The 138,686-nt window shown below is 39.2% G+C and overlaps 2 protein-coding genes across 2 annotated transcripts in view; one reads left to right on the top strand and one right to left on the bottom strand.

Moving 5' to 3' along the window:
• The window catches only part of KCND2 (potassium voltage-gated channel subfamily D member 2), a 499,676-nt gene extending 471,350 nt beyond the window's left edge, over nt 1–28,326 (top strand). The window contains exons 2-6 of the mRNA XM_021699359.1: nt 12,174–12,336; nt 21,806–21,901; nt 22,756–22,848; nt 25,679–25,923; nt 27,906–28,326. Coding sequence (XP_021555034.1) covers nt 12,174–12,336; nt 21,806–21,901; nt 22,756–22,848; nt 25,679–25,923; nt 27,906–28,083 — 775 coding nt within the window. The 3' untranslated portion in view covers nt 28,084–28,326. The remainder of the gene's footprint in view (nt 1–12,173; nt 12,337–21,805; nt 21,902–22,755; nt 22,849–25,678; nt 25,924–27,905) is intronic.
• Nucleotides 28,327–58,573: 30,247 nt separating this feature from the next.
• On the bottom strand, nt 58,574–121,694 carry TSPAN12 (tetraspanin 12). Its single transcript, XM_044920065.1, has 8 exons — nt 121,349–121,694; nt 121,013–121,148; nt 107,679–107,761; nt 106,495–106,630; nt 85,392–85,466; nt 81,007–81,114; nt 76,935–77,078; nt 58,574–60,135 (listed from the first exon to the last, which is right to left on the bottom strand). Exons 2-8 carry the CDS (start codon nt 121,076–121,078, stop codon nt 59,830–59,832), a joined length of 918 nt encoding a protein of 305 aa, XP_044776000.1. The 5' UTR covers nt 121,079–121,148; nt 121,349–121,694; the 3' UTR covers nt 58,574–59,829.
• Between the last annotated feature and the right edge of the window lie 16,992 nt (nt 121,695–138,686).

The raw sequence follows: 138,686 nt of genomic DNA on the forward strand, positions 1-138,686 counted from the left end.
CAATCAATGCTTTAACTGCCTAAGAAGAGGCAAAAGAATCTAAACATAAAATGCATATAATATCTTCATTTAATTTTAGGAAATAACTTTGTCTCACATTGAACATCATAGAATTGTTCTCCAAAAGCCTCTCTAATGTAAATACAGGCCATTGGATTCTCATCAAAAACAAAGTTTGTTTAAGGATATAGAAACTTTCTAGGTTAAATTGAAGACTTGAATTTTAGTAGAAATACCTGACTGTCTTTGGGAGGTTAAATCACAGCTTCTCTGCTCTGCTTTCCTTTTGTATTTAAACAGCTGTGACTCCTTACATGAAGCATAATCATATTAAATTATTTATGCCTAAAGAATTTTGGAATTTTTATCAGGAAAGAAGTCCCTCATCAGTGACTAGGCAGAGCCATGCATAAATGAAGAAGGACCAAGGCAGGTCTACCACCTGGCAGTATGACTTGTGAGAAACTACCTTTGATGGTGAGCTAAAGACCGGACCCTCAACTCCACCACAAGATAACAGGAGCCCAGGTTCTGCCCAGGGTGTTCAATTGAGTGAGGGGCGCCAGGACGGTCCTGGGATTGCCATTAGATCATGCTGTTGACTGAATATTTGTGTCCCCCCAAATTCATATGTTAAATCCTAACACTCAGTGTGGTGGGATTAGGAGATGGGGCCTTTGGGGGTGATCAGGTCATGAGGTGGAGCCCTCAAGAGTGGGATTAAGGCCCAGAGAGCTCCCTTCCCCTGCCACCAAGTGAGAACACAGTGAAAAGACAGCTCTCTATGAACTGGAAGTGGGTTCTCATCAGACATTAACTCTGTAGTGCCTTGACCTTGGACTTCCCGGCCCCCAGATCTACAGGAAGGACACAGCCTGCATTTGGGTCTCAGAGCCTAATTCCCTGCCCTAATAGAGGGGGAAGGGGGGAAGTCTTACCTCCAGCACAGTTAGAATTTTGTGCCTTCTTTTCTATAAAGCTCAAGTAGACAATGGGCGGCAAAATCAGCAGGCCTTCCTGGGCAGAATTAGAAACAAGAGATGTGTTAGGTCATTACTAGATAATCTATAAGTAATTTAAAAAGTACAGTCCAAAATGAAATAGGTAAATACTTAAAAAGATATCTTAAAGGTGTCATGAAGCCTATAATGGCTAATAGGTTTAAGACTGTGTAAACTCGGGTGGAAAGAGATGAAAACTTCCAGGATAAACATCTCCACTTCATGCTTTGATGCTGCCTAACTGATTTCTTCCCTAAGACTGGCGCTGCAGACATGACTCCGGGGAACATCTCCTCCTTCCTCCCATGGCAAAAGGACTTAGTAGTCTTTGAGTGGATTGTGGGCAGTAAATAATGTTGATGGTATCAGCAAGTGAGATAGGTGGCTGGTTATAAGAAAACAACCTTAGGAACAGAACTGTTGAAATGGCCCTGGGCTTGGGCTCCTTGAGTGACCGCCTGCAGGCAACCACGGTGACTTGGCCTCAGGCGGGCCAGGGAGCTTCCTCCAACAGTTCTGGCTCAAAGGACAGGAAGAGAGGAAGCCACGCTGCAGGTAACTGAAGAAAGCCCCCAGGGTGAGAGCAGCTCTGATAGTGTTGAAGATGAAACCCCCTGGGATGCCAAACTGAGAGAGGCATGCTCTGGAAGCTGGTGCCATCAGCCCAAAGCCAAAATGACCAGGCTTTCACCGGGACCTTGATATGCTTGATGGATTAACGTTCATCTGAGGGAAGACAGGCAGACCTCCTCCAATATACTCCCAGGGCATAACCAGAAAGGACCAAGTTAAGAAAAATGTATACCAAACAATGGAATTCTCAGAAATTGCTAGTGCTCACTATCTAAGATTAGCAGCATCTTCAAGAAGATTAGAGAGATATGGACAGAGCCAGCTATTTCCCAGCATGATATGTGAGATTCAGAGAACCAGCGGTCCTATTCATTCATGCTGCTGGGCATTTGAGGATTACAAAATCTGTCAAATTTGGGAGGATTTGTATTTTGAAATTCTAGCAGGGTACGTGTTGGTTAAGCATGTGATAATGGAAAACAAGTAGGAATTAGAAAATTGTCAGTTCTCTCAGCTTCTCCGTTCATTTAAAAATCATGTAGGTTAAAAATGATTTCTCTGGGTATAAAAAGTGAGATTAATTGACAGTGTAGAACTAGGTTATTCTGGGTATAACATCTAAGTATTCAAAGAGGAATTCAGACATATTGAGGAAAGGAGATGGTGCCAGGCTTGGAGAAAGAAAGGAAATCTGGTGAGAAGAGAAAGAGCAGTGGATGTGTCTTCCGCCTTACTCGTTTCCATATTTATTGGTTACCATTAGACCTCTCCCTGGAGGATTTATTTAAGCAGTAAACATTTATTGGGTTTCAACTGTTTGCTCAGCTCTGGGCAAGGTCTCTGCTAGACTTGGGCTTATAATGATGACAGGATCCTTGACCTCCTGAACCTCTTGGTTTAGAGAGAGAACAGACCTTTAAAAAACTAATTGTACTTCGTTAGTTGAGAGCAGCATTGGAGGCAGTGGGGAGGGAAAACATCACTCTGACTGGACAGAGATAACGTGGTCAAGAAGTTCTTCAAAGAAGAACTGATACTTGAGCTTTATCAGTGTAGATGAGGAGATCACCCAAAGGATTTATGCAAAGGGGGTATTCTAGAAAGAACAAAAGCATGGAAGAATGGAAGGACATAATACATGCCAGTAACTGGAAGTGATTTGTTCCAACTGGAGCATAGAGATGTGTGGGTGAGCCGAGGAGGATGGGATGGCCAAGTCAGGAAGAGCTGTGTCTGTCCTGCTAAGGAGCTGGAGCTTTTTCCTGCAGGTGATAGAGCAACAATGAAGGCTTTTATGCCGGAGAATGACAAGATCGACTCTAAGCTATGTGAGAGTGAAAGGATAGCTCCAGGCAACAAAGACTAAAAACCCAAAGCAGGAGAAAACAGTTCCGGTGGTCCTACAGCTGGGAAAGTCAGCTCCCAGCGTTTTTAGAATGTTGTGCCTCACAATAACTGATTGTACATGTATTTTTATAACTTTGTTAAAAATGAAGAATAAAGTAAACGTTATACATGTAGGCTCTGATTAGCATACTTTGAAAATAAGAAAACACTCTTTAAAGGAGACTATAAAGAGTTCTATTGACGATATTCATTTAGGTAAAAAACACTTTATTAGGATATTCAGTCATAATCATATGTTGCATTTATAACCTTTAAAGCCTCATTTGATCATATAATAGGCAAAAAAAAAAAAAGAGAGAGAGAGAAAGAACAGGATCAGAAAAGAATTTGTTTTAGAAAAAGGCACAAGCTAGAGGCACGCAGTTAATAAGCCCGACTGAAATCTAATGTTGAGAGGTTAGAGCATAAATGTGAGTAGATGTGGTAAAAGCATTTTGGCCGTTCCTCAATTTTCCCCTTCTCTATATGCAACCCCAGTCCTTTCATTTTCCCTAACTTTCACACTAAGGGTCTTGGTTAAAGGGCTTCTTGTTTAAAATTACGCTTTAGTGATACCTCACATTACAGAAATGTACCTATCTTTCTGAAAGAAATAGAAAATGCTGTCAGAATTATTTTACATCTTTTTTGAAACACCGTGAAAATAGATAATCTCTGAAATTGGTGAGGTTTTGTCCTGTTCAACTATTTCCAGAAAAATAAGATGCCCAAAATATATCCTAAATATTAGATGTGTGTAGGCAAAGATAAGGAATTGGTAGAGGCAACTTACTGGAAATACTTTTTCTCTCAGCTTACAAAAACCAAAAAAAGATGCTGCTTGGTTTCCAAACTTTCGTTTAGGTTTTTATGCCCCCTAGTGGGTATTTGGCATTTCTGCAGTTGTAAAATAATGGTGATATTTTTACGGCATTTCCTTTGTGCAATATGTGCTCAAGCATTAATACCAACAATATATGACATTGATTGACATGCCCTTACATATTCGAACTGAAGTGTTTAACATTAGTTGAACCAAAAACTTTTGATAATTTAATAAAAGCTCTGAAAACTTTTAGGAAAATGTCTATGAAGACACACTATCATGGAGTTCTCTGACCCACTTGAATTTTATCCATGAATTCCTTAAGAATCCATCCATTCCTGGTTAAGATCCTCTAATCAAGGTGGGGCATCCTCCAGCTGCCCCCTTTCTTTTAGTAGATGTGAAAATTATTAATGTTGAGAACAGTAGGAAAAGCGAAAAGGAAACATACACTTTTAAAAGAATGGCAGCTAAAAATTTGGCTTAGACTTAAAGAAACAGGAGAGAACACAGAATAACTTTAAATAACTATGCATGTGAGATAATCCAAAAAAATTCTCAAGCTTTCAACGCAGCTAGGACAGTATAGGATTGATCCTACAGGAAGAGAGGTGGAGACAAAATCAAAGCTTTTTAGGCAAACATTGATTTTAAAATGTCAAAAAAAAAAAATCTCCCTCTGGCAAACAAGTTGCATACCACAAGCAGGTGTTATATAGCAACACTTAAAAAAAAAGTCATTTAGGGGCGCCTGGGTGGCTCAGTCGTTAAGCGTCTGCCTTCGGCTCAGGTCATGGTCCCAGGGTCCTGGGATCGAGCCCCGCATCGGGCTCCCTGCTCAGCGGGAATCCTGCTTCTCCCTCTCCCACTCCCCCTGCTTGTGTTCCCTCTCTCGCTGTGTCTCTCTCTGTCAAATAAATAAAATCTTTAAAAAAAAAAAAGTCATTTGCTATTTGTATACATTGCAGCTACTATAAAAATTAGCCATCAAACTAGGATCCTTCTAGAATGCCAAACTGATAGCAGAAAATCCATGAATAACTAGCTACTGAGGCCCTAAGGAGTAGAATTATTATTTGAGAAGTGATCCAGCTTTCAGATCAGAAGAAACGATTTCACAGACCTCTCTGACCAATAGTTATGTCTAGGAGAAAATTCAAGCACAAAATCAGTAATTAAAATACACACACACACACACACACATCAATTAATAGCTTTTACCGGGTTATTATTATACATATCACCTTCATTTAATTTTTTTAAGGATACTGTCTTAGTCCACTCAGGCTGCTATAACAAAATACCACAGACTTAGTAGTTTATAAAAAAACAAAAACGTATTTCTCACAGTTCTGGAGGCTGAGAAGTTCAAGATATCATGTCACCAACAGGTTCAGTGAGGGCTCATTTCCCGGTTCATAGACTGCCCTTCTTTGCTCTGAACTCACATGGTGGAATGGGCTAAGGAGCTCTGTAGGGTCTCTTTTTATAAGCCCACCGATCCCATTTGTGAGGGCTCTGCTCTTGTGACCTAATCACCTCCCAAAGCCTCCACCTCTGAATATCATCTTATTAAGCATTAGGATTTCAAGTTATGAATTTGGGGGAGACACATTCAGACGTATCATAGCCGATTACCTGTTTTTCAAATACTTCGATTTCCAAATACAGATTCATGTCCCATACTAAGTTGCCGCGTTTTGTTATTGTTTTTACCTAAAGTGGTAGCTTTTACTGAGCCAGCCCCTGCCCTAGACAATGTACAGGATGCTCCTGGAGTTCTGTGCAGGTGCACAGGATCCATTTCACTGATTCCTTCCACCTAGCAATTCAAGACGGTTTCATTGTGAGTAAGAGAAAGGGAGAGCACAAGATTGAATTACAATAAGCATTGAGGTTTACATTTAAATCAGCATTTCCTTCCTGTTGTATGTAGATCTTTTCTACCTTCCTGAGTGTTGATAAAATACATGGCTTTTGTTTTCTTAGTATCCATGGGAAGTAGTTTCACAGATGAAAAGTCATTCCTTAGCTGGGGAGGTTTGCTTATATAACATCTCTCCTTTATAAAATGAGGCTACATTTATACTCTTCGAATAAAAAGAGAAGAAAAAAATAGAAACTATATGAATAGGACGAGGAAGCTAACAGTATTGTGTTTGAACACTGCTTAAGAAAATTCCAGGAAATATTTCTCCATTTGAGATCTAAAGACAACTGTACTTTAGGCATATGATTTCTGGACAAATGCCAAAAGGGGGAAAATTGAGTGGATATTAATAAAATTTGGTTTACAATGTATTATGTTTAAAAATTACACACACTGGGGCGCCTGGTGGCTCAGTCAGTTAAGCATCTGCCTTCAGCTCAGATCATGATCTCAGGGTCCTGGGATCGAGCCCCATGTCAGGCTCTCTGCTCAGTGGGGAGCCTGCTTCTCCCTTTCCCTCTGCCCCCAGCTTGTGCTCTCTCTCTCTCTCACTCTCTCTCTCTATCTCAAATAAATAAATAAAATCTTTAAAAAAATTACACACACTTTCTAAACTATTTTCATATTACTTGATAAACTGGGAAGATGGATGGATGGATAGATGGAAGGAAGACATAGGCATTCTACTTGTTTGTCTGAATTAACCAGATTTAGCCACTTTTTTGTCATTGAGTGCATGCCACAATTTAAGTACTTTGCAGAAACTTTTGGTTGACATCTGAGATCAAAATCTTCAAGAACCAATAGTGGAATTTTTTCTGGGGAATTGGTCTTCTGTTCAGTAGTGTCTTTAACATGTGGCAAAATATATCATTTTAATTAAGTATTTTGGGCACTATGTGCAAATTTAGAATTAATATTTTTATGTGAATGATACCTCCATGTTGTACCTTTTTAACTGATATGAGGAGGGAAAGAGGCAATAAACATAAGGTTTGGCAGATGTCCAGGATGAAAACAAAAAGCAGAAAGAAACTGGATTGGCTCTACATGGTGAATGGAGGAGAAAAATGGGAAAAGTGAGAAGCGGATCAAAGTAAAAAGATGGGTTAACTTCCTTTCAATTAACAAAGTTCAAGTCTGCGTATTTCTAGTATGTAAAACTTTTGGAGAGTGATTCTTTTATACAATGCCATCCTTTCTCCTGTTTTCTTCTATCTTCTAGGAATTCAGTATTTATCTTAGTAGACCTTAAAAGCCCCTTATAACCTTTTAACAAATTTTCTTTAAATATAGAAAAAAAAAGTCTCTGTGAAAAACAAAACCATGTCTACATAATTTTTCGATGTCAATCTTTTTGGAAAAGGGATGTTTGAAGACTGGGGACATCAGATTAAATTCTGTAGAAAAACAGAAAGACTAGAATATATAATATCACTGGGCTTAGCATTAATTTAAAGATCAGGGGGTCAGGAAAAATGAGGCATGTTTTTACATGGAATAAAAGAATAAAATGCCAACCAGTAAACAAAATGCCTCGGATAGAAATCATCATTAAAAAATGGCAGTATTGGGCGCCTGGGTGGCTCAGTCGGTTGAGTGAGTGCCTTCGGCTCAGGTCATGATCCCAGGGTCCTGGGATGGAGTCCCACATCGGACTCCCTGCTCTGCGGGGAGCCTGCTTCTCCCTCTCCCACTCCCCCTGCTTGTGTTCCCTCTCTCGCTGTGTCTCTCGCTGTCAAATAAATAAATAAAATCTTTAAAAAAAAATGGCAGTATTGTAGGCAATACTTAAACTACATGATCATTTAGCCGAGCTGAGTGTCACCTCTCATTATGAAGCTTTCCCTTCTAAGACTTTCCTCCATCGAGTGTGAGATAGGATTCCTGAGCTGTATAATGCTATTTTGCTGCTTACCAGGAGTTTGAATACTACTTAAAAGAGCCTTTGTTAAACAAAGGGAAGCAGCTGATTTTGCCAGAGAGCTATTTCCTATCCCCAGTAGATTCTGGGCCCAATTTTAAGTTTGCAGATAAAAATTACTGTTTCTATTCTCAAGGTGATTCCTAAGTGAGAAGAGAGACAAAATGGACAACGGTAAGAACAGATACAAACCACGCTGGGTATTTGTCGTGATGCTCCGACATAGTTGAACTAGTGAAATATGCTTAATTTTGCAAAGAGAAACAGCAGTCCAATCTTAAGAGCAGGAAGCAGAGCAGAAAGAGCCGTAGATACAGTACGGAGGGGAGTGTGGAAGGAGGCCTCAGGTGCTCCTCCGGGATCAGCCTGAGGGGGTCCCACAGAGCAGTCAGGGGCAGCTAGCTGGCCGCACCCAGGGGCACGCCCACCGCGGCCCCCTGCCCGTACCCACGGGCACGCCCACCGCGGCCCCCTGCCCGCACCCACGAGCACGCCCACCACTGCCCCTTGCCCGCACCCAGGCATGCCCACCGCAGCCCCCTGCCTGCCCTGCTCCCGGTGCCCTCCCCACATCTCCCTCTGCCCCAGCCTCCCAACAGCGGAGCCCTGCGGCCCATCCTCATTTTCTGTATCATGAAAAGCATCTGTCCTTTTACTCAAGAGTAAAACGATGGGAGGAGATGTCCCCACCAATGAGCACTTTGTTGTCCCACCCACGGTCCCTTTGCACCACGATCACGGAAGGTGTGGCCAGTTCCCCTCAAGCGCTCACCTTTGCTTTCCTGATTGTGAAGGAAATTTGGATTGTAAAACAAATATGGTGGAGGTAAATAATAAAGACTGAATTTGATGCAGATTAGCACAGCTTTATGACATTAAAGTACTCCTATCTGTTATCTCTCTTCCCTTACGGGTCCTTCTAGGCTGAATTTTCTGCCTTTCCGCAAGCTGGCTCACATCCTTACTTTCTACCCCCTTGTTACAAAATGAACAAATTTCACTTTACCCATTTTTTCCCCTCGGAGTAACAAGTTCACTTTCTGCTTTATTTATTTATATTAGAATCTCTGTTTACATTCAAAAAGGATTTGCAATGATTATTTCTCTAGTTGAATCCTGGGCACCTTGTCAAAAATTGCTTTCCCAGGAAAACCCGCTTTTATCAATTGGCTCAGAATCCCTTTGACTGAATCCCTCAGAGTTTATTTTCTCCCTTCTTCTTTTGGGGGAAGACTTTCTGAATGTATGATTATCTTCCATCCCTACCACTACCACCACCTGTTTCCTGAACTTACCAGCCTTCTTGTCTTCTTAAAATCTTACTGAGTTTTGGGTCCATACCACACAGTCTAGCCCTTAATTTTCTCTAATAATTACAAGAGTGCTAGCCTTGCCTACTCGATGATACAGTGAGCCTAGGATACAAAAAGTAGCTTATAAATACTAATTTTAAAAAATCTCTTAGAGAAAGACAGGAAAAACTTTATTTTGGATTCATTTCACTATCTTATTTGTTTTATTTTATTTTATGTATTTATATCTTGCAAAGTTTATTTGAATCTCATGGGCTCAATGCTTGTTTATTCTGGCCACAACAAATCTGGCTGAATTTTATTTATTTTCCCTTTTGAGAAACACTTTCTAGACCCTGATTGGAAGACCTTGAAATCAAATCCCTTTTTTGAAAAGCAGCTTGTATGTGTATGTGTTTTAGACTTTTCCAGGACCTACTGTATAATCAGTGCAAAGAGAAAAAAGAGGTCAATAAAATATGACTGGGCACTCAATGTGAACTGTGGCAAACATAGAAATTGGCTCACGTGCACACAGCATTGTATAAAAAGTTGATCTTCCAATTCCATTGACAGATCCCTATAGTAAGAAAGTCCTCATGACTTTTTTGCTCACCTTATAAATTCTTTTATGTGTGACTGTTTCCTTACTAACAAACCTCAGATTATGATTTACCTTCCTGGATGGACTACAGAAAGAGACCCTGTTGGGGCACCCAAGTGGCTCAGTTGGATAAGCGGTGGCCTTCGACTTGGGTCATAATCCCAGAGTCCTGGGATAGAGCCCCACATCGCCTGCTTCTCCCTCCGCCCTTCCCCCTGCTCATGTGCTCTCTGGCGTGCTCTCTCTCAAATGAATAAAATCTTAAAAAAAAAAAAAAAGAAAAGAAAGAAAGACCCTGTTTCATATGGACACAGCATTCCAATTTCTGGTTTTTTTTCTATTTTTTTGTTTGTTTGTTTGTTTTACTAGAAATTAATTCTATCGTTCTGATGCCAAAACCTTGTGGGAATTTTAGTTACAGTGAATTAGCTCGACTGCCGATCACCGCAAAACACTGACAAGAATGAGTAACTGAGCCTTCAAAACAAGGACCAGAGCCTGGAATGGGGTCACCAAACGTGCCAGCCAGGAGAGCCCGCTGTCACTCTCACCTCCCTTTCCAGGACCAATCCTTCTGCAACTTTCCTTTCCATATTGACACACAAATGTTTTCCCACAAAACAATGTTAATTACAGTGATCATTTCCTAGGCCACCCTTCAGGATACAGTGCAACCTCAAGTCCTCCTAAACCTCCTTGAGTCTGGATTCCAATACCTGAGCTCCTCTCAAGAGTGTTGAGCACCCCAGAGCCTCACAGTGAACATGGAGTAGTTGGAGCTTTACAGGCATTAGCTAGGTAACTTCTGCAGTCTTAGGATCAAAAGATCTTCTTGCTCCCTCCCCAGGGATGAATCCTTAGAAGAACTCTGTATCAGTAAGGTAGAGAAAAATGGATTCTTCAACCGATATTTATTAAGAGGCTGCTTTGTGCTGGTGAGACACTCAATAGAGCAGATCCTGCTTTGTGGAGGTTATATTCTAATGACAGCAGGGCAGGTGGGTAGTCAAAAAATAAATATGTTAATAAATTATAAAACATCATGTGTTAACAGTACTGTGAAGGGCATTCAATGGGGAAATGTTATCGAGAATGACTAGGGGAGAGAATAAGACCACTGTGGATAAGGTAGCCAGCAAAATAACTTATGGAATGGACACATGTAAGTCTCAACCTGAATAATAATGATCTGGTGTCCGCACATGTGAACAGAAAGCCAGATGGCCAGTGTGGCTGGAAGACAGTGGACCTGGTGTGAAATACAGGCAGTAATTAAACAATATGGGCTCTTGGAGATGAATCCGAGGAGTTTGGATTTATTTTAGTTCCAAGTCTATTAGAAGGTTTAAGCAAAGTAGTAACAGTCCAATCTCCACTCTAAAACCATAACTCTGGCTACTATGTTGGCATGAATTGTAAAGTGGGAAATATGGAAGAGAGAGTCCAGGTAAGAAGCTGTAACTACCCATGGCTCTGGCAAGGGATGGGGATAGCTTGGATTGTTGTGGTAAAATGGAGGTTAAGGAAAGAGACCCGAATGGGATATAATTTGGTTGGGTCAGCGATAACAAGACTAGCTCAGAAATGAGATGCAGGGACTGAAGATTGGGGTGACTCTTTCAATTTTGGTGTGAGCAACTGGGTGGTTTGCAGTTCCATGTAACTGGAGGACTGTGGGAGGAACAGGTTTGAGGGTGGCAGAAATAAGAGTTCCTTTTTGGCTAATTTGTCTTAACTGGCTCTTAGTAGGTTCTTAAAAAATCCAGGGGTAGGACAAAGCAGACCAGACCACTGAAGATATGAGTCTCATTTTCAAGATAGGCATCAGGGCTGTCAATATAAATTAGGGCATCGGCAGCATATAGGCAACTGCCAACTATGAGATTGGATGAAATCACATAGGAAAGGGTTTATGTGGAGACAGTAAGAGTCTGAGACCCATGTTACCCCAGGATTTAGAAATCAAATAAGGGGGGGAAAGCCAGAAAAGAAGATGGAGAAGCAGCCAATGAGGTAGGAGGACCACAAAGGGAATTTTCCAATGCTGAAGCCAAAAGAAAGTGTTGCAAGGAGAGAGAAAACTAATTAAATACAAATGAGAGATTGAATAAGATCATCATGGAGAAATGACCACTGGATTTAACAAGTGAAGGTTAATGAGACCTTGGAAAGTTTGTCTTTTAAGTGATTATATTCGACAAAAGGAATGTGCTATACCACTTTTTCTACTTGAATTTCATAACCAATCTAATGCTGAAAAAATGAAGTGGAAAAGGATGTTACCTAGATTATAAAATTCAGCATGGAAATACTGAATATAAATAAATATAAAGAACTTTGCCATATTATATAAAGGACAAATTGAAGAGCTATCATTACATCATCTGGCTTAAAATATTTTCCAATCAAAGAGATATCTAAATGTTATAATCAATTCCTGCAAGATTGAAAGATAATTTTTTATATTCAGATATTCATAATTTCTGGTTTATTAAAGTCTTAACCCATGTATATTGTCATCATGAAATAGAGATAGATTGGTCCAAAAAAATCATTTGAATTAAGGTAAAAAGCTATTTGTGGCAGGCAGAAATAACTTTCTGTGACTTAAAACCTTACTTTTTTTCTCTAACCCAGGTATGGTGACATGGTACCAAAAACCATAGCAGGGAAGATTTTTGGTTCCATCTGTTCGCTGAGTGGGGTCTTGGTCATTGCTCTTCCTGTTCCAGTGATTGTATCTAACTTCAGTCGGATCTACCACCAAAATCAACGAGCAGACAAACGGAGAGCACAGAAGGTGTGTATTCAGCTCTGGGCTGCCATGATTTAGCATCTCCCACTTTTTATAGTGAGCTTTACAATCCCCTACTGGCTATTCAATGTTCCAGATTCCATCAATAGTTGCATCAGGCAGCACAAGCTAGGTTATACCACGGTAAAAAAAAAAAAAGAACCTTAATATCTCAGTGGCTTAAAACAACAAGGAATATTTCTCAGTCATGCTGCAGGTCCATTACTGGTCCAGCGATAGAAATTCCCATCTTGACAAAATACTTCTGCAATCATTCAAGCAGGGGTAACAGGACATGATGAATCACAATGACTCCTAAAACCTCCTCCTGGAAGTGGGCCAGCTCACTTCTATTTCTACTGCACTAGCCAAAGTAAGTCACATAGCCGTGTGTAACTTCAAAGTGGGCAGGGAAATATAATCCTACTATGCAATGAGAGGCAGAGAGAAAGAATTATCTAGTAAACAGCACTAATGATGGCAGTAAAATCAAAGATAGATTCTTGGCAAATTTTATCAGAATCAGATTTCTAGACCTGATTCATTTAGTCTCTATCCATCAGGGGTCAAGCTGGTTCCAGTAGACCAGGACTATTAAAAGGAACTAAGATATGTCTCAGATATTTTAAATAGTTGACCCAGGAAGTAGGAGAAATCTGATCATTAGTAGCTGAGTTTTATTCCTGGCCCAGCAATTTACTGTTTCTCTGAACTTCTTGCCAGCTATTAATCCCTCTACAAGTAAGCAAGATGCATACTCAACTGTAAAAGGGGGAAAACATACCTACCTCACAAAAAGATTAAGAACATATGCAAATGTATATAAATCTATGTAAGCATATCATAATACTAACCATATCTAACATTTATTGCTGGGTTACTCTGTGCCAGGTACTGGTTTGATGTTTTTAAAATATAATTCGTATTGTCTTCATGAGTCTAGGAGTGAGTTGTCATTATTATTCCTATTTTTTAGATGGGGATCCTAAGGTATCCAGAAGTTGAGAAATTCTGAGGGCACATACTTAATAAATTATAAAACCATCATTCAGTCCAAGCCCACCAGGCTCCCAGGTTCATACGCTTAAACATTATGGGAGATTGCTTCTCAGAAAAACTAAATGTTAGCAAACTTCCCTTCCCCGATTTTTGTCAAAATAAGTCACTTTACCGTCAGGGTCCTTGCTACCTAGAAATAATTTTGGAAATCTCTTTTATAGTTTCTCAGGTGGTGCTAGATTTCCAGTATTCCTCACAGATACTATATCATTGTCCTTTATGGATAGATTTTTTTTTCAATTTCCAAAAACTATTCCAAACCATGACTGTGGATACACAATCCTGGTAATGTAGTATAACTATAAAATATCATGAGAGATTTGGGTACAGTTCATAACTGGCTTTGTAGGTAATTCCAGAACAGGATTTTAAGTATGCTTTTGAACAATGTTAGTCTTTTAGTAGACTATAAAATCTCATAAAGTAACTCTTGGGAAAGTTTAAGCTAATTAGTATCATAACAGAGCATATTGTCCAAAGAACATGTTCATGTCCACCATTGCAGATCCTCTTCCATTTGCAAAGAATCACTTTTTCAGCCTTGTCCTTTCTTGCTTCCCAGAATTCCCCTTTTTTGGACAGGTACCCAGCCTTTAACTAATTATTGTAGAAAAAAGAATAGTCCAATTAATATGGGAATATATGGAACTGATAATTCAACAAACAGCAGTTAGCAAAAGGCACCCTCTGAGCAGTTGGAGTCTCATGTAAGGCACACCTTTGGCAGGCAGAAATGGAGAAATTTTAGCCACAGTTGGCCCCTCCACCAGGGACTTTCATGCACACAACTGTGGTTCTGTCCACACATTACAGCCTTTCTCCTGGGCACACATGTACATTATTTAAAATAACAACAATCCTACAAAAAACTTAGTTTCCCAGGACCCATTCATCTCCATTCTAGAAACATTTTCTTTGATATAAGAGCCACCTATAATTCATTTCCTCAATGTAAAAAAAAAAGAAAGAAAAAATCTACCTATATGGAAACTGTAGGAAGTATAAATCTGATTTTCAAATAAATTGAACTCCAAAATATCTGCATTTTCTTCAGACTTTGTCATCTGCAACAAGCACATCAGTAAAGAAAATCTTACAATAATTTAGAAACCTTTTTGCACAAATAAATTCAGAATGCAACAATAAATGAATAGGATTTTTTAAATACTGAATAATATATTTTTAAATCATGATATTTGTATATCATAATTACTAGAGAAATTAATAAAACCAAATATAATAACCTAATGTGATATGTCCGGTAAATACTCTGTGATCAATAGACTGATCAGAGTTATCTATGAAAGAGCTGTGCGTATGGAACTAAGTTTCCTATTTTCCTTCCCAAGAGATTTAAAAAAAACAAAGAAACAGAATAAACATTCCTTAAGAGAGTTTAGTTAAGAGAGTTTAGGTTTATCTGGAACTGGGTCATTTGACAAATACCAAATTTATGAAAAAAATGGCCAGCTAATTCAATCAAGCAAACAGTCCACTCGGTAAAAACATCAGTCAAGCTAAATAATAAGGAATATTACAAATGTTTTTTAGACCATATTTTTTGGTGTTTGGTCCCATTTTCAACTCCAAGCTCAAGCAAAAGCGTGAAATACATACAATATGCCTTTGAGAACATTCCCCTGAGCATTTAGGGATACTTCCCTTCTTCTAGGCTCTTCCCCCAGCAAGTACTCTTCCTGCTTTCACTACCTGTCCCCACTCTTAAAAAGAATGCATCATTTACCCATTTCTAGCAATCTTTGATCATTTCTTAACTAAACACTGACCTTTGGGTGAATATAGAACTGTGACATATCTCCTTCACCCCCCCATTGGTAATTTTGTTTTAATAGATTTATTTATTCACTCAGTTATTCAAAAAGTATTTATTGAGTAGAAAGTGTTTGCCAAAATAAAGCTGAGTTGATGCAGTGACATTTGGTAGGGTTGATATTTTGAGGCAGGGAACCTATGCTGCTTTAAGATACAAATCACACCAGTCTATCATCTGCATATTTATAGGGCTAACTTGTAAGTAATTATGTATAATAGTAATAGTAATTATAATTTTTAATAGTGCTAATAGCAAAAACAACCCTCTCTAGATTTTCTAGTATATCCCAAGTGCATTTTATATCTGTTATTTATATTTCCACAATCAACTCACAAAAGAAGTGTTATTATTTCCATTTTACAGATGACATGCTTATGCTTACACACCTACTGATTAAAGTCTAAGACAAGAAAATTCTGGCATCATTAGAGCTATGTATCTTTAGGGATTTTCCTATAGATAATTCTAAATACAGTGAGAAGTTTCGAATCAATGAGCCAGTGTACAGCCAAGGTACAATATAAGTAAATTTTTTACTTGTCACATAAAGATGTTGACATTGATATAGAAAGAATCTACCAATACTCATTTATCACACTTTACTCTGGTGGTTCTCAAACTTTAGATTCATTGGAATTATCTGACGAGATTGTTAAAATACAGATTGTTAGACCCACCCCCAAAGCATTTGATTCAGTAATGTGGGATTACCGTCTAAAAATGTGCATTTCTTTTTTTTTTTTTTAAAGATTTTATTTATTTATTTGAGACAGAGAGAATGAGATAGAGAGAGCATGAGAGGGAGGAGGGTCAGAGGGAGAAGCAGACTCCCTGCCGAGCAGGGAGCCCGATGCGGGACTCGATCCCGGGACTCCAGGATCATGACCTGAGCCGAAGGCAGTCGCCTAACCAACTGAGCCACCCAGGCGCCCTAAAAATGTGCATTTCTAACAAGTTCCTAAGTGATAGTGATCCTGCTGGTCTGGGAACCATACTTTGAGAAACATTTGTCTAGGACATTCATTAATGTCCAAATAAAATAATTTTTATAGCATTCTAGAATAATTAAAATAAGTAATACCCTGTTGAAACCTGAGTATGATCTCTCTTAGATTATCCAATATTAAAAAGTATCACTTGGTCCCTATGCAATATCTCTGTGGGTAGCTAGATTTTTTTGTCTGTAGTTTAAGAACCCCGATTATCAACACATGTAAGAATCTGGACATTATATACTTCTTGATCCACTCTGTGTTTCAGCCTTATTGAATCACCTACTTCTGCCCTTAAGTCTCCATTCCAACCCCACACCACCTAATGTAGCCACCTGGCAAACTCCCACTCAGAGTGCAACACTCAGCTCACATATCACCCATTTAATGAAAATTTTCCTAAATGATGTGGACACCATTAATTGCTCTATTTTCTCTTCTCCCACAATTTTATGCATACTCTGTTATCATGTATTACGCTATATTCTCCCTCTCCATTCTTCTGAGTGCAGTGCCTGGCATAAAATAGGATTTAATATTTGTGTAATAAGGAAAGAATGAACAACGAGGTCTTGTTCACCTTGACAGTGTCCTCTATTCCTAGTGTAGGGTGGACATTCTGAAGACCAGTTGAAAACAATATTAGGAAGAATGATTTTTTATCTCTGGTGCCCTCCTACATCTTTCAGTTCTTACCTCCTCCCACTTAGAGAACTCTCGTTGCCCTCTCTTTCACTGACCCATCCAGTATCCCTTCCACTGACCCAAATGCCAGCACAGTTTCTACCCAGCCCTGTCATCACCAGGATTCACCGAGCTCCAGAACCAGGTGGGAATCTTGTACTATCTTCCACTGATTTCCTCCCTCTCTCTCTTTTTATTAGTATTTGGCACTAAATTGCCTCATTTCCAGGGGAGCTATTTACCTTAACAAATGGAAAGATTCCAATAAATGTCTTAAATTTGTAAAAGCTGATAAAGCTAATATGCTACCTCCACGTAAGGCATTTTACTGAACCTTAAATGAAAGAAACAAGTCATGGGGCGCCTGGGTGGCTCAGTTGGTTAAGCGACTGCCTTCGGCTCAGGTCATGATCCTGGAGTCCCTGGATCGAGTCCCGCATCGGACTCCCTGCTCAGCAAGGAGCCTGCTTCTCCCTCTAACCCTCCCCCCTCTCATGTACTCTCTCTCTCTCATTCTCGCTCTCTCAAATAAATAAATAAAATCTTTAAAAAAAAAATGAAAGAAACAAGTCTAAGTAAAATTTCCAGAATAAATGGTACATGCAGTATGTGGGGTGATGTTTGAGGACTGAGGAATTGCCTCACATTATAAAGGAGAAAGGCCTTCGCTACCTCGCTTTGAAAGCTACCTAGGATACCTTTATTTTTCAAAAGTATTGAAAACAGTTTGTGATTTGGCAGCAACATGGTCCAATGACTTCTCACTATCTACCTCATACCTCATTTAGAAGAGAGATCGCATTTAAGAACACTGCTATCTCAACAGTTTTTGGCTTATACTGTACATATTTCTCTGACTCGGTCCCCTGCCTCTGGTGCAGAGAATACATTGTAAAGTTTATGTAATGTCGTTTGGTGCAATTAAAAAACAATCTACTTGCTGAAAAACTGCTGCATACTAGCCTCTGACTACTCCACAGTAAAAGGGTTCTGTGTCAAATTAGCTTGAGAAAAAGTGTATACTATATCCCCCCCTTTTGTCTCACAATGAACATCCACAATGTATGTTGTAAGGAATCCAACAGCAGAGAAACCTGTTTAACCTCTCAGCATTTCCCAAACTTTTCTTGACCACAGAACCAGTTGTTCATTTCATTAGGTTGGTTTGGATTTTGCCCATAACACTTACTAGTTCCCTGAAACCCAACTTTGAGAAATCTTTCTGTGTTTAGAGAATTAAGAAGAAAACTGAATTTATCAAGAATTGAGATGTATGGGGAAAATGTGCTTATGGGACAACTTATTTTTCCCAACACCATTGATGTTTCTTAAGGCAGATAAAGAATTCAGAAAATAACTTCAAAGCTATTTTTTTACACAGACAATATAAGCCTTTTGGTTTAATTAAAAATTTGGAAGCCTCCTATTTTCCAAATAGGCTAAAGTATTTACTGAAACCTTCCTCTCATTCCATAATATTTGCTGGTACTTGGCATGGCCAAGAAGTTGTATTTCCTACAAAACTGGGGGTGGGGGCTACGAGGAATACATTTCCTCTTACTAGTGGATGGTTTTCTTTTAACCTCCCATTCGCACAGCCACCCTTGCCAAGATTGTCATACTGAGTGGGTCAGAGTAAGGTGATTTTCTAAAATATCTTTGTAAAAGAAATTTCCTCAATTACCTACTGAAAGCAAAGATGTAATCACAGGTCATAAAAGCTAGCATTATTCAACAGACATTTGGTGTGGTGCTCCACAAGACCAATTAAACCAATTAACTCATACAGTATTGCTGTAAAATGAAAGAAAAATCGTGATTGAAATTGAGATGGGAGGTTTTTTTCTAACATAGTACATGGCTTAGCAAAATGGCTGTCCTGTCTCTAAAACAACTGCTTCTTTTTTCCTAAGCTTAGAACGACTTCTGTTGTAGTGGTCGCCACCATATGTACGCTTTCCCATGTGGGAAATGCACGTCATTTTCCTTTGCTGGACAGTATTTTTGGTTAATGTAAATAAATTTCTCATTTATAAAAAAATGTTTTCTAATACAGCTGCTAAATGCTTGGAGGATGACATAGGTGAGACTAGTAGCTATGATATAGGCAATGCAATTATATGCAGTAGTTATCAAAGGAAGGAAAAAAGGAGGGAGGGAGGGACGGAGGGAGCAGGGAGGAGCGTCAGGAAGAATGAGACCAGAAAAGGCATTGAATGTTTCAGGAGACCAGTGAGACTTTAGGATTCAAATTTCAGCAATAATCCTTTTCTGGAAATCAAATGTATATTTAAATTACTTATTTCTGAATTATTACATCAATTCAAAGTCATTTCCAAAGGTGCTTGTCATTTCCCATTGTTTTATCAGGACTGGCATGAAATCCGGGCTGCGCAGCACAGCTTTTGAAGTTAAAAATTTCCTACCTTCCACCTTCATTCTCTTGTATTGTCTCAGTACTTCGAGTGATCTAAACAGTATGCTGTCAACAAAGAGTGAAACTTGTCTATTTTTCTCATCATTTATAAATATGACCTTTGTACAAAGTATTATTTTAACCTGGAATCAGCAAACAGGAAGAATAAATTCAGAGGAAGAGAGAAAGGGTGGAGTCGAAGCCCAGATGATATGTGAATGCTATTTTGAGAGCTTCAGACAGTCTCAGTGCTACTCTCAAACCCTGTGAGTGGAAGGGCATCTTGGTACAACTTTGGAGGGAAGTTTGGTAAAACCTATCAAACAAAACACACACGCACACCCTTTGATCTAGGAATAGTTCTGCTTCTGGAAATTTGTCTTACAGATAAATTCATCATGATGTTCAAGGCAGGCAGTTTAAGCAAAAGAGGCTTTAAAAAATTAATGGTAGTTGGCTAGCTAAATAAACGGTGCTTTATTCATTGGTATATTATATATTTGTAATGAATGAGGTGGATCTATATATGTAGAGATGGAAGGAGTTCCAATCTGGATTAAATGAAAACAGCTGAGTACAAAGGAGTATGAGGCGTATTGTCCCAACTGAGTAAAAATATGTGTGTATAGATGTATGATTACATATATGTATATATACATATATATGTGTGTGTCTACACACACACACACACACACACACACACTTGCTTTTATATGCCTAGAAAATTTCTGGCAAGATTCTCTAGAAATATTACCAGTGGTTCCCCTGAAGCATAGAATTAGGGCAGCTCCAGGGTCCAGAGAGACTTACTTATTTTTGATGCACTTTCGGATTAATAAAATTTTGTCATATGTATATATTCATTTTCCATTTAAAAAAATCTAGATAATTTTTAAATTTTTATTAAAAAGAACATCCCAGTGCTCGAGACTACAGATAATATTTATCTGGGTTGTTTAGAATGGTAAAGAAGGAGTCTTTATGGGGTAATTCTATAAGAACTTAACCAAACCATTCCAGTTGTTTTCTTACATACACTTGCTAGATATACAATCATACAAACAGAATGTTCACCAAAATAGTGCCCTCCAGTAAGTGAAAACCAGACTCATTCCATGACTCATTCCAGATACAACAGCAGTTCTAACGGAGAATGGAATACCAGAAATCTGGCTAAACGGTCAGTTTGCTCAGTAATATCACTTTGGTGATCTCACTGTAACTGTGAACAATCAAAGTAACCACCCTAAGCCCTCTAAATTGAAGAACATTCTCTATGCAAAACTGTTTTAAAATTAAAAAATAATGGGGCGCCTGGGTGGCTCAGTCGGTTAGGCGACTGCCTTCGGCTCAGGTCATGATCCTGGAGTCCCGGGATCGAGTCCCGCGTCGGGCTCCCTGCTCGGCAGGGAGTCTGCTTCTTCCTCTGACCCTATCCCCTCTCATGTGTTCTCTCTCTCTCATTCTCTCTCTCTCAAATAAATAAATAAAATCTTAAAAAAAAAAAAATTAAAAAATAATGTTATAAATCTCCTTGGAGTGGCTCACTATGCTCTCATTTCAACAATTCAAGAAAGAACTAGAAATCAGGGGCACCCGGGTGGCTCAGTTGTTAAGCATCTGCCTTCGGCTCAGGTCACGATCCCAGGGTCCTGGGTTGGAGCCCCGCATCAGGCTCCTTGCCCCGTGGGAAGCCTGCTTCTCCCTCTCACACCCCTGCCCCCTGCTTGTGTTCCCTCTCTCGCTGTGTCTCTCTCTGTCAAATAAACAAATAAATAAAATATTTAAAAAAGTAGAAATCAGGTAAGCATGCTCTAGTATGCACCAGTGTCAGTAGAAAAAGTGAATAAATTAAGGATTTTTTTTTTTTTTGAGACTCCATGTTATTCGGCATGGGGTCTACATTGCCCAATTTAACAAAATAATTGCAAACAATAAATTGATATTTGAGAGTACAGGGTTTTTTTGTTTGTTTGTTTGTTTTTTAAACCTTTTAAAAGGCAGGAAGGAAAGAAGGAGGGAAGGAAAGAAGGAGGGAAGCAGGCAGTTGGTTCCTGGAATGTATTTGCTATTTTTAAAAGGACATTAGTTTAAATGAAAATGATTTGGAAGCTGGTTTGCTAAGTCTTCATTTCATTAAATTACCCAGATTGGGATAAGTGAAAATATAAATAAAGGAATGCTGCCATTTTTCTCCTAACACAATTGACAGAAACAATAATGAAATAACTTGATCTTACTCTAACGACTTAATTACAAGTCTTAAGTGCGTAACCCAACTCCAAAGTAGTTAATGGATCTTACTGAAGAAGTTAACGAAAATAAAGTACTCCAATGGTGAAAATGTAATTTTCAGTCATTCCATGTGAAAGCTAGCACACTTTAAAAACCGTGTACACTGACATTAGCATGACACAAGAGTGCATCCACTGTTTGTAGGAAACAATTCGTAAGTATTAACACAACATTTGTTTTTCTTCTGGCTTCTAGAAAGCCAGACTGGCCAGGATCCGGGCAGCCAAAACCGGAAGCGCCAACGCTTACATGCAGAGCAAACGGAATGGCTTACTCAGTAATCAGCTGCAGGTACGGTCAAGCGTTTCACTTTTTTTAATGTTCGATTTATCAGTGTAATATTGACTTACGTCTATTTAACCGTATAATTTTATTGTGGGTAATTAGGACAGTGGCTACTCAAACAGCGGAAGCGTCGTCTTTAAATAACCCTGCACTCTACGGTCTCGCTGGTTGTAGCAGGTTAGGACTCGGGCTATGAAATGTTGCCAGTGATTCACGACTCCCACTCGGGATTGGGTGGTACTTCTTTACTATGTTACGTAAACAAGGGAAAGGTCAGAAATTCTCAACTCAAATACCTATTTTTGTTTCAAAATTATTTATGTTCTTTAAAATTGGTTTGAGTGGATTAAGATGTCTTATTTCTTTATGGAGAGGGAACACCATTCAGGGTTATAAAGCTCACACGGTATGAAATGCTAGAGAAACAGTAGCTTTTACCTCAAAACTGTCCTTTAATATTTAGGATTCCAGTCATCGTGCCATCAAAATGGCTTTTATGTAGGTGAGCATGATCATGGTTTCAGGATCATCTAAGTACGAGATTAAATTTTATTATCCAAAAAATATAGCTCCCAGGCTTTCAAAGGTAGTTGGGAGATGAATGAGGAAAAACTATTTAAATTTTCAATTCAGAGAGGCAAGTCTAAAAGGCCAGACCGCTAATGTGACAGGAACATAAAGGCTGATTACCAAAATTAAAAGCAACTGCACATTTGTCCCTTTATAGTTAAAAAAAAAAATTAAAATGCTACCATTTAATCTCAGGAAATAGGCTAGATCTCTCTGTGGAAATGTGTAGCTGAGGTTCTCATTGTTTGCAAATAAAATAGAAAGCACTTCTGTCTTCTGTGTGTTAACAGTCCTCAGAGGATGAGCAGGCCTTTGTTAGCAAATCCGGCTCCAGCTTTGAAACCCAGCACCACCACCTGCTTCACTGTCTGGAAAAAACCACGGTAAGGAAAAGGCACGACTGTCCGCCCCTGTACTGAGGAAGTAATCCCGTTTGCTTTTGTGAATTCTTAATGCTCCCAAGTATGATTTCACTGTCTACATTACTGGAAAATATACTAAAAATGAAAAAAAAAAAAAACCCACGGATATTTGAAATTGCTTTGAAATACTAGAGTGACGTTTCAACTTGGAAAGTATTTTAGAGAATTATCTAAAGTGTTTTTATCTTTAGTGGTTATCTTAACTTTAGTCTGAAATGTCAGTTTAATGCGGATGAAAAGTTGTTTCCCAAGAGGTGACTGCAGGTCCTCCAAAATATCATTTTTCCCCTGATTATGAAAATGCTGATTAAATGAAAACCAATGTAGTTCAAGTGTTCCTGACATCGAGATAAAAGGAATACCAATAGCAGTAACAAAAAAATAGAGACTAACTGAATATAAGCTTTTCTTTCATTAACAGGTTGTAATGAACAAGATAGGTAATAAAAAACTGTGTTCCCATAGGAAAAATGACACATTTCATCCCTGGCAAGCCCCTTGGAGCTGAGGCTTGAGTCTGCATTTCTCTGTTTAGAAGCTCTCAATCAGATCTCTACTTTAGCAAAGGCACCCATTCCCTAGCTGGCTTGTCAAAAGTGGCCACAGTCTTTGACCACAAAGCAGAACAAAACTTTCACCGTATTGGAATCAGTTCTGCTCACTCACTCCCCAGAGGTACATCCTTGTATTCTCAATTCCAACATATCACCCGTGCATTTTTTTCATTTACCTATGTAGTCATTCAACAAATTTGTATTGCTTGCCTACTATGTGGTAGACAGTGAGCCAGACCCTGGAGACGCCATGAAGTCAGGTGTGGTCTCTGCCCCCATCAAGCCTCCACGGATGGGCCAAAACACCCATGTTCCTGGCGAAGGGTCATGAGCGCAGAAGGAAAAATGGGGCCACAGTGCAGTGACACAAAGAAGGTGGAGCCATGAGGAGACAGGATCAGACAAGGTTTCCTGGAGGAGCTTGCAGGATGACTAGGAGCTATTTGGCAAAGAAATGAAGGGGCTAAAAGGTGATGTGGGCACCAGAGAAAGGCTGGAACTTGGCCCCAGAGGAACTGAAAGAACTTGAGGGTGATCAGAAGACAGGGAGTAGAGTGACCCAGGAGGAGACAGGGGAAGTCTAGATAATGGCTAGCCTTTGAAAGCATGTGAAGAATTTTGATCTTTATCTCATAATAAATGGAAAGTTATTTGAGGGCTTTAAACAGGGTAGTTACATGATTATATTTGCATTTGTAACTAACGATCCATAACTTACAGGATAAGGTCTATAGCTTAGGATAACTCTTTGAAAGGTAAACGGTAACATTAACAGTCAGGTGTATTTATCTCCATGCTTTTTTATTTTCATTTTTTACTATTTTACCTTCTATTTTTACTATTTTACCTCTTAAATAAAAAATTATTTAACACCAGTTATTACTGTTTAAATTAAACTACCTACAGAAATAACCAGCAGCGGAAAGACTTCTTCACTTCCAGTCACTGATGTGATAAATTAGAATCTCATGCATTATATACTTGTATTATGTGTGTGAAATGTGCATTGTAAAAGAAGAAAACAGATTGTGAATCCTTTGTGGGCTATATTTTTTCCATAAGACTTGATATTGAAATTCATTTCTTAATGAAACTCTGTCTTATCTGGTCATATTATTCTCTGGACTTTAAACAGTGGAATCTTAAATTTCATTTACTTCAAAATGCTTGTCTCAGCAAAGAAATAACAAAATGAGTAACGAAAACAATACATTTTTGCTGTTGGCCAGTGAATTGTTTCCATTGTTTCACTAATATTGTAGGTTGAGAGATGGTTACGTGGAATTTGGCATGTGCAAACCTTCCGTTACAAGATTATTCCCACCTACACAAAGAAAAAAAATAATAATTGAAGTCGCTCTCCTGCAGTTCAGACCAAAATGTCTTCCCTTATAGTTATGAGGTGAAATTCTTATATAGGCATTTTAGGAAATGATTCTTTATTAAATATTCCAAAAGCAAAATTTGCACTGTGGTTTTTCTAAAATGTGGCATATGAAATGATGCCCATCACTGTGTGCCTCTTGGCTAGGAGAACTCTAAATAGAGGCAGAGGTGGTGATGTATCATGAAGATAAGGGAGACCTCCGAGTTCAGTGCTAACCCCTTCTGGATCAAACACAAAGTGGCACATTTTGCAGTATTTTTACCTATTTAACTAATAAGTCACTTGTCTATACACTGGGAATTTTAGAGGAGCCTCTAAAGAAATAGAAAGTATCTTCGGGATCTCATTTTCTAATTAAAAGATGTTTTCAATCCCACATGAAAATATTTGCTAATATATAACAGACAATCTAATTTGGGGCATTCTATTAAAATAGTCTCTTTTCCATGATTCCAATCTGTTTAAAAAAGAAAAGTCCATGTGAATTGACACATTCACCGTGAGCAGCACTGTCTTATATGCATTTTCAAGAGTTTTCTTTTTCCTTTCCGGAAATGATGTTTCAATTAACACGTGGTGTTTCAAGATAAAGTTAGTCCATGAAGAGATCCTAAATCAGCCTGCAGATGTCCATCTCGAGGGCTGGCTAGGGAGATTTTATTTTCGCACAAACGCCCGCGTGAGGTGGCTTCGATATTCCAGGCTTTATGAAAATGGTCTTAGCTGCCCGTTGGCTCGTCTCAGTGTACGGGCATGTTTGAGTTTTTAAAAATAAAGCCATTCATCTCCTTTCTTAACGTTAAAATGCGTTTCTGTGCCTCCTCCTCGCGTTCTCACCGCTGCGGAACAGAATCACGAGTTTGTGGATGAGCAGGTCTTTGAGGAAAGCTGCATGGAAGTTGCGACCGGAAACCGGCCTTCAAGCCACAGCCCCTCTCTCTCTTCGCAAGGAGTCACCAGCACTTGCTGTTCACGACGACACAAAAAAACCTTCCGCATCCCAAATGCCAACGTTTCCGGAAGCCACCGGGGCAGTGTGCAAGAACTCAGTACGATCCAGATCAGATGTGTGGAGAGAACCCCGCTGTCTAACAGGTACCCGAGGTGAATGTGTGTGCGTACACACACCTGTGCTCCCTCCCAGGGCGTATCTGCACCTGCACGCACGTTGCTGCCTTGGTGTATTTGGCAATTTTGGGTGCTGCAAGGGGAGGGGCGGGGGGGGGCGGGGAGTACTTTTTATTTATTCATTTATTTTTAACTAATACACCTTAGAAGCACCGTGGCATCTAAATCCTAGGGTTTAGAATGTGACAAGACCAATACCACGTAACAGGTAGGAAAATGGAGCCGCTATGATACTCTCTTGAGTCAGGAGTAGCTGTTGTATAGCACGACGTGTAGAAAGAAGCCAAGATGGTCAGGCATGCACAACTGTGCTTCTGCCTCTTTCACTCCACCACTTTTTCCTCTTTGAGCAGACAGCTTTATATTCAGGAGCCCCCTTTGTAAATGCAAGGAGCCTGAAGTGATAGATAGTCAACACTACTAACGGAGACAAATTAAATTGACATTGATACCATTGAAAAGTACTCAGCAGCGCCTAACAATACATCAACACCTTCAGTGTAAGAGTGAAAAACAAAACCATGCCTACACAAATCTCTTCAATCAATATATAATTTTTTTTTTTTTTTTAGATTTTTTATTTATTTGCGAGACAGAGAATGAGAGACAGAGAGCATGAGAGGGAGGAGGGTCAGAGGGAGAAGCAGACTCCCTGCCGAGCAGGGAGCCTGAGGCGGGACTCAACCCCGGGACTCCAGGATCATGACCTGAGCCGAAGGCAGTCGCTCAACCAACTGAGCCACCCAGGCGCCCGAATCAATATATAATTTTGATCATAAAGATATTTTGGCCCACAGCAAACACAAAAATCAATCCAATACAAAAAAAGATAAGTGAAATGCTAAAATTGTTCGCGTCTGGTTCATTCATGGACAACTGAAGTGAAATTTTTGTTGGCATTTGCCTTTGCTTCTCTTTCTTTGCTATTTGTTTTTACCACAAACATGTATGTGTAATAAAAAAGAATCCATTTAAACTATACAACTCATTAAAACGATCAATTTCTGCCAACATAATTTTGCTTTGTTCTTCAAATTAAATAGCTATGTTTTTATATTAACAATCCATTAATTCAGTGCTACTCCTTTGTACTCATTCAGCAATCTTTGTGAAAAACCTGGATGACATTCTGAATTCAGGCTATGTTGATTTACATAAATCAGATGTCTCTGGGACCAGAATATTAAATTTTGGAACAATGAAAGATTTCTGTCTCTAAGATATTCTACCTCTGCATTGTTTTACATCCATTCCAGAATTAAGTAGAAAGCAGAGAATTGTTCAGAAAGAAAATTTTAAGACAAAAACATCTTAAATAAGATTTCCATGAAAATAAGGTAATTAGATTTAAGTAATTAGCATCCTGTGTATACCCTCCTTGTTCCTCTCCCCTTTGACCTCCATCCACATGGAGTATAAAACTCACGCAAGAATACCACTTGGGAAAATCTGGAATTATCGATAATGGCTAACTTTTTAGAGGTTCTTAAAATTGGCTTTAAGAGCTTTAAGGGCATCATCTTTCCCCAAGAGACAAGATAGTAAAATGACTCTGAGGTGACAAAAACTGAAACACATTCACAGAGCATTGAGGTGCATCTCTTCCATATGAGCATCTCAAACCTCTCAGAGGTCCTGATTTTACTTTGCCCAACCCAGGCTTTCCAAAACTGACCCGATTCCCTTTCTTGCATTTTTGTAGAAAACACTTTGAGAAACACTGATTGAACCAAATTGAGCTGGCTTTTAGACACTTAGTTAACATTAATGACCTGGCTAATGTTCATTTTGACATATATTATTAGGTTTGGTACTTCATTTTTAAAAAATCATGGTGACTGGTCTCGGATATTTGTTACTGATAGACATGAAAACGCATCCCTCAGTTGTAGGGAAAACATTGTTTCAGTCAACAACTTACTTTTTAAAATCTATTTCTTCCTCACCAGCCGATCCAGTTTAAATGCCAAAATGGAAGAATGTGTTAAACTAAACTGTGAACAACCTTATGTGACCACAGCAATAATAAGCATCCCAACACCTCCAGTGACCACCCCTGAAGGAGATGACAGGCCAGAATCTCCGGAGTACTCAGGAGGCAATATTGTCAGAGTGTCTGCTTTGTAAGACAATTGGAACCAGGTCTAAGAAAATTTGAGCTCTGGCTGTGGAAAGAATTCCAATGTGGAAGAAAGAAGAAATAAATAAACCTTTTGCAGATGAAAACAGCAAAGCAAGAAGGTTGGCAGTGAAATAAAAAACAAAGCTTCCAAACCTGAGGATGGAAATAAAACCACCAAATGGCATTTCTAGACAAAGTTGACCTGTTATACAGAGGAAGAGTCTGTGACCCTTTGACTTTGTGAATGAGCACAATGAAATGCCGCCTATCGATGCTTCTTATGATCTGAACTCTTTTTTAATAAAATAAATAAAACAAATCTTTGAACATAATGTTCCAGTTGAATGCAAAACAAAAAAAATATGGAAAACATTTTGATAAAAATTTTTCCTGTTAAAACCATGAACATTGGCTATGATGAAGATTATTACGTGTTAAAAAAAAAAAAAAAAACTCCTACGACACATTTGTATTGACTGAAGGAAACCATCATAATGCATGCTAGAATTCTTTGAAGCAGTGATTTCAGTGTCCTTATGTTGTCTTCAGAATAGGCATGATAAACTATAATTGTAGAAAGGGGGAATTTCTGTGCACTTAAAACAAGCTGATTGTTCATGTTCTATGGTGGGCTGTGCCAATAAACTCCTTTTAGAGCTGCGGTATTTCTCATGGGGATGCTCATTAGTAAATCTAAAGTGTTCAGATAGTTCAGTATTAATTATTGTTTTACCTTGCACCTAGATACTGGTACAACTGCAATAATTCATTGTACACCTGTTGTATCAGGAATCAGGATTTTTTGTTGTCGTACTTTCCAGATCTTCATAGATACAGTAAGAGCCACGTTCATAGAAACACTTCTGGTGTGGCCAGGTTTTAGATAACTTTTTAATCCAAAACTATTGTGCCATAAATGTTTTTCAGTAATATCCTTTGGTCCACTGTGTCCCCGTGACAGTGCATTATCTGTTCTTGTACTTCTACAGCGCCTTTCTATTGGGTTTGTCGTCATCAACTGGACTAACGTTTTGTAGTTCAAATGACTTTCCTACTTTTGTATTCCCCGACATACTACCTTGTAAGTAGATTACTATCATCAATCCCCTTATCAAAAATCAGGAAAAAGGAGTTGACATCTATGAATGATCTCTAACCTCTTTGCTGTTAGGGAAAAGCCCAGACACTGGATATATCGCTATGTGTTTCAGGCAGAGTAGGCTGGGATTAATATCACAAAATCAGTGATCCCAGAATATCGCTTGATGTATTATTTATTTTACTTTAGATCTTGAATACATTTTGAGAATAACTAATGTGAATTGAAATGCAGAGATTAAGAACTAGAGTGCTTTATGTAGCAATATTTGATGAAAGCACGCTCTCTACGCCACTGGAGAAGGCCGCACAAATTCATCGGAGAAAGGCTCCTGTACACGGCAAGGAGCAATTTTCTCCACTAAATCAGGAGGACAGGAGTTTGAGGATGCAAAGTTGATCTCTGTGTACATTTAAGTGAAAAGTCTTTATACCTTTTCACCTTTAAAATATATCAGCAGACATGTCTGCACGTGACAGTGTAAAAAAGTTTTATGTCAAATGAAAAGTTTTGTTCATTCCAAACCACCACCGTAAGAAATAACGTTTAGCTTCCGTACATGGAAAGAATTAATAATTATCCCTCTACTATAGAGATTTTAAAATGCTTATCATAATTTATCATAAAAAGGAATTAATCCAACCATTTTCAAGTAAAGCCAGAAATTCTTGCTTCCCATTTCTAGAATAGCTTCTAGAACAGTGCTGTGCACATGGTAGATCTTAATAAACATTTGCTGAATAAAAGTAAGATACACTCCACTATCTCTCGGGAAGAACTGGCTTTACTCCTAGTATGTATTTTAAAAAGTTACTAATCTTCCTGGAGCGTGAATATTAACAATTATATTAACACCTGCCTCATGTCACTTTATGCTTCTAGAGCAAATATAGTGAAACGTCTTTGATGGCATTTGTTGAAAAAACTTTTTAAAAAGTAGACTAAGGAAACCACAATCAGGAATACTTAGGTCTTTTGATTCCCAATGAAAAGTTCTATTTTCATGTTCTTAATACTACATTTTAAAAAATGCAGTTAGATTATTTCAGTTGACAATTCTGTCTCCTTTTCAACTTATCATTTATCCCAAACTATTAATTCCTTTAGATTTTTGGAAAAGAAAAAAAAAACTTTTTGGTGTTTTAGGTGATTTAAAAATATACTGTGTTGGTGGTGAATGACTATTGATGACTGTGTGTTAAGTGCATCTGTATTGTAAGTGAAATGTAATTATTTCTGTGTACCATATGGAGTAACCAAGGTCATTGTTTTTGACAATTTTGTTTGAAATTCATATATCTTATTTCAAAGGATAGCATAATATCTGCATTATGCTGGAAAAAAATAGACCTTTGGAGAATACTTAAATAAAACATGTGCATGCTTGAACAGGACAACATGGTTAGCTGTTGCTCTTTTTTCTTAGACTTCCTTCCTTTCCAAAATCTAAGATGTGTCATACCCATATTTGGGAGAACCTTCTAACATGTACAAACACAGAACCCATTGATTGTAACACTTAAGTCTAGTCTAAATAGTCTTAATAATAGACTAATCTAGATAGTAGATTTCTGCCGACAGTGGGAATTTAGGAGAGACATTTTTGAAAAACAGTTAATATCATTTAAAGATATAAGAGTGCCATTGCTTTAGATGATCCTTTTTGGAAATCTCTTGGCAACTACAACTCCGTAGCTACTAATTAATTTAAGTATATTACAAGGTTTTGTTGATCAGTACCCAAAAGAGGTAGTATGGTTACAATCAGCTCTTTTTGTATGTGTGATACTTTTAGATAGAGTGCTCTCTGCAGAGTGTGACCCAGTTTATTAGCCTACACCCTATAAGCTACATGCCTTTTGGACAGTGTGGACCAGAGAGAAGGCTGTTGTGTAAACCTTATATACTTCTTGACTACTGCTACTTGAGTTAAGCAAAGTTGAAGCTCTGAGGTAATAACTTTGGTCAGAACTCAATCAGGTTCTTAGTCAAAGATTCTTTTCTATTTAGGGAAGCAGACAAAGTGATTTATTTGTCTAGCTGTGTATATGTGTATTATATGTATATTTATATATATTTATTCAGATATATACGCATAGATTTTTATTCATTTTTTAAAGATTTTATTTATTTATTTTTGGGGGAGAGAGAGAGAGACAGCCAGCACAAGTGGGACGGAGGGACAGAGGGAGAAGCAGACTCCCCGCTGAGCACAGAGCCCGATGCGGGACTTGATCCCAGGACCCTGGGATCATGACCTGAGCCGAAGGCAGATGCTTAACTGACTGAGCCATGCAGGTGCCAGGTTTTATTCATTTTTTAAAAACATGCTCCTCTGATGGTTTCTCTTTAGTAGGAAACAAAAAGCACGGAAAAGTTAAGAGATTATTAGAAGAGGGAAAAACACGAAGTAAATAATGTAGTACAGAGAGTGATTTTAAATTGTGGTAAGTAGTGATCCTCTTGGTGGGATAGTCTCCTTTTTTTCCTTGTTAATTCTTTTCTTTTATAGTCCTTGATTTATTGAGATGCCAATCCTGCGTTAAAAAGGTTTAACACACCTCCCCATTCCTTCAACTGAGTTACAGTGTTGGCTTGGAAATAGGCTCCAGGGAGTTATATCAATGTCTGCCAGCACCATTACTCAAAAGAATAAGAAGGGTTCTTGATATCAAATACATGACTCCTCAGAGTTTCATAAGAAAGGTATCTCCTCTTCCCTGGAGTGTTATTATGTGTTTGTTTTATTAACTCGCAGGTACAAAAATGGTTATTGCTCTGCACTGTGTAAATTTCATCAGAATTTTCAACACAATTGCGTAAGCACATTGTATTTTTTGAAAAAAAAAAAAAATAAGAGCTTAAGTTGGACCTACATCAGCTGGTTGTGTTTAGGGTAGTAAAACATTCTCAAAAGAAATTTTACTTTTAAGGAATTATTACTTTTGAACAGCACATTTGCTTAAGACAATTATAAAATATATTTATTGCAGAAAGCTTTTAGTGGGAATAATACTACATCCACACTTTCTAATTCTTTGTTCTTTACTGTCCACTTTACCTTTTCCCTCCTTTCTCTTCAAACACTAATCATTTCTTTACTAGATTATTCTCTCCCTTTACCTAATCATTTCCCCCTCTTTTTTATATGGAAATGCACTAGGTAACTACTGTCCATTTTACATATAATTCAAATTCTTGAGTGCCTCACATGAGCCAGACATTGTGATGGGTGTTGGAGAAATGGAGATTAAAAATCCAAACCAAATCCTCCTCGAGGAATTACATACTGGAAAATAGCTTGACATACTCTCTGCTTTACACTGCTATTCTTAATCCTACACTACAAGTATTTTTCTCTCTGCCATATTAACAGTCATTTTTTTCTACTTCAATCTCCTGAAAACGTGTTTTGAACAGAGGCTACATCAAGGTAATATTCTTCAAAGTACTTTCTAAAACCCTGTCATCATATGATTAAAATCCTCTTTCTGTAGGCCATGGTCCTCCCTCTATGGGGGTGCAGGGAAAGGGCACATGGATTCCCTACCTACCTGCTTGGAGAAAGATTAGAAAACAAGACATGGCAAAATAAAACAGGAAAGGAGGCAGAACTTGACATTTACAATTTGAGCGTGGTAAAAAACTAGACTTCCCCAAGTTTCCCCTCTGTCCTTCCTACCATAGTTTCAGGGGACGTAAAGAAAGCTATTAAAGGAGTTTTGCAGGAAGAGTACCACATAAACTGCTGTGAATCCTAATGCTCCACTTCAAAATTTATTCATCTGATTAATCCCACTGAAATATCTGAGAGATACTCTGACAACAGACCAGTAAGTCTAGAGAGAAAGGTAAGTTTATCATCAGCAGCACTCACATAAAGGTGGGCCCATGTGGTCTGTGTCAGTTCCAAGGGATGGGGCTGGCTGAAGAAGGGTATTGAAGGATGGGTACCAAAGATGTGGAGAGAAATTTGGAGGAACCCCAGAACAAAGATGGGGGTGTTGACAAGGGCTACAAGTTGGCAGAGAGGCATCCTTGGGCTTTGATTCTAAGTTCAGCCTTCTTGGCTTTGATCAAGTTAGAGTTTTGTTAGAGCTACAAATTGTAACACCAAAAGGTATTTTTATCTTAATCTATGATCAATTTTTAATATTCAAGCATCAACAAATTGCTCAGAGGTCTCCTGGGCTCCCTGCACAACAGAGAACAAAACCCTAAAAGAACAGAATAAAGAAGTGGTGCTGAGAAATGGGAAAGAGATTTGAAAGAGCCAAATATCTACCCTCGAACTTGGGTAGATGAATCTTAAATTTTCCAACCAGAGGCACTGGATACAAAATTTTCTTTTCTTTTGTTTTTTAAATAGAGAGCATGAGCGGGGGAGGGGCAGAGGGAGAGGGAAAGAATCTCAAGCAGGCTCCACACTCAGCAGGGAGCCGGAAGTGGGGTTGATCCCAGGACCCCAAGATCACAACCTGAGCAGATATCAAGAGTCCAACGCTCAACCGACTGAGCCACCCAGGCACCACTGGATATAAAATTTTCAAAAGTAAAAATGTCATGCACATCACAAGTTTACATAGGACTTAATCTGGACTTCATGAGCATTATGTTTATTCCCAGCCCACCCAGTAAGGTACCAATGTACAAACCACAGAAGTAAAACCAAAATGTGTCCTTTCCAATACACAGTTCCTTTCTTCTGTAGGTTTGCAGTGAACACTAAACAATAATGATTATAACCATCATGAAAAGATAACAATGGTAATAATGACTGCTAACTTTTATTGTGTTCTAAATATATACCAGCACTGTGCTCATCACTTCATGGGTATCAATCCATTAGGTGATTGCATGAGCCACCTTTCTGTTGAGAAAACTTTAACACTAAAAAATGACAGCTCTGGATATTCTAATTCATATGCTATACATTTTTAAATTAAATCATGTATTTCTGTGATAGAGTTCTATTTTATAGAAATACACATGCTCTTTCTTTCTTTCTTTCTTTCTTTCTTTTTTTTTTTTGGTGTAAAACAAAACTTAAAGAAAATGGGGGCAGGAAGAAGAAGCCTGGTTAAATCCATGCTGTATTGGTTACAATGTCATTACCAAAGACAATCAATTTTTCTTCCCATTTTCTTTGTTCTAAATTTCTCTTTCTTGAAAAGTGTGCTACTAATAACTATTCGTGATTGACTATTGGTGAATTAAAATAAAAATGGAACCTAGCTGGGAAATACATTAGTGTCCTAATTGACAAAGATTTTTCCAACATTTCCATAGCATGGCATGCACACTGAGATAATTTCCCAGTAACAGAGAAAACATCCATTATCAGGGCACTTGGGTGGTATAGTCAGTTAAGCATCTGACTCTTGGTTTCAGCTCAGGTCATGATCTCAGGATCATGGGATCAAGCCGCACGTTAGGCTCTGGGCTCAGCACGGAGTTGGCTTGAGATTCACTCTCCCTCTCCCTCTGTCCATCTCACTTGTGCTCGCTCTCTCTCTCTAAAATAAATAAATCAATAAATCTTAAAAAGAAAGAGCATCTATTATCTCGCACTTGCTCCCCTTTTTGAACAAGGTCTGCCAAAATTTTCAAGGTTGTTGATCAAGAATGCTAACTGTAGCATCTCATTGGCCCGTAGTCTATGTCCTAGAGGCCTTATAATAATGGAACAGGAATATTTTGGAATTAAGGTCAATAACCACAATTCCCATCCTTCATTATCTTTTGTATCTTCTTCAGATTCTGGCAGGCAAAAATTCCAGAGGATGACCGTGAAGTGCCTATTGACATTCAATACCACATGCAAAATAAGGTGCAGAGAGATTTGGATAGGCAAAATAACCACATAATTCAGTATCCCAAATTAATACGATACAATTTAAAATATCCTTGGAGTTTTACATTCTTACAAAGAATTCTAAAATTTTTCTGTAGGTCCTTGATATTTTTTTATTTGCTTCTCATAAAATAGAGAGCTTCAATAAAGGTGTAAACACAGACATTTGATTTATATGGAACTGTAGAAAATTTAATGTACCTTTTAAAATGGTACTTGGGATATAACTACTTGTCATAAAACTTCTTCTCTGGGCTTCATCGTTTGCTTGTTTTATGTACCAAAATAACATTGGGCTATTAATAATATTTCTTTACTTTCCATCTCAATCTTTCCTTTCCTACTTCTCAGTAGGTAAATGTGTTAGTCATCATAAGTATTAACAGTGTGTGCAAAACTTCTTTTCCATGAAAACTTAAGTTGAAACTATGATTAAAAAGAAATGTATAGAAAATTTAGTATTACATATGGTTTATCATTGTCAAATCCTACTGATAGTGATAATGAAGGGTAAAGATTCTCATTTCTGTTTGTTTTTTTTTTCCCCAAAGTAGGAATATACAACAGGTAAACCTTAATGTAAAAAAAAAAAACAAAAACCACACACTATATTTTGGAAAAGGAAACATATATATATATATAATATCAGATGTCTCCACTAGTATCTAAAATGAAATGCTTTATTCATCCAAATAGGGGTGGGCCCACTAATGAGAGACTAAAAGAAATGGAGCCATCTGTGACTAGAAGAACCTGAAACCACATACTGTTTGGAAGATGCAGAGTTTGAAAGACCAGATAAATTTAACACCATGTCTGCTTCTTTGTCTATCTTACCTAGTATTCAGTTCCCTGGCCACGATTCTGAGAAGGTAGTTTGATTATTCTGCATTTATTTACTATTAGACATAGATTATGAATTTTGTAGGATTATCTGAAATTAATTCAAGTCATTTCCCCCATCACCAAGAGCCTCAAATTATAACAAGTATCTCAACATACATTTAGACTGAATGCTAAAATAATTACAATAAACTCAAATTCGGTTAAGACCATCAGTCAAAAAGTGAGGGTATAAATGCCTCAGTTTGTGTGTCTGAGTATCTCTGATTCTAATTAGATATATTTCTATAATAATTCCTGACTCTAGTCAAAATTTAAATACAAATGAACTTTAAATTTACTATTGTTTATTTTTAAATAGTTGCGTTTCATTTTCTCATAACAGAGGAGCATATATTTGATGTTCAAAATATATTAGAGGAGCATAGCCTCAACAAATGGCTTTTACAATATAAGAGAAAGCCAAACAAATGAGTGAATGCAAGCATCCAATGCATTTTTCTTTCTTTTTTTTTTTAAGATTTTATTTATTTATTGGACAGAGAGAGACAGCAAAAGAGGGAACACAAGCAGGGGGGAGGGGAGAGGGAGAAGCAGGCCTCTCGCTGAGCAGGGAGTCTGATGCGGGTTTCAGTCCCAGGACCCTGGGGTCATGACCTGAGCTGAAGGCAGATGCCTAACCACTGAGCTACCCTGGTGCCCCCAATGCATTTTTCATAATAGAAACATGTAAGGTAATATAAAATACTACTATAAAAAATAAGTTCTTAAGAAATGTCTTGTATGTACATTTCTATTTTTAATCATAGATTACTACATAATTTATGTAGTGGTTCTATTATGAAATCTCTTTTATGTCTCCAATAAAACTCAGGAGAGAAATGTTAGAGGGAGGGGTACACACACACACACACACACACACACACACACACACCAAAACAGGCAGAATGTGGAGTTCTACTTATTTCATGATCTGATGAAATAGAACTTTAAGGACATTTTTGAAAGGGTATTTTCTTCCCAGTAATCATTGTATCTTCTGGTGCATTTTTTTTCTTTGTTGATTTTAGAAAATTATAACGTAGCTATGCGTAGGCTTTTAAATGAATCTTCCTGAAAAGATGGATCAAAAATAGCATTCTCAGGATTACCAAACAGCATTGTCTTTTGTTAAAAGCTTAAATGTGAATGCCCAAACCTGCATTAGTGAGTACAAGGAGGAAATAAGATAGTGGTGAGCTTGAGAGCAGACGTGAAACTTGCAAATGTATTGAGGATCTGTGTCTTTTAGGTTACTTTTAAGTAAAGCAACAGACAGGTTTCTTTAAAATTTAATCAATTTCTTAGCTAAATTTGTTTTAAATTTGAAGGTAATTATATCTGATAGTGGAATTGTGAAAAACTATCATATTTTATTGCCATGAAGTGTAAAAGGACACCAAGAACTTGAAATTCCTGTTTTCAAAATGCATCCATGAGCTTCTATCCTCTTTTCCTCCCTACTTTTTAAGAAGCTAAACCACTTTCTTTGGGTTCCATAATTTGTAAGGATCACCAAGTATGCACATGCCCGTGTTCTCCAGTCCATGGTAATTATTGCATGTCACACTGGGGACACGGCAAGGGGAAGGAAGCAAGGCCTCTCATTCAAGGGGCCTGTTAATGTATCCTGAATATTAAACAGTTTGAGTTGCAACTCCAGAAAGTTCTCTTAAGCTCCCTGAATGGGCAGTATAAAACGCCTGCAGCTTAAAATTAAACAAATGTCAAGAGATCTATTAACAAGAGATTTTTTTTAAAGAAATGATCTTGCATTAAACCTCAGCTATGACAAAAACAGTACTGCAAGGGGGGCACCATGAAGCTGGGGCTGCGGAGGTTGCCATTCTACTCATTCATTTTTTTGTGAGCACTTTATATGTTCCAGGCACTGTGCTGGGTGCTGTGATAAACAGATAACCTTGTTGGTGTAGGGGAGGAAAGATCATTTTCCCTCTACCCTTCTGAGTTCTTGGCTGAGACCCCCTGTAACAGAGCACAGATTAAGAAGAGAAAAACAGACATGTTCATTCACATGGATGCCTCATAGACACATGGGAGAGACACAAAGAAAGTGAATAACCATCTGAGGTGGCCTAGAATTTGGGATTAGACACCACCTCAGTAGGGAAAGAGGAAGAGTATAATGTAGGCCTCTTAGCGGATAGTAAATGATATTGAGGAAGGAAGAATAAATAGAAGGTATGATCATTTGTGACAAAGTTTGTCTGGATGTGGTAGGCAGATCAGGGGGATTCAGAGAAAGGCTCTCCGCACCTTTGCTATTGTTCGAAAGCCTGCATCTCAAGGTCATCAATATAGCAAAGCGGCAAATGCTAGAGGTAGCGAGTCCTGAACTCCTACAGTCAGATTTTGGGGTGGTGGGTTCTGCTACCCTTCAGGATGCATAGTCTACTTGTTGACTTGGGCCCAAAACAGGAAGGGATATAATTAAGCAACTTAAGTTCATAGTGAGATGTATTCTAGGAAAAAATATATAGGGTGCTCAGCTCAGCAAAGACACGGTGTGGGGGTCGGTGAGCAGAGGGAATGCTTAATATGGTGTTCAAGGAAAGGCCTCTAGGAAAAGACGTGTGAGACCTACAGAAGGAAGAGCCAGCCCTCAAGGAGCGCTCCACGCCTGGGAAGCACATGTACTTTGCCCTGGTTGTGTGAAGAACCAATCTGTCTGATTTCAGTGAAATTCATGGGTTTCAATTTTTCCCTTCTATTCCTGTTATTTCAGGCCTCTATCTGATTTGGGGCCAAATTTTTCTGGATATTTTAAAGGAATCAACAGTTTATCACTCTTCATTTCTATTTCTTTCTTTTCATAGTTAAGTGCCAAAACAGGGGTCTTTCAGTGAAAATGACAGCTAACATTTATTCATTAAGCAATCAACATGAGCCAAGCCATTCACTTCCTTTCAATTTCTCTGTAACAACTTTGGAGCTGGTATGAGGATAACCATTTGCCAAATGAGGAATCTTAGGTCAAAGGAAGTTAAACAACTCACCCAAGGCCACGGGACTGGTAAATGATTAAGATGGAATTCAGACCCAGGTTTGACGGCAAAGCCCATGCATTTCCGCCTCTAACAGTCTCCCATTTTGTCAACAGTAATATTAAATAGTACTAAATCTGAGTACAGCACACAACTCTGGATTCATCACGTCAAGGCAAGAAGTTCAGGAACATCTCGTGCCTTGCTTCCATTTCTCTTCTTGTGTTTTCATCACGGAAGTGACAAATATGACCCCTGCCAGGACAGTGTTTGCATCTAGTTGAGAAGACAACCATGCGGCAAATAAACACACCGAGAATGTGTCCCTGTGGTAAGTGCCACAACAGGACATAACAGGGTACTACAGAAGGGATCACAGAGAGGTCCTCAGTTAAGATTCAATGTTCTGAAAAGTTCTCTGTAAGGAAGTGACATTTATGGGGGCCCAATGGAGAAGTGGGAATTAGCTAAAAGGGGGAGACACACATTCCTAGAAGAAAAACTGCAAACCACAAGATAGAAAAGCTCTTGTAACATCTGAAAACCTGTGAGGAGGCCCAGGCGCTCGGGCCCTGGGGAGTGGCTGGTGGGGTGGCCGCAGAGGCCAGAGGCACAGGGCACGATGGGTAGGAACTCACAGACCCTTCCCTCCACTTCGTCCTCAGCCCAACAGGAAACCGTGAAGAATTTTGAGCAGGGGAGTGACATGATCCAATGTATGCTTTTTAAAGATCATTGTAGTTGCTTCATGCCGAAGAATAAGTTGGAATAAAGGCACGAAAGAAAGTTGGGAGACCAATTAGGAAACCTTTTCAGTAACTCAAGTGAGTGACAAGGTATGGCTGAGGTAGGCACTTGAGAGGGCTGGACAACTTAGGGAACATTTTAGAGTTAAAGTCTAGGAGACTTGTTATGACTGAGAGCAGCATGAGGAAATTCTAGGAAAGCTGTCAATTTCTGATTCGAGTCGGGGAGTGGAGTAAGTGTCATTTGCCAAGATGATCAGGAGTTCTGCTTGAACATGTCCATGACTCGTCCAAGACGAGGGGGAAGATAATAACAAAACGACAAAGCATTAGTAAATATTTATTAAATGCTGACTATATGCCAGACACAGTTTTTAAGTGCTTTAAATGTATTACTTCATTTATCATCAGACCCTATAAAATGTATACTCAGCTTCTCTAGTTTATAAAGAAGCGGAGGCACAGAAATGTTACATAACATACATAGGGTTGCCCAGCAAATAAATTGTAAAATTGGAATTGAACCCTAGGTATTGACTCCAAAGCCTGAAAGCTTAACACCCAGGGACCTCTGGCTTTGGTATTTTTTTTTAAAGATTTTATTTATTTGACAGAGACACAGCAAGAGAGGGAACACAAGCAGGGGGAGTCGGAGAGGGAGAAGCAGGCTCCCCGCTGAGCAGGGAGCCCGATGCAGGGCTTGATGTGGAGCTCAATCCCAGGACCCCGGGATCATGACCTGAGCCGAAGGCAGACGCTTAACGACTGAGCCACCCAGGCGCCCCAGGCTTTGGTCTTTAAGTAAGCAGTTACAGCGCTGTATCAAAGCAGTTAAATACAGGAGTACTCAGCACCATGTACAAAGCACGGTCCCCTGGGTTTCCTTCTCTGGGCCCCTTGCGCTCATTCTTATCTCTGATTGTTGTCCGGCTGTGCTAGGAGGAGCACAGTCTAATTGCAATAACTCACAGGAAGATACAGATGATGGATGCAACTCCCCGGATATTTGCAATTGAAAAGAGACCACTTAAATTTAATGAATCTCTAAGAGAAATATTCTCATTGAGAGAGAACATATCTGTGGCCCCTGAGTATTCTCAAGGACGCTGTTTTGCCCAATCTGCTTATCAATCAGGATGGCCCTGCTCACACAGAGACATACCAAGATACACAACCAAGGCCACACCCCCAGACACACACATGCATATACTCAGGTACACACTAACACATTGACATACGTGTACATTTTACACGCTCACACAGCGTGCACATACACACACACTCAAAACGCAGAGACACATGTGCACCCAGCATGTGTTAATAGACCCAGCTACTGTGTATTTTTTTACATGGAATATACCTTTATTAATAGCACTTATATTACCATCTTTATTTATCAGCCTATCATTCACTAAATTAGAGTTTCCTACTTAGTGGTGTGCCCAGCTTATTGATCCCAATCCTCCTCATGGTGTTTGGTTTGGTTTGGTTTGGTTTGGGGGGACTTTTTTGATACAACATGCACAGATAGAAAAATCTCCTTCACTTTTATAGTGATACTCCTGACTTTGGGTCTTCTGTTCAATCGTTTCCCATGATTACTCAAACCGTGTGTTCTAACTTTTTAGTTACAATTGAAATAAGGTTTAAATTCCAGTTAAGCTCCCCCCCCCCTCCAAATCGTGTATTATACATGAGAGAGAGAGAGAGAGAGAGAATGTGTGTGTGTGTGTGTGTGTGTGTGTGTGTGTGTGTGTGTGATCAGTGTGGCTGGCTAGTGGGCAGGGACAAGGATATGTACAAAATTCTAAGTCAGAACAAAGAGTTTGGGTTTATTATTCTAAGTGCAATAGAAAGCCACAAAGAGTCTTAAAGAGAGGAGTAACAGGAACTGATTTCTTTTTCAAAGTGCCACCGTGGCCGTACTGTGGAGAATAGTTACAAGGACCAGAGAAGAAAGAGAACAAAACAAAACAAAACAACCATTAGGAAGCAATTGGAGCCGTCCAGAAGGGAAGACAAGTAGCTTGAACTAGGGCAGTAACTGCGGGGATGAGGAAAGTTTGGTAGGTTCAGAAAAGCTCATGAAGGAAGTGTTGACAGGACCTCTTGGGTGCTGTCTCTGGCTTTTTCTCACTTTCTCTTGGACCACCAGTGCTGAGGAAGAGCTTAGACAAGGAAGAGCTTAGACAACTGGGCGGATTTACTAAGAAAGCTCCAGGGGAGAAGCAGGGGCTCAAGGTACATGATACATCTCTGTGCGTGCGATCTACATGGAGAGGTCAAAAAGCAGCTGCATACACAAAACTGGAATTGCAAGGAGAGGTCAAGGCTGCAGACAAATACGAGAACTGCGAGAATAAAGATGGTGTGCAAAGCATGACACTAGAGGATGTTGGTAGGTGAGCGTGTACATAAAGAGGAAGCTGTGAACAGCTGGGACACTCCAGCATTTTCAGGCAAACCGAGGAGGAGGGGCAGCGAAGAAAATAAAAGAAACTATCACTGAATGATGAGAAATAGCAAGAGCATTTTTATCAGTTTTACTAGCATATGAACCAGCTGAAAAGAAATAAATCTATTTTACGTGCTTTCTCCTGCAAGAGCTAAGAATTGGGGCGAGGCATTGTGGTGATTTTGAAGATATGTCCATGAATTCTTTCATATTCTTTCCTCCAAAAAGTGGGGCTGACATTCCCTCCCCTTGTGTATGAGCTGCAGTTAATGAATCACTTCTAATTAATTGAATCTTGCGATCGTGACGGGCTATCTCTTCAAGATTGGATTATAAAAAACTGCAGCTTTTCTCTTTGGTGCTGTCTCTGGCTTTTTCTCACTTTCTCTTGGACCACCAGTGCTGAGGCAAGCTGGCTACTATGTCGTGAGGTGACCGAAAGCCGCAATCAACAGCTGGTGTCAACTTGCCAGACGTGTGAGTGAACCAAGTAGATCCATGTGAGTGAACCAGGCAAACCTCCAGATGACTGCAACCTCATCCCATGTCTTCACAAGAGACCCTGAGCCAGCACCACCCCACCAAGCAGCTCTTTTTTTCAGTGAGAGAAAAATCGTCTGTTGTTCTAAGCCACCAAGTTTTGGGGTAACATGTGAAGAAGCAATAGATAACTAATTCGTCAGCATATTGGAGACAACAAATGCTATGTAACTATGTCTAATAAGTTTCCCCTCTAATATTTCGTTACTTTACTCCTAAGGGGAAAAAAAAATCAAACATGTTTAATGTGTTTGAGAGAGACGGAACTGATATCTTTTCTCCACAAAGAAGTGAGACCTCGTGGCATGGACCCTTATTTGGTGAACATCTTCCATATTCAACCACTTTGGTCAAAGAACTGCCTAACTCCATTAGTATTCCTGGTAATGAAACACAATCTCTAGAGGTTAGTTTCAACACATTACAGGTTTTGTAAAGTATTCCTGAAAAGAATTACTTTAAAGTCTCTTCAATCGGGGCGCCTGGGTGGCTCAGTCGTTAAGCGTCTGCCTTCGGCTCAGGTCATGATCCCAGGGTCCTGGGATCGAGCCCCGCATCGGGCTCCCTGGTCGGCGGGAAGCCTGCTTCTGCCTCTCCCACTCCCCCTGCTTGTGTTCCCTCTCTCGCTGTGTCTCTCTCTGTCAAATAAATAAATAAAATCTTTAAAAAAATAAATAAATAAATAAAGTCTCTTCAATCTTCCTGAAATTGGTAGGTCAAGACCAAGAGAACATACAGAGAGTAAGGAGAATGAAGAGTCAGTGAGATATAAAGGAAAGCACAGAAACTCAGGCTCTCCCTGCACCTCTCCCTTTAGTTGTGAGAGACACAGAGAGAGAAAGAATGCGTGCACGAGCAGGGGGAGGGGCAGAGGGAGAAGCAGACTCCCCGCTGAGCAGGAACCCCCCATGTGGGGCTTGATCCCAGGACCCGGGGATCATGACCCGAGGGGAAGGCAGACACTTAACTGACTGAGTCACCCAGGGGTATCCAGCCTTTTGAGCCTCAATGTCTGCATCTCTAAAATGAAGTTCTGCCCACTTCACAGATGGATGAAAGGGTTAAATAAAATAACACAGGTGAAAAGCCCTTTTAATGACAAGGTTTTAGGTTGGTCACACAGGCCATCCTGTCTACTCCCTCTGCTATTGGTATATTGATGGGAATAGCTGGTTAAAGGTCACTGGTTTGTTTGAGGATAGAATACATTTATACATGTGACCTTGAATGTTCCTCTTTCAAATTGTTCATATATTGTATGAGCTCAGCACATTTTACTCCAAAGCACACATTTCTACCTGTGTTCCCATATAGCCCTAAACAACTGATTCAGCTATTCTTCTGTTTTACTTTTACAAGTGATTATTAGGAACTTGTTCCTTCTCCTCTTTGATAATTCTTGGTGTGAGCTATTTTATCTGGATTAAAGATACAGAAAATCTCAGGGCATAGCTGTAGATTCCAAGTCAAGTTAGCTAGCGTTTTTTAGCATCAGGTTCTACTCTCATTTCTCTGAGTCGAAATCATTAAAAAGAATCATACTAATCATGGCAGTCAACTATAAGCAGATAACCATATTAGAGTTCATTTATAAATAAAACCCATACTTTGAAAAATCCTTACATACAGATGAAATGTATATAAACAAAATATTTGTGCTCTTAGTTTGGGATTAAGAGAACTATAGCATCAGACTTAATTTTTTTCTTTTTTTCTTTTTTTTTTAGCTTTCTCCTTTCCTAACATTTAATATAAAGGAGAACAGCATTTGTAGGGGAAACTGTTGGTCTCCAGGAGTGACTGAATAAAACCATCATGATGATAAGATTGATCTATATAACTAGTCAAAGAAACATGCAGAATTGGCATCTCTTTGTAAAAAATTTCAAGTTAGAATATAAATTTCATCGGACTCCCTGCTCAGCGGGAAGCCTGCTTCTCCCTCTCCCACCCCCCCTACTTGTGTTCCCTCTCTGGCTGTCTCTCTCTCTCTGTCAAATAAATAAATAAAATCTTTAAAATATATATATATATAAATTTCATCTATTTTTGCCTTTGTCTTCTTAGAAGTTAATTTGTTTGTAGTCAATTATTTTTAAGGGCCTTTATTTTAAGAATCACTTTTCTGAACTTTAGCAAATGTTTTGCAATGTGATCTGTACTACAAACATTCTTGCTCACAACTGTTGGCTTCATCTCAATTGTTTGAGATGTTAAAATATTTTTAATATGAAATATTTTGAAAACACTGAAAAGTGGGGAAAATAAACACACACTACATTCTCACCACTAAGATGCAACAAATGTTAATATTTTGACTTGCTTGTTTCAGATATTTCTATTATTTTTTATGATTATTAATATATTTTTTAATTCTTTAAAACAGTACAACAGAACAAAGGAAACGTTTTAAAATACAGTAAGACAAGGAGATACTGGGTGGATTTTTAAGCCATTAAGTTATCATTGTGAGCCTTCTCTTTCTTATAGTATTAATTTATAAGCTGTAGGTTTGAACAAACTTCATACTTACCGCTTGACTAAGTCCAATATTACCCATAATCCAAAGTTTCTCCAAAGAGTAATGAAGCTGGTCAAAACAAAACAAACAAAAAATGGTGGACAGGATCAAGATGACCATTCTTCTTTGTTTGATAACACAATTTTTTAACGTTAAGGGGAAAAAGGGGTGGGGGGGTGCCTGGGTGGCTCAGTCGGCCAAGCATCCGCCCTCAGCTCAGGCCGTGATCCCTGGATCGAGCCCCACGCCCGCTCGTCTCCGGCTCAGCAGTGAATCTGCTTCTCCGTCTTCCTCCGTCCCTCTGCCTGCCATGCTGGCTCTCTCCCTCTCTCTCAAACAAACAAAACAAAAAATCCACATACACACCGCAAAAATCAAGTTAAGGGGGAAAAAAGCCACACGCAAAACGTAGCCCCTGGGGAAGGTGGCCTCCGACAGTGGAAAGAGCAGAGTCTTACAGTCTGAGGTTACATAGGGACCCACCAGCTAGCAGCCCTACAGAGTTCCCGCTAACCTCCTCTCCACATCTCTGTTTCCTCCCCTGAAGATGAGGATACCAACTACTCTTCCTGTTTTTCATTTTATAGTTTTTTCCAAGGAAGCTTTTAGGTCCCATTTATAGCCATTGTTTTCTAATTAAGCATCATCGTTGGGGAGAAAAAACAAACTTCAAGTAGAAACTGGAAAAGCAACAGAGCCAAAGTAGACACCAGAGTACCCAGAAGAGTGGAGCCCACAGAAGCTTGCTCAGATCATTAGCTGTGAGGTCGCGGACTCCCTGCATTGCCACTTCTAGTCAGCTCCCCAGCAACTAGTCTTCATTTTTTCTTGACAAAATTAGATAGAATAGTAAAGCACTTGATCCAGTATTCCTTCATTTGTTTATTTTTTTAAAAAGATTTTTGGGGCACCTGGGTGGCTCAGTCGTTAAGCATCTGCCTTCAGCTGAGGTCGTGATCCCAGGGTCTTGGGATCGAGCACCGCATCGGGCTCCTGCTCCTTGGGAGGCCTGCTTCTCCCTCTCCCACTCCCCCTGCTTGTGTTCCCTCTCTCGCTGTGTCCCTCTCTGTCAAATAAATAAAATCTTGAATAAATAAATAAATAAATAAAAGTTTCAGGGATCTTGATCATCTCACCGTCCCACCAAACTTTGTGTTGGCCCACTATTTTAGCGGCACAATTCTAACTGACCCCGGAATGAAATGCGTGGGAATAATATTCCACTGAAACTGAATTTCTGCACATCATCCCTCACCTTGACAAACATTATACCTTTTCTAAGTGTCTCTGTTTTGTCCCTTTACCTGATAAAAAAATCATGCCTCCATTTTCCCTTAAGTGACTTCTCTTATATGAGGTGCTCATTTTTCTCTTAATTTTCTGACCGTTTTTTCTCTGTGTCTTTTTACTGGTTCTGTTTCTTCAACACACACACAACTAAAGCTCCATCTAGTCATAACCCATAATCTCTTTACACAAAATATGCTTTGTGTCAGGATTCACTAGGAAAAATGGAAATACAGGGAATGACAAGCATACACAACTCTAGAGCTGTAGGAAGCAAAAGTAAGTCCAGGAGGTGGCCAGGAATCGGGAAGTGACTGCTCCCAGGTGTGAGGCCGCCAATGAGAAGCCAGACTATAGCTGCCACAGGGGGAAGTGAGAACTGAGCCTCTGACCTTCAGCAAAGTGGCTCTTAATGGAATGATCTGCCCTGAAACCACGTAAGAAGGAAATGCTGAGGAATGAGTTCCAGACTTTTTTCCTATGAAACACAGGACAACGAGGAACCAGAAGGCTGCTGAGTTGACAGAAGAGAATCCAATTGTTTTCAAACCTCTATCTCGAACCTGAGCTTTTCCTTTAAAAACCTGTATTGTCCTGACTCTGCCATGATAATCTCAAACTTGAATCCAAAACAAAATCTTCTTTACAATGTTTCTGCTTTCTAGTTTTCTCCTCTGTCTCTGGGGCTGTATTCTTGTGAATCTCTCTGATTTATAAATCCAAGAGTCAAATTTTATTTCCTCTTCATAATCTGTGAGCCTCATTGTTTTCTACCTTCCAATGGTTGGTTTCTTTCTTGCCAACCGTGCTGCAACATAGTACTTCAAGTTGTCATTACCCAGTTCCTTATATTGCTACATTCAGTTCTCTCTGCCTGCAAGTGTTTGCTGTTTTCAGTCTCATCTGCATGCTATGCAAATGTAGACTTCAAAAATACAGCCCTGCTGATAAAAACCCACGTGGGGCTCTCCATGGCCTCAGAATAAAGCCCAAAATTCATATGAGGCCCTCCACCATTTGACCCTGTCCTACCTTCTCCAGTCATAACGGGCTCCTTCTTGCTGTGAACACACACTCCACTAATGCCCATCTCTTCTGGCTTATTTATCATGACCCTAACCTGAAATATGCTTCTCATTTTTTTCTCATCAAAATCTGCACCACCACGAGTACAATTTTCCCATGATGTGCCAAAATTTCATCCTGCTTTGATGTCTTGCTTTCTCTGAAATCCTATATCTGTACCACATCTTTTGCATTTAGCGTTATACAAATTCTCGGTGTTGTTGATTCACTTCGCACATTAATGAGTCCCTTCAGTTGCCAGAAACCGTACCAGGCACTGGTTAACTATTCCATGTCCATTTGTCTGATCTCTCCAATTACACTGGGAGTTTCTTGAAGCAGGGATTGTAGTTTCTTTCTTTTTTTTTCTGATCTTCTCGGTGTCCAGCCTAACCTATTCTACATAGCAGATGTTCAATGAATCTTACTAAATTGAATTGAATTGGTCTCAAACTTGGCAAGAGAAAATAAGATGAATTCCAAAGAAAACTAGGAAAAAATAGAAGGGAATTAGGAACCATCATTAGAAATCTGATTGTCAGATTGATTCATATTGAACCTTATGCAAATAATAGCACATTATACCTTCATCACAGCAATTTTCTCCTCCAATTTTGCCAGAGCAAGCTTTCCAGAGGGGAATAGATTTTTAAGCTATGCACGTGTGAAGAACTTAACAACACAAAGACAGTTAAATTCTCACACACTTCGTCCATAATATATACAAGGTAATAGTCCTTTGGTTTTTAATTCTGGAAAATACACTTCTTTCCCCTTTAACTGTTCTAGGTTCAGGATCCTGCCCTTTGACAAGCATCTAACAATGAATTATAAAACAAAGGGAACTCTCTCCTGCTCCAGTAAGTTAACAGATGCCTTCCATCTTTCTTACTAGATCAATCACGGATAATTATTTATAGGCCTATTTTGTTAAAACTTCTTTTAAGAAGAGGAAAAAATATGTCCTGGTAGCACAGTAGAGATGTCCTGGGTGGAGTAGAATAAAATCCCTGAGAAATGAAAGAGATGCTGCATCTGATTGCCTAGCTTTCTGAATCATTGCAAGGCTCTAATAGATCAGTTTTAAGAGCAGGCTCAGCGTTTGATGTGTTCAGCTCTGTTCAGGTGAAATTTCCTCACACTAAACAGGAGAAATGTAGTCAAGTCCTAATAAAGTATTAACTACTAGACATCGAGTTTAGGAAATTGCTCACATGGTTAATGAAGAAGGGATATCAGCAAAGCTCAGGTCAGGACTGCGAACATTCAAGTAGAAGCTAGACGAGAGAGGACCAAAGTCCAAACAGACAAGTAGGGACCTAACCTCACCTCTACATGGTCAGAGTTGAGACACATCTTCAATTAACTATCATCCCCATGATCGTGTTAAATTTTTCTCCCTCCCTTTCCTTCTTGAGGCAACCACTGATCTACTTTTGTCACTATCAATTAGTTTGAATTTTCTAGAGTTTCATATAAATGGAATCATGCAACATGCATTATTTATTGTTGGACTTCTCTCACTCAGCATAATTCTTTTGATTTTACCCATGTTGTTGTATATATCAATAGGTTATTCCTTTTTGTTTCTAAGCTTCTTTCTCTGGGCATAATTACTTTGAGACTTATCCGTGTTGTTGCATGTGTCAATAGGCCATTCTTCTTTTTTTTTTCTTATCAAGTAATATTCCATTATATGGATTTATTTATTTTTTCTAAAGATTTTATTTATTTATTTGAGAGAGAGAGAATGAGAGACAGAGAGCATGAGAGGGAGGAGGGTCAGAGGGAGAAGCAGACTCCCTGCTGAGCAGGGAGCCCGATGCGGGACTCGATCCCGGGACTCCAGGATCATGACCTGAGTCGAGGGCAGTCGCTTAACCAACTGAGCCACCCAGGCACCCCCATTATATGGACTTAATGCAATTTGTCCATTCACCCATTCATGGACCTTTGGCTTATTTCCAGTTTAAGGCTATTGCTGATAAAGCTGCCATAAGCATTCAGGTATAAGACTTCGTACAGAAACATGCCTTGCTCTTTCTTTAGTAAATAAGTACCTAGGAGAGGAACAGCTGAACCATAGGTTGGGTGTATGTTTAGCAATTTACTGTCAAGCCATTTCCTAAAATGATTGGGCCATTTTACATTTGCACCTGCAGTGTATGAGAGTTCCAGTTCCTCCGCATCTTCATCAACACTTAGTATTGTCAAACTTTCTAATTTTATCCTTCCTAGTAAGTGATACATTGTGGTTTTAACTAACATTTTCCTAATGAATAAGGGGATTTAGCATTTTTTTCATGTGCTTATTCTCCATCAGCACATCTTCTTTGTGATGTGTCTGTTCAAATTTTTACCCATTTTTAAATGGAATTTGTTTTCATATTATTGAATTTTAAGAGTTTTTATAGATTCAGGATACAAGATCTTTATCAAATATATGTTTTGTAAATATTTTCAGCCAGTCGGTGTGCTTTGTCTTTTTATTCTGTTAATGGTGTCTATCAATGAGCAGTGTTTTTAATTTTGATAAAGTTCAATTTATCAATTTGTTATTTTATACCCATTATGTTCTGGTATCATATCTAAGAAATCTTTGTCTATTCTGAGGTCATGAAGATTTTCTATGTTTCTTTCTAGAAGTATTATTGTTTTAGTTCTACATTTAGGCCTGTTATTCATTTTGGATTACACCATTTTATCTTCATGCAATGGTCTTGCACCATTTTTTTAGTGGTGCTATGTATGGAACAGATTTTGGGGTTTTATTTTGTTCTGTTGTTTTGGTTTTGCTTCTCAATATCTAATTGTTCCAGTACTATTTGTTGAAAGGACTACCCTTTTGCCACTGAATTGCCTTTGCATCTTTTGTCAGAAATCAGTTGCCCATATATGTAAGGAATATTCCTGGACTCTCTATTCTGTTTCATTTCTCTGTTTGTCTATCTTGACATCAGTGCCACACAACCTTGAAATCCAGTAGTATTAGTCCTCCAACTTTGCTCTTATTTTTCAACTTTTTAAATATACTGTAGGTCTTTTGTCTTTTCATGTGAATTTTAGAATTAGCTTGCCAATTTCTACAAAACACCTGCTGGGATTTTGATTGAAATTTGAACCCAAAGATCAATTTGGGGTGAATTATCATCTTAAGAATATTAAGCATTCTGATCCATGAGCATGCTCTAAGTCTTCCTTTACTTAAGTATTCTTTAATTTTTCTCATATTTTATAATTTCCAATGTATGTGTCTTGCACATCTTTTTCCCCCAGATACATCCTTTAGTATTTAGTATTTTTAATGTAATTGTAAACTGTGCTGTTTAATTTCAATTTTTGATTGTTAGTTGCTAGTGTATAGAAAATAATTTATTTTTTCGTATTGACTTTGTATTTTTCATTTTTACTAAAATCACTTACTAGTTCTAGTAGTGCTTTTGTAAATTCTATTGCATTTTCTGCATAGACAATAATATGGTCCTCAAATAAAGACAGACAGACTGCATGTTTTTTAATTTCTTTTTCTTGCCTTGTATAATGAGAAAAAAAAGTCTTATGTAATACTCATGTGGTAAGCCCTCCATTATCCTTTAACATTTCTTGTAGTATAGTTTGCTGGTGATGAATGCTTTTCAGCTTTTGTATGTCTGAACAATCTTTGTATGACCTTCACTGGAAAGATATTTTCACTGGATAGAAAATTCTAATTTGACAATTTTTTTTTCTTTCAGTACGAGGTACTGTCCCCCTGCCATCTTGCGTGAATTGCTTTTTCCAGGAAATTGGTTGTTATCTTGATGCTTGTTCCTCTGTTCCACGACTTTTTCCTCTGGCTGCTTTATTTATTTTATTTTTTCCTCTGGCTGCTTTAAAGATTTCCTATGTATCACTGGTTTTGAGCAAAGTGATTATACTGTGCCTTGGTGTAGTTTTCTTCATGTTTTTGTGGTTGAGGTCCTTTTGTATTCCTGGACCTTTCACAATCAAGTTTGGAAAATTTTCCAACATTATTTCTTCAAATCTTTCTTTTTTTCCTCTCGCTTGAGGATTCTGATTACATGTGTATTAGAACAATTGATGTTGTCACAGCTCAGTGATGCTTTTTTCACTGGTTCTAATTTATTTTTCTGTCTCAGGTTTCTTTCATATACTTTATATTGCTATGTCTTGAAACTCGTTAATCTTTTCTTCTGCAATGGCTTATTTGCTGTTAATTACATGCAGCGTATTTTTTATTTTTCCTGTCAGGCTTTGTTGTTTTTATCTCTAAAAGTTTGATTTAATTGTTTTAAAAATATCTTTCCTACCTCCACTTAATTTTTTTAACACATGGAATACCACTATAATTACTCATTTAATATCCTCGTCTGCTAATGTATCTGTGCCAATTCTGGATCTATTCCAAGTGACGTTTTTTTCTCATTATGGGTCATATTTTCTTGCTTTTTAGCATGACTGGTAATCTCTGATTGGGTGTCAGACATTGCAAATTTTCCCTTGCTGGGGGCTGGTTATTTTTGCATTTCATGAAATATTCTTGAGCTTTGTTCTGGATGCAGTTATAGTACATGGAAAGAGTATGATAATCTAGGGTCTTGCTTTTATGATTTGTTTGGGTGCCAGCAGAACCATATTTATTCTAGGGCTAATTATCCCTCACTACTGATGTGGGACTTTCTGTACTCCACCCACTGCCCTATGAATTATGGGGTTTCTAGTCTGGCTGGAGAGAATAGCACTATTTCCAGTCTGCTGTGGGCACTAGGTACCGGTTGCTCTAATCCTTTTGAATGTGTTGCTCAGTAGTCTTCTGAATACTCCAAGGGGATGTTTTACATACCTCTTGAGCTCTTTATCCATGTATTTCTCTTCTCCATTACTCTCAAACTCAACTGCCTTGGTCTCCCTATATTCTGAGCTTCATCTCATCTAAATATAGAATCCAGGCTCTACTTAGATTCTCCCCCCTTTCACCATATTCTGGAAGCTCTCTCAAGGAAATAAGTTGGGGAAACCACAGGGTTCACTTCATTCCTTACCAGCTTCTTAAAGCTCACTCTCTTTATTGCTTAATAGTCAGTGTCTTAAATAAAAACAATCATTGTTTCTATCACTGTTGTTATTGTATATTTCAAGCAGAAGGATACAATTTGATCTCCATTATTCCATCTTGGCTGGTTGTGGAAGTCCTATATTACATTCTTAATGTTGATAATAAACAGATTTTTAAAAAATTGTATCTCATAGAATTAAAGACAGTATGTACACCTTCTAAATTCTCAGGCTAAAATGAAATTGAAAATAAATATATTTATAGGACTCTAGTTTGTCCATGATACAATATCTATCAAAGATAAATGAGTTCACACACAAAATAAATGAACATAACTTTTGAATATATACAAAAAAATTCCTAAAGAAATACAAATTAGCAAAATTCAGCAATATATTAAAATAACATGTCATGACCAAGAAATTGAGAATAATCTGGGAAATCGTTAATATAGTAGCTCTCTTGTAAAGGAGTGAAGAACATGGACTTTGAATTTAGACAAACCTGGTTAAAATCGCACTTACTTGCTGTGTAATTTTGGGTATGTTCCTTAAGATCGCTGATCCATAGGTACTTTTTCTTTATTATAAAACTTACCTCATTGGTACTATGAGAAGAGTAAATGAAATACTGTATCGATGCACTCAGCACAGAAGTTTTGAATGCCACATATTTTTAAGTTACTTTCTAGAATTGCATGAAAATTACAAAATTAGGGGTGATCTGCTATAATCTTTAACTCTCCACAGGGATTTTTTTCAGTGATGCGAACTCAGATTTTACTCTGCACATTCCCAGTTTAACAAATGTAGATTCAAAAGTTAAAGGGCTTGGGGTTAGGCATAAAAGCATTTTATATATCTAAGACACTATTATATTATTAGATCACAGGTACAATTTGATAGTTCACTCAGACATTTATAAGACATGACTGAGCTCTAACTGCATTCTGCACATCCACTTACAGCTAATATGAGTACTTAGTTCATGATAGCCCAGTGTCTTGTATCCCAGTCAAGAACAGATGGCCTCCTTTAGAGTAGTTTCTCCTTATTGGAATCATTTTGGACAATAGCTTTTGATTCATTTAACTAACTCATAATTCATGCATGCATTAATTCATACACATAGTGAATAGATACGCACTGATACCCAAGAAACACTACCCAGCCCTACGCAAAGTGTTGAGTGGGATACAAAGTAGCATATTTGTTCTTAAGAAAGAACAACATACAAAGAGAAAACAATAATATAAATGAAAAATAGTGTTATAAAATAGAAAACACAAGAATCAAACTAGATATCATGGCAACTAATAAATGCTGAGCTCAGATGAGGAAGGGCTGTGGGCTGTGGGCTGGAGCAGTCGGGTGGAGCTGCACATAGGAAGTGGCTGCTGAGCTGGGATTTAAAGGCTGAGTGTTAGGGACACCTACGTGGCTCAGTTGATTAAGCATCTGACTCTTTGATTTCAGCTCAGGTCCTGATCTCAGGGTCCTAGGGTCCTGGGATGGAGCGCCACGCTGGGCTCTGTGCTGAGCGGGGAGTCTGCTTAAGGATTTTCTGTCTCTCTCTTCCTCTGCCCCTCCCCCTACTTGTGTTTTCCTTCTCTCTCTCCCTCTCTCTGAAATAAATAAATAAATCTTTAAAAAAAGGCTGAGTGCAAGGTGAACCTGTGGATATGAAGGTATGTCAGAGGAGCACCATGATGTGAGCAAAATCAAGGAGGCCCAAGATACATCCCACCCTGTTAGAGGGAATGAGCAGACCATGGTTGGCCCGTGTGGCTGGTGTATATTAACCTGTGGGAAAGTATAAGGGGACAGTCTGGAAAAATAAGTTCAAGTGGAAGATTTTATTCTGCAAGCACTGAGGAATGTGGGAGAGTGTGTTGACACCTATGCCAATTTCCCCTCCTTCTTTGGTCATAGAACTTCCTGGATCAACAAAGTGTTTTCTGGAACAAAGACTATCCCCTCTCCGCCTTAGAGTTGTGAGATGTGAATGGACACGATGTGTGTTGCTGGATATGCCCGTAAAGGGAAGAAACATGTTTCCTCCCATTCCACTTTCCCCTTTCTTTAGCCTATATGTGGAAGTAGAGTGTGCCATGTGGGACCATGTGAGCTGGGGAAATGCCCTAACACAGCAGAGCAGTGGGAGAGAAGGGCTTGACTCCTTGGGCTACTCACACATGTGTGTTTTGTGAAATATAAACTCACTTCTGTTTTGTATTGCAGCCACCCCTGGGCACTGAGCTATTGCTTCTCCATAGTGGACATTTAGTCAGGCAAGACCTAGGATGGCCAGTCATTTCACACCTTCATTTAGCCCAATAAGCCATATAAATGACGCATACACAAACGAGCTGGAAAGCTCTGTCTTAATTAAAACAAAGAACTCCTGGAAGTGTTTGAATAAGGAAGTGTGTTTTATAGGAAGTGAGTGACCGGGGCACCTGGGTGGTTCAGTCGGTTAATCATCTGCCTTTGGCTCAGGTCATGATCCCAGGGTCCTGGGATCGAGTGCCGCATCGGGCTCCTTGCTCAGTGGGGAGCCTGCTTCTCCCTCTGTCTGCCACTCCCCCTGCTTGTAAGCTCTCTCTCTGTCAAATAAATAAATAAAAATCTTAAAAAAAAGAAAAAGAAGTGAGTGACATATAGCAGGTCAGTGTTGCCTGGGGCTGGGAATGGGGATTGTAGGGTTTTATAGCAAGCAGGCATGCGGTAGAAATTTTTGAAATGATGAAATATTCTATATCTCAATTGTGGTTGTAGTTACACGACTATATATATTTATAAAACTAGTACTTAAAATAAAGTTGATTAAAGAAATTATTTTAGGGGTGCCTCGTTGGCTCAGTCGGTTAAATGTCTGACTCCTGATTTTGACTCAGGTCATGATCTCAGGGTCATAAGATCGAGCTTCACAAGCCAGGCTCTCCACTCAGCGTGGAGTCTGCTTGAGATTCTCTCTCTCCCTCTCCCTCTGCCCCCTCCCTGCTCTCTCTCTTTCTCTCTAAAATAAATAAATAAATAAATAAATAAATAAATAAATAAATAAAATCTTTAAAAAAAACGAATTTGGCCATGTATGTGTGCGAGATAGATCAATGGGAGGAGACAAGAGGTGGGAGAGGAGAGAAATGTATGGCTTCAATCAAAGTTTTAGATTATTTGGACTTGTTCTGGGAAATAGTAGGAAGAATGAAATTAGAAGAAAAATACTCATTTTGAAGGAAGAAGTACCAGAATTTGGAGACAAATTGGTCCTGGAGATACTGACTGACATGGAGGAGGTTTTGGCTTTTCTATGTAGGCAGTAGCTGAGCTTCCCCACAGGCGGATGGAGATGCCATGTCACAAAGTGGTGAGGGGGGAAGGCAGAGCATTGCCACTTACTAGCAAAAAGCACTTCCTAAATCTCTCTGAGTCCCTCTTCTTCATTTGTAAAATGGGGATCATGATGCTGACAGATTGCAAAAAAGTTGTAGAGAGCTGAGAAATCTGCATAATACACCTAGCACCCTGGGGCCTGGCCCCTGGTAGGCACCCATGAATGCACGAGGTGGAGGATGATTGCAGTAACATATTCTAAGAGAAAATAAATGAGTTTTCAAGATGGTATGACAGACTCTCCCATACATGCTTCTAAGAGATGCTTGGAGGTGAGGAAATAAGAACTCAGTTAATAGGAAGGATGAATCCGCTTGTAAATCACAGGATGATAATTGGAAGGGGGGTTGGATGAGCAACACAGCTCTTGGCAGTATTTTTTTTTTTAAGGGGCAGCTCCTTTTGCCACAGAAGATTCAGTGGTATATTCATTTCTCTTTTCTTTACCTCGCTTGACTCATTCATAGGAGTGGGAGTTCAGACAAAAGGAAGCTCTTGTAGCATCCTGCTTAAGATTCTCCTCATATTAGATTTGGTTCTCAACCCATTTTCTGTCAGTCTTCCTGAGATCAGAAAGCAATGCATAAAAATTCTCAGGCTCGACAGTGAACTCTCTGAGCTCCAGACTGGAATTTACAGCTGCCTGTAGACATCTCCATCTGCATGTCCTGCAGGCATGTCCAACTCAGTATGTCCCAAACCAAACTAATTTCCCTCCCACACACCCACTCCCCCTCCAGTCTTCTATCTAGGTATACCATTGCCAATTTACTAGCTATAAAATCTAGAAATTTCAGGTCTTTTACTTTTCATTCCATACTCAATCTGCTGCCTATTTTTTGTGGATTCACCTTGTTGTAATCTGTTGTATGCATTCCATTTTTTTACTTTCATTACCCTGGTGAGGATCCTTCTCTGTCCAGGACCACAGCAACAGCAATCTAGCCAGCCCCCCTCCAGACTCTGGAGTGTTCTAGAACTCCGGAGTGGCCAGTACCTACACAAGATAAGGAGTGGCCACGCCACGGGGTTGCGTAATAGCTGCACCCGTCTCACAGCCACCAGTCTCTCACTGGCTAATCCGCTTAAATTTCTGAAAGGCAAATCACTTCTGAAAATACTTCAATGACCTCCCCCATTTAGCTTATGAAATGAAGTCCAAAAACCTAAATTTCACCCATTTCCTCTCCCATGCTCTTCAAGCATCCTGTGCTCTAACCACATCAAAGGACAAGCTCTGCCCCCCAAATAATATATACTTTTTAACTTCAGAGTCATGGGATGTTCTCCATGAGTTAGCGAAACACCACTCTTCCTTCCTGACTCAGCTGGAAAGCCACCTTTTTGATGTAGCTGCCTTACTTCCCCTCTTCTCCGTCTCCTCTTCCTCACCACAACCCCCCTGGCCCTGCACTCTGTCTTCTCCTATGAATTTTATCTGTGACCAGCACAAGTGTCTTGCCACCAGATTCTACAGTGCTTGAGAACAGACACCATCTCCTATTGTCATTTCTGAATCTCCACGGCACTTTGAATGGACTATTAACTAGCCTGAAAATAATCTTAAATTTTTGCTTTAAAAATGTGGTGATTTTTAGAAAAGAAAGCTTTTGAAAACTCCCAAAGAAATACTTAGCCATTTTGTTTGCAGCAGAGCCAAACAGTGAACTCCCTCAGCGCTCCCATAGTCAATACACTTTTTAAGGTCTCTGGCAGTTTTATTGTCCCAGCTGCCCTGTCACTGTAAGAGGCTGGTGTGGACCACCGCTGGAAATGCCATCCGTTCACGTCAAGCCAGTGCAGTCTGTATTAGATGACTGCCTAAATTTATGCTGGCTGTTCTAGAGTACTGAATCAGGTCAAGATAGCCGAAGTCTAGAAATGTGGAAATTCACTTTTATTTATAATTTGAGGATTTTTTTTTAACTGAGGTCAACACAATATATGCTTTTTCTTTCTGTGCCTGAGACATATCAACAAAAAAAAGCAGGCATTCAGGGGCACCTGGGTGGCTCAGTCGGTTAAGCGTCTGCCTTCAGCTCTTGGTCCTGGGATCAAGCCCCATATGAGGTTCCCTGCTCAGCGGGGAGCCTGTTTCTTCCTCTCCCTCTGAAGTGAAGTTATGGGGAGGTGGGTGTTGAGGAAATTATAAAAAGGGATACTTTTGGTTCTGATTGCGCAAAGGATTTACTCAGTTTTCAATTCAATCTATGGAAGAGATCAAATCTGGCAGTTGATTTCAAATATTGCATTTCTTAGACTCGTTTTCTTCTAAAAATTGCTTTAAGAGACTGGGATGTAAAAACATTGAGAAGATAAATTAGCATGAATGTGCATTATTTTATATTATAGCAAACAGCCGCATTATTTATCATTTAGCTCAAAAACAAACCTGAAAAGTAAATGGGCACCTTTTCATCTTTTCTCACTGAGGATACATCCTCTTACAGATTAGTTCCAGAGTTTGGAAATCATTATTGTTACTTTACTCAGTCATTTCTTCTCATATTTCTCTCCCCTTGCTGATCTTGTTGAGTGGTAAAAGTGCTTATAATGTATAAAAGTTATATACAGACAAATGATGACTCTCTAGAAAATATTTATTGACACATGTAAATTTTCTTTACATTTTCTGAGAAATAAACGTAACACACAAAATACAGTAAAATGCACTCTCCCCATTTCAAATAAATATATTTTACTCTTGTAAAAAATTTAATAATCTGTGTAATTCACCACAGTATCTTAATCAGTGAAATAAAGCAAAGAGTATCTCTAGTTAAATTGTCATTTATTTTAATGATTCTCACGACATTTTGCTGGAGAAAAGGAACACTATTCTCTGTAGAATTATATTCATACTTGCGGACTACTGCCTCTTGTTTGGAGAAGACAAGGTAAGCTCATTTTAAAGTGTTAGTGTCAAAAAGAGCCTTAGTTTGGGAGAAAGGTAGCATCCAAGATTTTGCTGAATGAACTACATTATGTGTAAGCTTTCTTGTTAATACTTCTTAGAGATGAGGCTACATTCTGAATTATAATGATTCCCATGCATCACACAGGCAATTTTCAAAATTAGTGGTTAAGTATTTAAATTAACAGTTATGTACGTAATATAAGCCCAAGGTGGAATTTTAAAGCTCTATTAACAGGAAAGGTTAAAAATAATGGTGCTATACAGGACAAATTTATCCTTTTCACTCACGATTGTTATTCTTAACATTATAAGAACTGAAATCTACTGAATTATACAGACTTAACACAGACTCTTATATACACATAGATCCCTGATCAGTTTAAGACAATGTGTTAATTTGCTCTTGTAAGTAATAAGAATATTTTAGTAACCAGAAAAAAAAAATCACATTTAGGTAGTCACCAATCTTCAGAGTTTTCTTATGTATAATCTACCCACTCTCAAAAGAATATGTCACCAAGCAACACAGTTCATTAATACTGCCTAATTTCCTATGTTAGAAGTTCATTGGTGTTTGATACACTAGCAAGCTTATGGAAGTAAATCAAACTTTACTGTAGCTCCAAATCCACCATAGCATAACTTGTTTACATGGCTTCAGAAATGATGGTCAAACTATGCCATCTTATATAGGCTATAAAGTGGATATTAGATCTGTCCTCAGCATTATAAAGGGCATCAACCATTGTCCAGGTGGTGACTTATAAAATGGAAATTTTCCCTCTTTATTTTAAAGGGTAGAAAATTATATGCTTAGTCATTCCTTTATGGCAACATTTTTATTTCTACACATTTCTGAAACATATAAGTATGTACTCAAAAATTCACAAGTCCAGTAAAATAAATTTGTGGTTTCCTTCTTTAACGTTCTATAATTCCTCCATCTCAAAGTGTGTAGTAAAGCTGTTTGCCATAGATGTGTGTTCAAAGATCCTCGACAGACTTGGTTTCAACAGTTCTACTGAGTGACATGACAGGTGCTGAGTCGTGTCATTCTTCAGGGACATCATTTGGTCTGTCCCAGGCTCCCTTCTATCATAATAGAGGGCCCAGAGCAGAGTAATGGTGAGAATCATGGCCAAGATTTGTGTCACTCCAATGGAGATTCCCAGAAACCTTAGCACCTGTAGTTGTTTGGTTCCTCTCAAAAAGGAATACATTTTCTTCCCACAACCCTGTAAAAAAAATAACACAGGATTACTCTGGGGGTGTTACAGAGGGTCAAAATAATGAAAACAAACTGTATCAGTTAATGGAACCAAACAACTTGAATCATAGAAGTTTAACACAGTGACTCTCAACAGGGAATGCCTATGAGAAACCAGAGGGCAGATGGAGGTGAGCACTTCTTGAAAAGCCTGGCCAGGTGATTCTGATGAGCTCTCTCCTTCTTCTGTCTTCCTCACAACCAGAAATTGAGAACCACTGGCATAAAATACAAGTAGAGCAGGGGTTGGTAAACTCTTTTTTTTTGTAAAGGGTCAGATAGTCAATCTTTCAGGCTTTGCAGGCCATATGGTCTCTATGGCAACTGCTCATCTCTGCCACTGTAACCAGAAAGCCACCATAGACAGTTTGTAAATGAAAGCACATGGTTACATTCCAGTGAAACCTCATGGTAGGCCAGATTTAGGGCCATAGATTGCTGACCCCTGATCAAGACTGATCCAAATTTTCAAAAATAATGTTTCCTTATTATTATTTGTATTCACTCTTAGATGATAGCTCATTTGGTCAGAGACTTTTCCCCAAGGATCAGGAACGTTTGCCCAGTCTACTGCTAAAACATGCTGGTGGGTAGAAGTCCCATCTCTCCCCCTTCTCCGACCCCACATGCATACACTTCTGCCCACTGCTCGTAGAAGAAATACACATGGGGGGTCTTCTGCCACGACATCAAGTTCTAGTTCCACCAGGTAAGGGTTTGAAAGAATCGTTAGCTCCCCTACACACTAGAGACACCTGACTTCAAAAGATAAGCAAGGTTTTTGTTTGCTTGTGTTTAGTTTTAAGTATAAAAGGCTAAGGAGTGCCTGTGATAGGAGAGAATCCTGAAAGAAGAGAAGAGGGGGGAAAAAAAAAGAAAGAAAAACTATAACCAAGGATCACAGGAGGGGTGGGGCAAAGGGAAGGAGGGAGAATGTGACTAACAACTGCCATAAGTCACTTCTCCAGTGAACAAAGCCTAGAGAACGTGCCATGTCTCCATTGAGTCCACAACAAAGACATGATAATTCACTCTTCTAAAGGGAAGCTGATTCTAAATGAAGGTGAAAATCTAGGAAAGAGTTTTATAATAATAAATTTCAAGAACTTTGAAGATTCTGAGATTTTACTCTATTTGAAAGCAAGCTAATTAGGCTGTCACAGTTTCATGGACTTCTGGCAGAAGACAGAGACCAAAGATTTTATTACTCATAGCAACAGCAATAGCCAGAGTATGTGCCAGTTCCTCAAGATCTGGCAACACAGAGACAGCCAGATGATGCCTGCATACACAATGGGCTGCATTATGGAAGAGAAACCTCAAGTTTAGGGAACCTTAATCTTTCATAATGGGCAGTAAACATACTTGTCCTTTGCTTTGAAGAAAGACATTATTATACCGGACAGTAAATAAACCCACCCTTTTCTCTGGAGAGAGACACTATCTCTACCTTCAAGGCTGTTTTCTGTGCAAAAACCCTTGAAAAGAGGGGTGCCTGAGTGGCTCAGTCAGTTAAGTGTCTGACTCTTGATTTTGGCTCAGGTCATGATCTCAGGGTCCTGAGATCGAGTTCTGTGTCGGGCTCCCAGCTCAGTGTGGAGTCTGCTTGTCCCTCTCCCTCTGCTCCTCCCCCTGCTCATTCTCTGTCTCTCTCAAATAATTAATAAATAAATAAATAAATAAATAAATAAATTTAAAAACCACCCTTGAAAAGATAGTCCAAAAGAAAGCATCCAGTGCTTCTACTCACAAGACATGCAGAAATGCAAGAGACCCATGGAAAATTACCTCCCAACAAAAAGAACTTGACTTTTCAAAACTTTTCTTCTGAGTTTGTGGTAAACAGTGACTTGGTCTCCTTACCCCACTGAGGCAGTTACTTGAATAAAAAGAAATTGATAATTACTTAGAAAATTGCCTCCTTGTGGAATCTCCAGATTCCACAAAGAACTCAACTAAATCAAGGAAAGCAAGACTACCGAATCAGTTGTTAATTTGTGCATTATTTTGGAGGAGAAGAATGAATAATACCTAATTCTTAGATTTCCAAAGACATTGATCAGTAACTTTACTCCAGTAAGTCATTATTCTCAAGAAGCAAAAAATCATGTAAAACTAGTCATGGACATATTTCAAGAGCTTTTTCTGGTCAATCACGTAATGCAAATTAACAGCAAAAGATTAGCAAAATGTCATCAATTTTACCAAAAGCAAAATTAAAATATTTAAAATTTAATACTAATTAACACTGGTTTAATAAAATCACTTCTCTGGCCACCTTACTTGTTTAATATGCACACCAATATGCATGTACATGCATGCATACACATACACGCACACGTATTCTGTGTGTCACAAAGAAAATTCACCGAAGTTCAAATCCTTTTCAAAGCGTTTCATTCAGCTAGTCTATCAGAGCCAACTCACTCTTATATTTATGTGTAATTCTCACAAGCGTCCTTGCATGACACAGGATAGAATAATAGTTAAGATCATGAACCACAGAGCCAGAATTCTGAATTTCAAATCCCTGTTCTCCTACTTATAAGCTATGTGACTTTGGGCTAAGTTACTTACTCTCTCTGCTTCAGTTTTCCCATCTCAAAAAGATAATAATAGTGCCTACCTACCTGGGATACTGGGAAAATTAAATGAATAAACACACTTAATACATAGAGTGGGGTCTAGCACATGGTAAGAGTCCAGTGGGTGTCAGCTCTGATCTGGTGTGTTGGCCCACAAAAGATTAGAAAGCTCAAATTAAAATAGATAGAAAATCCATGAAAAGCAAGTATGAATGAACAAGTACAAGGTAGATCACAGCATTGTGTCACCACTGAGTACTGATGCAACAACAGCCCTTGCTCATAAGAGCCACAGTGGCTGCTGCTGTTTTTCAGGATAGTGAAGTAATCGTCTAAAATGATTATTTGCTACTGAGATATTGATCACTACCCTTCTCATGAAGCAGAGAGGTATTTAATATAGTTTGGAAAGGGTCACCTTAAAGGTAGTCAAATTTAAAAGGTTTAGCTTCAAACATCTGGAGAATTAATTTATACGGATACATCATTTAACCTCATTGCCAGTAGCAGATCACCATATCCATCTTTAGGAAAAAGAAACTGATATAAAATGACTGTGGATAATGTTAACTCCTTCCCTATATTCTCAGTACTTAAAATAAAAATGGATGTTTAATAAGTAAATAAATGATTAGTTAGAATGGACATATCAATAATCTGGTAAGAATAATTAAAATGAACTCCAGAATTAAATGTAAACCGTTCAAGATACACATATGGTGATGTTTCAATCCTGGGAAATGCTTTAAGTCGATTATCATTTGAGTTTTACCTTTTCAGTAGTCACTGCTACTTAAATTTTACCTATATAGCTCTTCTTTTGTGAGAATGAGGCAGCATTATCATGATATATAGTTCTTCTTATTGGCATAAGATCTCCTACCCCTTTTGACTAATTCATTCGAACTTAAAAAAAAACACAGGAAAGGTAATGTTTCTTTTTCAAATCTGTGAGTAAAATCAAGCAGAGATTGATAACTGAACTACAGTCTATTGTGTTTCATATTTTGGCTTTGGGGAAAGTCTGTTCTAATTATATTTTAAACAACCACTTTATAAAAAAAGGCATAGTAAATTATATCATCCAGGATGGTTTGGGGGATGCGATATACTAGTTAACACTGAATGTTCTAGAGTGGGAGGGGACTTGAGAAATTAATGAGTTCGACTTTCTAACCTTTAAGAATATGGCTAAAAAGCACTTCCAGAACAACAGTGGCAAAACTGGCAGAGAAACGACCTCTAAATAGTCTCTCTTCCACATAAGCAATGAAAGAACTAGCAAAATCAGCTTTTTTAGAACTCTGAAAATTAACCAATCTTGTAGCAATCTGAGGAGCATTATTCAAGAAAAGTACCTAAGTCTCAGAACAGCAAGCCCTGTCACATTTTAATTAGCCCTCTCCCAGCCCCTCTCTACAGCTCTGCAGTAGCCTTGAAAATCAAGAGTCCATAATTACGGTGAAAACCAGTGGCCTGGAAGCCAGAGGCAACAGAATAGGATTGGAGCTCCTTCAAAGCCCCATTTGCAGAGAATTGTCATTATTTGTCCTATCTCCTGGTTCCCTGGAAGACCTCATTTGCAAGGCTGTTTTTCTTTGAACCTGAGTTGGAGCTCAACCAGCCCAACAGCCTTTGCCCTGAGGGTGTTTGTCAGAAGCAACCAGAGGAACACTGAGATTGCCTGAGGCAGTGCATAATAATTGCACACAATGAGCTAGTCAAAATGCTTAAAAAGAAAATCTGGGGGAATGAGAAGTCCCCAGGGGCCTTGGCAAAGTTCTGGGATACTTGTGGGGATCTGCAAAGTTCCACGCGTGAGTCGGGCAGTGCTCCTGCCCAGGGCTGTGCACATGCTAAGGAAAGAGCCAGGAAGGCACTAAGATCTTACCTCTGGCTAACTTTGAAGCTCTATGCACCCTTGACAGAGACTGGGAGGCTTACGGGTTCCAGGCATCAACTGACCCCTAAGTTAACTGAGCAGACTTCAGTGCCCACACATGACAAAGAATACAGAGTTTATAGAACTAGTTCAGGAAGGTTATTAAGGAACAAGTGAACAACAACCTCAACAAACTCTGGGCAGGCAGGAGAATCTGTTTTCCAGACTTGCCACATTTTATTATTTAGAATGTCTCGTTCTCAACAACAATAACAAGATGTGCAAAGAAACAAGAAAGGATGGCTCATATACACACAAAAAACGCCTTCAAAGAAAATGCACTTCTAATGAAAGGAATTCCCTGACTCACTAGACCATCCTGTCCACACTTGAAAACACTAATTCTTCAACTTTTCCTTATTGGAACCTGTCTTCCTAATAAGATGTGTTAGTCCTGGTTCTGCTCTCAGATGATCTCTTTTCCATAAGGTGGAGAACTGTATCTGAAGCCACCACTTTCTCTTGAATTATTCTCTTCTCCAAACTAAATATTCTAATTCCCTCAAGTTTTCTAAATATATACACTGCATCAGCCTACTGAGCTCTTTCTGGATTGTGCTGATTTGGTCAATGTTTCTCTGAAAATAACACTGATTTTTAACTTTAAAAAACTAAAAATGCTGTAAAATATTAAGACAACCAAGGCTGTTGTGAAGGTTTGGATCCCTGGCAAAAAGCTTTTCAGGTTCCCTAGAAGTGTGGACATGGGATTGCATCACATGACACATAGTCAGGACCTGACCTCCTTCCAGATCTCGGAAATAATCCCTAAAGATTATCTCTGCGTCAAGATGGGCAAGGGTTGTTTATTCAAAGCAAAGGTCTTAGGATCCTCAATTTTTATAACAATATGTCAGCCCTATCACTACCTCAGTTAGTTTACAGAGCACATAGATAACCCCTCAAACAAGACAGAATTTTAGTACTTAAGTTTGTCATTAGAATTCATTAAATACAGGGGCACCTGGTGGATCAGTCAGTTAGCGTCTGCCTTAGGCTGTGGTCATGATCCCAGGGTCCTGGGAAGGAGCCCTGCTCAGTGGGGAGCCTGCTTCTTCCTCTCCCTCTGCCCCTCCCCGTGCTTGTGCTCTCTCTCTCATACTCTCTCTCTCTCTCTCAAATAAATAAAATCTTAAAAAAAAGAATTCATTAATACAAATCTCTCTATACTGCACACAATTTAGTATTTTTTGACGATGATCCAGAAGGAATTGTAGCAACTTGCAGAATATCAGGCATCACACTGAATATCAGTGAATCATCTACACAATTACTTAAATTAGGGATTAACTTCCCAAAAGAACATTCCTCGTCTTGAGGATAGTATTTTCCCAGATTCCTGTATAAGCACTGTATAGAAGCACTGTTCTCCTCAGCCACTCTAAACTCTTCATAGAAACAGCTCCAGGGCTGATGGTCCATTCCACATCATCCTCAGATATTCAATCTGAACACAAGTTGTGACCTTATTTTCAGCCAGTCAGATAATCATGCATAAGGTTTACACTTTCCAGTGAAACTTGGACACTGTTGTTGAAAACAAGACACCAAGTCTAGAGAAAAAAACATACAGATGTGTCTCGATATACTCCATTGTACTATTCATAGAGACTTAGTTGCATAAACAAACATTTCTGTTGAGTGAGTCAAAGAGGAAACAGAAATGTTAGAGTTCAAAACTGCATTCCATTTCACAAAGGGGGTTTTATTCAGAATTGGAAAGAACTTAATTACACCTACTTGCTTTTCTCAAAATAAAATACTCTAAGTTGATTTACTTGAATATTTTTCTTCCTAAATAAAGCTATGTTAGTCCTACATTAATAACTTCAGAAAATTCAAAATTATGAATAAGCGTAATGGCTAACCTACTTTACTTGCTGAAATATTAAAATTCTGGTCAACTATTAACTGTAAATAATAACAGTACCTTTTTATCAGAGAAAAAAAATCACTAATCCCTATATTTCCTAGAATCTATTGGAAGGCATGTCAGGATGCCTCATTTCACTTGAGGAAATGATATACTTGAAATTATGCTCTGATCTAGCTCCAAAATGATTTTCTAAAATTGGAAGAACCCCTCGGCTTTTCAGTACTCAATATTCACAGGCCACATAAAAAAATTAGGCAGACTTCTAATCAGCTTATAAAGATAAAGTATAAATAGGTGTACATGCCAGTATCGATATTTTTCTAATGGATATTTGGTAATACACATGACTGTCAAGTTTGAAATGACTGTGTTAATTATCAGGTACAAATATATAATCTTCAGCCTCATTTCTTCTAAAATTAAAAAAACTGAATGCAGTTCATGAGTCCATGAGCTTTACACAGGTTGAACCAAATGTTCTCCACTGATAATCATAAATGCTTCAGGGAAGAAATGTTTCTTTTAAAAAACAAAATTAAATAGCAAGTAATAAAATTCACCATGGGACGTTCTGTTCTCTTAAGAATAAGGGTTAACCAAACCCATGCCTAGGAAATGCAGTAGAAAAAGTCTTCCTATTTCTTCCTATTCCTATAAAAAAGATTTTATTTTTACTTTTTTTTTTTTAATTTTGAGAGAGAGAGACAGCAGAGCAAGAGAGCAAGAGCAGTGGGGAGGGGCAAAGGGAGAGGGAGAAGCAGGTTCCCTGTTGAGCAGGGCTGGATCCCAGGACCCTGGGATCATGACCTGAGCCTAAAGCAGACGCTTAACCCTCTGAGCCACCCAGGTGCCCCAAGTCTTCCTATTTCTTAATGACAGTCCCTCATATCTTGTTTAATTCTCACTTTATCCCCATTGGATAGACAGAATCACCAAATTTAAAAGACTGCATGTACGGAACATTTTTCATTTTTACAAAAAGATGTGGTTGTAAAGAGACTCTGGAGTCAGAAAACCCAGACAGCGCTGTTCTGGCCCTGAGGCCAGCTCCAGCAGTGGGCACTCCCTGACGGAGGGAGCAGAAGCACATTTACAAGCTGCTCCATCAAACAGTGTCTCTCATTGGGCCCTTTGGCCACCTAAATTTCGTCTGTAAGAAGTGGGAAGGTGTTAAAACAAGTGAAGTGGGAAACCATGTGAAGGTCCCAAAACCTTGACCTGAAAATCTGCTTTCAGCCAGCACAAATATATATAACCAGAAAATGCATACTTTTCCTGTATTGACTCGCAAAACTGGGTGCAAATTGGCTAGTTAAAAATCTAATCATAGATTGTTAACTGTTCTAATTACTTTAATAAATACATTAATATATTACAATTATTGTCATTACTGTCATTAGCTACCACCATGCATTGAAGATTAGTGTTTATTATGTGCCAAGTGGTTTGCTAAGCATTTCTCATTAAGAAGCTCCATTTAGACTTGTACTACTAGAATGAGGTAGGTACTATTATTATCTCATTATACAAATACAGACTTTGAGGTTCACAAGTGAAAAAGAAGCTACAAACACTCAGCTTGTTCCTCACCATGTATTCCACATCTCAAAACTTTAGTGCCTAAAAATATGGGCTTTGAAATCAAATAGATCTGAGCTCAGTCCCTGACCAGCTATTACATGGGGTTAGGTCACTTAGCCTCTTTTCTTATCTGACTTTTCTCATCTGTAAAATGGAGAGAATAATACTGTGCCTTAATACAAATATTTTAGGGCTCAAATAAGGTCATGCATATTTATAGAGCTATATCAATGTGTATCTTACTTGAAAAATCCAAGGTGTCCTTTCCAATCCCTAATTTACTTTACCTCTCAGCTATTACTGGTAGTGTTTACTGTAAACAGGCACTGTTCTAAGGGCTTTATAGATGTTAATTCACTCTCCAAACAAGCCTGACCCGGGTACTTTTAACCACATTTTGCCACTCAGAAAAATGAAACACAGAGACACGAAAACCTTGCCCAAGGTCACACAGCTAGTAAGGGGCAGAGCAAAGATTAAACCTCCAGAGTCTGGCTTTGGAGCCCAGTCTTAACCTCTGAACCACACTTCTTCACTATTCCCTAAAGACCTCTCCTTCCTTAACTTCCAGGACACTGCTTTCCATTTCTCCTCTGTCTCCAACAGGTGGGTCTCCTCCTCTTTCCCTCCGCGGTGCCATGCCCCAACTTTGTCCTCTCCTGCAGATGTGACACCAGCTCTTCGTCGGACCTTCGATCCCCCCATGCATTCACTGCCTCGTCTACACTGACGATACCTTAATGGAAACTGCCAGTGCCCCCACCTGCTCCAGTCTGTTCTCCACTTCTTCACAGTAATCAGTGCTGTCTGTGGGAACACAGCCTCCCAGAGACCCCACTTCCCAGCCTCCCTTGCAGCTAAGCAGGGCCACAGGAGCCCTCGTCAATGGAATGGGAGCAGAGATGATGAGTGCAGCGCTGAACGCGTTGGAGCGTCTTCCCACGCCCTCCTTCTTCCCACTGCCTGGAACTGGAGAAAAACAGGAGTAATTCTGGAAGACAAGTATTAAAAAAAGATGAACGTGTCTCACCATCCTGGGTCCCTAGAGGAACCTATGCAGCCGAGCTGCCCGGCAGCCTGGCCCACCGGACCAGTTTACGAGAGAAAAATAGACTCCCACCGTATTCAAGTCATTGCATTTGGAATGAGCTCTTTCCCTGTGTAGTCCGCACAAAATCCACATCTCTGCCTGAATTAGGTCTACCAAGTGTCATCTCATGTGTGACAGGTTCCTACCTCTGCTCCCCGCCTAGAGACCCGTTCCTCACCTCCACTCGGCTTCACAATGCTGACACAATGATTCTGACGCACAAATCTAAAATTGTTACTTCGTGAAGTACTTCTTTCGGGTCAGAATATTATAATGGCTTTCTTCGGCGTAAAAACTCTAAAGGCAATATTTGCAAGCCTTCATTAACAGAGCACAAGAAGAGAAGCGGAGCAGTGAAGAGGTAACAGGAAACCTGCAACGGAACTATGTCGGGAAGAGAGGGAAAGGAAAGAATACATGCATGTGTCCACCTGAGGCAAAACTGGCAGAACGGTTCGAAGCCCGATTAGATGAAGCAAAGCCTGAAGATAAAAGGGATTTTCCCCCTACCAAGCACAGACTGGTCCTGCAGGGCTCTGGATGATAAAACAGACATCACCCCAAGTCAGAGTCAACCCAAACCCCACTGACAGTTGCTGAGGAGATAATGGAGTCAGCCGAGAGGCAGGAGGGAGTTTCTTGACTTCATATAAAAGAACCCCAAGAATGGAACTTCTTGGGGGATATTCCATCTAAATAACCACTGAGCCTGAAAGCTGCCTACCGTTCACTCTCTGGGCAGGAGGTTCTGTGTGTGTTTATCTGAGAAGGGAGTTTCATTATTAATAAATCGGAATCCCGCGACTACTCAGTGCTAAGCCTTCCTTTCATAATAATGCCTCAAATTTGTGAACGTGGCCTGCCTTTCTGTGTGGCAACTACTCACAGACTTTACCATAAAATGCATGCAGTAGCAGGACAGCCAGGGCTCTTCCTAATGCAGTGCCTGCCCTGTCCAGCCCTGCCAGGAGGCCCCCCTCCCGCCCCATGCTCCAGCTGAGCTGGAACTTTGCATCGCGGCCTCTTTGCTTGCCCCAGGCCCTTTTCGGCCCCATGCCCCCCAAATGTTTTCTGCATGTGGCTAGCACCTGCTTATCTCAATGAATGATGAGCCCCTCGTGTTGCACATCTCAAACATAAACACAATGGTAATTAAAGATTGCCTACCCTGTGTCTGGCTCCTTCTTGTGCCCCCATTTGGGTTCATCTAATTCCTATCTCATTCTAGCCACTGATGTGCAGATCATTACTATGCAGACTTGACTAACTTTATGTTACTGAACCTGGCCAGCACCTGGTCGGGGACCTAAACTGTTACTACTAGTGTCCTGCCTTGCATTTCTCTTTCAACACTCACCCCTCATTTTGTTTAGCTTTTTTTGTGAGTGTGGTGATTTACTTGGTCATAAGGAGAATCCTAGTAGTAATTTAAGAGCAGGGTTACCTGGGAGAAAAATAATCAATCTCATAACTATGTAGAACGTGCCAGAAAGCCATACATACCCCTATCCCCCACCAACTCCTTTTGTATCTACAACACTCTGTCATGTCTCTACCGCAGAGAATTGCTAAGGAAGTATTTCTGTTTAGGATGTTGTGTGTGAAAATTATAAAATTAAAGTTGTTTCTATTAGTCGAAATAGATATATAGTATTGACTCACCTTTCTAACTGTTAACAGGAGAAGAGTGTTATCAAAAAGTGTTGAGGGCTGAGATGCTGCCCAGAAAAAAAAAATATGGTATAGATTATAAAGCAAATACCATTTGCCAACAACAACAGGGTACAAAGGAGATAAGGAAGAACAGGACTTCTAATCTGTGAGGGAGGACAGCATGAATCATGACTCTCAGCTCACATAGCAGATAACACACAACAGAGAGAACAAAAACTTAAAATGAACCATCCTAGGGGCACCTGGATGGTGCCGACAGTTAAGCATCTGACTCTTGGTTTCAGTTCGGATTGTGACCTCAGGGTCCTAAGATCGAGTCCTGCGTGAGGCTCTGCACTCAGCACGGAGTCGGCCTGAGATTCTCTCTTCCTCTCCCTCTGCCCCTCCTGCTTGTGCTCTTGCGTGTGCCCACAAAAAAATGAACCATCCCACATGGTTCACTGTGAGCTGCCCCCACCTTTAACTGGGATGATGTGGGGGAGCATCCCTATATGTCCATGTACCTTCTGTGAGCACTACAGATCTATACATACTTGTCACCATCTGGGTTCTTCATCCTGTAAACCAAGGCTCAGAGAGATCACATCCCTTCACTTCCATGCTCCCTGCCTTTCCCTATCACCCTGTTTGTAGATGTTTTCTCTTACTCAGAGAAGAAATAAGCAACCACCTAAAGAGGCAGAAATGGTTTGGGGCAAAATTACTTGTCACAAAGGAAATCATAAAGAGTATTTGCTACTCAAACCCAATACCACATGGAACATAGAAAGACTAAGGGTCTAAAAGGAAAGTGTTCTGGAGGCACTCAGCTGTGTGGAAACCATCTCTCTGTCCAGCCCTCATATAAACTGCTGTGAATACTATTTTTCTGAAGAAGCAGTCAATATCTTTTCATAGCGGTCTTTTCTTCTAACTACAAAACAAAGAAATGTGTCTATGGGGATACATTTTACTTCACTCTCTGTTCCTCTTTGTTTTACATTTTGAGTTGGTCCATGTGAAGTAGGGCCTGTTGTGAACATGTTTACTTCCATGTAGTTTTCTTAGGTGGCATACAGAGGAGGAAAATGGCATTTCAGTCCCTTTGAGGAGATGTTTATGCTTCATTTCACATCTGGGGTAGCAGACACTGCAACTATCTCTACAACTGCAGTTCTTCACACTTTTAGGTACGAAATCCCAAGAAAAGTTGATGAAAGCTGTGGATCCTAGTCACAGAAAAAAAGGCACATAAAATATTGAAAACAATTTTAGCAGTATCACCTTTCCCTTGAAGCCTGTCCAGCAAGAGCTTAGGTCCACGGGCAAGAGATTGGGAGTCCCTCTCTGCAAAACCTTTTTCTCTGCTAGCCTTCTTTATTTTTCTGTCTCTCTGGTTTTTGTTTTGTTTTTTCCTCCAGATCAGGTCTAGACAGAGAACTTTAGTAACGATGTGGTAGAAAACTCAGCCAGTGAGAGAAGGAAGAGATACATCCCAGTCCTGTGTTCTACCAACTTCAACTTGGAGTCTGATGTTTTGCTGAGGCCAGGTCTCACACCTAGTATCTAGAGAGTGTGGTTGCACAAACAATCCTAAAGAACAAGGTAGTCAGCAGTCAGTAATCACTGGCCTAGGCTAGCCCTGGGTGGGCTTTTGCATTTGTAGTTTCTTAGGGTAGAAAAAAAAAAATTCTCCAGTGGATCTTTGCATGGCTGCATCCTTCTCATCTATTGCTCTCAGTTCAAATGTCACTTCCTAAAAGAGAGGGTTCCTAACCATCCTAAGTAGCTCTCTCACCAATAAAACCATTCTCCAGCACACGACCCTACTTAGAGTCTTCAAAATGCTTTTACCACTGCCTGAAATTATTTTTTATTGCTGTGTTTATCTCGCTAAATGTCTATTGTCCTAACAAGAATCTAAGTTATACAGGAGGGATTTTTGTCTGCAACATTCTCTGCTACATCCTCAGCATTTACAATAGCACCTGGAGCCCAGGAGGCACTCAAAAAACATTCTGACTTAATGAATGTGATGGAACCAAATTGATGATCAGAAATATTTTCATCTGCGATTTTTACATCTACACTTTTATACAAGTGTGTAGCTCATTACAGGTATTGGAGGACCTGCGTAACAAATCCAATAATACCTCTGATGGGAACGTTTCTAAAATGTGCGATTGTCGCTATATTTCTGCTCTGTCATTTTTCATAGGTTCCAAATGTGTCATAAAATATTATTGGGTCAGGGACCATGCAGACCACCAGATGGTTGCGAGAGATTTATTTCCTTGATTTCAGACTACTGAAGAAAGATTGCAGGAAGAAAGCCAGTTCTTATCTCTGAGCTTACAGAATACGAAAGATAAAAGGGACCTTGAAGTTCATCGAGTCCAGATCCACTCTTAATTCAAAAACCCATCCTGGGGCGCCTGGGTGGCTCAGTTGGTTAGGCGACTGCCTTCGGCTCAGGTCATGATCCTGGAGTCCCTGGATAGAGTCCCACATCGGGTTCCCCGCTCGGCAGGGAGTCTGCTTCTCCCTCTGACCCTCCCCCCTCTCATGTGCTCTCTCTCTCATTCTCTCTCTCTCAAATAAATAAATAAAATCTTTAAAAAAAAAAAAAAACCCATCCTACCCCCCAATGACATGGTTATCTGACCTTGACTTTAATATTTTTAGTGATGAGACACTCATTTTACAAGAGAACCTGTGTCACAATTGGACGGATTTTGGTGAGCAAGGTCTTCCTTCTATTGATTCAAAATTTCCTTCCTGTAACGTCTGGCCCTTGGAGCAACAATGAGTAAGTCTAGTTCCTGTTCTGAATGATGAACTTTGAAATATTTGAAGACATCTAAAATATCTCCCCTTAGTATTTGCTACTTCAGAATAAGCAACGTAAATACCTCCAGCTGTCCCTCACTTGTTCCTCCCTGATAGACCCCTCATCTTCCAGGTGGATGGTCTCTGGGCACTCTTCAATTAGGAAACATATGTCCTCCAGGGCAAAGTGGAATTAAGTCTTATTTTTAATGATGGATTTAATTGTACTTGAGCCATAAAGCTACTAAGTGATCCACTTTTGTAAGTCAACTATGCATATAATTATGCACTATATCATTACCAATACCAGCATCTGTTATTAATTATAAAATGTAAAAGCAGATTTACTCTGATGTAATGAACCTCCATCTCTGTGGGAAGTCTGTCTAAAGAACATCTCGTAACTGACAATGCCAGCCTGCTATTGAAAGTCTTTTGATGAAAATATGAAAAAGCCTTTCAGATAATCTGGTTCTTCAACTTGCACACACACAATCATGTGGCTTCTTTCAATCTCAAAATTCATGGAATAAGCAATTATAGACAGCCTGAAAGTAAAGCATTCCATGATAAATACTACTAGTGGAAATAACCTAAGACAAACTGGTAAAAATGAATTGCATTTTTACAGCAAGAAAATTTTATCAAATGTTTAATTGAATGCCTTTCAACTAAACAAAGTACAGTTGAAGTGACTGTCCATATTCAGACTTTATGGGAAGATCTGGTAAACTGATTCGTGTTCTGACATTCTTATGATCAATGTTGGCTATAATCATATTAGCAGTATTAATCACTAAAGAAGGTAGAGATTATTATATATGGTGGTGTAGCCCAGTGATTTCCCATATTGACTTGCCACCCCTAAACACTAACAAAAGTTCACACTAGGAAAGTTGGATAGGTCTCAATCCACCTCTATACTTACACCTCTCTACTGTAATCACCTGTGTCTTTAAAACCTAGTAGTGAGTTATAATGTATTTGGATATCCACAATTATGTTTGCATTTAATAATATCTTGGAAATATTAAGCACTGTTTTCTGTTTTATGGAATGAACAGGGCTTTAACTGTTGAACTTGTTAGTTGACCGTCCTTATTTCAGACTTTCACCCAGAAAAAAAGATGTAGCATAATCACGGAAAACTCAGAGACATCGACCCAATAATTCTTTGATATCTTTTCAAATAAACAACCCGAGTAATTCAGTTGTTTCAACGATTTTTGTTATGAGCTGTGTTCCCTCCAAATGCGTATGTTGAGGTCCTAATCCCCAGAACCTCAGAATGGGATCTTATTTGGAAATAGACTCATTGCAGATATAATTAGTTAAGATGAAATCGTACTGAAGAAGGGTGGGTCCCTAAAGCAATATGACTGGTGTCCTTATGAACAAGGTGAAATCTGGAGATATATACAAACAGGGAAGAATTCCATGTGAAGGTGAAGGCAGAGATCAGGGTGAAGCTTCTACAACCAAGGAACAGCAAAGATTGCCATCAAACCACCAGAGCTGAGAGACAGGCACAGAACAGATTCTTCCTCACCCCCCTCAGAAGGAACCAAGCTTGCTAACACCTTAATTTCAAGCCTTCTAGCCTTCGGAACCATGAAGCAATAAATATCTGCTGTTTAAGTGACTCACTTTGTGGTACTTTGTTACAGCCACCCTAGGAAAATAACACAATTCTGAATCTCTTAAAAAATACTTGGCACACTTCTCTGTGGCATGTCTTCAGAGCCCAAAGCACTTTATTTTGGATATGCTTAATGTGGCGTAGTCTTGTCCTCTGAGATGAATTTTTTAACAGCCAAAAGCTACACATATCTAAGATATAAAGATGATGGATCATTTGTGTACATAATCCACCATCTTTTTCAAATAATTTACACCATAAATTAATGAAACTGATTTTTGTGCATCTCTACAACTGACTTTGGCAGCCTAAAAGATGTTTTGAACAATAATAGTATTTCTAGGGAAAAATGTATAACCCCCTAAGGTAACCATCTTGAAATATATATAAAAAGGCATGTTTTATAAATCATGACATTCTGTTTTAAAGTTTCACTCTTTATAGCTATATTATATACGTGTGTGTGTGTGTGTGTGTGTACGTGCATGTATGGATGATATATTATGAATAGTGTGAGTTGTAAACTTTATGATAAGCCAGAGGTTTTCAATAGTGCTTTCTGATACCCAGATGTTCGACTGGAGATGTTCCTGGGAAATGATCCCAGCCCCTTGGCCTGAGCACCTTCCCTTCCATTTGATTTACATTTTGATCTTCCATTCTAGATCAAGACTGCAATAAAATTTTCTGTGATGTGGGAATGTCTTATATCTGCATTGTCTGATACAGAAGCTGCTAGTCTCAAGTGGCCTTTAAGCATTTGAAATGTAGCTATTCAACTAAGGAAATGACATTTTAATTTAATTCACTTTTAGTTTAAATAGCCACATGTAGCTATTGGCCACTGTACTGGATGGTGTAGTTCTAGATTTTAATTTGAATTAAGATTCTGCTGCTAACAAAGTTCGAAAATCACCACTAAAAATGAAGGAATAGGAGAACTTCTGCTAATAAAGGAATAACTGATGATTCAGATAAATTCTCCCAGAAAACACAGCCATGCAACTTTCCTGGGCATGTGATGATTGATTTTAAACCCAGTGAGCATCTAACTCCATTAAATCTGCCAACTAAAACTAACATCGCTGATCATTAGCCAGTAGGGGGAACTGAAGAGTAGAGGACAGCATTTTCCCTGGAGAGTGGGATTTATTTATTTATTTATTTTTCCTACATACGTTTTAGTCTGTGTGGAGGCCCTAAAATACATATCCTGTCCGGGAACTCCAAACCTTGTCTTCCCGAATATCCAGAGTTCTTTACACACCCTGCATGGACCTGTTTTCAAAGGATCCCTAGGAGGCAACAGAAATTGGTTCTACACAATACAGTTTAAAAATCCAGTTGATTCTAAACCTAGTCTTTCCCAATTTCCTTTGTTAACATGTGATAAGGTTCAGATTTTTATATTGATTTTTAGCTTTATCCTGTTTCTCCACATACCAGAGAAAAATTTTTAAGGGCCTTTATATTTAGAAGGGGAAAATTTCATTGCCATGTTGTTGATTCTTTACTTAAAAGTCGTTATAAGAAAATTCGTATGCATGATAAGTTAACCACATATGGCCTTACCTCTTGATAAAGGTCACTGAGATCTTCCTGGTGGGCCTGTTTGGAACATCCTGGGAATTCCCTAACACAACAGGAATCCGGGGGCCAGTCCATCTCTGTCATTTCCAGCCAGTCAGTGAAGTACACCACTCCACAGCACTTAAACTGCAAAAGAATGACTGGTCAGGCTCAGAAACTACACAAATATTTTCTTAACTTACAGAAGATTAAACGTTAGATTTCTTAAATTTTTGTACCCAGAGCTAAACTCACTTCTGTCATCACCTAAAGATATGTGTACATTCTATATTGACGACAGAAATGTATGAAGGACTCCGTAACGGAACAATTCTGAACAATAATGCTCATAACCCCAGAAATCAGATGAGGCATGACTGAGTCTTTCCCCAACTGTACAATGCTCTACAAGTGATCAAATAGCAACAGAGTCAATATGCACAGTAACAAAACAATTAGCTGGACTTTTATAGTTATCATTAAACCTCTAGTCACGAAAGATTAGTTGATCAATTTATTTGTGTATCACCTAGTTACCAATTTAACTGCTTAACAAATTCAAAAATTAAATTAAAAGTTTTCATAATCTCTGGAGAAAGAGTCGTTGACCAAAAGCGCACATCACAAAAATTACCCAACTTGAATTAATTAACCAGTAAATTTTTCAAAAAAATTTTGAGATATAAACACAGGTTTAGCCAACACATGTTTATTTAACTGAATGAGAGTCTTGAAATAAAGTATCATATTCTGTCACCACAATCTCAGAAGAAATGATGTGTCTTTAGCTTGAATAAAATTGGATTTAAGAAAAACTATGCTGTGTTTTGTTCTTTTTTGTCTCATTTCACCAAGTTTTAGCAAAAACTTTCTCTGGTCAAAGTTTAGAAACACTGCTTAAAGACATATGTAGATTAGATTAGAATAATTAACTATGATAATTTTCTGCCCTTGGGTAGAGGGAGTTACTCTTCCATATAGTCAAAAACAAGAACTCTGGGCAATCACTGAGAAGAACTTTGCCAAGAGTGACTGGCTCTACAAATTATGTAGCCCAACAGACCAATCTGGGTCCAGGATTAACACCGTATCATAAAATATCACAGTCCACCATTTCAAAATCCAACTAAAATCAACTATGGAGAATTCTGAATTTCTTGTATAAAATGAAACACAGAAAACACTAAAAATGATTTTACATTTTTCATTTGCCTAAATATCTAACTTTTAAAAAGAAAAAAACCATCTTAAGAGTATTATAAATGATGAATTACTGATGTTATGAGTAATACTAAAACTTCTGGAGAAACATTTTTTATATTTTTAGTATTTTCCTTTTATAAACTTGTTCTAAAAGCTACAGATATGCCATAAACATCACACATTAACTCAAACATAATTTGACATTATGCATTTTACATAAGTCATTGAATATCCATAAAAAACATATGTAGTCAAAAAGACTTCACCTTCCAAAAATCATAAACTACTACATTTCCAAATCAGGCTTTTTAAGTCCTTGCGCTCAGAGAAAACCGACTTCTCTCATTTCCTAACGACATGTGTTTTTCTATGTTGATGACAAAAGTACAGTTCTTGGAACTCAAACTCCATCCACAATAGAACAGCCCATTTATCTGGCCTTGTCAGGAAATGAGGTGCTCCACAGAAATGACTTTTCCAAATAACTTAAGCATATCATGTTCAGTGCCAGATATATATTTTTTTAATTTTAATAAGTCACTGAGATATTTTTTCTTTTTACATAGTTGTTTTTCTTTGTCAACAGAAGATACTAGATTGGTAGTGAAATTTTCCCTAGAACTCCCCTACATGAACCCACCATTATGCCACACACAGGACTGTGGTCTACATCTCCTTGCAGTTTTCCCACCTCCTTTAAAATCACATTATGAGATAAAGCCACTCTTGCTAGCATTGTGTCAAACTGGAAAACACCACCACCATTTTACCTACAAAGGAAGTGAGGTTTTCACAGGTCAAATAACCTGTGGAGACCACAGACTAGTGTGTGGCAGAGCCTACTTATTCCAAAGCTTGTTCTCCAGCCATTACGTTAAATTAAATAAGTAAACACATTTTTAAAAATCAGTTTTTTAAAAAGATATTAAAGAAAGATCCCTAGGGCTTATGTGAGAGTCCTGTACAGTGAGGTACATGCCCAGAACTGCACTGAAGGAGTCATCAGGACAACTGGGGCCTGACGAGGTCACTTTTAGCTCTATCATTTATTTTGGGAGCCGGGTGTTGTGGGTTGAATTGTGTTTCCCCCCTCCCAAAATTCATGTTGAAATTCTAACCCCCAGAATGTGACCATATTTGGAGAGAGGATCTTTACAAAGGTAATTAAATTAAAACAAGGTCACAAGGGTGGGTTCTAATCCCATATGATGGATGTCCTTATAAAAAGAGGAAATTTGAACACAGACATATATAAAAGGAAGATGATGTGAAAACCAGGGAGAAGACTGCTGTCTGTAAGCCCAGGAGAGAGGCGTCCGAAGAAACCAACCCCATACACCTTGAGCTCAGACTTCTAGCTTCCCAAATTGTGAGATGATACATTTTTGTTGTTTCAGCCACCCAGTCTGTGATCATTTATTTTGGCCACAGCCCTGACACACTAACACAAGAGGCTTTAAAAAACTCTTTCAGGGTGCCCAAAGGTCTTCCCCCTCCTTTTATGTGAAATAAGCCTATGATATGGAGGAGAAACTTACCATGCAATAAAGCTAAAAACATAGATACTGTCATCTGCAATGCTATACATTGTCTATCTAGATGGAGCCCCTCTTTGTACCACTGGGGAAAAGCTTGCTTTGTTGTTTTAACCTGGATTATCACAGTCTACATCAGAAATCCCAGAAAATAAAGAGCTCTGGGCAGCTTCTACCCAGAGCAGTAGCTGACCACAGCTTACTATAAATCCCCTAATGTCTCACTTATTTTCCCTTCATGTTGTTTTTAGTACAGATGAACAGTAAACAAACAAAGCCAGGAAGCATTTAAATAAATAGGAAATCTGTGTCACAATGGTAATTTTCACCATCTCAACAACTGTAACACAAAGAGCCAGATTTGGAGATTATCCTGGACTGAAACCTCTGCCCGTATCCCAGACAGAGTAACTGAGCAGACAGCTGGATATCCATCCTGGAAGACACCGACTCTCACATGCCTTGTTGTGGCCCAGCTTGAAATGAAAGAAAAGGAAAAGGGTATACTTGGTCACTGGGGAATCTTCAATCACAAGGAAACTGCTTGGGAGAAGAGCGTGGTTTGAAGCAAGACCAGTGGTGAACTTCAAGTCACCAGATTTTAAAAATCTACATGTTGTCCGTGTTTGAGAAGATGAGTGGGTGCAGGGCTATATGGAAGTTAGGTAAGAAAAGCAAAAAGCACCTATGTTTTATTATGCTATAGTCAATAACTGTAAGCTAAATGAGATCAAACTCATGATCCCATTTAATCTTCTCAACAACCCAAGGAGGCAAGTACTTTTATTATCCCTATTTTACAGATGAGGAGACTGAGGCTGAAGGAAGCTAAGTAAATTACAGAAGCTCATGGAATAATAAGCAGCATAGCCAGAATTTGAACCAAGATTTTTCTGACTAGAAAGCTCATACTTTTAATGATATACCAATGCTTAATTCCCAAACAAGAGCCATTATTAAAAAAAAAAAATTAACTGTTTAAAATAAAGACAGCTCTAAAAGTCATGAAAAATTATCTGTTCAAATAAAACTTGGATATTTATCAAGAAACACTCATAAAAAGGAAATTTCACAGTAGTTTAGCAAAATGGCTTCTAAGAAATTCTTAAAATATATGTGAACCACGTGAAATGAAGGGGAAATGGTATACACAGGAAGAAAAGCAGGGCATGGAGTCACTTGAGGAATTTCTCAGTAAAGAATTACACCAGTGGTAACTGAATCACAGGCTTAACTTTTCAGCACAGAGAAAATGACCAAAGCCAAAGCTTTGAACATTTGCTTTCAAAGTGTGCCATTTATTCCATACCCTCTACCACAGAAATTACAGCACTTACCTCTCTCTGGAAAAAATTCCAAGCGTGAGTAAGCCACCGGTATCTAGGTAAGCCATAATTTGTCATCCTGGCTTTCAAAGTGACCATGTCTGACCACTGAACTGGAACCTAGAGATAAACAAAATATCAACAACTGGGACGTACAAACACACACATTCAGTTCAGAAACACAAACATTCCCATATTCACAAATGTAATCGCTCACACACTCATATGCATACTTGGAATGTATTGCAATTAACAAATATTATTTTAAATTTATATTTGTTTGTGGCCTAAAGTAAGTTCAAGGTTATTTACTTATGAAACAATCTCTATGTGTAGATATTTGCAGTAAATGAGGAAGTTCTTTACATTAAGCAAAGAAAAAATTTAAAATCATTTAATGCCAATATCAAGCTGAAGGAAATCACAAAATAAGCAGTTTACCGTACATCCTACAGGTCCAGCTAAAGAGATCCTCATAACAAATAATCCCTGCCCAGAAATGCCCTTGGACTTGATTTCATAATGCTATGGAGTCGGTTTTTGAAGTGACTGCAAGAGCGCGTGGGTGGCTCCATCAGTTAAGTGTCTGTTTCGGCTCAGGTCATGATCCTGGGGTCCTGGGATTGTCCTGGGATCGAGCCCCAGGTCAGGCTCCCTGCTCAGCGGGAAGTCTGCTTCTCCCTCTTGCTTTGCTTCTCTCCCTGCTCGTGCTCTCCTCTCTCTCTCTTTCTCTCTCTCTCTCTCTCAAATAAATAAATAAAATCTTTCCAAAAAAAATATGAAGTGACTGCAGATTGTAGTACCAAAACAAAGGGATAAGAATTAAGAGGGGAAAGAATCCAGCTCAAGTCATGCCTCACTCTGGAATAAGTGTGTAAATATCTTTCCAAATATTGGATTTTGGACCCATGTTAGAAATTTAGGAAAAATACCTCTCAAATTAAAGCACTTTTTGTGCTTCTAGTCTCAAGTCACCTAGCACCGTGTCCCTTAACAGAGTGTTTAATCATGACAGAGCTTAAGGTACACAACACAACAGTTGGCTGGAAATCTAGTCAGCGCATCACTCAGTGTTTTATCTACAGTGCCCCGGGGGGAAACTGACGCATACACCTCCTAGTCTCACCACACATGTGGTATTATGTTTAGAATACGTAACTGGGAAACTGGACAGATATCCATATCTGATGTATGTAGTAATACAGACCAGGATTAGCCAAGCAAGCCTGACACTAACTCAAGATTAGGACTATTTTGCAATCTTATTTTAAAAATAGCAGTATCAATAGAGGTAGTTTAAAAATTCCTGACCACAAAAGTTCTTCATTGTTTTCCTTTGTTAATTCTCTTTTTTTATTACTTGGAAATCTACATACAGAAGAAAACATGCCAACACTTGGGCACACAACTTTGTTCCCCCAAAAAAGGTCTGACTGGGTGTACTTCATGTTCACACGGTTTCAACAAAGTTCAGGGAACTAAACCAAAATTCAGGCTACTCATTATAAGTAATTATTTCATATCCCTTTGAGGGATATGGAAATAAATGGAAATGAAGTAAATGAAGTAAATCTCTAGAAATTTATAACCTGAAACAGTTAATATTATTGATAAATTTTTCTAAAGAAGGAATAATCAATAGGAAGTGACAAAACGACAGAAATAACAGGGAAACAGACTGATGTCAAATCTCTTGATTTGGTTGTTAGAACATTCTTATTTTAAATTTTATTTTGCAAAATAAATATCAGCTGTTTCCCTCTTGTAACCACAATCGATGTGCGACCAAATATGGCAAGAAACAGAGGAGATCATTGAGGTTCTGGCACAAAATACTGTGATTTGGCCATAAAGGAAAACACACACTTACTGGCTTCTTGCATGGAACAGCTAAGAGTACAAAGCCCATTCTATGCAAAGGCTGGGTTCTGCAAAATTTGGCAGCTAATAAACTTTAATGGCACGTTTCATTCACACTGCTATTAGTGCAAAAGCAATAAAAAAATTCTGACAAACTTTTTTTCCAAAAGATCATTTGCCACATTTCACTCGAAACAGCCCAACAGCCCTTGCTTTATCCTGGTAACTTAATGGGGAAGATTTACATAAGCAAACAGTGGCCTATGCACTCAACTGAAATGGCAGCGTATATCCATTTGGTACCAGGAAGATATTTGCAGATGGCTCCCTAACAGAATAGAAGAAAGTATCTTCTAGAATTAGATGATATTAGAACCAAAACATTTCCTTTCAAATCCCTTAAGTTAATTCATTTCATATTTGTTATAACTTAGGAGGTTTATCAAATAATAGTATGACATAAAAGCTATACAAACCATTTCAAAATCCGTAGAAAGAAAACTCATTTCTAAAACCCTTTTAATTATCAAAAGGAACATAATCAAAAGCTATTAGTGGGCGCCTGGGTGGCTCAGTTGGTTAAGCAACTGCCTTCGGCTCAGGTCATGATCCTGGAGTCCCGGGATCGAGTCCCGCATCGGGCTCCCTGCTCGGCGGGGAGCCTGCTTCTCCCTCTGACCCTCCCCCTCTCATGTACTCTCTCTCATTCTCTCTCTCTCAAATAAATAAATAAATCTTTAAAAAAAAAAAGCTATTAGTAATAGTAATTCTACGACTACTATCTACCGCTTGAATGTCAGGGAGATACATGTACTTCCTGAAAACAGAAAAAATTAGAAGCGACCATCTCTTTATCAATAAAACCCAGAAACTGAGTCTGGAACCAACTACTCTTTCACTCCCCAAAATACATGATGTTTCTAGGGATGGAGTGAAAATATGATTCTCAAAGACAGCAAGAACATTCTTATTTTAACAGGAGATTTCATTTTGAAGAAAGTTCTTAACTTTATTAAACTAGTCAGAACCTGCCCTGACTTTTCAATTTTTAATAGGAAAAAAATAATCATGAATTCTCTCTTCTTACTAAGAGTTGTCAGACAGGGGAAGCATGAGTGTTTCAGGCGGGTTCAGATGTGTGGCAGCGCCAAAGCCTCGTTTACATGCAAATTAGAGTATGCAAAGTACCATTAGTCTGTAATTATCGCTTAGCATTCAAACCAGTCTCACAGTACAGTAACGGATTCACCACAGAATCTTTAATAACTGTATCGGTACCGAAAGGACTTCACTTTTAGTATACAACTGCTGAAATGTCTCTCTAAAACAAATACAAAATAATCTCCCTCTCTTCTTCAGAGCTCACATGTTAAAAAAATATGTTGAAGGTTCACCTGGGGAACTTGTCGCAAATGTGAATGCCCCGTCCCTACCCCTTCTTCTTCTGCCTTTCCCTCTATTCTGATTTAGCGGATCTGGCCTAGTGCCCTCTAATGTGCATTTTTAAGAATTGCCTTGGATGATTCCTCCTGTAGACAGTCCAAGGACTACTTGTTGAAAAACATCATCTTCCCAAAACAAAATGACTCTATGATGCTTAGAGTGGAAAACTCTGGCCACCATGAAAACAGCCAGCAAACAGACATGAAAAGGTGCTCAACTTCATTGGTGATAAATGCACCAATTGTCACCAATGAAGCAGGCAAACATTAAAAAAGTAATAATGCCCTGGGTGAGCAAGGGTGAAACGCAAGTGATAAACCCAAAGTAACTGGTAAAATCTTACGACTGAGAAACCCTACCTTTGTTCATTCTCACTTAGCTCTGAAAGTTGATTTCAATTGATAAAATGAAAGCGAAAACATGCTTAAAAGCTGCTTTCATGTAGCCAAGTCTCAAACTATGAGAGTGTTTCTAGGCTGAAGTAAACACACAGCAACTCTTCAAATATAGTTCTTAAAGGAAGATAGCTCAGCTTCTTGGGAACAGAAGATTCATGCTTCCTAGTCATCAGGGTACAGCTGAGGTGGGCATTTTATGAGGCTTACATGTCGATTTTCAAACTTTCCCAGATCTTTCTGTAAACGCGAATCTTTCCTATTATACACTCAGAAGTTGGCAAAATTATTTTCGGACATATGTTATTTCTAGTCTATTATATGGATGTTTAAGCAACCTGTGGAATTAAAGACATACAGTACAGCAAATAAAATATTACAATTTATGATTTGGAACCATGTGTTAGACACAGACAAGAAAATATTAATTTTCAGAAGTATTGGGACCATGTTTACAGTATAAACATTCAAATTAGGGGAGCTGGGTGGCTCAGTGGATTGAGCCTCTGACTTTTGATCTAGGCTCAGGTCTTGATCTTGTGGTCATGAATTTAAGCCTCACTTAAACAAACAAACAAACAAACAAACAAAAAACTTTCAAAGCCATAATCATGTGCCTAAATAACTCCAAAGTATATGATTCAAAAGGCTGAACTGGATGTTGTTCCAGATCGTGACTACTTCCCACTTTGAACTCACCATAATTTCCTGCTCGTATGTCCAAACACCACAAGCCAGTTCTACACAGAAAATGACAAGCAAACTTCCAAAGTACTGTAGAAGAACAAAAAATTAATGCTGTTAGGATAGAATCAAAATAAAATATGGTCATCAAAGACAAGCTAAATATTATTCAGTATTGTTTACCCAATGGACAAGAAAACAGAGGCACATATTTAAGAAGCTCCCTTGGGAAGGGATGAGAAAAGTGTCCGCAAATTGAGAAAAATCTACAGACAACATTCGATACTCACCTAAATAGGCCATTTGACTAGTGCTCTATTTATCAAGTACTTTCATAATTCATTCACTCAAGGACCTTGTGAAAGGGATAGGACTATCTCATTTTACAAATGACAAGATTAATGCAAAAAGTAGACAATGTGAGTTGCTCAAGAATGTGCATAGTAAATTTGTGGGGGGTGCTAGAGCTTTGCTGCTGTGTTCCGTGTACTGCACCTCGACACCTCTCCAGTTGTGGAGGTATCTTTGCAGAAATAAACAGTAAAAGTGTGAGAAAGAATGGGCTCCCTGAAAGTTCTCTTCACTAATTCCGGCAGAAATAATGGTGACATGGATCTTCCGCTCCTTTTATGTCACTGGATCAGGACGAGTGTACCTGGTAGTGATGATTATTGACTAACCCCCTGTACTGGAATGACATCTCCCTTAAGGGCAGGAACTTTATTTTTACAAACTGGGTGCTCAGTAAATATTTGTTACTTAAACAGATAAATGAAAACAAAGCGGAGTGATACCCTAGTAAAAGACAGGAAGCTGCCTTGGGCTGGGTGATCTTTACGGAGGTAATTTTTAAGATGAGTCACTAATGACAAGGAGAAGGCAATGCTGGTAAGATTTGTGGAAAAGCAATCCAGGAAGAGGAAATACCAAGTGCAAGGCCACCTTTTGGGTCAAGCCAGTTAGTTAAGAACTCCGAGGTAAATGGAGCACAGAAGGGGGTGGTGGGCACAGGGAGTGTAAGTAGATGAGATGAGAAGTATAAAGAGCCAGATCTCCAGGGGCAGTAGAAAGGATTTTGGCTTTTATTCTAAGTGTAATCAAAATCCAGCAGCACGTGACACGGTCTGACATACATTACAAAAACACAATTCTGGCTGTTCTGTAAAAAAACAACCTGTAGGAAAGCACAGATGCGAACAGGGCAACTAAATAAAAAATTGCTGAACTAGGATGGTAGCAGGGAAATGGGGCGGGGGAGGGCAGGGAATGGACTGATGATAGGATTGTGAGCTGTCAAAACGTGAACGCTCAGTTTCTTTGCTCATGATTTTTGCCAAAAAAGGGAAGGAGGAAATAAAAGATCTAGAAAATTGAGCTGATTTTCTACTACTTCCAGGATATATCCCTATGATTTAAAAATATAAATCACTGCTATTAGTTCTAATTTGCTTCTTTCATATAAAGACATAAATAATATATACATGGCTGCATAATCTCTTAGAGAATAACGCAGTCTGAAAATCAAAATTGGTCTAAAAGATAAAGTAATATTTTCTTAAGTGTATCCCACTATATAAGCACTTTTATTTTCAATATATGCAGTACTCTTGGTCAGCTTCAATCTACTCAAATCTCATTGCCTTACTTTAAAGATTTTAGCCTTAAAATGATGATTAGAAGAAATTTTGTGAACCCAGCACTTCAAGTCAGTTTTTCTCCAAACTCTCTTTCGTGGTTTATTTAAGAGATCTATAGACATGAACAATACCACATGCGCACAAAGAGACCAAATAATTGTATGCCAGATCCATTTTTTTTCTACCTTTGATAAGACCCTACAAGACAGTAAGACTTCGGAGAAAAGTTACACCATGGGATATTTTTGTTTTCCCAAATCCATAACCTAATTTTTTTTTCCAAAATTGATGTTTGGTTATAATGAAACCAAAGCAGCCCTGAAAAGGCAAGACATCCCTAAAATAAAACATAGACATGGTCGCTGTTGCTGGTCAGGAGATAACTTTACTGTGCCTTGGGGGTCACCATGCAGATTTCTGGACTGATTTTATATCCTTGTAAGTCCCGCTTGAGTCACTTCTCTTGTTTCTCGCCTCCTGGAGTCACTGGCCAGTTTATGAGGTCTGTGCTGCAACAGCAGAAATGCCCTGAGCACAGAACCAAGGGCAAAGTGCCCAGATATAAGCAATACTTGCAATACCCGAGTCACTCTGCCAGGCCTTCGGATCCAAACTGTGTAGTAACTACATGCATGACAGCACCTCGGATTTCTTATAGCGAGCTTTGCCGTGGGTTAGCAACACCATAACTTAAGCATCCCCAGGAATGCATAAAGTATATATAACTAAAACAATCTCTCATTAAAAACTCAAAACTGAGGGGTGCTTGGGTGGTGCAGTTGGTTGAGCATCCTATCCAACCCTTGGTTTTCGTTCAGGTCGTGATCTCAGGATTGTGAGATCGAGCCTCCACGCTCCGTGCAGAGTCTGTTTGAGATTCTCTCTCCCTCTGCCCCTCCCCTTCTGCACTCACGCGTGCTCTCTCTCTCTCTCAAATAAATAAATAATCTTTAAAAAAAAAGTCAAAAAAACCAAAAACTCAAAACTGAAATTACCCATCATGGGAAGGAGGGTGTCCATTTAAGCTGGACACTCCTTTAACTCTGGGAAAACTCTAAAACGATTTTATCGTTCAGATTTCCAATGATGTCATTTGATGCAAGTTCTTCCATATAAAACAGTTCTTCTGTCTTTATTCTACTTAGGAGCACAGATTCATTTGACCTTCAGACGGAAAATAAAAGTTTTAACCACATTATAAGACTTCCTTGGACCAAATTAAATCTCAAATTTAATTCAAATCATAAATATATGAGTATGAATATGTATATATTTTTTGCAAACGATGCTACAGCTTTGTGGTCAGCTGCCCTTGCTTTGTTGTCATTGTGTTGGCCTCACACATCCAGTCTTCTAATTCCAAGGAAAATGCCAGATCCATTGTTAACACGACATACAGAGATCAACCTCATTCATCCCTACTTTTTCTTTTCCAGTGAGCTCCGAGGCCTCCATGGTCATCTTCATATTGACTATAGCCCAGAGAATCACTCTGCCACTGTTTCGTTTAAGGGCTGGATCTGAGTGAGGCATCTGTTAATCCATAGTTTGAACAGACCAAAGCGAGCAAAGAATAAAGCAACAGCTCCCACTGACCTCTGCTATGGTATGAAGTGCACACGCATATCATGTTTCACTGCGAAGCCACCCGTCGTCCTCGACAATATTGGGACCACGTATATATCTCCCCTGACGGTGTCAGCCTGTGTCTCCCACACTTCTCCCTTCCCCGTGCACACTCCCGGCTGAGATGGTCTGCGCCAACCTAGTTTGCAGACCAGTCTGCCCCTCTCATCTCCTTGGGTGCTGTCCTGCCTGAATGGTGAGAAGAGCTCAGAATTTGCAGTCGGAAGACTGAAGTTCAAACCCAGCTCTGAACACACGCTGTGACCTCGGGCAAATCATTAAGCTGGCCTGGCTTCAGTTTGCTCGTCTGTGTACTGAAGATAAAAATAAAGCCTTCCTTGCTATTACCATCAAGGCTGATATGATACATGGGAAAGTGGTTTGAAAAATTTTTTTAGTTTTAAATGTGTAAAACGTATACAAATGCTGTCCGCAACCATTCTGTGACGTACAATCCAATATTGACTTGTCCTCTCTTCTCCTACAGAGAGCCTGCGTTCCCCACAGAGTGACGCAGTTTCTTCCTCATCATCATTTTCCAGCGTTTCCTCTCTCGTTCTTTACCACTTTACTTTTCTCCTTGCCTCCATGTAGAGCAGGGCTCCCCTGTCTGCTGAGCACCAGGCCTCAGAGGCTGTGGCTTTTAAACCAGTTGGCTGCCTCACACACAGGTCACAGAACTCGCTTAAACGCCCGACCGTCGGTTCTGGCTGGGAGGCATCTTGTTCTTGAACATTATTTTATCCCCAGTAAGTACCTATCTCAAGCAGCACCTGTCACGCAGCAAGTCGTCAATAAATGTTTGGTGGAAATAACGATCGGTTTACCAATGAAAAAGATTTCCTTGCGATTCTCTAATTTGAGCTGAGTTTCCTGCTCACATTTGACTCCCTTTGACTTCTACTTACACATTTAAAGAAATTTTAAATATTGCCTCTCTGTTTTACTATTGTCTTCCTTGTGGATTATTCTATGATAATCCAGGGTGCCTTTAAACATTCGGGACAATTTAACAAAGCTAAAGAAAAGGAGCAATGTACAGACTCCCCCATCTTCCCTCAGCTACTAAGAACTAAACATTTCAAACAAATGTAGAATGAGAAACTGGTTATGCAAGGAAATTAGAATGCGATCATTTGCATGACAAACTATTTTATTTGCTTTAAAAATTATTCAATACAAAGTTCCTTAAAATAGCTAAGTTCCTCTACTGTAATTAACTAAAATTTGTGTTCTATGAGTAAGTTTTATCTTTAAGCATCAAATAAGGCAAGCAGACAACAGGACACACACCCCCCCACAAATGATGCAATTAATTAGTGATTTTTTTTTTTTTCCACCGAACCTCTCAAGCTGAGAATCATTACCTTCAGTTAAAAAATGAGAGCCCTCTGTAGGGTACCACCACAAAGAGTATGTGGCTCTGGGCTTACCATATTCTTATGTCTCTTACATGCAAAGGCAGAGGTACTCTATGTTATTTCTAGCCAACTCATATATTTTGTATATACCACTCATTTCATAGATACATGTACATGTGTTTCTATTATTTATGGTATTTAACAAATGCTCTAGTCTACATTTATAAATAGCTTTATTGGGGTATAATTCAGTTGTAAGTATACAGTTAGATCAGCTAGTATAGATTAAAACAGGATCCTTTAAAGAAGATGTGGTCCATACATACAGTGGAATATTACTCAGCCATCAGAAAGGATGAATACCCAACTTTTACATCAACATGGATGGGACTGGAGGAGATTATGCTAAGTGAAATAAGTCAAGCAGAGAAAGTCAATCATCAAATGGTTTCACTTATTTGTGGAACATAAGGAATAGCTTGGAGGACACTAGGAGAAGGAAGGGAAAAATGAGGGGGGGGAATTGGAGGGAGAGATGAACCATGAGAGACGAAGGACTCTGAGAAACAAACAGGGTTTTTTGAGGGGGGAGGGGAGATTGGTTAGCCCAGTGATGGGCATTAAGGAGGGCACGTACTGCACGGAGCACTGGGTGTTATACGAAAACAATGGATCGTGGATCACCACATCAAAAACCAATATAAAAAAAAAATGAGAGCCCTCTGGAGGCACCTAATGGCTCAGTGGGTTAAGCGGCTGCCTGCAGCTCCAGTTATGATCCCAGGGTCCTGGGATCCAGTCCCCCCCCATAATCCCTCCCACACACATGGGGCTCCCTGCTCGGCGGGGAGCCTGCTCCTGCCCCTCCTCTCTGCTCATGCACTGGCACAGGCTTTTGCTCTTAAATAAATAAATACAGTCTTAAAAAAAAAAAAATGAGAGCCCTCACTGGGTCGGATAAAAGAGCGCATAAAACGTTGTATGTGAAATTGCTGTGTTGACTCTTTTTAAACTAGACAGATGAGAAGAACATGGGCTCTGAACTAAAATAGACTTGGCTTCAGATTCTGGCTCCTATACATACCAGTTGGATGAACTCAGGCAAACCACTAAGCCTCAGTTTCCTGATTTGTAAAATGAGAATGTTAAGAATTACCTCGCGGTGTTGTGTGAAGGATTCAATTAGGTAGAGTGCTATTGTGTAGTAAGCACTCCCTAAATAGTAGCTATTACTAACCATATCACAGCATCTATTAGAGAATATGAACTCAATGAGGACAAAGGGTACCATTTTGGCTTAAATACTTAACATGCTGACTGGCATTGAGCAGGTACTCGAGGCCTATTTCTTGAATAGGTATACTGTAATCAGAGGATGATGGTGAGTAACACTGTTCATCTCCTTGGATCAGGATCAGTGGCACTCCCACTAAAGGACATTTAATCCCACAAGCTATTTGATAAAATCTTTACAAAATCCCTATCCTGTGAGAATATAGCTGGTATTTTTCCAAACATCTTTATTAGGAAGCTAAAAGCAGGAAGTGGTGGGTGGGGAACCCAACTTCTTTTTAAAAAGGATTGAAATCAATTTGTTATTTTAAACTAAGATTGGCCACAAAATGGTAAGAATGGCTTAGGTTAACCACTCCCTTGGTCCACTGGAAGTATTTGAGGAGGAAGAGAAGGACATGAAATCCCACCTTCCTATTTAAGCCCTTGGTGACTTGTAAGTAAATGCATCCCCAGTAGAAACAGAGGGGATTTATTCCTCACTATTAAAGGTTATTTCGTCTCATTGTATGTATACAGACAAAATAGTAAAATCTCAAGGAGGTCCTTCCTTAAATAAACATTTATTTATAAAAATGATTTGGTTCCCTGATACCGCCCACCCCAGGATTTCCTCCTAAAGAAAGCAGATTAATAAACATATGCCCCTATCCCTTCACCCTCCTGAAATTTCCCTAACATAAAAATAAAGGGATTTTTTTTTTTTAAAGGCATAAGCCCGGGGGCAAAGGAAAAGGAGACAACAGCAAGTATAGTTTGGAATGTGCAAATTTCTCAGCAGTTCCCCCCCCCCGCCCAAAAGCTGAAGCCTTAACCAGTAGTGAGGAAAGTTGGACACAACTGAATCCTCCAAATGCTCAGATACTGGCAGCTAGGATACCACTGGATGTGGGTGAAGGTAGGGCTAAAAATAGAATGACTCATTGCAAACCTGTTTAGGAAGAAGTTAGACCCCAAGTCCCTTTCCCCACACTAGGTAGCTGGGTGACCATCCAGACCCAGCAATATAGAAGTTGGGGGTATATTCTGTGGAGACAGTAAAACAGTCTCAGGACTGGGGACACTAGCTACAGTGGAAGATAAAGTACAGTACTGGAAAAGAGAATTGAAGTTTAAATTTACATACCTTTTCCACAAAGGTTCAAAACTCCAATCAAACCAAAATAAGCATTGGATTTCTAGTAGAATACCAGAAGCTAAAGGGCAATGGAGGAATGTCTTCAACATTCTGAGGGAAAAAAATGATTTCTAACCTGTAATTCCATAGTTAAAATTATCATGAAAAAGCAAATAAAGCCATTTTTAGCCATAGAGGCTTTTAAATTTTATCTCCTCTGTATGCTTCTTCAGGAAATTACTGGAAGATGTGCTCCCTAAAAGGTGAGATTGAACAGAAAAGGACAATGACTTGGAATCCAGAAAACAAAAATGATTTCTAAAACAAGAGAGAGGCAAAGGAAATCCCAGAATGGTAGTAAAGGGATAGCCCATGATGGCAAGGGTTTCAGTGGGCCTAGACTGGAGCAGGTCTAGAATGTTCTGAGACAGATTTCTTAAAAAAAAAAAAAAAATTGATAGGATGCCCCCAAATATTTGAATATATAAAGAGAACAGTTACACCAGAGTGAGTTTAAGAGTTGAATTAGACAGAAATACATAGAAAATAGAGTTACTAATTCTAAGAAAAACAAAGTATTATTCTAGAAAGAAAAATTAAACCCAGTACTTTCCCTGGCCCAACTGCGAATAGCATTTACATCGTTATAATCTTAAAGACTGATCTATCCAGAGTTATGACATATCGGTGTTGAGTTGTGATTGGAAGTGTGCATGAGAGATTGGGACATGGGGGCAGGAAAGGGTGTCAGATCTCCATCTTAATAAGTTCTTCATCATAAGAAGTCAATGGATAGTCCTTAAAGCTAAACACTAAAAGAATGAAAAGAGTTACATAAATATGAGATTTAGAGATGGGGAAGTAAATTCTCAGGGAATCTGCTAAAACAAAATTGAAAATGGCTGCCTCTTAGAGTGGAAAATGGGAGGGTGGGAGACTACTATTTCTCATATGAAGGCTTTGAGAATTAACTGTAATTATGAAGCACCAACCCTGAGGTCTCTCTCTTTCACTAGACCCTGTTTGACAATTTGGATCTCTCCTGCAATATTGCTCATTCAAATCACACATCCGGTCTGCTTAAATCAGTTGGTGAGTTGGATTATTTTCCATGACAGTTGATTTCAGTCACAAAATTATGAAGCTAGAACTCTATGTTATGGACAATTCCAATGACGGAGGCCTGGATTTAGTTCACTTTCTGGAGAGATATATATGTTCGTATATTCAAGTATTGTGAGTATATAACATTGAAAGTATATAAAAGTGTATTAAAAATATGTAAAAAATCAAGTATACTTATATAACTAAATATGCAAATATGTGTATGTGAGTGCACACACACACACATACATGTATGCACAAATAATTTATTGTGCCAGAGATTTACATGCACTATATAATTCACTCCTTAAAAAAAATTACAGAAACATCATTATCTCTATTTCTTAGAATGAGAAAACGGAGCTCTAGGCATATTCATCCACAACTGAGAGGCAACAGACCACTAAGTCTTTCAGAGCACAGGTTCTGAAGTCAAGCATCCTAGATTCAGATCCCAGCTTTACCCCTTGATTGTTTGGGCAAACCACTTAACTTTTCTGTATTCCAGTGTCCTCATCTGCAAAATGGGGATAACAACAGTGCCAACCCCATAGTCTGGTTGGCAGAATTTAATGAGTCAATACATGTAAAACACACAACAGTGGCCGGCACATAGCACGTGTTCTATGAGGGATGATGGTGGTGGTGTTCGCAATACCTCATGAGCCACCATCTCTAGACCCCCAACTTCTTACCTTTCTTATCTTTGAACTAATGGGGAATGACTTAGAACCTTATGTTCCCATCTTTGATCTTTCCTAGTTGGAAAAAAAAAAAAAGACTGCCAATAATATCAAAATTTTAAGAATGGCAAAAAAATGTCCTTTTTCTTTCCACCTATGATGGCTAGTTAAAGACACAAATGCTGTTTTAATTGCTATGTAAAATCCTTGACAAGTTATATCAAAAATTGCATCTTTTCTTTTTATGTTTTGAACGTATATTAAGTCAGTCAGATCAGCTTCTTCTCAGTGTAAAATTAGTTTTTCTTCTTATTCACATTTTACAGTTTTATAATGAAGTCCAGTGCCATGTAGCCAATGAGTGCTTAACTGCTCATTAAATGGAACTCTCATAAAAGCTCTACTAAGGGAAAGTGATTTATTTTCTTTTTACACCTTTAATTCTTTACTGTTAATAACCAATAATAATAAAATTTCTAAGAAAGTAGTATTTGTTTTGTATAAAATATCAAATAATTTTCACTTTTGGAAAAATAGATTAATTTTTAAATTTTCATTTCTAACTTTTATCAGTCTAATAAAAACATAAAAGCAATCTGTCCTAACAAAGCCAACCAATGTATTGAGTGTTGAAGAGTATTAAATTTTATAAGCAGTTGAGAAATATAGGAGAAATATTTTTTATTACTAAGAGCCTTTTTATAGAAAACATCCTATTAATACAAAACTTCTATCTTCAGTCTATCCAGCTTTATAGAGAGAGGAAGCAAAAAAACCTATATCCAACCTACCACAAATAGACCAGGCACTTATTTTCCAAACTGCTTTTCTATGTAAATGCCAACTGGAAATTAATTTTTACATTAAAACAAAATTATAATGTTTTCCTTGAACACCTTTACCTAAGTTTCTCTGTGCAAGCAAGCAGATAATCAACCAAGTATCACAGAACACTTTCAGTAAGAATATATTTCACTGAGAGTAAAGTAAAAATTATAAACACTGTGGAAGTTATTTTAACCTGCTACTTTCTTAATTTATAACTAGAAACTCAGGTCGTTTTATCGTAAGTAACATTCAAAATAATTTGAAACCAAAAAAGTCATATTTGCTTATCTTGGAAAATTAGTACCACCTGAGATTCACCTCCCTCCAAATAAAAGCGATTTCAAAGTATAACGTACTTGACTGGACAATTTAATATTTTTAAAACATGGTGCCTTTTGACTCCTATCTACATGCCACATACTCAGCACTTTTAATAAACAAAAAGTTTGATTAAAAGCCTGCATTCATGAAATGATAAATGATAAACTCCAGTCTCCACCCTGTCAAATACTAAACTCTGCAAGTTTTCAGTGCTAAGTATCTCTATGTCAGTTGTTTATTTTTCCTTTCCTGGTGATTGGAGGTTTAAAAATATTATATTACTTATAGTTAGTAAATAAGAGAATTCCAGTGCCAAATATTTGTACAAGATAATGGAACAGCTGACATTCTGTTAAGAATCCACGGGAACTAAACTACTAACAGTCCAAGAGTACTTGCTGCTTAAAATATATACCCACACAAAGCCTCTGTTTAAGCCTGGTCTCCAAACGATGTCATAGGCTTGGTACTTTCCGACGGCCAATTAATTATTCACTGTGTCCTATGTCTTTCTACAAATTCTTCAAAGAAAAGGCAACATTAAATATCCTTTCTTTTCAGAATCATAAATGGAATGAGGTCAGTCTAATTTAGGAAAAAGCGGGAACTATAAACCAATTTTTGAAGAAACACAGTCTTGTAACTGCTGAGCCCATGCAGAAATTCAAGGTAAGGTACAAAAATACGGGCAGGCTATGGTCCTTTGTTCATGCTTCTGATTGAATAAATATAGAAGAGTATTTCTAATAACTTCTCTTAATTTGCGCTCCCTTTCAATTTCATTTACACCGGTAATTGCTGAGCTAATTTCTTTATCAAAGATGTTGCTGAAGCTCAAATTTGTCCGTATTTGCTTCATGCACTCTTCAAACTATTTGAGAAATGTGTTACACCAGAATCTGAGGGACTTAGCCAAGGGCTTCGAGTTCCCAGAGTCAACGATCTGTATCATGGGAGGTAAAGCATTAATTCAGGCAGTCAAGTAGTATGATAGACAGGTTACCACATATACAGCTTCTGTTGCTTTGTAAGCTAGGTCAGCTCCAGCCCGCATGCTCAGCCTTAGCTCCAAAGATTTACAGGGTGTTACTGGTCTCTGAAGCTAGGGCTCTCTTTACATATTCTGGGGCCGTTCCTCAGAATTTGAGACAGAGCTTCCCATCACCAGACCCTGGGCAGGGAAGTGCAAACAGGAAGAAGCCTTAGCAATATCCTAAGCAACAATAGCCAAAAGAACACCAGACTCAATTCTTATCCAGATTGTGCTTCTCACTCAGACCCAACCAAATGTGGCCAGATCCCTCCCCAAAACAAGAGGGGCAGGAGCTCGTTATTGCAGGCACCTTTAGGACAACATTTTTTATAAGACAACAGGTTAGGAAATTGGAAATTTTAAAAGACTGATGTTTTATTGGGCGGAAAGAGAGTTTATACTTTAATATCAGCCAGTAACTTTTGAACCTATCTGTAACGATGTCTGTGAAAGTATCTTCTTCTAAATCACAGTCTTTTAATTATTTGACCCTTTTTCAGGCAAGATAGGCACTTTAACTTATTTTTCTATATTCTCCAGAATAACCACAAACCCTAATTGTTAAAAAGAGTATTAAAATAAAGGGTTCCCTTTAAATTGTACAAATCCACATATACAAATATTTATTACAAGTACAGAGGTGTGTGTGTTTTTTTTTCTTGTTTTGATAAATCTATTCAAGTAAAAACACTTTCTTCCTGAGCCAAAAATATATTTTTTTCCTTAAAAGAAGAAAGTATATGAACATAACTCAATTCACAGTCATGTTTAATGTTCAGGGAAAGAAAACCATGTGTGAGTAATGATAAAATCTTTAAACTCTCACAAAAGTTGTTCAAACATCAATAACTCAGTCTAATTGATAGAAGGACTAATTTGAATTAAATAGCATAAATTACAGAACGATTTTAAAGAAATGCACCCTTGTTGCAACAAATATTTGAGCTATACCAGTGTTGAAAAGTAGAGATCTTCTAAGACCTGCTTTTATAAACAGACCAACGATTATTTGAAGGGAGTGTATCCATTATCTGCGGGTAAATGCTTCACACGCTTGAGAAGTTTGTTCTCGAACAAGTTAAGCAGTTCTACAACAATCCTCTGATACCAGTCAGTTGTTTATGGAACTTTTTTTCCCCCAAAGCTGGAAAATTGCTGCGGCACTCCAAAGAACTACTGTTCTAACCCTTCCCCAAGAGTCCTTGAACCTGGCTTGTCTCCCCAAGGGCACCTTAGCCCAGCACCCAGTTTCCTGGTGCCTACTTTAGCTCGATGACCATATTTTTGCTATGACCCCTGAACTAAACACATCCAGATGAACAGAAATTGTTTTATAATATATATCTGAAAAAAAATTCTAAGACATAAGATAGACTTCCCCACCTGAGTGCCTTTATTTCTTCATCAGTAAAGGCACCCTGTTAGAATAAAGTATGTCTTCCATTCTCTCTCCTATCATTAAAAAAAGGTTTTCTAAGGGGTGCCTGGGTGGCTCAGTCGGTTAAGAATCTGACTCTTGATTTCAGCTCAGGTCATGATCTCAGAGTCCTGAGATGGAGCCCCATGTTGGGCTCTGAGCTCAGCACAGGGTCCAGCTTGAGATTCTCTCTCCCTCTGTCCCCCGCCCCGCTGTGTGTGTGCTCTCTAAATAAATAAATAAATAAAATCTTTTTTTTTTTTAAACAAAATTCACATTTTATTTAGGTTGAAATAAACTATACAAAATTGATTTTCTTCACCAAAAATAACAGCAATATTTTCTGTATTATTCCTAGATAAACCACAAAACACTTATTTTTGTAGGTTTTCCAGGTTTTTTTTTTTTAAAGATTTTATTTATTTATTTGAGAGAGAGAATGAGATAGAGAGAGCATGAGAGGGGGGAGGGTCAGAGGGAGAAGCAGACTCCCTGCTGAGCAGGGAGCCCGATGTGGGACTCGATCCCAGGACTCCAGGATCATGACCTGAGCCGAAGGCAGTCGCTTAACCAACTGAGCCACCCAGGCGCCCTAAAATCTTTAAAACAAACAAACAGAAAGGTTCTCTAAATGTGAAGCTCCTTTAGCCCAGAGTGGCTAAACCAGGTAGCTGTTTTCTCCAGGTAAATGAGCAGAAGGCTCAGAAACAAGCAAGAACAGACACTGCTACCAGCATTAAGTAGGAAAAGATAGATCACATGATTCTTAGGCTCACAGAACTTCCAGCTCCAGAGGAGGTATGCATGACATTCAAGACTCTTTATAATTTGGCTAACGCTTACATAGCCAACTCTCTGCCCCGCATATCTGGTACATATTTACCATATGACTGACAAATGCCCTTCTCCAAACACATCAGGAGCTTCCAAGTCTTATCACAATTGCTCTCTCCACCAGCCTTTCAGTGCCTCCAGTACCTTCTCCCCCCGCAGGGACCCTTCTGTAAGCCATTGTCTATCTCTGCCTCCCAATTCACCCCCTCTGAAGAAAATTCTTGGATAATCACTTATTTTAGAATAACTCAAATATATTGCTCAACAAATACTAAGTGATACAACAACAATGTTTATACATTTCAAATAAAATTTAAATTGGTGTTTCTGTCATGTGAGCTGAGAAGATTCATTTTAATCTGAGCACATAACCAGGGCCCGTTGTCTGGTTATAAGGGATATTTTATCTGATAAAAGGGAAAAGCATATAGATCACAATCCTGAAAAAGTGTTTTAAATTTATGAAATTTCATGAAAAAACCCTTAACTTTAATTCATAAGCTATTATTTCGTCATCGGCTTCACGAGACACTGCACATAAAGTAAATACTAAACATTTTTCTAAGAAGTTTATCTGAAAGCTACTTTCCTCATTGGCTGAAACGACACTTCTCTCACCTTTTACCTGTATTCACTTGCCCTCTTATCTCCGTTAACTTTTAGAGAACTGTTTCCCGAGTCATCTAGACAGCTATAGGATTTTAAATGAATGTCTCCTGTTTTACATTTGCCAAAGGAAGTCAACCGACTGACAACGTGGAAGCAGATGACAAAGCAAAACTACCGCACAACCCTGAATTTGCCTCCGAGGTCCGGTTTGCTGCGCCAGTCACCAGCACTCATAGCTAGGACAGACCTCTCAGTAGCTTGTGTTGACATACAGACACCTGCTTTAAACTCTGTGCAGACCAAAGACGTTCACCAAATTAACGCATATACATGTACATGGCTTATATTGAACCAAAGCTATATCAACTGTATATATTAAGAAACAACAGATAACAAAGCTTAAAATGTTTACCATGACAGAGTACACCTAAATTATGCACAGGTCAGAAATATAAACACTTGAACTATTCACACTTCAAACCCCAAAGTAAGCAAAGAGTCCAACAAGCACTCAAAATCCTGTCACAAAGACCCAACGCTAAGGGCCTGAATATCACCCAGTTGTCCAGGGTCCCCGTCTCAGACACATTGACTTTTAAAGACATCTGCTTATGTGCTTTTCTGGGGCGTAATTAGAGTCAGTCAAACCAACAAGACTGAGGAAACAGGAGGTCACGGAACTCTGTCCTGGGCTTTTGTACATACGAAAGCAAGTTGTGAAAACCGAGCCTCTGGATCCAGAAATGCCTGCATCATCTTCAGTGTCCTCTGCCTGAAACCTTTTGCGAGTTTAACAACTAACTTTGAAAACGGTAGCTTTTAAAGAATTCTAGTTGAAATGTCACAATAATCTGCATGTGTTGAAGAGACGTGTTTCGATCATATGAAAAGTGCATAAACGTAGAATAATACCTCATTTCCTGATGTCAAGTAATACGAATATTACTATCACGTGCAGCTAAATGTATCCATAATTCTATTTCAGCAAGGTCGACTGGATTCAGCCACCTTCCATCCAGTCCCCAAAGTCGTAGTTCAGACCCCAGCCACGGCTTTGAAGACTACTGTGTAACCACTAACAGGGCTTTTCCAGATCTCCAGCCCTAAATGCTAGAAAAACCCATTGGTTCTTCATAGCCCAAGGGACAACATCAGACGCTCTCCTACAAAGATCTTCACAAGTGGACTCCTTCATGTGCTTCTCGCTGCGCACTGACACCGTAACCCCCGGAATTTCTAAGTTTTGCCTAAACTTGCCATGTTCCTTTACTCCTCTGTGTCGTTGGACACTCTTCATGTTGTTCTAAAGCCCCTTGCCTCCCCTTCTCCGCCAGAAACCTCTGACACATTTTCAATATCTTTTCAAAGTAGCTCAAATAAAGACCTTCCTTCGAAACCCGCCAGAAGTCTCCAATCGCTCCTTACTCTGTGTTCCCACACTTTTTTATTCATAACTTTAATACCGTATTTCGCTTTTTTTTTTTTTTTTTTTGTATTCTCCCCTTTCACCTTTGCATCTCCAGTGTCAACCACAGACTGGGTACACGATATCTGGTTAAGGAGGGAAAAAGGAAAGAAACAGGGATGAGGAGCGAAGAAGGGGAGAACGGAAATGAGAAACGGTTGGATTCTTTGACAAAAGAAGAGGGAACTATGGCAGAATTTTTAGAGTTCCTTTCATGATAAGGACATTAAAATATGATATTTTTAAAGATTAATTGACTACTGAATGCCTTGGACTTATAAATTAAAAAATTAATTACTCTTATATTTAAGTCTTACAGAAATAATGCTGATTATTAATTAAACATATTGTAACAGTAGCTTGGTGTGAAACACCCATGGGCTCTGAGCAAGGACTGTTTTTGAATGCTAATGATGGCAACTAGCGGCTGTATATCTTTGGGCATCCTTCCTTCCCTCATCTGTAAAATAAGTCTAACCATATCAAGCTGCTGTATTTTCTGAGACAACCGGGCAAAAACACTGAGCAGATGCTGAATATGCGGTCAATAATTTGATGGACCTTGGTTGAGAAACATAGTTGCTAGGCTATCAGCCAACATCATAAACAGAAAATAATAAAGATATTTAACTTAATAGTTTAATTTTAACTTAATTGGTTATGACTAGCTATATAATTATAAAATATATAACCACTTGAAAGAAGGCCTTAAACAGAGAGCCTGTAGAAAATTACTATTTCAAGATATTCTGGTTTTACATGATGATTTCAACCAACAAAAGAACCGAGGATAGTTAATTTCCTCATGGCCATTAAAAATTTACCCGATTTCCATTAAGATGATCATTTCAAATCTGATTCAATCACAGTATATTTTAAGAATGCTTTACAAGTGCTTCCATATAATCACTAGCCATATGTAAATGTTCTGGAATAATAAAACTGGAAAAAAAAAAAAAACCCACCTTCCCTTTGAAACACAAGGTCCTTGGTCTTAAATGTGTGAGGTGCTTCCAAGGTAAGTCCTGACCAGCACTTGACTAACTGGTTTGCTGGAGGTAGAATGTAGATTAGCATCGCACTCTGACAAGTGATGATCTCCTGATGGTGACATTCAGCTGTTGTCGATATTGTAAACATGTCTGCTCAATCTGTTTACATTCCCCTGAGCCGGCACCGCTTTACTAATGCCTATGTTAATAGCAAGGTAGGACTGCAGTAACAAATGAATTTCATTTAGTCTACAGCTAAAAGCCTTGAGAGTAGTACCCAGCTAAGGTTTAAAACCAATTTCCATTTAGCTTCAGTTTCTCTTTTAAAAAGAGAAGGAATTTCTGCTACTAAAATCACTTTGAAAGTCATGGCATATTCAAGTTTATTTTCCTAGTCATTTTTGGCTTGTTTTCCTAATATAATTAGGATTTAATTACTCTTATAAATATAAAAAATATATTCTTACAAATACATAAAAGTTTCTGTTCTATGACAATTTCACATTTATTAAGAACAAATCTAGTTACAGTAGGGTTGCTAGATTTAGTAAACAGAATTCCTGGATGCCCATTTAAATCTGAGTTTCAGATACACGATATATAATGTTTTGTAGATGTATATCCCAAATAGTGCATGGAACACGCTTCTACTAAAATATTATTTGTTGCTTATCTGAATTCCAAATTTAATTGGATGTCCTGCATCCAATATGGATACCTTATAGGGGAACCTTGAATTAAGGTATTTTCACAACTTGCATCTATAATTCAATAGAAGGGTCAAAGTTCATGACCAAAGTTCACCAGAAATGTTTTCCTATGGGTAGCCTCTTAGCCCGCCCAGTTTTGGTATTTTTGGGGACTGGTGTGAGGGGAGGGCAGGTTGGTTATAAAGACCTGTTTTGAGAGTCTCCCACTTTTTCTTGATCAATCCAATGAATAATGGTGTTCTCACTTTTACTTGAGCAGTGCCATAGCCCAAAGGCCAGCTCTTTTTTTTGGTAATCATTCAAAAGATATGGCAACTCTCAGAGATACTGGTTGTCTTTTTGTTTTGTTTTGTTTTGATGGAGATACTGGTTGTGTTAAAAAAAAAAAAAAAAAAAAAAAGCTTCTTCCTGCTAGTCTCATTTATAGGTCTTAAAAGTGAAACAAGACTTCTATTACAGGAAAATGAATGAGTTGGATTGAATGCATTGGACTTCTTTAAATATTAATTAGGATAATAAGCTAAAGGGCACAAAGGAAGAAAACGTGAGAGTTGCCTTGCAAATATTTGCCAAAGACCTAACATCCTGTCATATTTTGCATTTATGTCCCTCCGCTCCTTTAAGAAAGCATTTCCCCTTAAGGATAGAGAAAAAACTAAGGGTAGATGCAGGGAGGCTGTGGGATGGGCTAAATGGATGGTGGGGATTAAGGACGGCACTTGTTATGATGAGAACTGGGTGTTATACATAAGTAATGAATCACTAAATTCTACTCCTGACACCAATATTACACTATATGTTAACTAACTAGAATTTAAATTAAAATTTGGGGAAAAAAAAAAAAAGAAATCATTCCCCTTGAAGAGGAACCCTATCTAAGAGTCAGGCTTATCCTTTTTTATTTTATTTTATTTCTTTTAAAGATGATCATTTTCATATGGGGTTTTAACAATTTCAATATAAATTCAAACAATAAACCTGCTTGAAATCAACCCTGGTGTTCAAATAACATCCAAAGATAAGGTGGTGAGGATGGCAGTTTATTTCTTGTACCAAAATGAAGATCTACTTTGATTCCAGTATAATTACAGTTTAGTGGGTCAGTCTCCTCATTGAAAATATCACTCTGTTCATGCCTTCCTGGCTCCAATCTTCCCTCTGAGAAGCTGGCTGCCTACTCGCACTGTTCTAATGTCCTGTCCATTATTCGATTTGATAAACATATATGAAAGCTACAGGCAAGGTGAATAGTTCATACTACCAAGTTGTGTGTAGTCTGATAGTTAGGGCTGGTTATAAAAAAAAATTTATGACTAAGGAAATGCGCTGGGCTTCAAAGGTTGAGAAGCATCTACTAGAGACAGTAAAGGCCCAGTGAAAATGGGTTTGGCAGTCAGAAATATTGAGGTTTGAATCAAAGCTCCACACATTATTGCTGAGTGACTTTGGACAAATTACTGAACCTCTCTGAACCTCATTTATAATTATCTACCTTAGATGATTGTTGTCAGGTTGAAGAAATGAAAGATCATAGGGAAAATGTTTTATATAATGTAAGAAACATTTATAAGCACTTAGGAAAAGACAGCAACTGTAAAGTAAAATAGTGAAGCTGTTAAAAATATATTGTACTGGACTGCCACAGTTTGAATAGCATATTCTCCATTCACTAGCTAACTCAGGCAAATCAGTCAATCTGTGCCTCATTTCCTCATCTATATTATGGGAATAACATCATCTATCTCATTAGAATTGTGAAGGAGACAAAATTGATTAATTCATATAAAACTATTTATATAAACTACTTTAACATCATCATCTTTGCCATTATTATGGTTTCAGTCCCCCATGTCACCTTTGCATCATAAGGTTCTTTCCAGCCTCATAAAGTAGCCTTTCATCACAGGTATCTATGACTCTTCCTGCCTCAAGCAGAGACCAAATTACTTGGTTCTTCGTCAACCTGCTTTACGAGCATTCAAGCAGCCTAATGGAATGCATAAACGGTTCTCAAAATGTGTTCCTAAAAGTCTTTGAGGTCCATGGAATATGATATCCCACCCTACCCAAACCCACAGTCCAGGGATCATCCAGAATCACACAAGTTGGAGACAGGGGGAAGATAGTTATTCTCAAATTGTTGTGTAAATGGGACAGCATTCTAAGATTGTGGTTTTTGTTTTGTTTTGTTTTTTAAGATTTTATTTATTTATTTGACAGAGAGAGAGATAGCACAGCAAGGGGAGAGGCAGGCAAAGGGAGAGGGAGAAGCAGGCTCCCAGCTGAGCAGGGAGCCCGATGTGGGGCTCGATCCCAGGACCCTGGGATCATGACCTGAGCCGAAGGCAGACACTTAACCGACTGAGCCACCCAGGCGCCCCTAAGATTGTGGTTTTAAAAAAGGATTCTGAGAGCAGGGCACCTGGGTGGCTCAGTTGGTTGAGCATCCGACTCTTGGTTCTGGCTCAAATCGTGATCTCGGGGTCATGGGATCAAGCCCTGAGTCAGGCTCCGTGCTGAGTGCAGAGTCTGCTTGGGATTCTCTCCCTCTCCCTCTGCCCCTCCCTCTGCTCTCAACCTCTCCCCCTCTCTCTCTAAAATAAATAAATAAAATTAAGAAAAAAAAGGATTCTTAGATTTTTTTAAGTTCAAAATACCTTCTCTGTCCTTTAAACTATAAATTTCATATAAAATAAGTCCTTGACTTTATGTTTAAATTATTGTCCAAATATCTTAAATGGTAAAATAAGACTCCAAACCCTTCTGCCATTCTCCTCACTGTATACCAAAATGGAAAGAAGTAAGGTCATAGGCATGCTCCCCTTCTCTGAGTGTGGTTTATTTTCTGCAGCACTTTCTGTTTCCCAGTCATGGACCTCAAGAGTCCGTGAAGCCAAGACTTATCCTCCAAAAAGCCAACTAATACATTCGCACAGGTTGTTCCTGTGAAATTCAAAGCTTTAGTTCAGCTTCACACTAAGATTCTGTTTTAATTGGTTTGGGATGGGAGCCAGTCAAGCACTGGTGTGCAGGAGCTCACTCCTGAGAGCCAATTTGTGTGCATCTCTCCCCAACTCTGCATTCAGTGATCCCACTTTGGTAGCCGGAAATCAACCATGCTGCAAGTATTTACCCCACGGAAAGCTTCAAATGCTACAAATCAGGATTTTTTCCTGCTCAGATATCCAGCATATTAGCACCCCATTAAAATGTTTGTTTACGTTCCCTACAAGAAATTAATGCACAGCTAGCATTGAGCACTACTGCAAAGAAAGGAATATATCCAATGAATTAATTCTTCCGGAATCTGAGATGTCTGCGATTACATGGTGGCAGCCTCACTATCTGGTGCCACTAACATGAAATATTTTATACACTCAATGTGCTTCAAATATATATATATGTACACACACACATATGTATATGTATATATATAAGCTGTAATTTAAATTGACTCAAATTTTTAATGTTAAGAGTTTCCTAATTTTTGAATTAGAAGTTGAATCATAGATTTTAGAATCATAGAATGTGAGTGCTGAAGGGAATTTAAGAAGCAATCTGGTCAACTCTTTCAGAATCCAAACAAAAAACAACAAAAAAAGATTATGGAAACCAAGACTCACTTCTACCTGCTACCCTATGTAAAGGTGGTGCTGGGATTTGAATATCTATCTGCTATTTCATCACCTGAATTTCCACATGGGTTTTACGGCAGGTTTGTTTAAAAAGGAAGAGAGAGAGAGAACAAGAGTTCTGTTATAACTTCTTTGTTCTAGTCCCGAAGGGCCCATGACACAAGGCAACAACTTACACTTTCAAATGAAAATGTCAACACATAACCAGGGTGAAATAATTAAATAGCGTACATATTTCCATCCCTCCTCATTTGAGGACAACAAATACTTGTGCTGAAATCATCTCTCATGGAAAGAATGCTTCCCTTCTCACAGGATGTTGAACAATTACCACAGATTAGAGACCTGCTATCACGGTTCCCTAAGCACGTAATCTTGTGCACTGATGAAAAAAATAATACAATACTGGTTGGTCTTTTCACCCATAATAAAAAGAAGATGTAAACACCATACCCATGCAAGAAGCAACAGATTTCTTTTCACTGTTCCACAGTAGCCTAACATCCCCACAATGATAAGGAAACAGCAAACAGCAATCATGACGGGATGGACGACAGGAAAATAAGTCAAGATGACAGCCTCCTCTACCCTGAAAGAACAATGATGTCATATTATACATAAAACATAACCAAAATGCACCGAGGACACAGTACAAGACACAACTGAGATTCATGTTCCTAATCCTTTAAATCATCATGCCTCAAAGCTCATGACTGTGTAGCTCTTTTCAAAGTCACTGCGCTATCACCGATTTGCTTGCTTGTCTTATTTTTGTTTTGTTTTGTTTAGTTTTTTATACAAGTGGTAGCATTTCTACCTCAACTCATTTAAAATCTCTTATAAGATAGGGGTCCCCAATAAGAAGTCCATCCACTCTTAGCTCTGAAGCCTTAGCCTGAGGGAAAGAAACAGGAATCTTCCTCTTCTCTGACCGGGCCAGCACCTTTTCTGCCCGCCGACCGATCCTCCCCCAAAATGCAAAAGACTGCTGTGTAAAAGGAAATTGGTCTCTATTAAAAGAAAGAGGAAGGGAGGTGATTTCTGTTGGAAAACTGTGAAAAAATCATTAACTGGAACCATACTAGTAAGAGTAATAGTAACAACAAAAATTAGCCCTTACTGTTTACTAAGCTCCACTGTGTTAATGATTTTACAAACATGCACCTCAGTTCATTCTCCAGACATTTTAGAGGAATGCATGTGGAGTCCCCATTCAGAGATGAAGAAATGGAGGCTGGGAGAAGTTAAAGTAATTTGCCCCTGTGATATTAGCGGATCAACCTTTTGAAATTTGAGAAGAAAATGGCAATGCTGAGTTTGGTTTCCTTAGCTGAGAGATATGAAGGTAAGAAGGCTGGCAGTAATTTTCTTATAGAAAAGTAGCTATGCTGTCCTTTACGCACAAATATGACGCGGCGGCCACACTGTCCACAGGACAGGCAACTGGTGTTACCATACCCAGAAATGTTCGCTAGGACAAGTGGCATACCTTAAAGAGAATGCTAGAAAATGCAAGTGTCTGTGACAAAGGATTGTGGAAGAGCACTATCATCTAAACCGCTGAGGGCAAAGTTACTTAGAAACTAGGGTCTGAGGAAACCTGATGAAAGAAAGCAGTCATTAATTATAAAGCCTACCTTGTTTCTGCAGTTAAAGTCAGAACATTATTTAGGTAGTCCCTCATCCAAGCAGAAACTGCCAACACACTGATGGACATTAGCTGGAAAGAAAAAAAATACAAATTGTTGATCAAGGATTTATGCAACATTCTCTGCAGGATTAATCATTAAAACAATTAAGGATTTTTTTTGTTACATGATCGTTACGCTTTTTCCCAGTTACCGTTTAGAAATTCACTATTGTTATAAATATCTGCCATTTCATTTTGTAATCCTGTCATAGCCACTAAACAGAATGTCACCAAAGGAGGACACAGATAGCTAGACAATTAAATGGCTGATTCTAAGTTCAAGACAAGAATTGCACAAGATGAAGAGGCCACAGAATGACTAAATTATCAGATGTAAAAGATGAGCCTAAAACATGTCATTTATAATAAGCAAGGAAGCAATCAAATCCATACTACTGATGTTGCCAAGAAAGTGACAGGAGAACTTGCAAGGGCTTCCATTGTCTAAAGGTCAAACAGTTTGAGCATCAAAATAATAGTAATAATAACAATAAATGCAATGATTTGAAATATCAAATATGCTAAAACCTGTGAATGGATAATAATACTTAAAACTCACTTGTCACCCTTGTAGGATGGTGGATACTCAACTCATTATTCAGAAAACTGGTAAGAATCCAATTTTTTATCCTACCTTTCCTATACAAACTAAAAAAAGAGCCAAAGACTTCATGAAAGTTTTTATAAAATTCTGCTAACACATGCAGAAAGCATGAGAATATCACTATTTACAACCCCTACTGAAATAATGGATCTCTAGGCAAAGATCCTCAACGACTACCCAAATTATTAGGTCCATAGTTCTCAGTCCTCTTGTGCATCAAAATCACCTAGGACTCCTTTAAAAAAAAGCCAGAACCACTCTGGATGAGCCCAGAACCACCCTGGATCAATTCTTGAAAGTAGGGCCACAGCATGAGAAATGTGTAAGACTACACAGATGTTCTAATGTGCAGTCAGGGCTGAGAACTGCATAGCATGAAAGGCTAACTTCTAGAATGGGGAGATCAGGCTGAAGTAAAATACCAGCCCCCACTGATTAGTTTTAGTATCACAAGAAAAGATAATGTGTTCCCCCAACATGATGCAATCAGAAGTACACAGAGATACCTTTGAAGTATTTTTTCCAAAATGTCAAACCTGCATCTAACCAAGCCTCCAGGTCTAATTATCAGTTTATAGGAAATACAAGGAATAGATTTAAACTTGTTAAATGCCACCATGGGGATGCAATCAGCAAAATCGAGAATATGAAAAATATCACAGGACAAATGATCTGGTTTCTTTAATTAAAAAAACTGGCCAAATGGAAAAAAAGAGGGAAGGAGAAACTATTATAAATTAAAAGAAATTTAAGAGATGACCCAAATGCAATATGTTGACCTGGTTTGGATCCTGATTCAAACAAAAACAGCCACAGAGAGACCTTTATGAAATGACAGGGGATATTTTCACATGACTGGATACTTTGAAAATGTTAAGAAGTTATTGTTTGAGATACGACAATGGTATGAAGATTTTTTGAAGTCTCCTTATATATATGTTTTAAATTGTCCATAATTTTAAAAAAAAACAAACAACTTTTTTTAAAGCAACGTTGTAGAACATGTTCAAAATGAGTCTTCCTGGGAAACTTTTCAAAAAGTTGAAGGTTAGCTCCTAAGTTCTGAAGGTCTTTCCTATTTAGATGGACAAGTGTGCCTTATACTTAAGAACTTAATTTGACTTTAATTTGATTTTTAATAATTTCTGGCATCTTAATGAACATCAATTACCATTATGCACTATAGATTTAGCTTTTAAATACTGAAATAATGAATATACAAGGTAGGAATGGGTCTATACTGACTCAAGCAGTGCTCATGAAAATGCTTTCTGGATAAAGACTCTAAGGCAAACAGAACAGGAAGAGCTCTGTGGCCTCACGTAGGGAAATATGGCTACCTGCTTAAAAATCAGGTAGTGAATTTGCTCATTCTTCATTCAGTGGCAAATATTTATTCAACACCTGCTATTTGCCTCATACCGTCTGTACTAGATTTGGAGACCCGGCAATGAATAAGAGATGCTAGATCTCAGCCCTTGTGAAGCTTCTTGTGGGACCCTAGGCAGATAACTACAGACTATAAAAAGTACCATGAAGCACAGAAAAATGAAGTAATCTGTTCAAGGTCATATAGACCCTAAATGGCAGAGCAGAGATTCAAATCCAAGCCTTTGGTCTTTGGAGGTTTAGGCTTAGTCACTAACTACCTTCCAAGTTTAGAAATGAGCATATTAATTTCCACAGGGAGGACACTAGCCTGCACAGCATGCGGGGTTCTTTTTTTAAAAGGGGAGGCATAGGCTGGGGGGTAGTCGATAGTGGCCAGGTTAAGTCTGAATGTCTTAATTATATTCTTTAGTGAACGGTCTCAGGGGTCAATGGCCTGAAAGAGTAAGAATCCTGGGACCACAGTTCCAAAAAGAGTAAGACTAGTTATTACTATCCTCATTTCTGGTGGGAATAAAAACAGATTATAAACCTAATAAAAGTTACCCAGTGGGTCAGCCACAGTTTATTAATCATGCTTCTAGCTTCTGAATTTGATGCCTTAACATCTGTTCTATATGTTCAAGCTGGACACACCTTGGTCTGAACAAACTGATAATGTGCCCGAGCCACCTTGCCTTGGCTGCCTGCCCTCTACCACCATTGGGAGGAGTCCTTCTCCCAGGTTCACACTTCTCATTTTCAAATACAAACCAACCAATCCAGACCCCACACCCCAACCACCTCCTTTATTGCGCGCTCTCACCCTGGGCCACTCCACACCTGCCGTGATCACCCCAAGGTCTAGGTGCCAGACAACCAAGGACAGCCCCTGTACTCCAGAGGCTGCTGAAAGTATTTAAACTAGCCAATCCAAAACCTACTTCCTTTGTCTGGCCTGTTCCTTGTTGATGTAGCCACAGTAAAAGTACGTGCTCAGTCCCTCTCTTTCTCTCTGCCTTGAGATGGACCCCAGTGCTTCCCCTCTTGGCCCTCATGATGAGACATGTACTCTCTCTCTCTCTCATGATCTGTGAGTATAATAAACTATCTTTTCAATGGCAGTCACCTGATCTGTTGGCTTCTCCATACCTAAATAATAATAGAACCTATTAAAACACACAAGGCTGGAACGAGATCTTGCCATTTGCAACGATGTGGATGGAACTGGAGGGTATTATGTTGAGTGAAATAAGTCAAACAGAGAAAGACATGTATCATATGACCTCACTGATACGAGGAATTCTTAATCTCAGGAAACAAACTGAGGGTTGCTGGAGTGGGGGGTGGGGTGGGAAGGATGGGGTGACTGGGTGATAGACACTGGGGAGGGTATGTGCTCTGGTAAGCGCTGTGAATTGTGCAAGACTGTTGAATCTCAGATCTGTACCTCTGAAACAAATAATGCAATATATGTTAAGAAAAAAAAAGAAGAAGAAGAAGAAGGTAGCGGGAGGGGAAGAATGAAGCGGGGGAAATCGGAGGGGTAGACGAACCATGAGAGACGATGGACTCTGAAAAACAAACAGGGTTCTAGAGGAGAGGGGGGTGGGAGGATGGGTTAGCCTGGTGGTGGGTATTGAGGAGGGCACATTCTGCATGGAGCACTGGGTGTTATGCACAAACAATGAATCATGGAACACTTCATCTAAAACTAATGATGTAATGTATGGGGATTAACATAAGAATTAAAAAAAAAGAAAACTATGTGGGCAATTAAAAAAAAAAACAAAAAAACACACAGGGCTAGCAGGGGGCCCTGGACCACGTGATTAAATCTGAGCCTACATGCTCTCCCTCTACTTGGCTGTATGTGGACCTTTAAATATCTTGTAAGTTTCATGGTGGTGGGGACAGGAATGTCTATTAATGTGATATTTTATTTAATTACCTCAAATTCTTGCACAATTATAATTATCATTCTTTAAAGTAATAACTGATCAGTAGTAACTGATCTTAGTTTCTCCATCCTCTAATTTCTTATAGGCTGTTTAGCCAATTTTCAATATCATAGCTCTGAGACAGGTATCAATAAATTATAAGTTTCTTCATTTTGGTATAGTCTATTATAATCAGTGGTCATTTATACACTGTTCTTCTGTTTATAACAAGAAATGTGTAATTCTTTTAAGTGGTATATTCCAAAACATTTCTAGTAGCATAGAATGGCTAAGTGCATGGGCTTTGAGGTAATTCTTCCATTCAAAAAATATGTATTGATCAACTGCTCTTGGCCAGGTCCTCTGAGATGTGCTGGAGATACACGGATAATGGCATGGCAGTTAATAGGCACCATCTCTAGTCTATGGTGAAATTTACTAAGAGGACACACATTAATCAGCCCATCAAAGATATAAATGTGTAACTGCAAATGGTAGTAAGCACTGGGAAGGAATAATACAAGTTGTTCTAAGCCTCCTTTTTGTGGTGCCTGACCTATTCCATGGAGTCAAAGGGACTTCTCAGAGAGGAAGCTCTGAAGGGTAATTACCAAGTTCATTAGGGAAAGCGTGGTTGAAAAAGTACATTCCAGTCGGAAAGAAAAGCAAAGATCCCAGGATGGAAGGCAGCAGGACATGTTCAAGGAAGGGAAACTGGCATGTGGTGAGAATGAAAGGCCAAGCAGGGACCAGATAACACAGTCTTAGAGGACATTAAAGGCATATGGGCTTGGCCATAATGACTGTAAGAAACCACCAAAGCCAAAAATCTTGGTTGGAATTCCACCTCTGCCCCTTAATTAGCTATATGACTTTGGGTATCACTGAATCTGTCCTAAGCCTGTTTCCTCACATACAAACTGTTATGATAATAAGCCCGGCTTCACAGAGGATTTATGTGATGAAAAGACAGAGTAGGGTTCTTCTGCATATTACGTACTACTACTTCAAGTCTCTTTTGACCTCAGGGCTTTCTCTTAATCTTTCTCAGTCAGCTTAAGAGACAAGATGACTCCTAAATCAGTTCAGAAATGGAATCTTCGGATATTTGAAGGTCCAGTGGGTGGATAAGGGATAAAGCTCTGTGATATAGCTACCTCTTGCACTTGCATGGCCCTTCCTAGTTTTGACATCTCTGAAACTGAACTCATTTCCATTCCTCTCAAAACCTGTGTGTCCCTCCCACTGCATTTCCTATCTCGGTAAATGGTAGAATCAACGCCTCAATCACAGAAACTGGCAACTTGGCAGACAGCCTGAACCTCTCCCTCTTCCTCAGTCCTACATCTAATTACTTTCAAGTCCTCCAGATTGTTTCCCCACCACGGCTGGTGAATTCCTCCCCGCTTCCTGCCACTTCTGGCTAGTTCAGGCCCTCAGTCTCTTGCCAGGTAATTGCAATCACCTTCTAATGAACTCTGGCTCACAGATTCCACCTCACATTCACCCTTCAATAGCTTTAGGAAACACAGATGGAGTTCTTCTGCTTATACAGCTTCCCCAGCTGCCCCTAGGGCGCCTGCCCAGCTCTCACTTCCACTACCCCCAACTCTCTCCTAGAGAGTCAAGTTTAAATGCTTCAGCAGGGCACAGAGGCCCTCTTCAATCACCTTGAAGCTGTCTCCTCAGTCTGTTCCCTGCCAGCACGTTCTCACGCGCATTCTGTACCCAGATGACAAAAAGCTGCTGCGCTTCTCCAACATGCACCATGCAGAGCCCCCCAAGACCCTGTGTCTTTCCCCATGCAGTTCCCTCTGCCTGGGTTGCACCCTGCCCCAGGCTTTCCATCCTCAGGAGCAGAGCAGGGCAGCCCTACCCTTCAAGGCCAGCTCAAATAGCTAGCATGTAAAGATCTTCTCCCAACTCCCTCCTTACCCACAGCCAGGGTCTTGGACAGACTTCACAGAGCCATTATCAATTGCTTTCTATTTTCACCCACCCATCTCACTCCACAGACCACTGCCTACAGCCCTATCACATAGAAGAGTACCAGGCCCAGCAGTGAGGCCCAAGAGATATTCGATGAATGAATGAGAAAATAATTAAATTAAAGAGAAATGATTTCAACTTGCTAGATGAGCTCTAAGAGAACATTAGCAAAATTAGGGGATGCTTTAAGAAGAGCTAAGCTTTGTACCACTGGAAGTTTTCCAGGAGAGAGATGCTTGCTGAGTTACAAGATCAAAGATTTATACATCAGGTCAGAGGCTGGTTTAAGTGTTCTCAAGTGTCCTTTAAACTACAAACTTCTACTTGACTCTACTGTTCTTTTGCACAGTAGTTACCCAAGCATTGTAGTCGTGCCCAGAACATTAGTCAAAATAAATAATATCAATCCAAAGCCTTATCTTATGGCGAACAATCAACTCTGAGACTAAACTGTTTTTTATTATGACATTATTTCCAGGTGCATTAAATGTATGAGAACAGTTTCATTCTCAAGGAGTGATGTTACTCACCGGGGCTGAGAAAATCAGAGCAGTAACAACATACAGAGTGCAAGCTATAGCAAGAAACTAAGCTAAAATGAGATGAGATCACTTCAATACTAAGATCACATCAATACTTGATGCTATTAAATCTAGAAGCACAAATTATGCAAGCCACTCAGGACTCCTCCTAATAATGGTATTTTCTACTAATTTCCAACTTAAAATAAAATAATTCTTTAATTATCATTCATCGTGATTAAATGATTAGGAACACTGTGGTTATCATATGTAACTAGGCATATAACTCCTTATTACATTTTCTCCAGTATTGCAGAATATTGTTTGTAGTTCAAGAAAATGTTTAGAAAATAAAACAAATATTATTTTAGAGAAATATATTTAATATAATACTTAGCAGGACATTTGCTACATTCCGTCTTGCAAAACATTTAGAAAATGCTAGCTCTCAACAAATATTTGTACATATGAAATTTGCTGTGTTGGAGACATAGTCTGGTTTTGCTCAAATCTAATTATGTAAAAATAAGGATTGAATCAAGTTGTTTTCCAAATCAGAATTTTATGTGTGTGCACATTCCCTAAACTTGTCATGAAACGTATGCCTATAGCTTCCACCAAATAGCAAGGGCATAGTCACAAAAGAGACTTTTAAGTCCTTCAACTCTCTGCCATCCATAACATATAGTCTCATATAAGGTAACAGTGACACCAATAATTTCTATTCAAGGCTGACAGATGTTTAAAACCACCTACCTGAACTTTCCTTTTTATGTCAAATCTGGTAGCAAAGAGCAGAATGCAGAAGAGAGATGGGGAACTTAGTTACAGTTCTAACTCTACAGAGACCTTGGACAAGTAATTCAAACTTCTGGAACATCTGCTCATCCTGAAAATGAAGAATTGGACTAGGTGCTTTTAAAATTCCTTTTTGTTGGGGCGCCTGGGTGGCTCAGTTGGTTAAGCGACTGCCTTCGGCTCAGGTCATGATCCTGGAGTCCCTGGATCGAGTCCCGCATCGGGCTTCCTGCTCGGCAGGGAGTCTGCTTCGTCCTCTGACCCTATCCCCTCTCAGGTGTTCTCTCTCTCTCATTCTCTCTCTCTCAAATAAATAAAAATAAAATCTTAAAAAAAAATAAATAAATAAAATTCCTTTTTGTTGGGGCATCTGGGTGGCTCAGTCGTTGGGCGTCTGCCTTCGGCTCAGGTCATGATCCCAGGGTCCTGGGATCGAGCCCTGCATCGGGCTCCCTGCTCCGCGGGAAGCCTGCTTCTCCCTCTCCCACTCCCCCTGCTTGTGTTCCCTCTCTCGCTGTGTCTCTCTCTGTCAAATAAATAGATAAAATCTTTAAAAAAAATAAAATTAAAAAAAATAAAATAAAAAAATAAAATTCCTTTTTGTCTTAAAAAAAAGGATTCAAGTTGTGATTTATTGAGATATAAAGGTAAATCAATTCTTAATTATTTGGAGGCTGGCAGCCCAATGTCAGTACTGCTTGGCTCTGCAGCAGGGATGTGTCCCAGAGAATCCCCCGTGCCCTTCTCCAAAGAGTGGTCCTTATGAACCATGTGATGGCTCATCTTTGCTCAAAAGGGGCCACACTGTATAAAAAGAATGTATCAGCTTTGCCCCTGAGACTAAAGTTTATATAAAGTTTATTTTTAAAAAGCACTAACATTTGGGGTACCTGGGTGGTGCAGTCGGCTGAGCATCCTACTCTTGATTTCAGCTCAGGTCATGATCTCAGGGTCATGGGATCCAGCCCTGCGTCGGGGCTCCGTGCTCACTGTAGAGTCTGCTTGAGATTCTTTCTCCTTCTCCCTCTGCCCCTCCCACTCCTGCACGCACGCGTGCTCTCGCTTTCTCTCAATAAAATAAATAAATCTTAAAAAAAAAAAGCACTAACATTTGTTGGAAGTCTCTCCCTTATTCCTTAGAATTAAAGAAAACTTCAATGACTTTCAGAGTATAAAGTTAGGGGCATCAATTTAAAAAGTCGTATTTTTATATGACTAAATAAATGGCATGTGAAGACGAATGTCCACTTGCCAAGATCTCATTAGGATCTGCCATGAGTCAAATAGCTAAGGTTCACTACCTATGGCCAAGGAAAAAGAAACAGAACATTGGCCTTCTGCTGTTTCATTTGCCCTGCATATATCCCAAAGTGTGAACTAGATTCCCCGTCCACTTTTTAGGTTTTCTTCTATAAGTTTCTTTTCCTAGCTCATTAGAGAAGTTTATCTCTATTGCTACTTTCTTTAGTAATGGTAGGTGAAAAGCAATGGCTCTTATAGAACTTAAAAACTAAATATGCGATATTATATTTTTAGAAAATAATAAACAAACGTATTTGATAAATGTTAAGTGTTCATCAACTGCAGGAACTTCCAAAAACAACCATATTTATCCATATATGTAATAGCAGAAAATTACCATCTATGAATGGCAAGGATTCATATCATAAAGCCACAGAAGCTGTCTTTTAAATGAAGGAAAGCTTTTGTTTACTTAAATAATATGCCATTTAAACAGTAAAAGTGGGATAAATCTGAAGTAAAACAACTCATTTCCTTGCTTCTTTGTGGCCAGAATGTGAATCATGGTTTCAAAAGAGTTCTCGGGGCGGTGTACTCACGTGCAGCGCATCCCCAGTGACTTCTCCCTTGACAAACCCACAACACCCATGAGAAACCTAGAAGGTCCAATATCTGTGTGTCAACTCCAGTTCAGCTGTACTGGGGTCAGGCTTCTTCAAAACATGCGAGAGCCACTCAACAGAGGGCAAATCAAGATGACTGGATCCATAGCAATGGAGAAAAAGCAGTGCATTTGTGATCTACTTGCTTCCTCTTAGGTCTATGCCTCATATTTAAAAACACACTCAAAAAAAAAAAAAAAAACCACTCTGTTTAATTTTCAGCTCTCAGAACAGCAAAACAAAACTGTATAGGTCCTCAGTTAAAATTTAGTTTTCTTTTCCCTAACATCCTTTTCGGTAGAGAAAGGGAGATGGTACCAATATAGTAGAAAATAGATAGGGAAAAAAGAATTTCAAAATGCCAAGTGAGGAGTAAAAGGCTACAGCTTTTGATCCTAGAGGTTACGAGGGTAGGTTTCTCAGTCTTGCCAAACTAGAGGCAAGAACAATCCCTCTCCATACTTTGAATGTGAAGTCTATTTAAGAAGTTGGACTTACATGCTACACTGGTTTATCCTGCTTCTGATTACAATGAGAGCTCAAAGCAAGGACTGCTTCCTTGTTCTTCAACATGTGGCACTCAGACCCCCAACATCACAGAGGAACTTTTTAGAAAAGCAGACTTCCAGGCCCAACCCCAGAGGTCCTGAATCAGAATCTGCATTCTGACAAGATGCCCAAGTGATTGGTTTGAGAAGCACTGCACTAGGGGACTTGGAATGAGGAGGTGGACAGCTAATCCCTTCCTACGGAGGGTGTCTGCCTCTTCACTACAAGTAAATTCACCACCGTGTCCAGCAGGTCAACTTCTATCAAACCTTGGAGGAAAAAAATTTGAACCGTGAGTCCCTGTTCTGCCACTTGCTAAAGTTACTGAGCTTCTCCGAGTGACCTCTCTTTACCCCAAAAAACAAACAAACAATTTTCCAGGGCTGTTATGAGAATTAGATGCATGAGTAGTGCAAGAAAGCCCAGGAATGTGCCTGGCACAAGGTTGAAAACTACATCTGACTCAGTAAGGAAATATAGCATCTGCAAACATTGTTTTAACACTGAAAGAATAACGCTAATTCTCCCAAAGTTAGATACACATTTCATACAATTCCAACAAAAATCCCAACAGCTATTTTTAATTATATAAAATAAGCTTTAAGTCCATAGGGAAAAAGAAACCCTAATGAAAACAAGAAAGGTGGGTGCTTTGAAAGCACAGAGAATATGAAAGAATATTTAAAATCCCAGAGAAAAATTCTATTAAAAACAGCATATGAAAATTTGTTTAACTATTGTGTAGTAACAGTATAAATGAAATCAACGGGCAAACAATAAGGCGAACCTATATGGTAAATATGAAATATTTAATGAATATGAATTATGAAATGAAATAATATATAAGAAATATATATAGGTCTAAAGAAAATTATGCTCATGCTCAACTGCGAGGGGAGGGAGAAAAAAACAAAGCAACAGTGAAATAATATTTTAAACCTTTCCAACTGACAAAAATTAAAAGGTGCCAGTACACCAACAAGATCCAACAAATATGTGTGCGCATATAATGAGGTGTATTTATGTTCTTCTTCCTAAGGAATAGATTCCCAGGACAGGATTTCTGGGTCAGAGAAATGTAGCAGTGTTAGTGATATTAATCACAACAATAACAATTACTGCTTTTACTAACACAGAGGTTCCTTTGACTAAGCAACCCACCTCCTGATAATCTACTTGAGCATCATTACTATAGTAATGAGTGGTAACCACCGCAAATACTACCATCTACTGTTACTACTACCACATAGAGAACACTGTTATGTGCAACTGTTTCAAGCACTTTGCATGTATTAACTCGAATTCTCACAACAGCTCTAAAAAAGAGGAACTTTCATCCTTACTTCACAGACGAGGAAACTGAAGCACTATATGTGCCTGGCCTATGTTAAGAACTATATAAAGATTAGCTATTTTGTTATTGTCGATATCACATATCCTCCAATGTAGCAATCTCACTCCTGTGACTAAATGAGAAAAATAATTTAACAAAAAAATATTGTGAATGTACATATAAATGTACATGAATGGGTATATGTGGATAGGTATGAGTAAATAAATATTTGTATGAAATTAAGAAAAATACAGAGGGATCCACACATGACGGTTAGCATGGATTATTTTGTTGGAGGTGAAGGTGGCAGAAGAAGAGGGCTGGAGAAAGGGGAAATGGATCTTAATAAATAAATATGTCAGAACAGGCACACAGAAAGTGAGAAAGTTGAAGTACAGGATAACAACAAAGACAGAACATTTTACATTCTTTGGGGATAGAACAAGCCCTGGAGGAATTCAAGGAATAAGTTTTTATAAGCAAATTCATTACTCAGAAGAGCAATATTTTTGTTAAATGACTGGGGTTCCCCCACCCCCACATAATACAGATTATTAAGAAAATCCAAATCAGTATTCTTTGGGCAGCATCAGCAAAAATCCTAGTAATTCCAAGATTGAGAACTCCATAATTATCCATGTAAAGGCATTATTTAGGAGCAAGAAAACTGAGTGGGGCTACTGATCCTGTCGCCATTGGGCCATTTTACCTCTGGCCAGTCACTAACCTACACTTAGTTTTCTCATCCACAAAGTAAGGAAGTTCAACAGGTCATAAATCCCCTTTTAGCTGTAAAAATGTGCTGATTCTAGAATTAAAAAGCATAAAGTAGAAGAGTGAAAAACTAGTAAATATAAGTGATATTTTACATTAAAAAAAACCAAAGTTCGGGGCGCCTGGGTGGCTCAGTCGTTAGGCATCTGCCTTCAGCACAGGTCATGGTCCCAGGGTCCTGGGATTGAGCCCCACATGGGGCTCCCTGCTCCGTGGGAAGCCTGCTCCCCCTTTCCCACTCCCCCTGCTTGTGTTCCCTCTCTTGCTGTGTCTCTCTCTGTCAAATAAATAAATAAAATCTTTAAAAAAAAAAAAGTTCAAAATCTTAACCTTATAGCTAAGCAGGTAATTTAATGACCCATTGAAAAAGGTACATATTTAGAATCAAAAACTGCAATAAGATCACTTAGTGATTTTACATTTCCAAGTAGTGAATTTAACTATTTGATGCTTTTTAATTTTCACGTAGAGAAAAAAATGCTGCCAGTTTAGGTATCTTTCAGATTACTCACTGAAGTAAGTCTTAATTTGTCACTTTAAAATGCAGCCACCCATAGGGACTAGTTCAAACCAAAATGTCATCCTCTAGAGAACACATGTGCCTCTTATGAAAAGAGGCTGGCAAATGGCAGCCAGTCAGCCAGATAAGTAAATCACACATGAAAATTCTAATAGAAAATGATGAATATAATTATTAATAGAACACAAAATTGGCAAAAACGATCCACTTAAGCATGACAGCTTCTCGAAGCAACAAAGTTTTAATTTTTATATTTTCCTCATAAGTTTTATAAATAATAACGTGATTATTAATAACACTTAATGAAAATTTATGCCTGCGTGCAAAAGCATAGAAAGTCACTAGGTCATACAGCATAAAGATTTCCATGAGCTTGTTAAATTTTATGTATTTTATTTCCTTAAATGGTTATGGGATTTTCCAAAAGCATACACAAAATTCCTAAAACTTGGCCAACTTAGAAATAGTTACATGAAAACCACCTTTTCAGGCTGCATGGAATCTCCGAGAAAAATTTACCCAGTCTTTTGATAGGATATCTGTGTATGAATTCCTACAAAAACAGAGTAAGACTGCTTGCCCCAACCAGATTTTATAGGCCAGTATGAGGTAAGGAAACAATTTATGGCTTGGACAGTTATCTGAAATTCCTGAAAACAAGCAGTTCCTAAGTAGTATGTCATAATTTTTTTATCTACAAGCACAAGCACGTGCATTTATTTATATCCCTAGATTAACTTCAAGTCTAATTTTACTGCCACCAGTATCCAGGCGTCGATTTCTTTTTTTCGAATTACGAATGGCACTTGAGCTAGATCAAAGGCACTTTAAGGTCAAAACTTACTTCTCTGAAAAGTAGAGGGTGCGATCCTGTGTAATTAATTAATGCTTAGCCATGCCCTTCGGCGCATTAAGTGGTGGCTGTAGGAAACCGAGTCTAGCCGTCCCCACCTGTTGGTGCAGTGGAACCGTTCGACTTACCCAAAAGAGCATATTGAGGGCGTAGAGAAGGCAGCGCAGGCACTTCACGGAATCTTCTCTGGCCATTGTGAGCCCCGAAAGGGAAAAGCCCCATCCTTTCACCACATCCTACTTCCACCGGCAAAGTAGCAGCGATCTGCAGGGGCAGGGAGAACAGGGGACTTATCACCGCGCTCCACACCCCCAGCCCATCCCTCCCCTGCCGGCCCTCCCCTGGGTCCCGAGTCTGGTCCGAAGCCTAGGTCACTGGAGACATCGCTTCCTCGAAGATCAGGTCTTAAAGTTGTAATTGTAACCTAAACTCCCCTAAAGTTCCAGACCCACTTCAGATAACACCTGATGAGAAGAGAAAAGATTGACTCCCGGATGAATGAAGGCACACAGTAAACTCCCGTTCTCTGGGGACCCGCGGCGGTGTCCTCTGCATTCTGATGAGGCGTTCTTTAAAACCTCACTCAGTCCACGCCCCTCCTCGGGGACAGCTCAGCTCGGAACTGTCCCGAAGGTTGGAAACCACACTACCCCCGGGAGACGTCAGAGGCGCCACCGGCGAGTCCGTGCCTGCAAGTGTCCCTCTCATGAGGACAGCTCCTGGGCCCCCCAACTCCGCACCCCCCACCCCATCCGCAGTTCGAGTGTGAACACCGGGCACTGGGGGGCGCGGCGCTGAGCTGGGATTCCGCCCGGCGACTAGGGTTTCTTTGGGAGAACGTGAGAAATGGTGCTTCGGCCCGGAATGATGGATTAGCCCGGGGCGGGGGCGGGAGGGGCGCAGGGGAATTAGGGCCGGTGCAGCTGTGCAGACGCCGGGTTAGTCACTCACGTCCCCCTCCCCCGGCCCCGGCCGCTGCCGCGACCCCGCGCTCCCGGCCGCCGGAGCAGCACAAAGCCGAGCGCGGTCCCCCGCCCCGCCACCGCGTCCGCGTCCGCGCGCCCCCGGCAGGGCGCGGGGGGAAGCGCCGGCGGCGGGGAGCCCCACCGCCAGCCTCTAAGTAGTTGAGCACACAGCGCCGAGGACAGCCGCCGGCGGGCTGGCGGGACAGCCGGCTGGAAAGACTGGAGACGTGCGGCCACTCACCGTCGGCGCTGGGCTCCGTGCCCCACTCCCGCCGGGGGACGGTCGGGGACGCACTGCGGGGGCTCATCAGGGCAGGGACGCTCCTCCCGGAGAGCCGAAGGGCTGCATTGCCTCAAGCAGGAGACGCTTCCTTCTCTTCCTCTCCCCCCGCCGCCGCCGTCGCCGCCTCCTGGGAAAAAGAAAAAAAAAAAAAGAGTCCTGGGCAGCAGTTGCTGGAAAGTCTCTGTTAAGCCACCTCCCAGCGCCGCTGTCCCTCCCAAGTCCTCGCCAAGTCCGGACGAGGCAGCGGCGGCAGCCAGGGCCAGCTGCACAAACTCTCAGCGCATGCTCCGGCCTCTGGCTGCCCGGGTTGGATCCGAGTGGGTGTTTCTTCTCCCTTCACCCGGCGTGAGCCCCCGAAGGGGCGCCTCACCTCTACAAGACACGGTCCAGAAAGAGAGAAAGCCTATGGACTTCGGGAAGGTCCGCGCAGTAAATCCCTTTAAAATGGTGGTATCCGAGGAGGAGAGGCTGGGTTATAACCATAGGGAAACAGGCTTTTATTATATGAAAATATTTGTGTTTGAGAAGGGGGGGGGAGGTGAAGGAGTGGCCCAACCCAATTCCTGCAATGAGAAACTAGTTTTCACAACCTTTCTGGAACCACCTCCTGTGATTTGTCACTAACATGGTGCCCTATGATCCTTCTTATTGCTTTGTTGTCCTCCTGGTTTCAAAAAACAAAAATAAAAACAGTTCTTTCCCACTTCCATGGTGCACTGATAGAATTTATGTAAACACCAGAGTAAACGTGTCCTGGTCTGATATCCAGAATAGAAAGAAAGAACACTTTTTTTTAAACCCTTTCATAAGTAACCCAAAGTTTCCAAAATTTTCTCCCAATAAGGTTGTCTGAGTTTTAATTGGATGACTTAACTTGAATTGTGTACAGAGTAATGGGTCTTTGAATTTGTTTTTAAACTAGAAATTCAGGAAGTATTAAAGTAATAATAGGAGGCTATCCTTCCAAAAATACCGTCCCTTTTGGAAGTAAGAAGTTTCACACTTAAAAAAATCACTCAATCATAGTCCCCATATAAAATTGTGATGTTCAATGCCTCATGATAGTCCACATTTCTATGATTACTTCTGTGCACACTGTGTGGCAAATAAAACTACTAACAAATACAAATTCCATGAAATACAAGCAACATCTTCGAGAAAACCTAATAATGGAAGCCCTCCTTAAATTTCTTTAGGGGAAAAAAGAAAATTGGAGTTCTGTGTCTATCATCGCCCGAATGGAATCAGTTGCTGCATGACCAGAATGACAATGAGACACACACTCTCATTTGGGTAGAGGTAAAATCAAGACCAAAAGATAACCTGAGAGTTCTAGGTTAAGGTTAGGAAAAATCTTGGTAAACAAGTCACTAAGCTGAATGTAAGGCAGCAAGCCCAAAAGAACACAAAGGGAGACATCCACACAAAAGACCAAGAAAAACCTGCAGTGACCCATCAGATGACTCTAACTCTGGCAGTAAAGGATCTTCTGGAATCATGGAGAAGAGTAAAGAAACCCGTCTTTTATCCTCTCTCCGTTTGTGCTCAAATTAGGCTGTACCCCAACTCTCAGCAGAGGACTGCTGAGAAACCTGCCATCTGAACACTCTTGGTACCACATGTTCTGCTATGAGGTAGAACCATCCCCATTTGAGGAGAGTCTATGACTGCCATTAAAACTGACCAAAAGAGTGCAAAGAATTCCCATGTCACTGAACAGAGATCCTCCTCTACTTTGAGAAAGCAGTGAAGTTGCCTTTTCATAATTCATAAACTTTAATAATATATTTTATTTATTTATGTGAGAGAGAGAGAGAGTGAGTGACTAGGGAGACGGGCAAAGAGAGAAGGAGAGAATCTCAAGCAGACGAGGCACTGAGCTTGGAGTTCGATCTCATGACCTTGAGATTGTGACCCAAGCCCAAATCAAGAGTTGGTTGCTCAGCCAACTGAGCCACCAGGTGCTCCATAATTCATAAACTTTTAAGGGCCCTAGAATAATAAAATTTTGAAGGACAGTGCTTTAGAAATATGTATATCCCACCTCCCTTTAATAAATAAGAAATATGGAGCCAAGAGAAAGAAGGTAAAGAAGTTGCTCAATGTTACATCTCTGGTTAGGTCAGATTCTGAACTAAAATTCAGAATCCTAAATCTCTAGTATGCTAGCGCAGTGATTCTCAAAGGTTCTGTACATTCGAATCACTTGGAGAGCTTTGAAGAAATCCTAATACTTAAGCCATACCCCACACCAATTAAATCAGAATCTCTGCAGATGTGGCCTAGGCATCTAGATTTTTCCAAGTTCCCAAGTTAATTTTGCTCTGCAGTGAAGTTTGGAAACCATTGCAACTAGTGCTTTACAGATGCCAGGAAAACCAGCCAAGGAGTCTCCTCAGACTTAGCTGGATCACATCCCTCCCCTGTGAGCTGATAAATTGGGATTAATATCCCCATTTTACAAGTTCCGAAGAACAGAGCTGCTATAATATTCCTGATAAATGGTCATCAGAGTCTGTGTCAACACTTCCGTAGAGGAGTCCTCAGCACATGGGAGGTATGGCTGGGCCTCCAGTACTGGGCACTTCTGATTGTTCAAACCTGACCACCCCTCCTCCGCTTATCTTCTCCCCTTCAACTCCAGCTCTGCCTCTTGGAGTCCACAGCCTGAGCAGTCCCTTCCACTCCTTAAGGGCAGCTGACATTCCCTCCTTCTCCATTTCTTTTCTTCGCTAGTATTATAGGAGCATGGGAAGACTCTCTGTGAGAAAAACTTCTTTTGTGCACAAAAGGAAGCTAGAAAAAAATAGGGGCATGACTAATTTGAATATAGAGTAACACATTAAAAAGATTGTTTCGTCTCTGCGTTGCCCATGAGGTAGGAACCCACCTCCGTGGTCATGTCCACTTTGTCATGTGCCTTTTGAGTGTATGGCACCTACAGTACCCCATGCTAAAGATACTAAGAAACTCCAGGAAAAGGAAAAACCATTCTTTTCAGTTTAGGATTACTAACAGCTACTGTTTATGAGCAATCTCATATGTGCCAATCCCAGAGTTAGGAGTAAAACTCAGCTATGCAAATACATACGTACATAAACGAAAAATGAAAAAGAGTAAAACTCAGCTATGCAGTAAGGTGATACACGGTTCTCACCCCACAAACAACTCATTTGCCCACATCGATTGCACTCACTCTGCTCAAGTTGTGCCCAGGGAAGGAGCAGCATAAGGACTTGGTTGGAAGGATGAACTTCTATGGCTTCTTAGTATAAGATCCTTACAAGGGCACCTCAGAGAGCTCTTTATAATCAATACAAGAAAGAGACTTAATATGTTTTAAGTAATATGTGCCTGACATAAATGGTGCTTCTCAAAATGTATCTTATTATGGAAGTCCAAGGACTAAGCCTCAGGGCACTTCAATGTTTAGTGCCTGGGAACTGGAGGTGCAACCAGCAAAAGACACTTAAGAAGGAGCAGCCAACAAGAAGAGATGGCAATCGGGGTGCCTGGGTGGCTCAGTCAGTTGTCTGCCTTCTGCTCAGGTCATGATCTGCTATTCCCCCTGCTTGTACTCTCTCTCTCTCTCTCTTAAATAAATAAAATCCTTAAAAAGGAAAAAAAAAATGTATCTTATTAATTCCTCATAACTACATAGTGAGATACTGAGACTCAGATGGTTGATTTCTCCAGCCCCATACAGGAAGTAAGTAAAGAAACTGAGATTTTAGGATCTGTCTGACTCTTTCTACAGGTAATCTGCATTACAATAATATTTCAAATTGGGGTAAGGATTCATTGACAAGTCTCATGAAGAGAAAGATTTTAGACATTTTTACTAGTTCTTAAGAATATGATGCTGAATTCCATAAATACGTACACTCAAACTATAATTGGTAACTCTACTTTCACCTTTTACCTCTGAAAGGGTGTATCCAATTGGACCTGAGAAAAACCTTTCATTACTGAATTAGGTAAATTCAGTATTAGGTAAGTTGCTCTCAACTACAAGCCTAATGTTGGCAAATAAAATACAAGGTGGTCAGTTAGACTAGAATTTCAGAGACACAACAAATAATGTTTTGGTACAAGGATGTCCCAAATATTGCATGGGACAAATACCCGCATTGAGCATCCATATACTAAAAACCTATTCACTGTTTATCTGAAATTCAAATTTAGCTGTGCATCCTACATTTTTATTTATTTGCTAACTCTGACAGCCCTAAGCAAACTAGAAAATTCAGCTGAAAGTGCCATAACAGTAAGGATATAAGTAAATATATTATTTCACATAACAGTAAGTCCAAAAAGAGCAACTCATCCACTCGACAGTGACATCAAGGAATGTGTTCTTTCTCTACCTTACTCTTCTGATGTGCACAAGGTATAAGCTAGTGTCCTTGGGCTTCCTCTTCTCATGATTGCAAGATGGCAGTGCAAATCCAGGCATTGTATTGAGTTACTACTTCTTCTAGAGGAGGAGGAATTATTCCCTTCTATGGGTCTCTCTTAGGATCAAGGAAACCCCTCCCAGAAGTTTTGTAACAGGTCATCCCTTGTGATTCATTAGCTAGAGCCCCATCTCATACTCATGTATGCATCAATTATTGGCAAAGCCTGCTGTGACTGATTTAAAACAATCAGAATGCATTCTGTGTGTCTTGGGTAACACTTCTCTGAAGCACATGGCCAAACAGAGGAGGATAGATAACTGAACAGAGGCAGAATTCTGGTTGAACTTCAGAGTGGAGAAAAGAATGGATGCTACCATCTTCTTTCCTGTTCACTGCTAAAACATCCCAGCTCTCAGCCAACTATTTCTTGGCAGTACTCAGCAAAGGCCCTTAGTTACTGAGAGAACCACTGAAGCAGGAACCTACTGGCAACAGCAAAAGATCCTAAGAGAACCCCATCACATCATTTCCATCTCATTACATAAGCTTACATCTCGCACCCGTATTTGCCTTTGTACACTATACTATTGATTAAAGGATTGCCTAAATCAGCATCGTCATAAAAGCCCCTGGAAGACTTTCCTCTTGAGGTTTATCCAAACTCAGCATCTGTACGAAGTTCAGAGATTTGGACTAATTTCACCAGCTAACATTGGTGCAAATAATCCAGTCTTATTCGATAAATATTTATTGAATTGTTACTACAAACTCAGAATTGTGGTAGGAGATACCAAAAGTTCTAACATAATTTTGACTCTCAAAGAATTTATAACTTCATTAGCATACTTCTCTTCAGAAGGCAAAATTTATAGAATGTAAGAACTCGTTCCCTTTGTAAGAAGTCTTAATTTACAGTTCTTTGAAACAAACTATACAGGTTCCATTTACAAACAGCTGCTAAAGCCTACCTTCCTGACAAAGATCCCTCAGGAATTATTCCATTATCCCACTACATCAGCTTCTTGTCATGCCCATGATGTAACAACTAGGACGAAGATAGTGACCATGAATATTAGACATTTGTCTTCATCTGCTGTCCCTTCCAATCCACTGGCTGTGCTTTAAAGCTTTCGGGTTTCTCCAAAAGTGCATTAACAAAACATTTATTTATTTACACTAGATTAAAATATTTAATTTTAGAAACTATTTTCAGTCAGCTAATGCAAACTCATTAATGTCCTCATCCTACCATGTACCAAACCAACCATTTTATGTGACAAAAACAATTGTGATTTTGTGGTGATAATTCAGCTTTTATAAAAGTTTTACCATTGAAACTCGCACTTTTTATTCCTATGTTATTATTTGTATGTATGTGTATTACCTATAACCGTATGTGGCAAACTAGAGATGTAGTAAATTTTCATTTCATATTTCACGATATGAATGAATAAATGACCGATGAATAAGAAAAAAAGCTAGTGTCTCTGCTTTCTTTGATGATGATCCATTTTGTTCTTTGTGAAGAATTAACAATGGCCATTATGTTTTACTGTATTTGCATCGTCAGTATTCTTTCTTAGAAAGCAGTATTAAATGACTAGTATTCATGGTAATAAAGGAAGAGATACCATGTCAGGGACATAAAACATCCATATATAACATATACAATTAGTTTTAAAAACTTACAAACATTTCTATCAGTTTAATGCTTTTTTTAGCTTTATCATCGCTGTAACTGACTAGAAAAAAGACTTGGAAGGTAATATGTTTGATTTAGAACATTTACACATATGCTCTCAAATGACTAGTGGGAATGAAATTATATGTTTTTTGCTGTGAGTTGCATACTGATGGTGTTTTGTGAGCCCCTTTTGCATTAGCACTGGGTCACAGAGAAGAATCTCTCCGAGCCTGCCAATGTGGAGATGAGTTGGTTCTCTCTTCGGGGAAGGTGGCCTAAAATGTAGCAATAGCTAACGTGGGCTGCAAGGCTGACCATATGTTAACTCAATTAACTAGGTCCCAACAGCCATTCCTCGGATCCGACGTAAAAACTGAGCCTGTAGCAGCCAAAACCTTACTTTACTTAGGTGTACTCTGTTTCTTGATCTTTTCTTTCTTTTACTGTTCCCAACTTGCACGTATACCGAGAGCATTATAAATCACGTCCCCTCTTCCCTCCTTTCCACAACCTCCCTCTTCAGGCTAGTGTTGCCAACTCTCCCATGAACTCATCACGTTTGCTACACATGCAGAGTTTCACAAACGTGCCTCCTTCAGCTATGGGAGTGGGCAGGGATGGCCAGAACCTAGAAACTAGACCGATCAATTAGGGTGTGACTGGAACTTGAGTGAAGACCCACCAAAAGGCGATGTAAATTCAGGCCGCCGAGCGGAACTAAGAATGAGGGGAATGTGTTGGCACGCTGGGGGTGGAAATCTACCAGGAAGACAGATGGCAGCATCGGAGAGGCCCAGCCAATGGCAACAGGCAGGCGCCCTGGCAGACAAACAGAAGTCAGGGGCACAGGAGTTGGGCAGCAGAAAACAGGAAAAGGTTCATGAAGTCAAGGAACGCTGCTCTCCCTCCGTGTCAAGGTGACTCAGTCCTTCTCTGCCAAGACGCAGTCAGGGAGGCTGGTCCCGGCCAATGAATGCAGGTCCTTAGAGAAGCAGGATTCAAGAACAAGAACCACGGTCCTGGGGAAATTCCTCTAGTCCCTAGTTTAAAGAGTTACAATATTAAGATTAGAAAAGTTTGTGGTGTCCAGATTCAGGGAGATCCTAAATTCCGGGTAGAGGAGTTTGCACCTCATTCAAAATCAAGGACAGACACAAAAGGGTTTGACAGGAGCAGAAGAATAACAGAAGAAATCTACAACAGGTGTTTGGAAGTCAGACCTGGATTTGAAGGCTGGCTTCACCAACTTGCTAGTAAGGTGATAATGAGCAAATGACCTTATCTCCATAAGCCTCGGTTTCCTTATCTGTATACTTTCTTCTTAAAGTGGTCATGAGTATTACGTAAGGTGTGAGGGGCCTAATTTTAGCTGGGGTCACCCTGTCCTTTGAGGTTTAAATAGAATAGATTGAGCCCCTTTCCCACAAGCAGTGGGCAAAGTCGTTTTGTTCTCCCCTTACAATCCCTCTGGGTATTATTTGGATGAAAAATAAGGGGAAACCCTTCCCCTAGAGTTCTGAATCAGTTTATGGATCACCTTGTCATCCCACACAGGCTAGTCTTTTCTCTGAAGGGTGACAGCCCTCAAGAAAAAATTCCTTCCCTCTCAAAGTATGGCCAGCACAAGCCTACATTCGTAGCTGCCTTTGACTGAAATCTCAGAGACCCTGAAGGGATTTCTGTAGCAGCACCACATACAACTCAAAAATGAGTATTAGAAATTCTCTGGCCACTCTAGCATTAATTTCTTTCCTGTTGCCTTTCTCTGAAGTTTCTATGTTGACTGACCCTCCTCTTATCACTGCTTATACTCCAACGTCAAATTCCTGGTGACTTCTCATGCAGACGACGTAGCTATCTATTCTGTTTTATGGCCGACTTTGAAACTATGCCCCAGAGGTCTCAGCTTTCACAGAATTCTCTCCCTAAGCGATATTCTGGTGCAAGGCAAGTGTGAAGAGATCCATGGATCTAATGGAGAGTCTAGACTATAGACAGCTAGTTTTCAGAAGAGAACCTGGGATTAAGACAGCTTGGGGGGGAGGGTCATTCTGGGATTGAAACAAAGAGCAAACACTGACCTCAGAAACTATTCCTTTCAAGAAGCCGCATTTCGATTGGATGACTTTGTAAAAGGAATAGATGCCCAGGGCATTGTTGAAAACAATACCAGAACTGGCAGGCAGTTAGTGGAATTGACCAGCTGGCTGCAGGGAGGGGAAGAGTAGATGAGAGCCCGACCAGGACCACGGTCACCCCAGGGTGGCTGCGGTAACCCCCCCCCCCACTGTGCCTGGTGAGGAGCAACATCACAGGCTTACCACCAAGAAGGGGGGAAACTAAAATAATCCACTAAAATAATCCAGCCAATCGCTAAACAAACAAACAAGCAAATAACAATAACAAGCCCCAAAGTGGGAGGGAGCGGCCAGTACCTAGAGTTGCTACAATAGATTATCTAAAATGTCTGGTTTTCAACAACAACAACAAAAAATTGAGGCCTGAAAAGAAACAGGAAGTATGACTCATCCACCAGAAAAAAAAGCAGACGGCAGAAACTGCCTGTGACAGTGACCTGATGTCGGATCTAACAGAAAAAGATTTCAAAGTCGCCATTATAACTATGTTCCCAGCACAGGAGGAAGTACGGCTGAAGAAGGAAAGGAAGGTGTGATGGCCGTCACAGCACACAGAGAACGTCAGTAAAAAGAAGTCAATTATAAAAAAAATAACCAAATGTTGCTGTATGTTCTAGACCCAATAGTACACTTTATAAGAACCTTTTATATAAGCAACTGTGTGTGTGTATGTGTGTGCGTGTATTTATATGTATATATATATATATATATCAATACATTATATATAGTTATTTCTGTGTGTGAATTGTGTTGTTAGGCTCAGAACACATAGAAATATCATATAATTGTAGTACACTTGCCAGTAACAGCACAAAGGAGGTGGGTAGGAGCAAAGCTGTAATGAGTTTAGGAAATGACTGACGGTAGGTGATAAAGCAAAATTATATAAGATAGGAAAAGAAAGAAAGAAAAAGGAAGGAAGGAAGGGAAGAAGAAAAGAAAGAAGGAAGGAAGGATGAAAGAAAAAAGAAAGAAAGAAAAGAAAAGAAAGGAAAAGAAAAAAAAAAAGGGAATTCCCCATCTGCCTCATGGAAGATAAGGATACCAACTCCTAGCTTCCTTAGAGGTTGCTGGCTAAATTGCCCCTGGCCTTCTTCGGCATGCTCACCCCCACTCTGGTGCTGAAACAAGCCTGGTGTTGCAATGCAGATGCTATAACAGGAAAGGCAAGCCTATTTGCTGCCAGGGCTTCCGAGAATCCCTTTGTCCTCCAGTTGCAGCCTATCCTTATTGGCCCTATTGGTCCAGAACTAATTATGGGCTCTTGCTTCTGCTCTTCCTACCTGACGTTCCAATTTAGAATTATATTTAGAATCAGAAATCTTTTCCCAAACCCCATCTTCTTGGTTAGGCCTTATTCCTATTCTTAATCTCTCTCTCCAGAGGCTAGATCTTGCTCCCTATGTTTCATTTGTTTTCTTACTTTTCTGGGACCTGTTGGGATTGGACCCTTAAACCATCACAATGTTCCCACCTGCTGAACTTGGTGTTTTCTTGATGTTGTGCACCATTAGCAACCCCCTCCACCACCAGGGCACACACACACACACACACACAGTGTTGGACCTCCTTAGTTAAAAAACCAGCACGAAGTAAGTCTAGGTCTCCCTGACCCCTCCCATGTGTCCCTCAAGCCCTTGGGACAGTGTCCAGCCCTTTCCTACACCAACCTGTAGGGATTGTTACGGCTTTTGTGTCTTTGTATTGGTTTTGCCTAAACATGTTCGAGTTTTAACAGCAAATGCTCTGAAGTCTCTTCAGTGTGGATCTCACAGCTTTGGGAAGTAAGCAGGTTATTAGCTTTTCTACTGTGTTTGTAATATTACTTTCTGTCTCCTCACTGTCAGGCTGGTCTTTGCTGGCTTGTTTGTTATTTTTGCTGATCAAAGTGTGCCTGCAACAAGCTACACAGCTCTCCCCTTCCCTGTTCCCTGCTCTCTTTCCTATCAAAAGCAAAGGAATAAATTTTCTGACTTACCCTGGGCAGAAAATCAGGAGAACCAAGATGATGGAACAGAACTCAAAATCAGAGGAAATAGGGGTGCCTGGGTGACTCAGTCGGTTAAGACTGAGAAAATATTTGAAGGGAATTTTACTTTAGCAGATCATAATATTTCCAAGTCTGATTTTTTTATCTGAGCTACTTCACACCTACGTAGTGAGTGAAATGACCCTTGAAGTGGGAAGCAGAAGACCGAGGTTCTAATCAAGATTTTTCCTGAGCCAGGAAACCTAGAGTTGTTTAGTGGCTCTCCATCTGGAGCGATAAGAAATAATTTAACTTAGTTAATTTTAATATCATAGTTCAACTTTGAACAATTCAATTATATTTAAAATTCTGTCCTTCATAGTTCTGACAAAAGTTACTACCCATAGTAATTTTTTTAGAGGCAAAACATTCATCACTTCTCATCCTTTTCTTAAATCTAAATACTACATGCTGATATGGGGTTAGGGGGATGTCCTTCAATTTGTTCAGTGATTTGATATTATTATGACAGATCACATCCCAATTGTTAAGGTTCAAAGTTAGGTTTACAATATTAGTTTATATATCGTCTTTAATTAAAAAAAAAAAAAACAGTCTCCTGTTTCTAAGAGATCTTTAGAAATGGTCCTTGTGTTATATAAACCAAATACTCATGTCTCCTCTAGGTGTACTTGGGCATTATAGATGTTAAATTTGCTTTCTTTCTTATTCTTCTTTTGTCTTCCAACTTGGAAGATGGCTATGATTGAAACATACGGTTGTATTATGCATCCACATTCATACTTAGTCCTGTAATTTTTTTGTTCATTGGACATTCATAGTAGGCATAATTGTACTTTATAAATCTGTGCTAATTGGTAGCTACTAATTTCCTCTGTTAATTCAGATTCAAGACCATAAATCATGATGCATTTAACCTACCATTCTTTCATTTACAGGCTAAAAATGACAATGTGATATGATTTTTAGGACTTGACAGTCATCACAAAATAATTAGTACATTAGTAATCAGTAATAGCTCAGTATAAGTACATTTGAGATTCACAATTGAATAGAATGGGGGAAAGGTGGTTTTCGAAAGACATGTTTTCGGCTAAAACTAACGGTACTGCCAAATGTTTTAGAAATTTTTGCAATGCAGATAATAAAACTGCAGTGAATTCGACTAGAAATATCAAACTCATTTCAAACAACTGGCTCATTCCTAAGTCAGACCCCCCACTTTGCACTAAGCACCCTCTACATGAATACTGAGGAAGAAACATTTAACTCACCCTGATGAATGCAACATTTTTAACACAAAAAAAATCGTTAATGCATGAGAACAGAAGAGTATGGTCTGTTAGCATCTAATTAGGCTCCTGCTGTAATTATCCTCCATTTGAGAAATTTTCTTAATGTAAAAATGATAAAACAAATCATAAGTATTCACTTAGTTTAATTAGTTAGCAGCACTAAGGCACATTTCGTTTAATCTGTATCCTTTTTCCATACTTTGTTCTAATGATCTTAACTATAGAAAAGCTGAATATTTTACCACTTTAAACTTTTGACAATATCCACATTATAAAATCTTTCTTATACACTCCTGTCTCCCCCACAAAACTTCCCTAGACAAATTTCCAACATCGTGCTTGGTTATTTGTGCTGAGGTGCTAAAGGAGGAGGGAAAGGATTAAGGAAGCATTGCGAGGCCTGAGTTCCAGCAGAAAGGGAATGAGGGAGGGAAGGAACAGGAAAGGGAAGGGACAGGGACAGGGGAGACATCTTGAGAGAGGAAGGAAGAGAAGGAGAGGGGAGGGAAGGAGAAGATTGAAATAAAGAAGGAAGGATGAACCAAAAAACGAAGAGTTAACAAGCTGGCTGAGATAGAAGCAAGAACACAAAGATTGCACTCATCACTCATTGGTGATCCAACTGTGATTTTTAAAAATTATCTGTTTAGGGGCACCTGGGTGGCTCAATCGATTGAATGTTCAGCTCTTGATTTCAGCCCAGATCATGATCTCACGGTCCTGGGATTGAGACCCACATCGGCTTCCTCGCTCAGCACTGAGTCTGCTTGAGATTCTTTCCTTCTCCCTCTCCCTCCCCCTGCTCCTGCTCTCTCTCTCTCTCTTTCTCCCTCTAAAATAAATAAATAAAATCTTTAAAAAAGGATAAAAATGAAATTTATCTACCTTTTTTTTAAGATTTTATTTTTAAGTAATCTCTACACCCAATGTGGGGCTCAAACCCATAACCCTGAGATCAAGAGTTGCATGCTTTACCCACTGAGCCAGCCAGAGGCCCCTGTTCATCTCTCTATCTATTATCTACCTATCTATCTATCTATCTATCTATCTATCTATCTATTATCTATGTACTTGGCAGTGGATTTTTAAAAAAATCATCCTTCTTTCTCTGGGAAAAAGCACAGGAAGAGAAGACTAAATTCTACCTATGATTCTCAAAAAAAAAAAAAAACAACAACTCCAACTTCCCCAATAACATTTTTTCCATTTCTTCCATAACTAAGAAAACTTTCACCACCCAACTGGACCAAGTCAGTCTTAATTCTTGGGATCACAAGTTCTTACTGCCTCCTGGAAAATATGACCCTTAATCAACAGAGGGTTCTTTTCTTTCTTTCTTTATTTATTTGAGAGAGAGAGAATGAGAGACAGAGAGCATGAGAGGGAAGAGGGTCAGAAGGAGAAGCAGACCCCCCGCTGAGCAGGGAGCCCGATGCGGGACTCGATCCCGGGACTCCAGGATCATGACCTGAGCCGAAGGCAGTCGCTTAACCAACTGAGCCACCCAGGCGCCCCCAACAGAGGGTTCTTAAGAGGGAAGGAACAAACTTCATCTCTGCACTGGAAAGCAACTTAATGTGTATGCTCTATTTTGGATAGACATGCTGGTTGAATTGAGCTGTAGCCAAGTCAGTTTCTTCCCCTGTTTGCATCAGTGGAAGAAAAAAAAAAATCAATCTTTCCTACTAGTAATTTTTTTTAAAATAATTTATGATCGGCAAAGCTTATTTGCTATTCTGATTACATTTTTAAAAACCATGCTTGGAAAGGCTGTGCTAAATGAGTTCTTCCCAACTCTTTATGTGTAATGGTCCTGAGATATTTCAAATGCATATATACATTAAACCATTTCAATACATGAATGAAATCTTGATTTGGACCTATAAAAGCCATTTGAAAATAATTCCATTTTGATTCTAGATCTGAGGTATAAAGAAAGTTTCAAAATAAGGAGTTCCAAAATCCTTATCTATCCTCAAAATTAATGTTTAGTAAAATAAATACTTGATGAATAATCAAGGAAGCATGGTCAGATTCACTGATTGAAGTAAAACAGAAAAAATATGCTGCACACCATTGATTCAAGTTTTTAAGATGGAAGAAGCATTTGAAAACTGTTACTTAATTTCATCAGTTTATGTTCATCTGGCAAGCATTGATATGGCCATACTGGTCATTAAAATATTAAATGCTCTGAACTACTTGGTAAATGGTTGCTGCTCTGAGCCCTTGACTCCCCAGCCACCCTGTTTCCACTCTCCCATTATCTTTGCACCATCTAGAAAATAAAGCGTTAAGGTTGGGGCAGCATGTGTTCTCCAGAATCTGTCCCAAGGCTTTGGAACATTTGTGCTAACTTGTTGGCATCTGAACCATAATGGTATTAGACATTTTCAATATAACCTCTGAAAGGGATATATGTTGGCAGCTTTCACCTCTTGAGAGAATATGTTCGCAGGGGGAAGGAGTGATACAATTACCATAGTTTTTTGTTAGCTTTTAAGCTGCAAGCTTGTGTGCCCTTCTTTCCTTTAAAATGGTCCAGCCTCTTTCATCGAGTCTCTGGATATCGTTTGAATTTTGTTGTACGGACACAGGTGCCACATAGTGGCTTGATTTCTGTTGCCACTATAGAGCTCTCTTTCAGTACCATGTTGCTCCTGGTCATGGGGACAAATCATGGCAGGACTGCCTTGTCATCGTGCCTCCTTTCTTCCTACTGTCTTTTCTACTCTTCCCTTGGGTGAAGAAGGAGAAGGTATGTATGTGGAGGAGTTAGCTGGTCCTTTTCCCGCCAAAATAGTTCTTTTAATAGGTTCATGATCAGAGTGGTTTGGGACCCCAGTATTTTCTTGTACAGATTGTTTAATGTGAGTTCTTGATTTATCTTCCCGGGGCAAGCTTCCCTTGGAACTGGGTTGTACGTGCCACAACCAACAGAAATCAACACTTCTCACTAATAATTACATTCACAGGTCTAAAATGAAACACCTTTACTTTCTCCTTTTCGAATTTAGCTCCCCGGGACTAGGACCACTATGGAGAGAAATCCCTCTCTGCTCTAGAGGCTCATCCCCAAAGCCTGTTTTCAGCTCTGGCATGTCCAGACATCACATCTCTTCCAGGTGGTAAATAAAACTTTCGGGGCACCATCTAGGTGTGAGATGATGCTCGTAAGATTAAATGCTATCTGGATCTCCACTATGGTACATACACACAATGCAGTGGGCTACAAGAATGTACTTCCTCTCTCAATCTTCCTTACTACATTTAGCATCTTCTTTTTAGTTCTCCTCCTAATTTTCCCATCCAAGTCAAAGGCATATCCAAAATAATTGTGTGAGCTTCTATTTCACATAAAAAAGTACAGAGGTGCTGAATAAAATAGCACCATCTCTTCTTTCTGCACTTTGTGAGAAGACAGTATTTTGCTGATGCAAACTCTCCTCATTTCAGTTTCATTCTTTGGTTTTCTCCCTTTTCTCTGAGTTAAAAGGGCCTCAGGTGAGAAGTGATGGAACATTGATGTGTCACATGAAACTTTCTCTTTTCTACTCAGCACTAATGAAAATATTCGCCTTCTACTTAACTAACAGCCTTTTCTTTAAAACTTGCTGAACTTGTTTTTTAACTGAGTAACTTCAGCACACACCATAACAGGGATGCTTTAGATTTTCATCTCTTTCATTCCTCAGGAAAAGAAAAAGAAAGGCAGGGGGGAGTCCCGAATTTTACAAGCTGAATAAGAAAAACAAAGAAAAGCTTCTTGATTTTTAAAACAATAATTTTAAAATCTCATTGGCTTATTAAATTATTGCTTTCCATTAAATATCAACCAAAAATCACTTACTATCCCCAACATAATATATGTAAATTGTCAATGTACTTTAATTGTATGTAATGACAATATGGAAAGCACAAATAGAAATGAGCATTCATCATTAACAGGTAGATAGTGCTTTAGAATTTTAACAGTAATGTTTGTTCATTGGGCTAACTCAGACTTAACGTATGGCATATTTTAGTATTTTACACCTTAAAAACATTTCAATTCTACCTAGAAATGTCCTTCTGTAAATCCACCCATGCAATTAAAACATTGGTAAGACATAAAAGTATACACAACTAGCATAAGAATATTTTAAACTGTTCTATCTACTCAACAAAATTTTTCCACTAAAGCTAAATAATTAGTGATCAGATTACTACCCAGAAGACTCAGCAGCTGCTTCTATTTAAGGCTTTCATATATGTCTTTACTGTCCCCTCCCTACGCAGCCAAATTAACCCAAGAAAGAGACAGTCGGATTAATTTCAAGAGCTCTTTCTCCCTGCAGGACACTAGAGATAATGGAATGGGGAGCAGCTGCGTTTCCTGAGCCATTTTGTCCCTTCTAGTTATTTTTCTTCCTTTTCTGGCCTTCCACAGTCTCTCCCTTCCCTTACACAATCTCAATGAGTTCTCAAGCTTTAAATTACATTTCTATTTTGATGACAACTGTAAGTACCTCTCTAGCCCAGGCTCCCTCTACTGGGAACTCCAGATTCTAGTATTCAACCAGCTACAGAATATCTCAGACTTCACGTGTGCAAAATGGGGCCCGCAGTGATGGAACACCACACCACATCTGGATTCGTAAGTGGAATCACTGTTCATTCATTTTTTCAACCAGGAACCCAAATTTTATCTTTGATTCAAATTTCTCTCTTGTACTTAATTCACTCAGATGGAAGGCTCTATTAATTCTATTGTGAAATGCACCTCAGATCCAGCTCGTTCTCTGTCTCCATTGCCAACAAGCGAGGCAATCTCGGGATGCCTGGGCGGTTCGGTCAGTTAAACATCTGCCTTCCGCTCAGGTCATGATCCCAGGGTTCAGGGATTGAGTCCCACATCGGGCTCCTTGCTCAGCGGGGAGCCTGCTTCTCCCTCTCCCTGTCGCTCCCCCTGCTTGTGCTCGCTCTTTCTCTCTTTCTGACAAATAAATAAATAAAATCTTAAAAAAAAACAAAAAACAAAAAACTTGGGGATTGAGGCATGGGAAGA

This window comes from Neomonachus schauinslandi, chromosome 12 (genome assembly GCF_002201575.2).
Source record: "Neomonachus schauinslandi chromosome 12, ASM220157v2, whole genome shotgun sequence".
Classification (NCBI taxonomy): Eukaryota; Metazoa; Chordata; class Mammalia; order Carnivora; family Phocidae; genus Neomonachus; species Neomonachus schauinslandi.

Bases quoted from the DNA above. Each gene is read 5' to 3' on its own strand.
- TSPAN12 (XM_044920065.1), bottom strand. From the start codon at position 121,078: ATGGCCAGAGAAGATTCCGTGAAGTGCCTGCGCTGCCTTCTCTACGCC. The intron at 81,115-85,391 runs GTGAGTTCAAAG...GTTTATCTCTAG, and splicing joins CATACGAGCAGGAAATTATG to GTTCCAGTTCAGTGGTCAGA. The intron at 60,136-76,934 runs GTAAGGCCATAT...TTTTTTTTACAG, and splicing joins TCAGTGACCTTTATCAAGAG to GGTTGTGGGAAGAAAATGTA.